The sequence below is a fragment of the Delphinapterus leucas genome, chromosome 15 (assembly GCF_059928025.1).
Source record: "Delphinapterus leucas isolate spDelLeu-1000000601 "Yukka" chromosome 15, BTC_Dleu_Yukka2, whole genome shotgun sequence".
NCBI classification, from domain to species: Eukaryota; Metazoa; Chordata; class Mammalia; order Artiodactyla; family Monodontidae; genus Delphinapterus; species Delphinapterus leucas.
Window position 1 is genome coordinate 87421802 of NC_143143.1, and position 121896 is coordinate 87543697.

The following is a 121896-nucleotide window of genomic DNA, read 5'->3' on the forward strand; positions in this document are numbered from 1 at the left end:
TTTCCTTAATGGCTCATGACATTAAGTATCTTTTCAGGTGCTTACTTGAAATCTGTATATCTCCTTTGGCGAAGTGTCTGTTCCCGTTGTTTGCCTATTTTTAAAATCGGGTTGTTTTCTTATTGTTGACTTTTGAGAGTTTTTAAAATATATTCTGCATCTAAGTCCTTTGCCAGATATGTGATTTGCAAATATTTTCTCCCCTTCTGTGGCTTATCTTTGTATTTGCTAACATTGCATGTCACAGAGCAAAAAGTAGGAATGTTGACAAAACCCAACTTACCAAAAAATTTCATGGATCATGCTTTTGGTATTGTACCTAATCCAAGGTCACTAAGTTTTTTTCTCTCTTCTCTTCTGGAATCTTTATAGTTCTATGTTTTATACTTAAGTTTATGATCCATTCTGAGTTAATTTTTCTATAGGGTATGAGATGTAGGTACCTTATTTGCATACACATATCCATGACCAATACCGCTTGTGAAGAGATGATCTTTTCTCCTTTGGAGTTTTTTTGCACCTTAATTAAAAAATTAAAAAATTCTATCCAGACTGTCATCTGTTCCTTTAATCTATGTGTCTGTACTGTCCCCAGCCCCACGGTCTTGACCACTGTAGCTTTATAGGAAGTCTTTCAAGTAGCACGAGTCCTCCAGCTTTGTTCTTTTCCAAAATTGTTTTGGCCACTCTAGTTCCTTTGCTCTCTACATAAATTTTAGAATCAGATCTTCAGTATCTACAAAAAAGCCTGCAGGGATTTTGACTGGGATTGTGTTAATCTGTAGATCATGTGGGGAGACTTGACATCCTAACACTGAACCTCTTCCAATGCATGATTATACCACATCTCTCCATGTATTTAGGTCTTCTTTGGTTTTTTCAACAGTAGTAGTTTTCAGCACAGAGATCCTACACATATTTTGTTACATTTGTATCTAAATATTTATGTTTTGGGTATTATTATATATGTACTTAAAATTTTTTTCTATTTCCAATTTTTCATGGCCGGTATATATAAATGTGATTGATTTTTAGTTATTGACGTTGTATCTTGCAACCGTGATAATAATAATAATAATTAATAATAATAATAACTTATTAATTCTAGAAATTCCTTTGTAGGTTCCCTGGGATTTTCTATGTAGACAGTGATGTTGTCTGTGAATAGAGAAGGTTTCATTTCATCCCTTCCAATTCTTTAATTTCCTTTTCTTGCCTTGTTACCGGGCTTAGAGAGAAAGTCTTTAGTGTTTACAATTAAGGATGAGGGTTTTAGTTTAAGCCTTTAGGAGATGTTTTTTATCAGGTGAAGAAAGTTCCCTTCTATGCCTTGTTTGCTAAGAGTTTTTATCGTGAATGGACGCTGAATTTTGTCCAGTGCTTTTTCTGCATCTGTTGGTATGATCGTATGGCTTTTCTTCATTAGTCAGCTAATATGGTGAATGATATTAATTTTTTATTGTGGTAAAATATACATAACATAAAATTTACCATTTTCAGATGCACAGTTCAGTGACATTAAGTACATTCACATTGTTGTTCAATCATCACCATTATCCATCTCCAGAATTTTCTTCATCTTCCCAAACAGAAACCCTTTAAACAACTGCTCCCCATTCACCCATCCTCCAGCCCCTGGAAACTACCACTTTCCTTTCCGTCCCGGTGAATTTGAGTATACTAGGTACCTCATTTCGGTGGAAAACATTGATTAATTTAATGTTGAACCAGTCTCACAGTCCTCGGACAAACTCCACTTGGTCATGTATTATCCTTTTTATATGTTGCAGGATTTGACTTGCTAATATTTTATTGAGAATTTTGGGTCTATGTTCATGAGAGATATTGGTCTATAATTTTTCTTTTCTTGTAATGTCTTTATCTGGTTTTGGTATCAAGATAATTCTGGCCTCATGAAATGAGTTGGAAAGTGTTGGCACCTCTTCTGTTTTCTGAAAGAGAGTGAGTGGAATTGGTATTATTTCTTCTTTAAAGGTTTGGTAGACTACTCCAGTGAAACCATCTGGGCCTGAAGTTTTGTGGGAACGTTTCTAATTCAGTTCCTTTAATCGGGATGTTCAGGTTATGTATTTATTCCTGAGTAAGTTTTGGCAACTTGTATCTTTCAAGGAATCGGTCCATTTTAACTAAGTTGGCATAGGGTCGTTTGTAGTATTCATTTATCATCCTTGTGATGTCTGTGGGGTCTGTGATGATATCTCCTTTTTCATTCCTAGTATTGGTAATCTGTGTCTTCTCTCTTTTTTCCTTGGTCAGAGTATGGCTAGGAGTTTATCAATATTATTGTTCTTTGTAAAGAACAAGCTATTGATTGCATTGATTTTTTAAATTGTCTTTCTGCTCCTATCTGCATTTCATTTCTCTGCTTGCTTTGGGTTGAATTTGTCCTTATTTTCCTAGATTTCTTAAGGTGGAAGCTTAGACAGTTAATTCAAGAACTGGGATTTCTTTCAATTATTTTTTTTCAATTCTTTTATAATATAAACATGTAATGCTAAAAACTTGCTCCTAAATACTGCTTTAGTAGCATCTCAAAACCCTTGAAATGCTGTCTTCTAATTCAGCTCAAAATATTTTCTTATTTCTCTTTAGAAAGAGCTTCCTTTTTAGAAGCGTGTTGTTTAACTTCCAAATGTTTGGCGATTTTCCAGCTAACATGTTGTTATTGATTTCTCATTTAATTCCATATGTTCAGAGAACATACTTGCATGATATCAGTTCTTTAACGGTGTTCATGTTTGCACTGTGGTCCCAGATAATGGTCTGTGTTGGTGGGTGATACATGCACACTTGCAGAATATGTATTCTGCTATTGTTGGGCGTATTATTCCATAAGGGTCAATGTGGTTGATAATGTTGTATTATTTAGTTCTAAAGTTTCCATCGGTCCTTTTAACATGGTTTCTTTTTCTCGTTTAAGAACTTTAATCTTTTCAGTCATTTCAGGAGGGTTGCCTTTACCTCAAGGAGCATGACTGTGATACCTTCTGTCAAGTCTTTGGTAATCCCATCATCTGAGTCTTCTCGAGGGTGGCATGTATGAATTGTCTTTTCCTTGAGAGTTAACCATATTTCTCCGGTTCTTTCAATGTCAAGTGATTTTGGATCACTTCCCAAACATTTTCAATACCGTTGTGGTATTTGGGGTTATGTTAAAATCCTCTGGAGAAGGTTGATGTTTTGCGTTGATTCTTTTCTTTTAGCCATCAGCCCAGTTAGAACTGAAGTTGTGTCTTACTCTCTGTTGGTGGTGGGTCCAATGTCAGTTCTGTGTTCCGGTTCTTGACTGTGCTATATGTGCACCATTCGGGGTGTAGTCTTAGATCTTGGAGGTGGTTTATGTCACAGTTCAGGTTTCGGAAGCTCTACTCTGGTTCTTTGGGTGTGTCCGTGCGTGTGCAGGTCGATGGTAACCCCAGGATTGGGGTCAGTTAATGCACAGAATTAGGGGGTCCCCTTTTCCAGCTCTCACCGGCTGAGATTTCCTCCCCACATGCTCCACTTTCTTAATCCTCAGGCTGGGAAGCCAGAGTATCCGGTTTAGGTCCTCTACTGACTTTTTTTTTTGCGGTACGCGGGCCTCTCACTGTTGTGGCCTCTCCCGTTGCGGAGCGCAGGCTCCGGACGCGCAGGCTCAGCGGCCATGGCCCACGGGCCCAGCCGCTCCGCGGCATGTGGGATCCTCCCGGACCGGGGCACGAACCCACGTCCCCTGCATCGGCAGGCGGAGTCCCAACCACTGCGCCACCAGGGAAGCCCTCTACTGACTTTCTGAGGTCTACCTCTCTGAATCTGTTCTTGTAATGGCTGCTCTCGGGCTATCAACACGCACCCTTAAGTTATCAAAGTTTGGTGAGCGTTCATATCGTACCCCTTCACACCTGACACTTCTCGCGCTCACTGTTCACCCGGAGGTCTGTTTTCATGGACTTCCTTTTTTCTTATTAGTGGGTCACGTTGTCTGATTTCTTTGCATACCTAGTAATTTTTTACTTACACTGGACATTGTAGATGCCACACTGAAGACTCTGGATTCTGCTTTCTTCCTTTGAAGAGTGTTGGCTCTTGTTTTAGCAGGCCGTTCAGTTGCAGACTGATTATCGTGAACTTGTGGAGGCTTGGCTTACACCTCATTAGTGCAGCTCTGGGGAAAGCCCAGCCCTCCTATCCTGGGAGGATTCAAGTCTGGGCTCAGTCTCCACTGGTGATATTGTCCTTTGCTTTTAGGCTTAGTTAGGGTGGGTCTAGACTTGGCCTTCCTCTAGGGCATGGTCCTTACTACTGAGGTGTGGACTTGCTGGCATCTGAGCAGGATACTCGGTGCGTTAGGGAGGGCACTCCTCTCCCTTCCAGCTCTGCCAGAATGCCAGCCGCCCTCCCATAAGCCCTTCAAGGTCTCAGTCTGTGCACACACCCCAGCCAGCCCAGACCCATAGGAAGGCCCCCCACAGGCTTCCGAGGAGCCTACCATGGGCATGCGTGTCCCCCTCTTCAGCGGATTGAAGCCCCTCCTGCAGCCCCAAGCTCCGGTTTCCACCTCCTCAGCTGGAGTAGCCATGCTCCGCCCAGACCCCAGCTCCTAAAGCCACAACCAGAAAAGTGTCCCCAGGAAGAGAACTGGGTGACAGTGGGGCCCACCTTGTGATTTCCCTGCTCTCAGGGGCCACAGCCGTGCCCTGTGGCTTGTCCTGTGTCTGAAAACAGTTGCCTGATAAATTGCGTACAATTGTACAGTTTATGACAGGAGAGCTTGTGCAGTACCCCGCGTGGGAGTCATCTGTGGATTTTAAACACCGCCTGCTTTCAAAAATAGCCGAGGCAGCTCATATGATAAAAGACCTGGTTCAAAGGGATTATTAAAATAATGTTGCGAAAGAATACGTAAAAAGAAACACCGTTACCCTAGAAGCATAAAGTTGAAGACAGCCACTGCATTTGAGTAAATCTTGTACTGAGGCTTGTGAAAAGGTGCAACATTATTTGGACTTAAACATTTTTAGCTCTTTGTCTGTTAAAAGGTGGATTTATTGTAAATTTCAGTAACTCTCTCTGGACATATTTAAAGGTTAAGAGCATTCTTCAGTGAGTAATTCAAAAAGGATTCCTCTGTTTAAAAAAACACACCACTTCCAACCTCCTGAAGTTCAGAGAATCCTGGGGTTGTTTGGGAATCATCCCTGTTTAGGAGTTATGAAGTTGTGACTGCTCACAGCAGGCCGTGGGATACTCTGGTCCAGAGCATAACTTCCCAGTTGTTTGGCAGGACCCCAAACCTCCAGCTCCTGAGGGTCAGGAGGGAGTGAAAGTACATCTGGGTCGTGTCACTTGGGAGCCCCGTCTGTAGAGCCATCCAGGACATGCTGGTCCGGAGCCAAAATCAAAGACTCACTCATTTGTGAACCGGTCCCTTTTGGGCTCTGTGCCCGACAGGATGTGCATGGTAAGAAGCACTGTGCAGGGTCACTATTTATTGCCCGGGCATGGGGGAGAAGCAGTTACATCTGTGCTGACCTGTCTCCCGGGCGCTCCTGATCTGGGCTCACCGGCCGCTTCCATTGCTGCCAGCCCCTCCTGGGGACCCTTCAGAAGAAGGTGCACCGGGTGGGGGCACGGATCTCTCCATCCCAGGGACCCTGTTGGACCCGTAGTCTGGAGACCCCACTCTGGACTGTCCTCAGTGTGGGGAGCCCCGTGACATCACCCCTTTGTTCTCCCCACCCCAGGGATGGGCCTGGGGGAGGCAGGGCCAAGCTGTGGCAAAGCACCCTCCGGTGGTCTCCCACTGGTCTGCCCGTCTCCCGGGGACAGCCGGTCAGGAGCACAGGCACCAGCGTCCAGGGCAGGAGGCAGGACGGAGAACCCCACGAGCAAGGGGTCAGGCAGCTGAGTCGTGGCGGGTCCTGTGCCGACGCCTGCGGCGATGCCCACGTGGCTTTTGCAGGAGGCAGGACGGAGAGCGGCCGGCCCGAAGGCCCCTCTGTCCCCACAGGCTGGCACGACGCCTGGGCACCAGATTCCGCCCAGCGCCAAGGCTCATTCTGCTGAGGTGGACCTGAGCCCCAGCCGGGGACATCTGCTCTGCCGGGGGCTGCACGGGGTTTGAGGAGGAGGGGACATGTGAGGGCAGTGGCCGCACGCAGGCCCGGGGCTTGGGGGGCGCCGATCTCACGGGGGCCCTGAGGACAGTGGGCTCTTTGCGCACTCAGAGGCCCAGAAGATGGGAAAAAACACCAGCCGGCCACGGCGAGCTGGCGGCGAACAGACAGCGTATCCCAGCCAAGGGAGGCTTTTCTAGAACAGCAAGGCGCCTCTGAGGCCCCCACCCTGTCAAACACGCCTGCAGACTCTCGAGGTAGATAATTGCAAGGCACTAAGACAGGGTTAACACCAGTTAAACTTCCTGCAATTCATTTTCCTGACAGCTTGTTTTAAGAGATGCCCGTCTCATGTATTAAAAATACCTACTTTAGCGTCGGATCTGGAGAGCAGCTAGAAGACGCTCAGAAAGGTTCCAGTGAAAACCACCAGGGGCGGATCTTCATGTTTTGAAACAGCTCTAACCCCAACACCTTTTGCGCTTCTGTCTGTCGCGGAGACCATGGGAAACTCCTTGGTCCCGGGGGCTGGTTGTCCTGGGGCCACAGCAGCAAAGGCCAGCAACAGACCAGGCCTCTCAGAACAATAGGAATCTATTCTCGCACAGATCTGGAGGCCAGATTCCAAAATCAGGGCGTGGGCAGGGCCAGGCACCCTCCGGGGGCTCCAGGGGAGGGTCCTTCCTGCCTCTTCCAGCTTCTGGAGGCCAGGCAGCCCTGGGCTTGTGGCCGCGTCCCCCTTCCCGCCCACCCCCCGCCCCGTCTCTGCCTCAGTCTTCACGTGGCTTCTCCCCTGTGTCTGTGTCTCTCCTCTCTGGCTCTTCCTAAGGACACTTGTCATTGGATTTAGGGCCCCCCCCACTCCAGGATGACCTCATCTTGAGGTCTTTAATTGCATCCACAGAGACACTTTTTCCAAACAAGGTCACGTTCACTGGTTCTGGGGGTTAGGACTGGACCTATGTTTTGGGGGCCACCAATAGCTCCACTAGACCACACTCCAAGGGCAGAGACAGAATGCGGGACAGGGACAGCTCTTGCGGAGAGAGGGCTGGCCCCTGTGGGCTGCCTGCCCGCATCATCTCAGCCCCCGGCCAGCACGGGGCCCCTTGGTAAATGCAGGAGCAGGAGAGGGCTGAACACAGACCTCACAGGCCGCCGTTGAGAGGGCCCCGGGCAGTCCCAGGACAGCCAAGACGGGGCCTTGGGTGTCTTCAGCAGAGGAGATGCCCTCTGGCCTCCCTGCGCGGACACAGCCCTGGTAGGGCTGGGGTCTGGGGGAGGAAGAGGGGCACAGGCCAGGCAGGCCGAGAACCGCCTTTCATACATATTCTCATTTGACCCCTGTGGTGACCCTGTGAGGCTGGGACTATGGACCCATCTTACCACCCAGATGAAGAGGTGCCTCAGGCAGCATGCCAGCAGTGTCCTCCTGTCCCCTCTCCCAGATCCCTCCACCTTCTCTGTCCTGCCAGGGCCTGGACACACAGAGCCCAGCAGTCCGGATCGCTGGCCCTGCCCCAGCCAGGTGAGGCCCGTGGGAGGTGCAGGAGGAGTAGAGGGAGACGGCAGGTGAGCTCGCGGCCTGTGTTGCCCCATCTCCTCCCTGCTGTGCAGTGGGCGCCGTCTCCCACCGCGGCCGTGGGTTCCGTCACTGGCCCTCAGGCCTGGGGTGGAAAGGGCTTCCCTTGGGGAGCCTCAGGATCCTGCACTAGGCCCTGGCCAGTTGTCCTACCTGCCCAACCTTGTCAGGTAGACCCACCTGTTCACACCTTGTCAGGCAGACCCACCTGTTCACACCTTTTCGGGCAGACACACCTGTTCACACCTTGTCAGGTAGACCCACCTGTTCACTCCTTGTCAGGAGTCCCACCTGTTCACACCTTGTCAGGAGTCCCACCTCTTCACACCTTGTCAGGAGTCCCACCTGTTCACACCTTGTCAGGTAGACCCACCTGTTCACACCTTGTCAGGTACCCCTTGGCTGAAGCTCTTCACGTTGCCTACTGGAGTGTGCTGGCTGCTCCCTGCCGGGTCCTGTCCGACACCGTGATGAGCCAGACTTGAGCTCCGGTGGACTTGATGAGCACACGCGAGCCTGCTGTGGTGGGACAGGTGCCTCTGACAGCTGAGCGGATCAAATGGGGAGAACCAGCCACGGCAAGAAGGGTGTGGTGAGGTCTGGGGCTCCAGGGTCCATCTTTTCTGCTCCAAGCTTGAAACCTTTAGCAACCCTGTGGGGTCCCTGAGCCTGGGTCAGGGTCTGCAAAGGCATCTCCGAGTGGCCATGTGAAGGCCGAGGGGACGTGTGTGCAGAACAGGCCTGGGCTTCCACCTGGGCCCAGCAGGTGAGGTGGCTCTGCTGTTTGGGGCAGCCTGGGCACAGGCATGGACACTGGGACCCCGTCAGGAGGCTGCGCTGGCCCAAGGGTGAGCCGGAAAGGGGGCGGCGGCAGTGAGGCCAGGCTGCGGGCAGTTCCCCGGCGCCCTCCAGCCCAGCGCGTGGGCACCCTCCCAACCCACTGGGCTCCCTGGCCTGGGCACAGGGGGGCTCCTGGTGGCTCTGCCTCAAGCCCCCAAATCCCTGCTCCGTCCCCTGGGGACCCGGTGGTTCTCAAAAGAGCAAAAGCTCCCCTCCCTGTCCTGCCCCTGACAGGGATTGAAGGGAGCTGCCAGACAGCGACCCGGGGGCTGGGGTCACCGGCAGCCCAAGGGGCAGCGCCTGGTTGACATTTATAGCATTTAGAGCTAATTCCAGCCCTTTCTGGGGGGCCTCCTGCTGAGTTTTAACGGACTCCTTCCCTGACCTTTTTAACTAACTCGCAAAAGAGATGGGACACCCCTGGGTCGACTTCCCCCCACCCTCCCAGAAACTGTGAGCTGGGGTCACGGTGCAGGAACTACAGTCGAAACCCAAGTACCAACGTGCCAGAACTCAGACAGAAACGGATCTCCAGGGAGGCTCTGGTCTCCAGGAGCCGACAGCTCAGGCCACAGCTGCCTGGGAACTCCCACTTCTATTGCCAATAAATTAAATTTGCTTTTGTTTCTCCTGCCCTGGAGAAATGACTGCTGTCAGAGCGTGGAGCCCAGGAGGGAGGGCTCTTGATGAAGGACCCCCCAGAGGGGCTGGGGCTGCACAGGCCCCTCATGACCCCTTTCTCTGCACTCTGTGCCCCCCCCCCCCCCCGGGAGACGGAGCCGGCATCCCTGGCCACCCGCATGCGGGTCCCGGGAGACTCTGACTCTCCCATGCAGTGTGGCCCCTGGAACACAGAAACGCTTCACAAATGTCAGGGGCTTTGTCAGTTTACAGACTTGGGGGTCAAGTAGTTCCATCTCCACAAATAATGGGGCGCCCACAGTGCCAAGCCGGGGTGTCTGCTTGTCCCTTTTGCCACCAAAGGAAGTGACAGATGCTGAACGATGCTCGTGAGCGTCGTGCGTCTCTGCCAGCGTTGGGTGTCGCACCGTCACCTTCGGGGTTGCTTTGGAAACCAGATGCCGTGTGTGCATCCGACCCTCTGAGTCCATTCGGGAAACCGGCTCCATTAACGGGGCTGGAGGCTCAGGCGCTGGTATTTGTCAGGAGTGCCTGGCAGGATGGAGAGGGTTTTGGTGTCACCTGTGTTCATTGCTCCCAAAGGCTACAGTGCTCCTGGAGTTGCCGGAGACACCGTCTAGTGCATCGGGAAGCGTTATCTCGTGAAGCCAGGTCAGGTCACATCGAGCCCCCAACGGGAGCTCGTGCAGGCCCCCTCGGCCCAGGGTCAGACACGGGGCCTCTGTGCACACATGGCCCCACAGACTTGTCACCGTGGGCTCCTCTCTCTGCAGCTACCTCTGCCGTCTGCCCTCCCAGCATGGCCCCTGAGCCCATGGGCACAGCCCCTGAATCTCCATGTATCAAGGAGCAGCAAGGGCTGGGAGGGAGTGGGGATCACAGGGAGGTCCCAGCCCGGAGTTTACCATGAACAGGTGGGTCCAAGTGCCGGAGCGCAGCAAGGCGTGAGCAGCTTGCCTCTGCCCCTGAAAATAAGCAAAGCTGTCGCCGCCTAGGACTGTGGCTTCCTTCCCTGTGACAGGGCCCGTCAAGCAGGCAGGTGTGGAGCCGACTTCTGCGCTCCACAAGGCTGCTGGCATTCAGCACAAGTGGCTCTGGGCGTCCCTGCGGATGGCCGCTGGGCAGTGGCTCTGAGCCCCTGGCTGGCAACAAAGCGACTACAGTAGGCAGCACAGATGGGACAGCTGGGCGTGGATTTCCGCAAGGACGTGTGTCCAGGGTGGCTGGAGGAAGCACCTCCAGCCGGGAGAGATGGACCCTGGGCCAGTCGTAATCTCTAGCCGAAAGCTTTTGCGGCAGATGGCCCCTGGACCCCGGGAACCCAGGCGAACATCCAGGGCGGGCCTCGGTCTGCAGGAGCTTCCTGGGGCCAGCAGGGACCTGAGGCACTGCCCAGGGCGGGGGGCGGGGCTGCCCAAGAAGCTGCCCCGAGTTTCTTCTCAGTGCCGCCCGTCCTGCCCGGGAGTCTGAGGGGAGATGTTGTCTCAGACTGGCCAGTCTGGTTCCTGGGCGAGGGCCGGCAAAGCGGACCAGGTGACAGAGCATCTGTATTCTGTGCCCTGGGCCCCCCAGTGCTGTGACCGATGTAGGGCCAGCCCAGCTGCCAGCTCCTGGCGCTGCTCACCCCTTGTCACAGCAGACAGTGCCAGGCCCGGCACGACCGCAGGAGTGCCCAAAGCCCATGGCCTGGTCAAAACAGGGCCAGTCGGCTCTTTGCACCCCTCCTAGGGCTCCCTGTGAGGACAAGGAAGAGTGAGATTGATCTGCGAGCAGTGTCAGGCTTCCTAAAGCAAGGAGGGCTTCCTGGAGGAGGGGCCGAGGGGCTTTCAAGTCTGGGGAAGGGGGTGGTTTGCTGTCCCCAGGTTCCCTGAGCATCTGAGCTTTGGCCCGGTAGGACGGAGGCTTGGGCTCCTTGGCCCTGATGTTCTCACCTCCCCCCACCTGCTCAGCTGGGCCCCGGGTTGCCCCCTCCAGGAAGCCCTCCATCCCTCCACCCCACAACTCCCGTAGCCATCCTTGGGCTCCACTTCCTCCTTGAGGAACGTGGGCAGAGCAAGCGAGGCAGCTCTGACTCCCCAGCATCTGGCTTGGTCGGCAAGCTGCCAAGTTTCGGGGGGGCGGGTGGGAGGGGGCAGACGGACAGCTCAACGCAAGAGTGAGCAAAGCTTCCATTTGACCGAAGCTTTGCTCCTGCGAGTTTTTATGTTTGGTTCTAAGAACTGCAGAGGGCTCGTTTCGCAACATCCCCTCTGCAGAGCTGTTTCTATTTCAGTGCATTGAAGGCGTTTGTGGTTTTAATTGCCGACCAGTCCCTGGGCCCGTTTCCCTCTGGCTGGACCAGGGCTCTGTGGAAGGTAGTGGTTGCACAGTGGAAGTTTATTTCTACGTGCACGTCTTGCTCAAACAGAGAAAACCAAAAAGGAACATCTGTGAAGGGCGGGCAGGCTGACTGGGAGGCTGGGCTTCTCTGCCAAGCAGATTGCAAGGCGGTCTGTCTGGGGACAAACACCTGCTCCTCGTTCAGAATAGAGGGGCGTCCACCAGGCCCACCTGGACGGGCCAGCAGGTGCTCGGCCGGGCGCTGCACCACAGCCCCCTTCAGCAGGGCCCTGGGCTCAGGATGGAGATGCCTCTCAGCAGGGAAGGGTTTTGGGTGGATTTTATCCTGAGGGAACCTGCGGTGCCGAGTTGGAGAGGGGCCCCCGAGGCACCTGCTGACCCCGCCCCTCTCGACAATGGTCAGAGAGATGCTGTCCTACTGTCTGGCCCTCGTCCATCCACGCCTGGGGGCTCCTGGCTGGCAGGTAGTCGATGCTGAGAGTCGTCGGTGCCTAGATGCATACTTGGCCGCCTTTCCCAGCCTGCAGCCCATGGATTCGCCCAGGTCAGCTTCTCTGCTCTGCCTGCAGCCCCTGGGAGGGCCCGGGGAGGGTGGGGAGAGCAGCTGTCTGGGGCAGCAGGGGTGGCAGGTGAGGGGCTCTGGAGAAGTCCAGCCTCAGCCCCTCCCACTGGCGCCCCGGAACGGGAGCTGCCTAGAGGTTGTCCTGCCCGGAGGTGGGGCTGGGCTGTCACCCTCACATCGGGCATGTCTGGGCCAGGAGTGACTCAGGTCACACAGGCCTGTACCAGGGCCAGCACCTGCAGCCTGTCACAGCGCAGGGGACCTGCGGGACACCGGAAGACCGCCCTGGCCCAGCGGAGGACACGTGCTGTCCACCCGGGGCTTGCGCCTCTGTCCAAGGTCCCCGCCCAGGCACAGCCACGAGCAGCAGAGTTCAGCGGGTCTGTGACACATGCCAGCGGCCAGGGTGGAGTTCAGGGTGGTGAGTCAGGAGACGGGCGGCCATGCGTCGGCGCGGGTGGGGCAGGCGTGCCGATAGCAGTGAGTCGGGGGTGGGGGCAGCTGTGGTGATGTCCTCGGGGGCACCACGCAGGCACGTTGGCCCCAGAGGACCAGGCACCCCAGCTTGCCCATCCGCGGACCTCGAGCATCCAGCCCTCCATGCCCTGGTCCCATGGATGCAAGGACAAGCATGGCACGTGCGTCCCGGGCTGCCGTGAAAATTCCAGGAGCCTCAGCCCTCGGCCCCAGCGAGCACCCGCGAGGCCTCAGATGTCAGCCCTGGGCCTCAGCTAGGCGGTTGAACTCTCACGCCTCGGTTTCCTCGTCTATAGGGTGGAGACAGAGCCCACCCCGCCTGGGCCTCCAGCCCCTGGTGCAAGGCAGCGGGACCCACGGCGGGGGAGTTTGTGGGGGAGGAGAGGTCTTCTGAACGACAGGGAAGCGTGCCAGAGCCCGAGGGCTCACCCGGGGCGTCACCCCCGCTGTGGCCGGGGGTGAGGGCAGCTGACTCCACGCAGGGACAGCCCATGACCCCTCTGTGGGACGAGGTTCAGCCCAGTTTGGCCGTGCATGGGGGAAGGGCGGCCGCAGGAGCTTAGCCCCTGTGGCCCTGAGAAGGGTGACCAATCCCCGTGTGCTCGGGACTGAGGGCTTCCTGGGCTGTGGGACTTCCATGCTAAAGCCAGGAGTCGGGAGCAGGGAAACCAGGACTGGGCCTCCCCCAGGTGCCGGAGGGAAGTGGCCCCTGCTGCCCACCTGAGAGCTTGTTGAGCAGGGCAGAGGCATGGCCAGGAAGGTTAGGGTTTAGGTCTAGCTGGTGGACGAACACTGTCCTGGATGGGCTTGAGGCTTGGGTGGCGAATGCTGAAACCCCTTGGACTGGCCCAACATCAGGCCCCCGCCCTTGGGCTGCAGACAAGGGCTCCCGGCGACGCTGCGCCCTGGTGGGAGGGCACCGCCTGCCCGGACCCCACTGCTCCCCACCCCCAGTGGCCTCTGCCGGGTGCTGTGGCTCCATCAGAGCGCTGCCCTCCTCCCAGGGGCTCAGGGGCCTCTGCTCCCCCAACAGTGGGTATCTTTCCAGGAGGTCCGGGTCCTAAGCTTGGCTGGCCCAGGCAGGCTCCAGGCGGGCACAGGGGGTCAGTCAGTGGGGGCAGCGGCAGGCAGGATGCAGCTGGTGAGGGTGAGGCTCAGGCATGGGGGACAGAACAGCAGGGCCCCCTTGCTCCCTGGCATCCAGCTGTAGGACTTGGGGGCCACCACCTACAAGGGCAGGAGGGGCTGACCTCTCCCACAGCTCTGTCAGAGGCCGCTGGTCCCCCTCAGGGGCCCCTGGAGCCACCGGCCCAGACACATCTGGTCTTGCACCATCTGCCTCCGGGCTAGGGCCTGGAGTCAGGGAAGGAGCCCCTCAGCCAGGGGGACGTCACAGACGGAGGGTCATCAGAGGAACAAAGCGCGGGGGGCATGCGCTAAGGCAGGGTCACCTGTTCCCACAGACGCACCTGGCGGCCCCTTGCTAAGTGCTTAATCCTCTAATTTTGTGCCCATTTTATTTATCTATTTTAAATTATTTATTTATTTATTTTTATAATTTTTTAAAAAAAATAAATATTTTTTTATTTTTGGCTGCGTTGGGTCTTCGTTGCTGCACGCAGGCTTTCTTTCGTGGCGGCGAGCAGGGGCTACTCTTCACTGCAGTGCGCGGGCTTCTCATTGCGGGGGCTTCTCTTGTTGCGGAGCACGGGCTCTAGGTGCGTGGGCTTCAGTAGTTGCAGAGCACGGGCTTAGTTGCTCCGCGGCATGTGGCATCTTCCTGGGTCAGGGCTCGAACCCATGTCCCCTGCATTGGCAGGCGGATTCTTAACCACTGCTCCACCCAGGGAAGTCCCTTGTGCCCATTTTAAATGAAATTGGTTGTGTCCTGAGGAAGATGACCACATGGGTGGGGACACCCAAGGAAGGCTGTGGGAACTAGAGACCAAGGGGACACAGTCACTGTTTCCAAACATCTGAAGCGTGTCCAGAATTCTACCCAGAAGCCAATTTGTATTTTTCACCATCTCCATAGTTCTGCCTTTTCCAGAATGTCCTACAAAGAGTTGGAATCACACAGTCTGTAGCCTTTTCAGGTTGGCTTCTTTCACTTAGTAAAATACTTTTAAGTGTCTTCCATGTCTTTTCATGGTTCAATAACACCTTTCTTTCTAGTACTGAATAATATTCCACTGTCTGGATGCAACATGGTTTATTTATTCGCCTCCTGAAGGACATCTTGTTTGCTTCCAAGTTTTGGCCACTACGAATACAGCTGCTACAAACATCCCGGTTCAGGTTTTCGCATGGATATTAGTTATCAGCTCCTGTGGGTAAATACCAAGGAGCACAACTGCTGGATGGTCTGGTAACAGTGTGTTTAGTTTTATAAGATGCTGCCAAACCATCTTCCAGAGTGGCTGCCGCGTGTGGCGTCCCCCCAGCAATGAATGAACGTTGCTCCACATCCTTACCAGCATTTGGTGGTGTCAGGTTTTACTTTAGCCGCTCGGATCGCACCTCGTTGTGGTTTTGATCTGCAGTTTTTCCCTAATGACTTAGGGTGTGGAGCATCTTGATTTCATATGCTTATTGTGTCGTCTGCGTAGCTTCTTTTTTGTTATGATTTGCACTCTTTTTATTATTTTTAATTTTTAATTAACTTACAAAGTATTCATTTTATTTATTTATTTTTAAATTTTTTTAAACATCTTTATTGGGGTATAATTGCTTCACAATGGTGTGTTAGTTTCTGCTTTATAACAAAGTGAATCGGTTATACATATACATATGTTCCCATAGCTCTTCCCTCTTGCGTCTCCCTCCCTCCCACCCTCCCCACCCCACCCCTCCAGGTGGTCACAAAGCACCGAGCTGATATCCCTGTGCCATGCGGCTGCTTCCCACTAGCTATCTACCTTACGTTTGTTAGTGTGTATATGTCCATGCCTCTCTCTCGCCCTGTCACAGCTCACCCTTCCCCCTCTCCATGTGTATCTTCTTTGATGAGGTATCTGTTCAAATCTTTTGCCCATTTTTAAATTGGGATGTTTGTTTTCTTGAGTTAAGAGAGTTCTTTGTATGTTTTGGAGGGTTTTTTCCTTTATATATATATATTTTTTTAATTCTTTTTTAAAACATTTATTTATTTATGTATTTTTGGCTACATTGGGTCTTCGTTGCTGCGTGCGGGCTTTCTCTAGTTGTGGCCAGCAGGGGCTACTCTTCGTTGCAGTGCACGGGCTTCTCATTGCGGTGGCTTCTCGTGTTGCAGAGCACGGGCTCTAGGCGCAAGGGCTTCAGTTAGGGTGTGGTGCACAGGCTTAGTTGCTCCACGGCATACGGGATCTTCCCGGACCAGGGCTCAAACCAGTGTTCCCTGCATTGGCAGATGGATTCTTAACCACTGCGCCACCAGGGAAGTCCATTCCTATTTTTTTATTGTGGTAAAATTCACATAAAATTTACCACCTTAATCATTTTTAAGAGTTCAGCTCAATGGAACTACGTATATTTACACTGTTGTGCAACTGCCGCCACCGTCCATCTCCAGAACCTTTCATCTTGCAACACTGACACTCTACCCATTAAACACTCACTCCCCACCCGCCCCCAGCACCTGGCAACCACTGTTGTGCTTTTTGTCTCTGAATTTGACTACACTAGGGACCTCAAACAAGTAGAATCAGAGTCTCTGTCCTTTTGTGACCACTGGCTTATTTCACTGAGCATAACGTCTTTGAGGTTCATTCACGTTGTAGCAGATGACAGAATACCCTTCCTCTTTAAGGCTAAACACTATTCCATTGTGTGGATACGCCACAATGTGTTTATCTGTTCATTTGTGGATGGATACTTGGTTACTTCGACCTCTCAGCTGTTGTGAATAATGCTGCTGTGTCACATGGGTGTGCAAATATCTCTTTGAGACCCTGCTTTCAGTTCTTTGGGGGATATACCCAGAAGTGGAATTCCTGGGTCAATTTTTAAATTTTTTTTTGAGGAACTGCTAAACTCATTTCCACGGCGGCTGTACCATTTTACTTTCCCGTCAACAGTGCGTGAAGGTTCCAATTTCTCCACATCCTCACCAACACTTGTTATTTTCTGTTTTTCTTTTTTTAATAGTAGCCATCCCAGTCAGTGTAAGATGATACCTCTTTGTGGTTTTGACTTGCCACTTTCCTGATTGGTCATGGTGAGCATCTTTTCAAGGGTTCATTGGCCATTTGTATACCTTCTTTGGAAGGTCTATTCAACTCCTTTGCCCTCTTTTTTCTTCTTTTCCTGCGGTACGCGGGCCTCTCACTGCTGTGGCCTCTCCGTTGCGGAGCACAGGCTCCGGACGCGCAGGCTCAGCGGCCATGGCTCACGGGCCCAGCCGCTCTGTGGCATGTGGGATCTTCCCGGACCGGGGCACGAACCCGTGTCCCCTGCATTGGCAGGCGGACTCTCACCCACTGCGCCACCAGGGAAGCCCCGCCCATTTTTAAATTGGGTTCTTTATTGTTTGGTTGTTGAGATTTAGGAATTCTCTGTGTATTCTGGATATGATTCCCTTACCAGACATGAAATAACAAATCCTTTATCAGATACGTGTTTTGAAAATATTTCCTCCCAATCTGTAGCTTGTCATATTCTCTTAACGGTGTCTTTGCAGAGCAGAAGTTTTCATTGTAATAAATACAACTTAGTTTTTTTCTTTCATGGATCACGCCTTTGTTGTTACATCCAAAAACACGTTGCCAAACTCAAGCTCACCTAGATTTTTCTCCATGTGAAGTTCAGAATCAATTCATCAATGTCCACAAAATAACTTGTGGAGATTTTGACTGGGGTTGAGTTGAATCTATAGATGAAGTTGAAGACAATTGAAATCTTAACAGTATTGAGTCTTCCTATCCATGAACATGGACTCTCTCTCCATTGATTTAGATATTCTTCGAGTTTTTCATTAGAGTTCTGTGATTTTCCATCTATAGATCCTGTACATACTTTGTTAGATTTATACCTAATGTGTTTCATTTGTTTTGGTGCTAGCGGCAAGCGGAAGCCAGGCAGGTGGCCTAGATGCACGTCTCCACCCTGCACTTGCTCTCGGGGTGACGGGAACTTCCCTTTGCCTCAGTTTCCCCATCTGGACTGCGGTGAGGACGCAGTGAGCTTTCATCTGTAGGTCACTGAGAGCCGCACCTGGTGGGGAGCCCCTGTGTCAGGATTTGGAAATAAAGGCCACCAGCCCTCTGCTCTTCACGCAGGACATTTCCAAACTTCCTTCAACCACTGGCTTTAGCAGTTAGTTTAAACAGGAAGTCTGCCTTGGGCCCAACCCAAACCCACTTTGCTTTGGTTCAAGAGGAATATCTTTGATGTCCAAGTTCCTGGGTCTTTGACCCACTGGGCGCACATGCGTGTTTTTACCCCACAAGCAGGAGGGGGCACAGGGCCCATCACCAGGTGGGTCAGCCGCGGGCCGGCCGGGCCATGCAGCTGCCACAGAAGGCCAGGCGTCTCCCCCGGGGGTGGACCCCAGGCTCCCTCCAACTGTCCAGCTCACAGACCGGCTGCTGCAGCTTTCCTTGGGTGCCCGTGGCCATGGGGAGCAGAACCCTGGAGCTCCCTGCCCCGTGTCGGGTGATGGACGGGGAGCCAGGTGTGCGCGTGTCCCGGGGGACCCGCAGCTTCGTCCCACTCCCACCACCCGGCCAAGGTCAGGGAAGCCCTGGGTCTAGACCAGAGCCCCACGTGGCCACCTTTGGTTTAGGAGAAGTAGGTCGATCAACAGGGCGAGAGCAGCCCTACTCCTCCCCGTTCCCCAGTGAGCATCTCTCCTCCTGCGGGTGGGGATCACCGTGGGGCAGCCACGGCCTGCGGACCCTGCTGACATCTGGGTGAAAGGGGCTTCTGGCAGCCTTTTCACGTCCCTGCGAGATGCCTGGGATCCCAGGCGGTCTGTGTCCTGAGAGCCACACGCATGGGTATCACGCAGCCATGAATATTCATGCAAGCAATTGACTTGCAAATCCCAAGTAATTTACATGTCATCAACAGTGTGTGGTTGTCTTTTCGGGATAAGAGCTGTCAGAGAAAATGAATCTTGATTACCAGTCGTAACAGGGAAACAGCCTCTGTGTCTGCATCCACGTCTCTGTCTGCATCTTCGCAAGGCCGCCTGGAGACACCTTTGTGCGACCAGCCTTCAAAGTCTCAGCTCCAGGGCATAAACATTAGCGAGAATAAGGAGAGAAAGAAGCGGTGGGTTCCAGCGTGAGCTGCGGGCTGACATGCTCGCCCACACTCCTCTCTGCGGGCTGTGAGCACTGTCGCAGGGACGGTGGTGTCCCTCGGTCAGGGACACTCAGGGCTCCACGTGGAGTCAGTCTGTGTCCATTCCAATGTTCCGGACTGGGAGAAGGTCTAGAAATCGTGGCTGCAGTTGAGTGGTTTGGGGCCTCTCACCCAGTGATGCGCTGAGTCAGCTCGCGGAGGGCACGGCGCAGTGGTCCGGCCTTTGAGAGTGAGGGGCCCCCACCCTCTGGTGGCCACTGTTGACTTGGGTCTCAGGTGATAAGGAAGGTTCTGAGCTGGGTGAGCAGACCTCACAGGAGGGGTCCGTGACGAAGGTGTGATTAATGTTTGGTCCCCGTCAAGCCCTGTGACAGCCCTGACGTGGTTGCTCGCAGCATCACCAATGATAGTTTGGGAGCCGACTCTGATCCCCGTGGCCACCCTTGGGGCTCGGGGCTCTCCCGACTGCCCCCATTTATAGATGAGACTGACACTCAGGTGGGGAAGCCGCTTGCTCTGCCTCTTATCCTGGGACTCACCGCCCCTCCCAGCGTCCTGTCCTCAGGGCTTAGTTCCTTGACAAAACTCTGGTTCATTTCTGAGGTTTGGTGGGTGACAGGACAAAAGAAGAGGATGCCTTCCCGGGAGCGCACCCTGTGGCCCCTGCCCACTGAGAAATCTTGGTGCATCTGGATTCTTCGTGGGGTACAGAGAAGGCCATTATTGGTTCTGGAGGCTATGGCCCCAAACGCAGGCTGCCCTGGGGTCCGTGCTGCTCCTATAGTGTCTTCCAGAGGGACTGCTTGCCCACTGTTCCTATAGGGGGGCTTCATTTTTTAGCGCAACTTTTCTCATGGCTCCTTTTAAATGAATGACTCGTCCTCGACCTTGTGCGGATGCTGGTGCATCCTGTTTTGGGGATGACCAGGGGGTCCAGAGGCTGCACCTCTGTCTCCCCCACTGACCAGAGATGGGACCAGGGGAGTGCAGGCGCCATGAGCTATGGGGTGGATGCCACCTGGAAACGGTTCTGCGTGGCTTCTCATAAGAACTCCAAGCTGCCCTGTGTGCGGTGCGGTGTCCAGCGTGAATCCCGGGGAGGTTTGGGTGTAAAATACACACCCATGATTCCAGAGAGCTTGGATGAAGGGAAAATGTATAGGATCTCACTAACACTTTTTATACTGGTTGCATGTTGAAATAATATTTTGAATGTGTTGAGTTAAATAAAATCTATTAATGAAATGATTTTCACCTGTTTCTACTTTTTTTAACGGAGGCCCTAGAAAACTGTAAATCGTTTACGGCTGGCACAAACTGCACTCTTCTGTCGGGCTGTACAGCCGCAGACACTGCCTCCCGGGAAAGGAAGCTGCCTGTCCGTGCACACAAAGCTCCCGTGTGTGCTTGGGGCCGTTTGCCAGAGCCTCCCCCAGGTTAGGGGCCCCCCATGTGGAGACAGCTCATCCCTTCCTTTGCCAGCTGTTCTGGACTGAATGTTTGTGTCCCCCCAAATTCATGTTTTGAAGCACTACCCCCAAAGTCATGGTATTAAGGGATGGGGCATTTGTGGGGTGATGAGGTCATGAGGGTGCAGCCCCCATGATGAATTAGCGCCCTTATAAGAAGAGGCCAGAGAGCCCCTCGCCCTCTTTCTGCTACATGAGGACACGGAAGGCAGCCTCACCTGAGACCATCCACTCCGGCACCTGGTCTCAGCCCTCCAGCCTCCAGAGCTGTGAGAAATAGATTCTGCCGTTTATGAGCTGCTCAGTTGAGGGTACTGTGTTAGGGCAGCCTGGGCGGGCGGTCGTTCATTTGTTCGTTCACACGGTCAGTGTGTGGGTGACTGGAGGGCACCAGGCTCTGTCCCCAGGCAGCCACAGGGCGGGGTGGCAGCAACTAAGAGACACACACACATCATCACAAGTGCCCAGAGGAACCGCTGTCCCTCGGCCTCTCCACCGTCCCCGGCTCTGCCACTGCCCACCTGGCCTGCTGGGGGCGTGAGGACAGCCTGGCGCTCCGAACAGCCCTGGGCCCAGGCCAGCCCCACTCACAGTCATGCAAATTGCCGTAATTGCAGGCGGGAGGTGGGGCCACAGGAGAGGCTGAAAGCCTGTCTGCTCCGCGCACAGGCGCCGGGTTCAGCTGGATCGCACTTCTGCATCAAAAACCTAACGCCAGTGTCTTGACACACGCCCAGTCTAACAAATGAACCGATTGTGCCTTTGGGACAAGCACACGTTAGGAGGGAGACTGAGTTCCTTGCGTGGGTGGGAGAGGACGCAGAGGAAGTGGCCCCGACAAGATGCTTTCTGCAGGGAGCAACCCCTACGGGGTGGGCGGCCCCCAGCCTCCTCCACGCGGCTAAGGACAGGTTGGTGGCCACGCCCCAGGTGCCACCCTCCCATCGCTCCCTGGGGGCAGGTAACCCCGGGAGCCGTCTCCATCCACTCAGGCTGCTCCGAAGGACCAGGCTGGGGGCTTGTAACAACACGTGTGTTTCTCACAGCCCTGGGGCTGGACAACCAGGATCCAGGCGCTGGTACTGACTGTGTCCTCTCCCTCTCCTCACGTTGGGGGGTGAGCAGGGGCCTCCCTGGGCCTCTGACCCCATTACGGGGCTCCACCCTCACGACCTCATCACCTCCAGGAGGCCCCACCTCCTAACACATCACCTGAGGGGGTAGGATTCGACAGGTGAATTTTGTAGGACACACTTTCTGTCCACAGCGGTGTCGCCCCTCTGTGTAATGTGAGGTTGGAGCGAGGGTGAGAAACGTAACACACAAAATAAATACACAGGTGAGGGGGGCACCAGGGACATAGGCTGTGAGGCTGTGAGGCTGGGCCTGCAGACCCCACTCGGGGGGCGGGTGGCAAATGGCAAAGCAGTGGCCAGAGAGCCGGGGCTCTGGCCGACCCCTATTTCTGGCTGAGAGCTTTCTTCAAAGGCATGTAGTCTGAACATCAAATTTGGATTCCGGGTTCAAGCACCCTTTTCGTTAGAGTCTAATTTTCAGAGCCAGGTAATTATCGTCTAAATCTGCTAATTTTCATCCCTCAACAGAAACCAGTGTGCCGTGATTATAATAAGCCTGGGTGTTGGCCGAGGGGAAGTTTGTTCAGAAACACGTCCCCTTGGTGGTGGCATGGACTGGGGGCCGCAGGGTCTGCTCGGAATCAGGGCTGCAGCAGCTGGACAGCATGGAACCTGATGGCCTTCTCAGTGGCGACTTGGAGGGAGGCCAAGGCCTCGAGCTGTCATGAGGCATTTCCCTCGTTGAAGTGACCACCCGGGCTCTGCGTGAGCCAGTGTCACCCAACCATACTCAGGTCCACTCGCCCACGCGCAGCAAAGCCAATCTGCTGACACCTGGTTGTGATGAAGGACAATGCAGCGTTTATTGTTGGCCCCAAACATGGAGTCCCGGGCAGCTAGCGCTGAAAAAGCCCAAACTCCCCAATGGGTTTCAGGGGAGCACTTTTCTGTTTTGCGGTACGTGGGCCTCCCACTGCCGTGGCCCCTTCCACCGCGGAGCACAGTCTCCGGACACCCAGGCTCAGCGGCCATGGCTCACGGGCCCAGCCGCCCCGCGACATGTGGGATCTTCCCGGACTGGGGCACGAACCCGCGTCCCCCGCATCGGCAGGTGGATTCCCAACCACTGCGCCACCAGGGAAGTCCCAGGGGAGCATTTCTAAAGGCCCAGTTGGGTGGCGGGGGGCAGTGGGGGGCGTCGCAAGGTATGTGATCAGCTCGTGCACAATTAATTCTCTGATTGGCTGACAGTGAGGTACAGGGTGGGTTCACATTATCAGTGCTCCGACTCCAGGAGGCCTGGGGGCTACACGATCATGGTCATCAAGTACTTAACGTCTGCCCTTTGATGGGGGTTTTAGCATCTGTGAAACAACTCAGGAAGCGTGCGTCAGATACTGCTGTCTGAGTACTTCAGAGAGGAGCTACAGCAGAGGACGTGGGGGAGGAGTCTGTCCCGGGAAGGACCCAGAGGCCCTGCTCGGTGACACCAAGAGCAAAACAGGGCCAGACACAGGAGACAAGTGTGCACACACGCAGCTCACACACACGTGCACACACAGACACAAACACACATGCACAGTAAGTGGGACCAAGGTTTGGGGGCTTGAGGGAAGACCGCTCAGACACCGTCAGAGCACAGACCCCTTAAAGGATGCCGGTCACTCGTCTCAAGCTGGGCTCAGCTGCCCAGGGCCCTCTCATGTTTGATTTCACACTCACTCGAGTTTGATTCAGCAGCGGGCTCTCCTCTTTCAAGCTTTAATTACACGCTGCTGGGTTTTCAAGAAGTCAGACCCACAGGTCAGATTCTCTTATGAGCCTCTCTTCATGGGAAATAAAAGTAAAAGACACTGCCCCCACCCCCACCACGCTTCTTACCCTACTCTGCAGTGTGGCGAGAGGGGTGGGACATCACAGGTGGTGCCCAGTAACCGTTATAAAACCAGTCCCCACCTGGCCAGCTGTCTGCTGGCAACCTGTCCCTAGAACCAGAGTCTATAAAGAGATAAGAAAAAAAAGTACCCAAATTCTGGGGTCCAATAGCCCAGTCAGCCACACAAATGACCCTGCCCACCGCTCCCACTGCATCCCCCTGCCTTCACAGGACTTGTTGTCAGTGCTTGGGGCAGGGGGTGGGGGGGGACTTTATTTTATTTAAGCAAGGTTTCCCTCCAAGGAGAAAATGCAGTGGTGGGACAGATAAATTAAAAACACAGCATTTTGTAAGGCAGTGTCTCAGCTAACCTCTGCTGCGTAACAAAAGAGCCCCAAACTTATTGGCTTAAAACACTAGCTATTTATTTGCTTGTGATCCGTTGGATGGCAAGTTGAGCTGGCTCAGCCGGTCTCAGCTGGGGTCACTCATGTGGCTTCGGTCATCTTGTGGCTGCACAGGGCCTGGATGGGTCTGAGACAGCCTCATTCATCTGTCTGGAGGCTGGTGCTGGCTCTCACCTGGGCCTCTGTCCCAGGGTGAGAGGCAAATCAGGGTTTCTTCACATGGTGGCCGCCACATTCTGAGAGAGCCAGCAAGAGAGTGTGAGGCCTGGCTGGGAAGGCACAGGCCAACACGGCCGCTGCATTTCGCTGGTCAGAGCCAGCCCAGTCAAGGGGTGGGCCACAGACCCTACGTCTCTATGTGAGGAGTGGCCAAGTCACATTGCAAGAGGTGGGCGTCCAAGGTGGGAGCCACTCTCGGCCGTCCTAAGGGCCATCTGCCACGGGCCACAGGGTGGCAAGTTCATGACACAGTCTGGTCCAGGAGAGCTTGCGAGGAGCTGCCTCACCATCTGGGATGACTAGGGGAGTCTAGGTGCCACCACACGGCCCCTGGGGGGTCCTGGTGATTGTGAGGCTGCTGGCAGGCACAGTACTGCCCCTGGGCAAGCATCCACTTGGTGGTGTGGGGGCCTGTGGCGGCCAGTCCAGAGACACCTGGACATACGGGGCTAGAGCCGTGCCTGGGCCTCAGGGGAAAGTAGCCACAGTGACCGGCTGTCTCCCCGCCCAAGGGGTGACCTTGAAGTTGTGTCTCCAATCATAGGACTGCTCAGGCCCGGCGTCGCTGTGGGTTCTGCCCTGTAGCTCTGCGTTGGTGAGAATTTGCGGTTAGTCCATGGGGACGACGACAGACTGACCAGAAGAGGCAGAGACCTCACAGCGCTGACCCTTACGCAACCGACCGCAACAGTGCCTTCAAGTGGCGGGCTTGCCTACCAGCTCAGCCCAGGCCCAGCCCAGTACAGGGACCAGGCCCATACAGGGAGGGAGGCCAAGGCCCGGGAGTGCCTCGAGTGGCCTCCCTGGCCGGGGAAGGGCCGGTGTTAATTGAAGGGGGGAGGGGCACAAGTTTGCCCTGAATGAGCCCCAGTAAGTGCACCTGGAACAGTTCCAGAGGCTGCAGTTAGCGCCCAGGTCGATGGCGGGAGGCATGGGCCGGCAACGCCAGGAGCAGAGGATGGGGGACCCCGGCCTGTGGGGGCTCGTGCACCCACCTCAAGGGCAAAGCGATACCCCGAGCTCCTGCCCCTCCCCCACGTCTCCCCACGTGTCTGCAGGTTGCAGGTACCCAGGCTTGGCTTGGAGTGGGGCTCCAAGATGCCCCTACGCTGCAGTTTACCCTGCGATTCTACCGAGGAGGAAAACCCCAATTCACGAACTCAGTGAGTCATTCTGGGGGAGGAGGGGCCCCGGCAGCTCAGGGCGCCTCCCGGAAGATGGACTTGGTGGAAGACTCGGGAAAGCATCTCTGCTCAGGGCACTTCCATGGGAAAGGGACTCAAATTGTTGGAGGAAAAGTGTAAGAAGGAACCTCTGACCTGGGAGGTCAGCAGCAGCAAAGACACCTGCTCAGAAGGAGACGTGCTCTGCCCTGGAGCCTCCTGCACCTCCAAGTGCACGGCTCCAGGGGCCCTGAGAGGCTGAGGCTGTAGCGGGACCTCCTCTCAGCATCACCCTCGCTGCCCCCATGTCCACCCACCCCAGGACCTGCCTCAGCCCCCCAGTGCCTCCCAAACTTCCATGTGTCCATCCCCACAGGCACCGCCCTAACACAGACGCATCACCTCCCTCCTGGGCCTGGGTCCCTCCCTGGGCCCTCTGTCCCCAGGCCCTACCCACCCTGCCCGCAGAACTCTCCCGAAATGCAAACACAGCTGTGCCCACAGCCCCCTGCTTCACCCCTAACCCCTTCACCCGCCCCCCTTCACCCCTCCCCCTCTTCCGTGACCAGGAGGAAATGGCCCACTGTCTGGGATCTGACGCCGCCCGGCCCCCTGGGCTCCCGAGATCTCACGTGCTCCCCTCCTTCTCAGGCCCATGGGTGCCCCTCATCCCTCAGGTCTCCGTATGGAGGTCCCTCCTCCAGAAAATGGCCCTTTCCTCTCCAGGCTGGGCCTCGTGCTCACCTCCATGCCACGTCTGTCCACCTGTCCTCCACGCTCACCTCAGTCTATGTGCAGGGTGCCTCGCATACAGCAGGTGCTCAATAAGTGCTTGTGACGTTTAGACAAGGTGGGCTTGGGTGCACGGTGCATTCAGAGGATGGAGGACGGAGCGTGAAGCACAGGCTGGTGGGCCTGCGGTGGGGAGGCTGCGGGTAAACAGAAGGGAGGGTGCTGGAACATTCCAGAAGAGACGCAGAGCCTGTCCCTGTTCAGGTCCGCGGCTCCTGGGCTGGGAGGAAGCCGGCTGCCCGGGGCCTGTCTCCAGGTAATTGCCTGAGTCACAGGAGGCCTGAGCAGCACAGCCTCGTTTCCTGAAATTGCATCCGAGGAAAAGAAGGGCTGAGGAGCCTTGAGTGGAGCATCAGGAAGGCCTCTTGGCGTCCCTGCAAGCCGCTGGCCTGGCTCTCAAGAGAGGGAGGCTTCCCTGGGTGCCAATCAGCGCCCCCTCCTCCCCTCCCCCCCCAGCCCTCGAGCTCAGACGTCAACAGTGCTCCAGGCACCCAGGGCCTGCGTCAGGCAGGGGTCCTTCTGCAGGGGTGCGGGCAGGGCAGGAACTGGGCTGGGGCCAGCCTGGGCTGTCCTCAGTCTCCTGGCCTTCAAGCTGGACCAGCCACCCCCATCTTCACAGGCAGGACACAGTCCCAGCGTGAGAAGGGGACGTGCCCAGGGGGCGCGGCAAGACCCCAGCCTGGGCTGCTGTGCTCTTCACCCCAGTTCTAGAAACAGAAGTCACCCCACAGGCCCACCTCTCACACACGTGTGGAGAGCAGTGAGTCTCGTGTGCCCCAGGCCGTTCACACGGTGCAAAGGCCAGGGCTGTTCGCTGTTGCAGAGGGGCCCTGCGCAGCCGTGCGGGAGGACAGTGCAGTGGAGCACCATGTGGTCACGCAGCCTCGTGGAGGCCTGTGGTCTCTCGGGGACGGAGGAAGAACGGCCTTTAACAGATAAGGTCGTCGGGGTAAGGAGCTTTGGAGTGGCGCTGGGCAGCTGGCCGGCGCCCACTGGTGTTCCCTCTTCCTTTACTGATTGACTTTTGTCCTGGAGAGGAGCACAGCCGGGCCCGCCGGCACTGGTGGGGACCAAGTGGGGGTGGGGCGCAGGACCCCACCATCATTTCTAAGGCGCCCCACTCCTAATCACAGCCATTTGGGGTGGAAGCCCCAGGAGGCCTGGCTGAAGGAGCAAAAGTGTCACTTCCCGGGGCTAAGCCCAGAGCACAAGGTCCCCTCCACGCCCAGGGGCTGGTCAGCTTGAGAGAAAAACTGGATCCAAACGCTGGTCCAGTGGGGCCTGGGGGGACGTGGGTGGCCGCTCCCAGCCCCCCTGCCTCACACCGGCCGCTCGGCTCCAGGTCTACCGTAATCAGATTGCCCGCAAGCAGGGACGGAACGCTAATTCTATTGAAGGAGCCGAGACACCGGGTACAGGGCCAGATGTCCACGGGAACGCAGTTAGCACTCTGCCAGTGGACGGTAGTTCAAAATCGGGAACAGGATATTTGCTGAGCTGCCCACACAATCACATGGCAAGAAAACACTGAAAATCGTGGGATTGGAGACTCAATCCCACAGTTGAATCACAGAATTGGAGATTCAGCTGCCAGCGAACACGCAGTAGGGCCGCTTCCCCGCCCACCCCTAGAGGTGGAGGACAGGCCCCGGGCCTGGAGCACCACTCCTTCCTAAGCGCTTTCTGAAATGCACGTGACACCAGCTTGGACCCGGTCCTGCAGGACTCACTCCCAGGCACGGCTGGGGGATTCGCACAGTTCCCCGGAAATCCACTCCCAACGTCCGCCAGCCCCCAGGGGCACTTGATTAAGACCGGGGCCCCAGGTCCTCCTGGCGTGGAGCAGAGAGCGTTCTTCAGTGCTTGACTTCCTTCAAGGGTGCACGCAGAACACCCTGTGCGGAACCGGCCCCGCTTTTACTCCTGAATCAAGGTGGCCCTACACGGCAGAAAGGCACACACAGAAGGCTTGGCAACCGACCCTGGGGGCTCATGTTCGGACGGAGAGCCACCCTGCAAGACAGAATTTGTCACGAGCGAGTACATGGTCATCGTCGTGGTGTGAGGTGCCGGTGGGGGTGAGAGCTGGGCTGCACCTGCTGGGGGCTGTGGTTTCACGGTAGGTGACAGGTGACCGCTAAGGTGCCTCCCTGCCCACATTCCGTGAGACACAGAGGCGGGGGCCGGGCCTGGGGTCAGACTCGCACCCCCTGCCCTGCGCCTGTCCTTGTCAAGGATTTTTACAGCCCCGTCGGTTGCTAATTAGCAGATGTCCCACTGATTTGAATGTTCTCATGGGCTTTTTAGCCAACAGATATCTGAAAACACGGCAAACAGGACTTCAGTCTACAGATGGTCTCGATGCAGTTTTGAGATGGGATGGCACGACCGGAACGCGACTCACCACCCCGGCTTCCACACCCAGGGTGATTAACGAGCCCCCCACCAACTCACAGCCAAGGCCAGGCCCCCAGCACCTGCCCTGTGTGCCGCTGAGGGCAGGGTCCCATCCTGTCTCTCCTCGAGGACGGCGACCCTGGTACAGGTGGAGGGACAGGCGCAGTGGGAGGGCCATTTCCCTAATCCGATTGAGGGTCTCCTGGCAGCCGGGCTGGTGCCAGCGCTGCAGCACAGCCGGGACCAGGCAGGATGTGGCTGCAGGGCGGCGGGGGTGGGGGTTCTCTGTGGCTGCGGCACTCCAGGAGGGCGAAGACTCCCACGTACAGGGCTGCTGGCTGCACGGGCAGTGGGGACTCGGTGGGGGCCTCTTGCAGAGGTCACAGGCTGCTCACCTGCCCTTCATCAGTGGACAGGAGGGGTCTGGGGACAGGGTGGAGTGTCCCTGATGATCGCTGCCCCCAGCTGGCTTGGGGGTCCCACTCCCCAGTCCCTCCCCACACAGTCTTGCCAGCCACAGCTGCTCCCAGCCCAGCACGCCTCTCCACCGGGGCAGCCCCTCCGCAGCGGTGGGCTCTGTCCATGGTCCTGAACCCTAAGGCTCCCTGGGGCACGAGCATTGTCTCCACTCTAAGTCGCTGGTCAGTCGCCTCCCAGAAACTCCAAACCTGAAGAGGAGCACGGGGACCAGCGTGGAGCGGAAGGGGGATCAAAGAAAGGAGAGGGCTTCCCTGGTGGCGCAGTGGTTGGGACTCCGCCTGTTGATGCAGGGGACACGGGTTCGTGCCCCGGTCCGGGAAGATCCCACATGCTGCGGAGCGGCTGGGCCCGTGAGCCGTGGCCACTGAGCCTGCGCGTCTGGAGCCTGTACTCTGCAACGGGAGAGGCCCGCGTACCACAAAAAAAAAAAGAAAAGAAAAAAAAAAGAAAGGAGAGAGTAATGGACAGATGTTCAGTCCTGAGAGATCACCATGGAGTTGTGGCCTTTGGACTAGAAGTTGTTGTCAAATTTTTGAAGTTACCCAAAGTGTCCTCTCTGGGAAGCTGGGGGTGAGGCATGCATCCACCGAAGTGAGGTCCTCCGACACTTGCCCGTAGACCAGGGGGTTCTCCGTTCGTCTGCTCTCTGCGTGTCACAGGCCCCAGGACACGGAAGCGAGCACTGGGCTGTGGGTCAGAATGTGTCTGGGCTTTTTCTTCTATAAAGTGAGAGGACCAATAGCTTCTATGTGCATATTCCACAAGGTGACACATGCAAGTCACTGAACATGGGTCTGGCTCATGGAAAGCACTCTGTTAAGAGTTAGCTAAAGGGGGGCTTCCCTGGTGGCACAGTGGTTGAGTCCGCCTGCCAACGCAGGGGACATGGGTTCGAGCCCTGGTCCGGGAAGATCCCACATGCCGCGGAGCAGCTAAGCCCGTGCGCCACAACTACTGAGCCTGCGCTCTGGAGCCCGCGAGCCACAACTACTGAGCCCACATGCCACAACTACTGAGCCCACGTGCCACAACTACTGAGCCCACATGCCACAACTAAGCCCAAGTGCCACAACTACTGAAGCCCACGCACCTAGAGCCCATGCTCTGCAACACCACAACTACTGAGCCTGTGCTCTGGAGCCTGCGAGCCACAACTACTGAGCCCACGTGCCACAACTACTGAAGCCCGCGCACCTAGAGCCCATGCTCCACAACAAGAGAAGCCACTGCAATGAGAAGCCTGCGCACCACAACTAGAGAAAGCCCATGCACAGCAACAAAGACCCAATGCAGCCAAAAATAAATAAATAAATTTGTTTAAAAAAAAAAAAAGAGTTAGCTAAAGAGTGTGTATCAACCAGAAAGTGGAAGTCCTTTATACTGAGCCAAAATCTGGTACTAGAGCCACCTAATGGCGGGTGGGACTGCATTGTGAGGGGCTGGGACTAGTGGCCCGAGTGGCCAAGCTAAGCCCGGAGCTGCACACAGTCCGTGGAGCCCCCTCCCCTACCCGAGGTGGCCTTTCAGGCCCTAAGATGACTCACTTGGTGCCTCAGCAATGCAGGCAGTTCTTGGGGAGGCTCGGGGTCCCTCCCCTAAAGGCACACGCTGGGCTTCTCCTCAGACACTCAGGCCTGCGGTCAGGGCTCTGACCCACAGAGCAGCGGGCCCTCGACGCTCGTCTGTCTTCTTTCCCAGACGCTTGTCTGCCGTGGACCGCGTGTGCCCTCCTGGGTGGGATCCCAGCAGCGTCCGGAGGGTCTGGGTGCTCATGAGATGAGGGATGTTGGAGGGCAGAGTTACTCGGACAATGTCAGCCCGGGAGATTCTGGGCTGTGTCACCTTGAAGGACAGTTTCTGCCCTCCCAGCCCTGGTGTCCCACCTATGAAGCAAGGGTGGACGCACTGAGATCTGGTGCCCTCTACCTCCAACACCCCCATCCCAGGGTGGCAAGGTGGGGTGTGTTGTTCTCGCGTCACTGTGGGAGCAGGGGCCCGGGCACCTGTCACAGGACACACATTCATTCCACTCAGGTGCTTTAAGTTCAAGAGGGCGTGCCCAGAGCCCCCCAGCTCCCTGCCCTTTCCCTGAGTCGGCCTGGGTCAGCCTCTGTTAGGCTTCTCTCCAGGGAGCAATCCTGGGCGTAGAGACGGCTCCTTACTTTACGGAGGCACCAGCTGCTCTGTGTTTGCTCTTTTCACTAAACCATGACCTTGGCCCTCCCTGTCAGTCATTCTCAGTGTCTACAGCACCCCGTGGTGTGGATGCGTCATAACTTATCAACCAGCCCGAGTGGGTGGGCATTGAACTTGTTCTGCGTTTTTGCTTTTCGAGCAGGGCTGTGCTGAGTGACAGTGACAAACAGGGACTCTGGAGTGACTTGCATCATTGTCCTGCCCTTGGTGGTGGCCGAGAGGGAGGGGACTTTCAGCATTTGCTGGGTGAGGAGGTTAGGAGGAGGTGGTCCCTAAAGCCTGGGCCTGGCCGGACTGGTCATCTGCTGGGGGTGGCCCCTGCCAGGCCAGCGAGGCCATCTACATTGGAGGGTTTGACAGGAAGCCCCTTCTCTCTGCCTCTCCCCTCAGAAGCTGTTGTGCAAGCTGCTGAGTTTTGCAAACACCCTGAGAGATATTTCTTTTTTTTTTGGCTGTGGTGGGTCTTTGTTGCTGCACACAGGCTTTTCTCTAGTTGTGGCAAGTGGGGGGTCTACTCTTTGTTGCAGTGCGTGGGCTTCTAAGTGCGGTGGCTTCTCTGGTTGCGGAGCACGGGCTCTAGGCACGCGGGCTTCAGTAGTTGTGGCACGTGGCCTTCAGTAGTTGTGGCTCATGGGCTTCAGTAGTTGTGGCACGTGGGCTCAGTAGTTGTGGCTCGTGGGCTCTAGAGCGCAGGCTCAATACTTGTGGCACATGGGCTTAGTTGCTCCGCGGCATGTGGGATCTTCCCAGACCAGGGCTCGAAACTGTGTCCTCTGAATTGGCAGGCGGATTATTAACCACTGCGCCACCAGGGAAGCCCCTGAGCGGTATTTTGCACCTCCCCGCTCACCGCAGGCTGGTGTTGAGCCATGAAGCTCCGGAGTCCAGGGGCTGTCTCTTTACCTAAACACAGTGGGATCAGAGAGAAACAGGCCGGTACAAGACAAGCTGTTGCCCCTCAGAGGACGGGTAGACGGGACGACAGCCTTGAAGGAGGAGGCAGAGGCATGAGGACCCCGTGACTGCGGGCCAGGCTATGCGCATTCCATTGTTGCCCCGCACCTGTTTGCAGGCAGGTCGGGGGCAGCCCTTCCTCCCAGACAGACCTGTGTCCTGTTCCACTTTCCTTTTACTGCTTAACCATTTCACTCCCTGTCCCTCACAAAATTACAAATGCTCTCCTTTCACCTGTGAGGGCCCATTCTTAGGCAGGTCCCCCACACAAGGTGGGAGAACAGAACCAATGGGCGCAAAAGCAGTTTCCTGCTCAGCAGGCCTCCCACAAAGGTGGGGTCTCTCTTCTGAACAGCAGGCCTGGGGCTGGTTCTCATAGGACAAACGTGATTGGTGGAGAGGTGAACGTGTGGCCTGTGTGTCCAATGAGGGCTCACCCGGGCCTCTTGGAATGTGCCCACTGGCCAGGAAGGAGCAGGGTGGGTGTTTCCAGGGAAGCGGACAGAGGTCCTGGGAAGGGACTGTGGAAGCAGCAGGCCCTGAGCATCCAGCCCCCAGCTCTGCAGCCCGTCACCCACCTCCTCCCACTGGTTCAGGCGCTGCCTTTACCACAGGCCACGTTGGCCTCATCGGGAACTGCTCCTGGCCTCTCTCCTGCTCCCCTGATTTATTCGCGCCTAACTATTCTCCTACAATCTCTTTTTAGTGCCCTCCCATAGTGGGTGAGGCCTCCCGTCCCCTACTGACCTGTCACCTTCCTAGATAGGCTGTCTATCCCCAGGTGCTCTCACATTTTATTGGGACAAACGCATAGACGAGGCGCATCCCTCCACGTCCGCATGTCTCTGTCTGGAAGGTCCCCGGTTGCCCCTCCTTCCCCTCTGTCCTTCCTGTGGCTACACTTGCAGTGGTTCCTGGACATCTTGCACAGGGCTTAGCAGACTCCCTTCTCTTTGCTTGTTGCCGGGAGTGGGCTGCTCCCCTGTTCCCAGAAGTTGGGGTGGAGTGCAGGAAAGGGGTACAGGCTGAGCTCCCATCCGTGCTGCGAGCCTCGGCAAGAGAAGGCGACCCCGAGAGCCAGGCGTTGCCCTGGTACCCCACAATCCAGGTTCAGTCTCAGTCTCCAGGCTGGAGGGGCGGGGGAGGCCGAGAGAAGACACGCCCCTCCGGAAGCCCACGCCGGCCCGAGCCTCATCCCCAGGCCTCTGTTGGGGGGCACCTGCAGTGCCGGGGCCCCTCTCCCCACTCCACAACCTCAGGATCAGGGCCTGGACTTCTCCCAACTGGGGGATCCGCTGGGGGCCTGGGCCCTGGTCCACCGCTCGCGGCCCCCAGAGGTGGCTGTTTTTGCTGTCTGTGCTCATCGAAGTATGGTATTTCAAATGTTTTGACATTTAAAATCTGTGTTGAATACATTTGTTTTGTTTAAATTATGCCCGGCTGTGGTGACTCACGGGAATTGGTTTGTCTCCTGGGCCCAGGCCCGGCATCCCCCTGCACCCCAGCCCAGCCCCCGGCCCAGAGCTGCCCCTCGACCGCACCAGCCCATCATCGTCCTGTGGGAGGACCTCCAGACCGCCACTTGAGCTCAGTGGACGCAGGAGAGAAGGGTGCCCGGGAGAGGCGACTCCCAAGCACCCAGCGGGTGACTAGTGATGGGCACAAGGGCTGGCAAGTGTGGAAAGGACGCCTGCCGAGGGCCCACGCGGCCCCTGTCTGACGTGTTTGTCCTCTAGTTTAGGGGAGTCTTTTTCAAAAGGAGCCAGAGGTGACCTCAGCCACCATCTCCTGGATGCCTACAGTCCTCCCAAGCGGGACCCGGAGCACTGTGGGGCGGGCAGGACTTGCGGAGGCATCGGCCAATGCCCTGAAGAGAGGGCCGTGTGAGCTGCCCTGCTCGGGACAGAGGTCTGACATCCAGGAGGCCCAGGAGGCGAACCCATCGGCGTTCTAGAGCCTCCAGCACCTCTTGGCTTCCTGCTGGCCGCTGCCGCATTAGGAGGACAGAGCTGGACGGTCCTTACCCTGCTGAGACAGTCCTTGTCTACCATCGAGGAGACCTCCACGCGGGACCCTCGGCTCTGCTCTCAGGGCTGTGCGCAAACCCGAGTTAGGAGGTGGAGGGGGCAGCCTGGAGCCCGGGGCACCCCCGTGCAGACCCCGGGAACCAGGTGGGGCCAGTGCAGGTGTCTCTCCAGGTGCAGCCGTTTGCTCTTTGACTCTGAAGTTCACGTGAGCGTTAAGGGCGGCGGCAGTCGGGTAGGGGGCATGGAGAAGAGGCACCGCCCCCTCACAAGGGCTCCCGAGCTCACACTTAGAAGCTCAGGCGTCGGAACGTGGCGTGAGGACCAGCGTGCTCAAAAGCCAGCGGCAAACGCAGTTTTACGCCAGAGGCTTGTTACTCCGGGGCCCTGGGAGGTGATGCGGGTTCAGGACCAGCTCAGTGGGAGGCCCGTTCCCCATCGCTGGTCAGGGCCACACACGTGCACTGGCGGGTTTGCGTCCCTGTCAGCAACGCCAGTGGCAGCTCAGGGAGGCCACAGCTTCTCGGGCTGAGCAGGTGCCCGTGAAGGCGGGTCTCAGCCTGGTGTCGCTGAGGAGCTGGGCTCCAGCTCAAGTCCAGGTCCAGCCGCTCTGAGCTGGTGACTTTGGCAAAGCCCCTCGTCACCCGGAGACTCAGTTTCCCCAGAGGCAGAGAAACGTGGAAGGTGGAGGTGCCAACGAGAAGCGCTTTTCAACGCGCTGAGAGGAAGTGGGGCGGGGGGCGGGTCTTCCCTTCATGTCCTAACGTGAGCTGTACGTGTGCAGGACGAGGGACGCTGGGTGAGCCATCCTGGAGAGAAGTCAGGAGGGACCGCTTCCTTGTCCAGACCCAGGAACGCAGAGCCCCGGCCCCTCACCGCAGCGGGGGTGCCCCAGGGTTTTACTCCACACTGTGTACAGGCTGAGGGCTCCCCAAGCTGACAGAGAGTCTGCAAACCTCCCCCAGAAAGCCAGGGCTGTGGGAGCAGGCAGAGTCAGTCTGGGAACAGACAGACCGAGCGCTGCCCACGCTCCAACCCCTACACCTGGGCCGGTGGGCGGGGCGGGTGCCAGGGCGCGTCCCCTGCCCCAGCCTCACGGGCCGCCCCTCTCCACCTCTCGCAGATCAACACCTTCATGTCTTTCGTGTTCCCCATGGTGGCCATCTCCGTCCTGAACACCATCATTGCCAACAAGCTGACCGTGATGGTCCGCCAGGCGGCCGAGCAGGGCCAGGTGCGCACAGTTGGGGACCAGCATAGCTCGTTCAGCATGTCCATCGAGCCCGGCCGGGTCCAGGCCCTGCGCCACGGCGTCCGGGTCTTACGTACGTAACCACTGGGCCCTGCGAGGGGCGGGCGGCGGGCGGCCACCAGGGGCCAGCAAAGCAGCGAGCTGGGTACCACAAACAGAAGGTTTAGAGACCCTGGGAACGGAGCGCGTCCGGGCCGAGGCTCAGAGTGCCGGCTCCCCCTGGGGTCGGGGCTTCTCTTGACTCCCTCACTCATCCATCCATACATCCACCGATTCAGCAAGCCTCCTGGCACCGGCTGAGTCGGACAGTTTGCTCACAAAGCCAGGGCCGCAGAGTTGGGGTCCCCATGCGTGCCGGGCAGTCGGGTGCCAGCTGGAGAGGCCAGAGGTGCAGTCCCTCTGCACAGATTCTAGTAGGGAATCCTGAAGGCCTGAAGGATCGTGTGGGGTGGACCCTACATTTCTGTGGGTTGTGAGGGTCCATCCTCCCTCTGTGTGTCCCCGGGCCTGGCCTGGGCCTGCAGGTGCATCATGAGGAGGGGTCCTCAAAACAACCTGCCCCTCCGTGCTCTCCTGAGGCAGCCCCGGCCCCCCCGGTCCCCCAGAGTGCCTACCCTGTGCTTCCCACCACCCCAGGATCCACGCCCCATCTCCCCCCTGCCCCGGGCTGCCTGCCCCTCACCTTTGCAGGTCTTGGAAGGAAAAGGTCCCCGCAGCTCTGTCCAAAAGGAACATGATGCAGGCCCCACATGGGATGTTAAATGGTCCAGTAACCACCTTTTTAAATAGTCAAAAGAGACAGGTAATATTCACTTGGATCATTTATTGCTCCAGTATTTCCAAAACAGCATGATGTCTGCATCCGCCCACAGCATGCGATTGACGGGAGAGTGACTCGGGTGTGCTTCGCACCCGGGCCGGCTCAGCCCCCACAGCCGCGGGTCAGGTGACCAGGGCGGCAGTGTTTGCTTCTGCTGTGTGCGGGCGGGCTTTCTGGAGCAGCCCGGTGCCACCAACCCCTGCTGCCAGCAGGCAGTGCCTCCGTTGGGACCTCCCCGGCCCAGGGTCTCCGCGAGCCCCCCAGAGGCCCGCAGCCCTGGAGCGGGGATCCCAAAGCCAGGACCTCCCACAGATCCCCCCACATCCCCAAGAAGATGACGCACCTCTCGGGGAGCACCCTTCTCTCTGCCCCGGGACAGCACGCTTGGCCCGAAGTTTTCCCAGGTGGTTGGGTGCTTTCTTTTGCGTTGTGGTGAATATACAGGGCATAAAATTGACCATCTTGACCGTTTCTAAGTGCACAGCGGAGCAGCAGTGTGGATGCCCATGTTGCTGTGCGGCTGTCACCACCGACCCTCCCGCCTTGTAAGACTGAAACTCTTCCCATTAAACACCAAGTCCCCACCCCCTCCCCCAGCCCCTGACAACCACCTTCTACTTTCCGTCTCTGTGCATTTGACTCCTCCAGGGACCTCCTTTAGGTGGAATCACACAGTATTTGGGTTTTTTGTGACTGGTTTATTCATATGGTGTAATGTCTTCAAGGTTCATCTGTGCTGTAGCCTGTGTCAGAACGTCCTTGCTTTTGAGGGCTGAATAATATCCTGTTGTACGGATGGACCACATTTGGTTTATCGGTCATCCATTGATTTCAGCCGCTCTGAATAGTACTGCTGCTATGAGCTACTGGTATCTGTTTGAACTCCTGCTTCCAGTTCTTTGGGGGCATAAACCCAGGAGTAGAATTTTAATTTATTGAATTAAAAAATATTTTTAAACAGCCAAACTGTTTTCTAAAGTGGCTGTACCATTTTACATTCCCACCGACAGTGTACAAATGTTCCAGTTTCTCCATATCCTCCCCCAAATTACTCTTTTCTGTGTTTTTCTTTTATAGGAGCTATCCTGTTGGGTATGAGGTGGTATCCTATTGTAGTTTTGATTTGCATTCCGCTAGTGATCAGTGATGTTAAGCATCTTTTCATGTGCTTATCGGCCATTGGTATCTCTTCTTCGGAGAAATGTCTATTCAAGTCCTCTGCCTGCCTTTGTATTGGGTTGTTTGATTTTTGTTGTTGAGTTTTCTATATGCCCAGGATATTAATCCCTTATCAGATATGTGATGCAAATATTTTCTCCCATTCTGAAGGTTGCCTTTTCGCTCTGTCAATTGTGACCTTTAATACACAGTTATTTATTTTTATATAGTCCAAATTATTTATTTTTTCCCTTGTTGTCTTTTCAAATTCAATGTTGTGAAATTTTTGTCCTATATTTTCTTCTAAGAATTTTATACCTTAGCTTTTATGTTTAGATCTTTGATCCATTTTGAGTTAATTTTTGCAGATGGTGTGAGGTAAGGGGACAGCTTTATTCTTTTGCATGTGGGGATCCAGTTTTCCCAGAACATTTGTTGAAAAGACAGCCCTTTTCCCTTTGACCTTGGCGCCCTGTAGAAAGTCATTTGACTATATATGGGAGGGCTTATTTCTGGGTCCTCTGTTCTAGTCCATGGGTCTATACGTCTGTCCTCATGCCATTACCACTCTGTTTGGATGACTGTAGCTTTGTGGTAGGTTTTGAAGTCAGGAAGGGTGAGTCCTCCAGCTTTGTTCTTCTTTCTCGAGATTGTCTTGTCTGTCCAGCATCCCTTGAGATTCCCAATGAATTCTTCTATTTCTGCAAAAAATGTCATCAGGATTTCCATAGACATTCCACTGAATCTCTAGATCACTTTGGGCAGCATTGTCATCTTAACACTATTAGCTGTTTCAGTCCACGAACACGGGGCATCTCCCTCCACCTCCCTGAGGCCCATATCCCTCCATGTCTCAGGTGCCGTGGTCATCGCCTTCGTGGTCTGCTGGCTGCCCTACCATGTGCGACGCCTCATGTTCAGCTACATTTCGGACGAGCAGTGGACCCCGTGAGTATGGGAGGCTGGGGCCGAAGGGGTGAGGCTTGGGCTGGGGGCATGCTTCCCAAAACAGTTGAGTGTAGGGGTTGGGGGCACTGAGAGGGGCAGCTCAGGGTGGGCGGGTCAGCATCCCCCGACAGGCCCTCAGGTGTGGCTGTGATAGGGCAGGGAAGGCAGAGTCCGTAGAGGGACAGACACCCTGGAAGCTGCTTCGTAAAAGGAAAGCAAGTCCTAAAACAGTCAGTACAAGACAGGTTTGGGGGCGTCTGGAGAGCGACAGGAAGGGCTGGCGCTGCTGGCTGTGGGAGGAGTGATGGCGACTGTCGGGGCCCCCAGACCACCCCCAGCCTGGAGGAGTTGCCAGGAGGACCCCTGGGACTCCGAGAGCATCACACCCGCACTGCGACGTATGGACGCCGGCCTCGCCAGCTGGCCTCCCCGCAACGGTAGCCTCAGCCCCGCTGCGTGAGCTCCTCTGCATAGCGGGGCTGCCAGGTCCCAGGGTTGTGGGCTCTTCCAAGTGTTGGGGAGCCACTAGGGAGGGAAAATCTAGAAAGGATGAAGAGAAGGTACAGGGCATGGAACACAGCCCAAAGTAAAGGGGTTCTGAAACTCAGGGCCGCCTGGTAGTGAAGCGAGCAGCAAGATGAGGGGGTGAGATCCCTGTGCACAGAGGCAAGCAAGTCGAGATGAGGTGCACAGCTGTCTGGGAGGTGCAGAGGGGGTTCCTGGCCTGGCTGTTCCGTTGAGGCCAGGCCTTGGCCACGTCCTGCAGCCCTGAGCGGGGGCTGGGATTCTGCACAAGGAAAGGCAGGCCAGCTGAGCTGCAGGGAAAGGTGGAGACTGCGGCCAAGGGGGACTGCACAGCTGGCCTCGGGTGGGCGGCTGCAGCTCAGCTCGGCATTTCAGCTGACTGGTGCCAGGCGGGAGTGTGCTCAGAACTTCCAACCTCTCAAGAGAAACCAGAGCCCTGGAATTTATTGTGAAATATCCCCACTTCAAAAGATGTCCAAGTAGTCTGCAATGACTGTCCCAGGCCCCCGCGTCAGCCACGGGCTGCCCCGTGCGGGCTGTGTCTGGCCCGCCAGCCTGAGCGTCCTCTCCCACCCCAGGTTCCTGTATGACTTCTACCACTACTTCTACATGCTGACCAACGCCCTCTTCTACGTCAGCTCCACCATCAACCCCGTGCTGTACAACCTCGTCTCCGCCAACTTCCGCCAGATCTTCCTGTCCACGCTGGCCTGCCTGTGTCCCCTGTGGGGGCACAGGAGGAGGAGGCCGGCCTTCTCAAGGAAGGCCAGCAGCGTGTCCGGAAGCCACACCTTCTCCAGCAATGTCACCCGGGAGACGCTGTACTAGGCCCGGGCGGGGCCAGGCGGGGGGCCGGGAGGGGTCACAGAGGGGCTGCCACTCGGCCTCCACGCCTGTCCGCCCAGCGCCTGTGAGCTGGACGGGGGTCGGCCCTGGGCCCGCTCCGAGGCATCCGAGGCCCAGGACCCAGCACCCACACCCAGAGGCTGCACTTCCTTTCGGCTTCTCCTCTCTCACCCTCCCCCGCACCCCTTCTCTTTCAAAGCCAGAAAGAGAGACAGATCCTCTCCCAGATCCAAAACGGGCCTTTAATGAGGAGAAATTAGTGTTGGGTGAAAGGCGATCTTTTTGTTCTCAGACTAATGGATGTTGAGGGAGAAAGACATGAAGGGGTAGGTTGGGGCCGGAGGGTGGTGACCCCGAGAGCTGGCGCTGGGAGGAGCCCGGTTGGCAGGACCACCGCTGTCCCGGCACCGCCGAGAGGGCCTCCGGGCAGCTCAGGACCGGGTCAGCCCCTTGTGCAGCAGGCATCCGACCCACCACCTTTCCAAGGGCGAATCCCAGGAAGCTTTGATGTCACAAGAGGTCAATGAAGGGATCAGCCTGGCATCGCCCAGCCCTGGCAGCACCCCCCACCGCCGCCTGTCCTCCCCAGGCCAAGGTGGCAAAGCTCTGCAGGGACACCACAGGGCAGCTCAGCCTCGCAGTTCTCCATCCTGGCTCTGTGGACACAAGGCCAGGTCAGTGGGTCCCAGGATAGGCACGTCCTCACACGCTCTCCCTCCCGCTGTCCAGCTGAGCTCCTGCGGCCCAGCTCCCACTGCTTCAGGGTGGACGCCGCAAGGCAGAGGGGAGCCGGCCAGCACTCCAAAAGAGGCCAGCGCTGAGGTCCGGGCCACAGGTATGGAGGAGGGGCCCTGGGTACAGGCGGCCCACTGGCTGGCAGCCAGGCGGGGGCCCAGACTCGTTTGTCACGGCCAGCAGGCAGGCCTGGCCCCAGCTCGGGTGCCCAGAAAGGCAGGCGCCTCCTTGGACTCTGGAATCCGGTCTCCAGACAGGATGGCCCGGCCCCAGGAAGGTGCCCTGAACCAGGGGAAGGCGGGTCCCAGGGGAGCTGCCCTGGACCAGCCGGGACCACGAGTGGCCAGGGGCCCAGAAGCGAAGCGCAGGCCTTTTAAAGCAGGTCCTCCCTGGGCCTGGGAGCACATCCGCCCAGAAGGGAGACAGTCAGACAGACAGACAGACAGGCAGACCGCCTGCCTGGGAGGCACTGACTCAGGATCAGGTGACCTGCTCCTGGTCTGGAGTTAGCCGGGACTCGGTCTCCCACGCTCCAAAACAACGAGTCAGATACTACGATATCCACGGCCACTTCAGATCTGGGCTCTGCTATGAATCGGGGTATTATATACTTGAGCCCCACAAAATCCTCCCCCAAGCTGTTCACCAAGAACAGGCCTGGGGGCAGGCCCACAGCTAGTCCCCAGGCCAGGCAGCCCTCCTGTGACCCAGTGGCCACCAGTGCAGGGGACGAGGCCAGCCTGGAGCTCCCACACAGGCATCTGCTCTGGGCAGGGGACACGGGAGTCCAGCAGATGGGCCCGAGGTCAGTGCAGCCCCCAGCCCTGCTCAGCGAGTGGGCATCAGAGTTCAGCAAAGACTGAGTCTGGGCTCCGGCGTCGGCTTCAGAAGGAGGACCTGGACTCTTTGTGACAGGTCCTCAGACCCTCCCTGGGCCCCAGACACACCATGATTCCCCTGAGCCCTGGGTTCCCTACCTGAGAAGTGGGCGTGGTCATCCCACCCTCTCGGCCAGGGCTGGATGTGATGGCCCTGGAGGACCCAGCCCAGAGCGGACAGAAGGGACGGTCCCCTGAGGTGGGGGCAGAGTGGACGTGGGATGAGATGCCCGCTGCCCAGACCCTGCTGCGGGCAGACGGGCAGGGTCTGCCGCTGAGCCCGAGTCCACTTTACTGTCTGCCCACTTCACTGTCTGCCCACTTCACGTTGGTGGGGCCCCGTGTCCGTGCCCTGCCAGACACTCCTCCTGACCTCCCCAGCTCCCGGCCCGTCACCGTGGAGCCCCAGAGGCTAGCTCTGTGTGCCGCGTGTGTCTGCTCTCAGAGCCAAGTGCCCGCGTGGCTGGGCACAGTGATTGTGAAACCCTGGGGTGTGCGCTGACCCCCACCACCCCACATGTCCTGCAGTGACAGGTACATCCTCCGACTCCCTCAATAAGGGAATAAAGGAGGCTGTGGATCCGTGACACACTCCCACGCGGAAGGGCCGGTGGGCCCACCTGCAGCTGCTGGCTCACTCGCTCATTCATGAGAAGGTCACTGACACGGCAGATGGCCCCCGACTGGGTCCTTTTACTGAAAACACATGCGCTTGGTCTCTGAGAGCCCAGAGTCGGGAGACCTGGGTCCACAGTGGCTGTGTGGTGACGCCCTGTCCCTCAGGGTCCTGATCTGTGGCCTGGGCACAGGTGAGGCCCAACAAAGTGCAGTGTGGGGGTCCTGTGACTGTTTGCCCCGGTCTCCACGGCCCTTCCGACCAGCTCAGGGAACCGAGGGAAAAACCAGCTCCTCCCTGGGGGCCGGCAGGTGGGGAGCCAGGCCAGGGAGGGGCACTCAGTCTGTCTTCAGACACAGCCGCCCTGTCTGGAGCCTCCCGGCAGCAGCGGGACCTTCTGCAGCGGGGTGCCCCCCGCCTCCCCTTTCCTCTTCCCCTGCTCTGCCTTTATCTCACCGCAGCAGGATCCTCGGAGGCCCCCAGCCTGGGGGACGAGAAGGAAAGCATCTTTCCAGATGGCAGGCACTTTGTCCTCCCCCTTGAGTCTCCTCGGCAGTCTTCCCCACGCTCCCCTTCATTCATTCATTTACCTGCCAGGTGCCCCTCGAGGCCTGGCTGCCTCAAAGCCACCCCATTCTGATTGGCACAGGGCTGCTCAAGGCCTCTGTGCTTTGACTCACCCGCCTTACCAGCAGGGAAGTCTCAGAACTCCCACCGACTCTGAGGGTAAAGGATTCACTGGCAAAAGCTCCAGTAGGGGCAATGACATTTTACAAGAATAGCCAAAGGAATGAAACTCCAACAGTGAAGTTCAGGCCAGTCACGGAGAGAGACATTTGGGGACAATGGCAGGCTGTCCCAAACCCTAGCTGCACCTCAATGCCACTGTCCCATGGGGCCAGAGCTCTGGACGAGCCCCTGCCCACCTCCTGCAGGTTTGCTGAGTTCCAGCACAGGGACAAGAGAGGAATCCACTCTCCTATAGGGAGACACCTCTGGCCCCATCGCTGTCGCTAGGCAACAGGAGGAGGGCTTGGGAGAGAATTCCATACATTTTAAAATACATTTGAAGAAAGAAAAAACCCAGCCAGTGGCTGGCTGCAGGGACCTGAGAATGGGATAGCTGCCCCCCATCCAACTCCCCCCCCACCCTCCCCCCCACCCCCTCCTGCCTCCCACTTGCCCCCCACTGCTTCCCACGATTAGGATTTGAATTCCAATTTTTATCAGAACACCACAGAAACCCCACCCAGGCTGAACTGATGAAGGAGAGAATGGGACAAGGGGAAGGCTCGGAGCCAGCTGGGGAAGGAAGAGAGGCAGGACGAGGGGCCACGAGCGGCTGCCCCTCCAACCGGGAGGGTCCCCCCAGCGCACACGCGCCCCCAATCCCACCTTCCCTCCTCCTGCTCTCGGAACCCCCGGGGACCCCAGCGAAGCTATAAGGAAACTTCGAGGGAGTCGCCTGCCACAGCCAAGGACGCCCCGGGAGGAAGTGGGAGCGCGCGTCCAGCCAGCTCCCAGCACCTGCACGGGGCTCCAGTGCGGCCACAGCTGCAGAACTTCCGGCTCGCCTACATGTCTACCTACCCACCTCTTCACTCCTCAAGGAATGTGAGCTCAGCCTCCAGGGAGAGAATTGGACCCGGATGGAGCGGGAGTGAGGCCCGAGAGGTGGGCTGGGCTGGACCCAGTCCCCCCACCCGGAGCCCCCGCCTGTCTAGCTTGCTGTGCGCACATTAACTTTCAAGATGCAAAACGTTTATCTTTTATGATAAAAGCAATTCATTGTCTCATGAAAAACTGAAGTAACATGAAAGGACAAAGTACAGAGTGAAGTCTCTGCTTAGCACCACCTGGAGGTAATCAGGCTGGCAGACGGGCGAGCACAACACCCGGGGCTGTGGGCATTGCCAGCCGCTGCCGACAAAAGTGCCAGTCCTTGAATGGAGCGCACGCTGCCACGTGCACACACACGCACACATACGCACACACACGCACACACACACGTGCACACATACACGCATACATGCGCACACATACATGCATACACACACGTGCACGCACACACGTATACATGCAAGCACACATGTATATGCGTGCGCGCACATACACACATGCGTGCACACATGCGTGCACATACACACACACATGCACGTGCACACACACACGTGCGGCTGCAGCCATGTCAGTGCACACAGCGCTCCCCCCTTCCTTTGTGTGCACCCAAAAAGCCATTTTTTAGACACAAAGTTAAAATAAATTTCTGACATTCAGATGTTTCCAAAAGCAAATTTTCCTGTGCAGGTGAGAGGTCCCCGAGTGTCCAAGCAGAGGACATGCCATGTCCCAACAGGCCTCAGCTGACCCCATGGGAGCCCAGAGACGGGGATGGCTCTTCAGGGGTGTCTTGGGGGGTTGGGACGGGGAGCCCTTTATACCCCTCCCCCCTTTCCTTATCGGGCTGTCACTGGATGCAGCCCAGGGGAGGCTGAGGGGACAGCAATGAGGGCAGGGACAGGAAAGGGAGACAGGAAGGGGGGAACGGCAGGGAAGGGACACGAAACACCCGGCTGCCCTCTCTCGGGTTGTGCGACCTGGCAGGAGTCGCCGGGCCCCTCCATGCCTTGGTTTCCGTGTCTGCTCCACAGGGAGCGGGGTGGTTCCTTTAACTGGTGAGGGAACTGAGGCTCAGAGTGGGTCTCTGCCAACGTCACCTGGGGTCCGCAGCAAGGCAGAGGACACTCAGGTCTCCCAGCTCCGGCCTGGCCCTCCCTGCACCGGGACCCCCTCTCCCCACCCTGCCTCTGGCCGCAGGTCCACAGCCCCGGGCAGCTGCTCCGCCCTCATCAGTCCACCTGCCCCACACCAGGGATCACTTCCCCGTCCCCATTCCTCCAAACGCGCTGTTCCTGGACAACTAATGAGCACACAGATCACAACCTCTGCCACCCAGGGTTATCTGAGGAGCCTGATGGAGACGTGAAAACCTCATTTCAAAACCACCTGTGCCACCCTTGGTGCCTCAGCAGGAGCAGGGAGGGGGTGCCCGAGAAACCATCAAATTGCCCTCCCCCACCCTCCCAGGTACTTGGGGCATCCCCGCCCCCCCAGGCCCATGGTAGCTCTAATCCAGCGAGGCTGCTTGGAGGAAGCAGCAAGGGGGGCATCCCTGGCTACACTCCCCCAGAGCCCACCGAGTGGCTGGAGATTCCCGTGGACAGATGTACGTGAGCCCCTCCTGAGTGCCAGGCCCGGGCTGTTTGGGGACCCAGTGGTGCTGCAGCAGGGCAGGGGGGGCACAGATGAGAATGAGGAAAACAGACAAGGAGGTGAGAATCGTGGGGTGGGCTCTCAGGGAGCAGACAGAGAGAGTGGCTGGGAGGGGCACGCTCCCTCGGGGGGTGGGAGGGTGACACCTGTGTGGCCAGAGCAGGAGAGCCAAGGGTAGAAGGGGGACAGGTGGGCAGGGCTGGACGGCAGGGCTGGCTTTATTCTGAGCTCCTTGAGGACACGCCGGTGGGGGCGGCATTACAGACATTACAGGAGTCGGCCCAGCCCAGCGATGGGACCCTGGTGTCCACAGAGAGCCGGGCCAGCAGGGCAGCCAGCACTGCAGGCTGTCAGTCCACATTAGTCACTTCTCTTGGGCCCAGATTACCCTTAATCACTCAGTTCCTTCTCCCGGCTGTCAGGCTCCTCCCTCATCATTCGTCTGCATTAGAAAGGGACGCTTCCAGAAGGACCTCAGGAGGCAGAGCCCCGCCTCCTGTCTGATGGCGCAGACCCCTACCTGAGGTGACCCCAAGGCTGAAGGGGCCTGGAGCTGCCCACACGGTCCCCTCACATCTGACAACGGTCCCCTGGGGTTCCCACCGGTCCCCACAGCCCAGCCCACCAGTCTGCACCTGTTTCCATCACTCGACACATTTAATGAGCACCTACTGTATGCACCCAGCTGGGAGGGAGCAGCTCGTCGGGGGTTCAGGGTGGGAGGCCTCCTTGGCCTCAGTTCAGGCCCCTCTCAGTGCAGCACCACCCCCCAACACCAGGCTGTCTGGTTCTTGGACCCCCTGCACTGGGGCTCCAGTAGGGAGCCTGGGAAGCTGCATTTACCCAGAAGTTATGGGGTCCGGCCTGGGATGGACTGGCCCCTTTCGAGCTTCCCAGCAGCGCCAGAAGATGCCCCTGCATTGTCCCTAGTTTACTGATGGGAGAAGGGCCTGGGGAAAGGCCTGTGTCCCTGAGTAGCTTGTCCCCCAGCCCCTGCCCACTGCTGGTGTGGGAATCCAGCCTCAGTGGGGATGAGTAGGGAAGGAATTTTAAGGCCCACCTTCCACCCTGGGGTCCCTGGGGTCCCTGGGATCCTGATCCCCTTTCCTCCACCCCAACCCCAGCCAGAGCAGCCCTGGCCTCAGCCCTTGGGGCCCCAAGAAGCCAGAGAGGCAGATTCTTACATGGCGAGGTGGCATCCGTGACCAGGAGGGTGAATGTGTTCACTAGAGCACGTGTGGTCAACGGGTGTGTCTTCTTGGCTCTAGAAGAGGTGTGATCACATCTCTCGGCAGATGACCAGAGCTGCTGGCGCTCCTGAAAAGAAAAGGCAAATCTGCCTGGCTCCCACACACACAGGAGGCACTCATCTCGGCTGCCCAGATGCCCTGCCTGCCACCTCCCGCGCAGAGGGAGGTGCCAGCCGGCTGAGCGGGTATGTAACCGCTTTCCCATCCGTCCAGAAAGCCAGCCCCACACGTAATTCAAGGACAGCCTTGCTGCTGGGCCCCGAAAACACCAGGCTGAGCTCGGGGTTCTGTAAAGGCAAGTGCCTGTCGGTGACTTTGACTGACTTTCCACTGATTACCTGCCGGGGAGCCCAAAATAACTCCCCAAAGTGCAAGCCTCAGGGTGAGTCCTGACCGAGACCTGATTCTACATCTCGTCTTTTCATTGTTTTTTATTTTATTTTTATTTTTTAAAACATTTTTTATTTCTTTAATGTTGTGTCTATTTTATTTATTTATTTTGGGCTGCGTTGGGTCTTCGTTGCTGCACGCAGGCTTTCTCTAGTTGCGGTGAGCTGGGGCTACTCTTCATTGCGGTGCGCGGGCTTCTCATTGCGGGGGCTTCTCTTGTTGTGGAGCACGGGCTCTAGGCGCGTGGGCTTCAGTAGTTGTGGCACGCGGGCTTAGTTGCTCCGTGGCATGTGAGATCTTCCCACACCAGGGCTCAAACCCGTGTCCCCTGCATTGGCAGGCGGATTCTTAACCACTGCACCACCAGGAAGCCCCATTGTTTGCTTTTTAAAATCTACCTTTTTCATACATATAGATACCATTTTTCAAATAGATGATATATACACACCGTGCAGCACGAAAAGAGGTGCAAAGCTGATGCCAAGAAACATCACCATCCCGTACCTCCCCCACCGCTCCTCTGGTCCTCTCCAGAGGCAGCCCCCGCAGGGAAGTGGGTGACCAGGTGGTCCTTCTTGAACACCCAGCCTGCCACCTCTGACTGCAGCTATGGATCCTTCCATGTCAGGCTCACATACGGATCTGCCTAGCCCCTGGAGCCACGTCACGGGCAGAGGGACTTGGCAGAGGTGATTAAGCTCGGGGGAGAGCCTCCTGGGTTCCCAGGTGGGCCCACTGTGGTCGCGTGAGCCCAGCCTGGACAAACGGGCAGCGGCTCCATCCTGGAGCCTCCCGGTTGGAGCTCAGTGGGTGACACTGTGATTTCAGCCTGCGGACCAAGCAGAGGGCCCAGCTGAGCCCTGCAGCGTCTGCCCCGCGGAATGTGAAGGAGTAGGCTGTGCTGCCTAGCGCTGCTGCTCTGTGGTCATTTGTCGCGGCTGCCGCTGGGGCGTCAAGGAACTGATAGTGTCCCGCTGTGGGCTTCACTGCAGCACACTTACCAGCTCCCTGTGGCTGCAAACCTACATTCTGTTCGGTCTTTTCCTGTTAAGAAACTTTTGCAGTAAGTATCGTTGCACGCTGTCTGGTGCACATGCCGTGCAGGTCAACCTGCTCGTGAGCCCTGAGTTAACCCTCTCCTGTGGGCCCTGCAGAGGCTGCGTCTACACATGGCCACAATCCCAGCAGCCCCGGGGCCCTCCCCGCAGGGGCCATCTGATTCTGGGTACTGTGTGGCTGTCACCTGCTTCATCTGAGCTGGTGGTATCCTGGATCTGAGTCGGGGGCCGTGAGGGAGGCGGGGCAGGGGCTCTGGCTCCCTGTCTGCAAGGAGGGGACAGATCCGTGCTCCCAAACAAACAAGGCCCTGCTCTCCACGATGCTCCGAAAGCTGCTCCTGACGGCTGGAGGGCAGGATCGGCCTGGGACAGCACAGTCAGCGGTGAGGGGACAGCAGGGGCAGGACATGGCCACGCGCTCCTGCCCAGTTAGGCCCCCAGCTGGAACCCCTTCCTTCCGCTGCTGGTGCCAGGGCTGCCAGTGCTCACCTGCTCGGGTGGCCACCCCTGCGAGCCTTTCCTGGAAAGGACCTTCGTGACCCCCAGGGTCCAGCTGTGACACAGGCTCAGTCCAGGGGTCACCGGAAAGTTTGCGCTCAGATAGGCTGAATATTCTGGTCTGTTTCTTACTCAAGCCTGGAAGAAAGGGTCTGCTTTGCAGGAAAATGCCCCAGGCGATTTCATGACACATGGAGACTCCTCCGGCGGCTACAACAGGACCCTGGGTCCTGGCACTGAGCAGGTTGTGTCAAAAGCGCAGAGGAAATAGTTTGGTCCAACCTCCTGGCTTGGCCTGTGTGTCCGTCATGCTGTGAGGTTGGATTCCTTCATTCCTGCCCGATTTGGTCCCTGGTGGAGCCTCAAACCCCACAGAGGCAGCCGTTCCCAAATCCACGAGCAGGTAGAGAAAGGAAAGAGAAGGCTGTGGGAAAGCAAGTGTCGATTCTTATGGGAAACAGTTCTCAGTGGCCGAGAGTCGGGGTGGTTGGGAAAACAATGATACACAGAGAGATTATTAGCACCCCTTGCCATCACACTGCGGTGAGGGGGGCAAATTGTGCCAACCTGGACGGTACAATTCTGAGGGAGAGACAGTTCTCAGATATGCACAAAGATGAGCCCTGCAATAGACGGGAAGAAACCCCCCCCCACCAGCACCATGTGGCCTCCAGGTGATGGGGCCGCTTGCAAGTGGCAGACCGCCCCCCCGCCGCCACCCTGTTCTGCTTTTCTCCACTGTGGGTGCCTTGATTTGTTCTCTTATCAACTATTCCCATCTCTCAAACATGAGGAATCGTGCAGTGTTCACACCTCAGTGCCTGACACATAGATAGTGGGCGCCCAGCAAATGTCTGTGGGATGGTAATAGATGAGTAGATGAGTGGGTGGATGGGTGGATGGGTGTGTAGATGGATGGATGGTTGGATGGATGGAAGGATAGATGGAGGGCTGTGTGGATGGATGGTGGATAGGTGGATGGATGTATAGATGGATGGATGGGAGGATGGATGGATGGAGGGATGGATGGATGGATGGATGGGTGGATGGATGTATAGTTGGATGGATGGATGGATGGATGGATGGATGGATGGATGGACGGATGGGAGGATGGATGGATGGATGGATGGGAGGATGGATGGATGGATGGATGGGAGGATGGATGGATGGATGGATGGATGGATGGACGGTAAAGGAAGGAGACATGCACCACAGGAAGATGCCATGTTCTTCTTGTTGATCATTTTGTCCCTCTGTCTGCCGAGAGGCAACGTGAGGAAACTCCTTGCCTGTGGAGCCAAAATAGCTGCCAATAACCAGGCTGGCACCTGTCGGACTTTGCCTGGGAGATCCCTACTGGGAAATGAAGACTCTGACAGGTTCAGCATCTCAGTTGTGGAAACAGACTGCACAGCTGTGCCCACCCAGAGGACTAGAAGGGATGTGGTGCCTGGGTGCACACCTCACAATTGGAACTTTCTGCCGGCTGCTTCTGGTGGGGTGGGCAATGACTGTGGCCACAGGACATGAGTCAGAGGCCGAGCCCCAGGCCCCGTGCAGAACCCTGTGACAGGGACCCCAAACGGGCCCAGCCTGGAGGCTGGAGACCCAAACACTCCCTACCACCCCTCTGCCTGCGGCTTCTAGATGGTTCCTCCCCCACTCATGGGCTTCCCATGGGCGGAGGCTCGCTCCCACCAGCCACCCTGGCATGGGGAGTGTGTGCACCTCGGGGCCATGATGGGGGAGAGGGAGGGGTGGCCTGGGAGGGAGAGGTGTGTGTGCTTCAGAGCTGACAGCTATTCCTGTGAACACAAAGGTCCTGAGCGCCGGGCATGGGCTCCCGCTGGCCCCCTCCAGGTCCCCACCTTGGTCAGCCCCGTCTCTGATCTGTTCCCTTCTCACTCTGGACAGAAGCCTGGGTCCAGATGGCTGCCAGAGGGTCCCCTGCCCGGGTCCCCAGATAGCTGTGGGGTCCCCCGTCCTGCCGCCCCCCCACCCCGTCCACTCCACCCTGGCCACCAGCTGCTACCCGTTTCTCAAAGATGACACGCCTGCTGCAGCCCCAGCTTTGGCTGTGTTGACCCTCAGCGCCCGGCACTCCCCCTGAGTCCCAGGATGCAGCCCAAGACAAGCATGCCAAGTGTCCTTGGGAGGTGATCCCGGGAGCAGGTCAGGCGTCAACGAGCATGTCTGTGGGTCATGGGGGCTCCGTCCCACCAGGGACTCCTTGGGGACAGTGCAGAAACTCCAAGAGGTCCCACCAAGGGGCGGGAGAGCTGGTGCCCACCACCAAGGCCCCCAGGCAGCAGCCACAGGGCACCAGAAGAAGCCTGGGGCAGAGGGTGGCGCATCCGGGGGCGTTCCTCACTCAGAGTTCTGCGCACGGGGACCCAGCCCACCCCCAGGCCTCTCCAGGTAAGAGCAGTGCCTGGCCCACCGTCGGCTCTCAGCAAATGTTTGACAAGTGAGGCGAGTCTATATGGGCTGAAATGGAGGAATTTTTGTGAGGAGCTGCTGAGTTAGCAACAAAGTGACGTGCCAGCAGCAGGCAGAGCGGGCTGCCGTCTGGGCTTTGCTTTTTAACTAGGGGATTACGGATGGAAAACCAAGCTTCTGGGCAGAGGGCCTGCGTGGCTTTTCCACATAGACTTTTTGCAGCCAGAATGTTCTTTACCTTGTAGGGGTCACTGGTTTGGTTTTTATAATAACCATCTTCATCAACATAGAGACAGTGTTTATATTCGATTTTTTTATGATGAAAAATGTCAGACCTACAGAAAAGCTGAGAGAGTATACAGTGGGCACCTGGCCGCCCACCAGCGAGATTCAACAAGCGCGAAGGAGAAAATTCTACGTTTCCTTTTAAGTTTGCCAGGAGGTCAGAGATTAGGACACAGCCAGGACAGCAGGAGGGAAACCTGGGCCTGGGAAGGGGTGGGGGAAGTGGGGATGGAGTGGGGGTGGAATGGGGGTGAATGGGGGTGTGACGGGGTGGGTGGCAGCCCCCCAGCATCCCAGCCAGAGGACCAGGTGAGGAGGCGGGAGGGGTGGGGCAGCTCCCCATCCACTGGGACCACCACCAGTTCAGGGCAGCAGGTGAACCCCAGGGGGGCTTCCTCCCCTCTATGGCTTCTCTGGGGAAGCTCCGGACCAGGAAATGGAGGCGCCTCCCCTGCAGCCCCCAGGGGGCCTCGGCGGCAGGGTGAGTCTGTTGACGACTTTGTGAGTCGGTTGTGATGTGTCAGATTCTCAGGAAAATATGATAAATGCTGTGATCTTTCCCCAGAGGTGTCAGCGTCTCGTGTGTGCATGCTGTCATGAGGAGGGAAGGGGCCAGGCATCCTCACTCCCCGGGAACTTTGGGAACAGGGAGGGGATCCAGAGGGTAACAGAGCGCCGAGGCCATGAGCGCAGCTGGCCAGGGATGGGCTTCTTCTCCGGGGAACCCCCCCAGCCCCGGTGCACCCAGGGAACTAGAAGAGGCTCCTTTGGGCTTTGGACCCAGAGACCATTGTGGAAGCTTCTGTCTCCAGGCTCCGACTGCCGTGGCTCCACTGAGACATGGGCCCTGCCTGCCAAGCCTCCCTGGGTGAAATGCCCAGCAGCTTCACCGAGGCCTCAGACAACTGCACAGCTGGCCTTGCTTCTAGGGATCCCTGACCAGAAAGTAGATTCTCCTTAATTATCTGGACATTTGAGACAAAGGCCACGCCCCCATTCCCGGCATCTCCCCGGCAAGGACTGCCATCCAGATGAGCAGGGCTGGGACCAGACTGGCTCCAGCGCCCAACAGACAGGAAACAGCCCACGTCACAGTGGAGGGGACAGGCACACAGCCCCTCCGCCCTGCCTGGGACCCAGGGGACCCAGCACAGCGCTTGGCCTTGACTGCTGCCCAGTTCTCAGACCCTGAGCCTCAGGTGGAGGCTGCGAAGGGTCTTTAACAGGTGGCACGGCCCAGCTTGGACAGATCAATGCCAAGAGGCACTGGGCCCTGAGCCCACCACTCGCCTCAGTCCCAGGAAGGGCCAACACCGCATCTGTTCTGACTTAACCCAGGTCCGCATGAGCGGCCGCCCTGCCCCAGCCTCACGCGGAGCTCAGAGATTAACCAAGGAGGAGCACATGGCCCAGGCCCCACGTGGGCGTCCTCGATGAGGCCAGGCAAGGGGCCCGGGACCCAGTGACAGAGCTGGAGCCCGGGCGGGGGCGCTCTCAGACGGGGGCTGCGTAGGAGGGCTTGTCGGGTCCCATCCTGGGGTCCCACCCTGGGCTCCCCCGAGCCATCCCACTTCCCCGGCCCCACGAGCCAGTGTGAAGGCAGCCGGGAGACAGTCTCACAGGGTGCAGTGGGGTCCAGCAGCCATGTCCCTTCCTAACAGCCCTTCAGGCTTCCTCGAGGGCTGCCTTTCCACCCCCTGAGGCCCATCCAGCTGGTGACAATCAGTGCAACACACCCCTTCCCAGCACGTGGGCCTGGACTGGAGGAACAGAGCTGGAGAGCAGGGGACCCCACCTGCCCCAGCGCCCCCGTTCCCTGTCAGCTCTGTGAGCCAGCCACGGTCCCTTCTGCTGCTCGCCACTCCAGACCCCCTAACAGAAATGAGGGAGAACACTCAGGAAGGAAGGAAGGCCCTCCAGCCGAGGCCGGGTGTGAGCTCTCATGCTGAGGATTTTCAAAGCCACGACTGCCGTCTTTGCGAACTTATGGTCAAAACCTGCCCTCTGGGGCCATCCTGTGTTGGACTCCTCGGATGCGTAAGCCCATCCTGGGCAAGAGAGTCACAGCCAGGACCCCCAGTGAGCCAGATAATGTGTGACTGTTTCAGGACAGCTCCCGCCAGACGCTCTGTCCCAGGACAGACCACACTCACGGCCAGGACCGTGATGGCTCCTCGGGGGGGACAGGGGCCCAGCATCACACGGTGGGTTCTGGTGCTGCCAGGAGCCATGGGAGTCCTCAGCTGCACCCAGGCCAAGTCTCGGGGGTCCTTCCCCTCCTGTGTAAAACCAAGGGGCGGGTGGGTCTTCATGACTGCGTTTCCTCCAACCAATGCTGAAACCAGGACCTGCCTCTACATGAGTTCCCAGGATTCTGGAGTGACCCCTACCCCAGCAGGCCCCCCACCCCATCTTTAGGACTATAACTGGTCCAAGTGGTCTTGTCAGAGATACCCCAATGCTCACGGGAGACCCCTGGTGACCCCATGAGATCCTTTTGAGGGGTCAGCCCTGAAAGCTCTTTTCATTTCCCCTCTGCCTTCCCCACCACCACCTCATGCTGACCACCTCCATCTGTGGACTTAACATGAAATGGAAGTGATTTCATTTTACAAAGCAGGTTTGGGGAATTATTTTAATCAGAAAGCCTTGCTCTGGAATACCTAGAAAGGCCAGGATTTGGGAATCGATCATGTATGAAATTATACAATGCTAGTTTTCAAAACAAAACTCACTGTCGCAGTAGGTTTCCTTCACGTATCTTTTTTCCTCTCCATCTCTATATATTTTTAAATTTTTTAACTTGAAATAATTTCAAGCTCAAGTTGTATGACTCATACAAGAGCATCTTGGCCCACCCCTCCCCCACCTCCAGATGCACCAGGTCGCTGCATCTGCCTGAGTTTGCTTTTCAACCCCTGTCTCTCTATGGATCCTCTTCTGGACCATCTGAGATCATTGCCTTGGTGGATTTTATTTTTTTTAATAGACGTAAAAAGAGAGCTGGTGCGAGACAGTTTGGATGGCACAGAGGGTACAGAGCAGAGGGTCAGAAGGTGACAGCCTCTCCCAGTGGCACCTGGCTGTGTGTCAGGCTCCATTCTGAGCATGCTCACCGCAGCCTGGGATGCTGGTGAGCCAGGTCCTTCTCAGGTCCCTCCTGTCACACACACACCCCATGCCCCAGGCGCGTCTATTCCAGAGTTTCCTCCTAGTTCTTCCAGTGTCCTACGGTCTGAGCGTTAGTGTCCCCCCAGATTCTAGTGTTGAAACCCTAATTCCCAAAGCGATGCCTTAGGAGGTGGGTGATGAGGTCATGAGGGTGTAGCCCCCACAATGGGATTAGTGCCCTTGTAAATGGGACCCCAGAGAGCTCCCTCACCTCGTGAGGACACTGGGAGAAGACCTTCGTCTATAGCTGGGAAGAGGCCTCACCAGGACCCGACGGTGCTGGCTCCCTGATCTCAGGCCTCCAGCCTCCAAGGCCGAGAGAAATAAACGTCTGTTGTGGATAAGCCCCGCAAGCGTGCGGTCTCTGTTACAGCAGCCCGAGCTATAAGACACGGGGTGAGCACGAGAACCTTAAATCTGCTGACATCTTTATTTCTTGATTTTTCAACATACACTCGCTCTGAAAGATGGTAGACTTGGGGCATTTATGCTCCTTGCTGACTCCTCTCCCACCCCGCAATTTCCCTAGGTTAGAGGGTTACTCTCTGTCTTGGAGAGGACGCCTTTGTAACTTTCAAGAACACAGTGAAACCTGTTTCTTAGCCATCTGCTCCACGCGCCCCAACCTTGTGGTGTGAGCTCTCCTTCCCCGCTGGTCACAGTGTCCCTTCACACGTCTGATCGGAGACTTTGACCTTCCGCTCCACGACACGGTCAAGACTTCCTCTCTGGTTGACAGTGCTTCTAGCCAGGTAACGCTCATTAACGGCACTTAAGTGTTTTGATGATAGAGACGTTGTTTTCCAGGAGCCCGGGGCTGTGCTGGGCCAAGGGAAGGGAATGAAACGGTGCTGCTGCATCCCCCCCGCACCTGCGGCCACACTCCCTTCGGGGGTCGCGTCTGTCTTGTGAACCCACCTCCTTCCCAATGCTGTCGTGTCAGGGAGGCCCCGAGCCTGGCAGCACCTTGGCCTCACGCTTGAAGAAGGCGCGGGCTGGCCCGGCTCTGGCCCAGCATCACTCTCCTCGTGAACCTTGCGGGCCCGAGGCGGCTGTCGTCACTCTGGCTCTGAGTCTCTAGGGATCATGCCTGTTTCTCTCTAAGCTCCTGGCTTTTCTCCTTGCCCCCAGGTCCTGAGACAACACGAGGAGGGGCCCTTTTGCTTCAGTCCTGCCGGGCAACTGTGAGCCCAGTGGTCACTTCTTTGTCCCCCTTCGTTGTGTCCATATTTGGGCTGCAGTTTGTACACACCTGAGGCCCATACTGACGATCCTCAAAGCCCACGCCTTCCGTCCTCAGAGCGGACAGAAACCACGCCGAGGCCCAGATGCTGTGAACCCCGACTTCAGAAAGTGTGAGGCGGAAGGGATTTTATTTCAGGATGATTTCTCTCGCCTGTGAAAAGAATCGCTCCTTTTACAAAGACAGTGTTAGCCATTCTCCACGTTGACCGAAAGAATCATTTCCTTTTCTCCCTTCTGCTCAAGAAAACAGAGCTGGCCTTTGGCAGCTGAATTAATGGGGAAAGAGTCCATCTCTGTAAACACATCCCGCCTGGCTCGTCCCGCTGAAACTGCCTTGAGAGCTGAGATGATTGGTCACCCAGGCACAGGCTCCACACATCTCACGACTGTCACATCGTCGTCCTGCGGTGTCTCTGAAGTCCTAATTGTCCCAGGGCTCCAGGAGAGCCAAGGAGGTGAGAGTAACAGTGGAAAATGATGCATGACTCGCCATCAGCTGACTGCATAAAAGCCTCATTAAGAAAAACAGAACAGGGCTTGGGGGAAGCAGGAGTTGGCTGAGTCATCTTGGGGACAGGGGTCTTCAGAGCTGACACCGGTAAGAGGCCAGCCTCTGGAGATCAAGGGTCTGCTCCTTGCCCCCCGCCCCACCCCGGAGGTGAGGCCACACCACACGGAGAAGCTGAGAACAAGGCCCATTGTGCACGGTCACAACCCAGATCTGCCTTCCTTCCTGTGTGTGGCAGGGCCCCTTCCCCACACCTCGAACCACCTCCACAGCCCTCAGAGGTGGTCCCCTCCCCCGGAAGGGCACCAGTGCAAAGGGGTCCCCAGGCTCCCTGGGGCCACAGGAGGAGGCTGGGAGGGAAGGGAAAAATGAGTGCTGTCCTGTGGCACCCCACCCTCAGGGGAGGTGAGAGGGTGGGGCTTGGTGCTCCGGGGCACACGAGCAGAGCACTCAGCCTGGCCCCCCACCTTGTATAGGGGACCACTTACCCAGCCTGCCTCAGTTTCCCCACCACAAAGGAGATCATGACGGCCACTGCCCGGGAGACCCTCCTCTCATTTCCCATCGGCTCAGTCCCTGCTGTCACAGGTGAGGCCACCGGCTCCCACAGCTGAACAAAGACCTTCCAGCAGGGCCTCGCTCTGATGACAAAGGGCTGTGACCCAGGGCTTGGACGGCCACACTTCTCAGGACAGGCAGGAAACGAGAGGTCACCTCCCCCAAGAGACTGGAAAATAAAAAGACGATAAAAAGCAGCTCAGCCCGGCCCCCACCGCCTTCGAGGCCACTGGAGGGGAGCGTGGGAGGTGGTCAGGCGGCATCTCCCACCTCGGTCCCCCCGAGGCCCCTGGAGGGGAGCTGCGTGCACGTGCGCACGTGTGGGGAGACGCTGCACTGCTGACAAGTCCCAGGTGATGCCGAGGTTGCCAGCAAGAGGCCGACCGAGCAGCCTGGGTCTATCGGAACTCGCTCCCTCCTTCCCCAGACCCAGGGACTTGAGGTGCACACCCGGCAGGATTCCACGCGGCTTTCCATCGCACAAACGCACCGAGAATCCCTTCGTCAAGGCAGGAGGCTGTGCACCCCTCCCGGGGGGCCCTCTGCTGTAGCACCAGTGCCCCGCAGCCATCAGAGCCTGCATCCGTCAGCTCCTCTACATATCCTAACGAGCCCCTGCGGTGACGGGGCCGCCCTGTCCCTCTCTCTGCAGCTCGCTTCAGCAGGAGCCTGACAGAACACCGTGGACCTGGCGGCCCTCACGTTTCAAGACAAACCAAGCTGCTGACCGGAAGGTAATTCAGTCAAAAGCCGTGAGGAGTCACAGGTAAAATACAGGGCACCCAGTTAACTTTGATCTTTAAATAAACGGTGGATAATTTTGGATATAAGTCTATCCTATGCGACATTTGGGGCATACTTAACACTGCAAAATTATTCATTGTTTAACTGAAATTCAAATTTAACTGAGCATCATCTATTTTTACATGTTAAATCTGGCAACCCCAAAAGGAAGCTGAGCACCCCACCAGTCAGGAGTGACCAGCAGCTGAGCCTTCCCCCCGGGGCTCCCCACCTCCCCTGGGCCCCATGGGTGACGTGGTGGGGATGGTAACAGTACGAGGGCCGGGGCTGAGCACAGAACCTCCCCCAGCGGGTGGGACAAATGGCCCTGAGGTCATCATGGAGATTCCTCAAGTGCCCGGCCTGAAGAATTGGACTTCTTTTTCAAAACACCCTAACGGGCTTCCCTGGTGGCACAGTGGTTAAGAATCCTCCTGCCAATGCAGGGGACACGGATTCGAGCCCTGGTCCGGGAAGATCCCACATGCCACGGAGCAACTAAGCCCATGCGCCACAACTACTGAGCCTGCACTCTAGAGCCCGCGAGCCACAACTACTGAAGCCCGTGCGCCACAACTGCTGAGGCCTGTGTGCCTAGAGCCCGTGCCCCGCAACAAGAGAAGCCACCGCAATGAGAAGCCCGCGCACCGCAACGAAGAGTAGCCCCCGCTTGCCGCAACCAGAGAAAAGCCCGCGCGCAGCAACGAAGACCCAACGCAACCAAATTAATTAATTAACTAATTAAATTAAAAAAAAAAAACACCCTAACTGGCACCCTTGGGGTGGGCCTGGTCCCAGGGAACAGGAAATGCCCTCACTAGGCTCCTGCCTGCAGGTTTCTGAGACAGGAGCCCTGGTTTGGGTCCAAACAGTGGGTGGGAAACTCCCCCTAGAGGTGTGATGTGGGGCTGCAAGCTGAGGCTGGTTCCTCACCTTTCAGGCCCCTCAGACCCGGGCACCGAGGTGACAGAGCTGTCTTCCCGGTCCAGAGGTTGGGACGAGGCCCGAGGACGGCCGTGGGCGAGCAGGACCCCCCGCCAGCGCCCAGTTCTTCCACCCCCATTAGTGTACCCTCCCAGGTCTCCGCGTGGGCACCAGACGGAAGCAGAGGAGCCCCTCTTGTCTGGGAGTCAGGAGAGGCCCCTGGGGCGGCAACCTTGGACCTGAGAGCTGAAGTCTGGGCAGGAGAGAGACAGGTAAAGGTAGGGGAGGTATCTGTGGCCCCAGGGGGCTGGAGGGTGGCTTGCAAGAGGGAGCCCAGGTAAGAGCACATGGGGACCAGAGCAGAGCAGGCCTGGTGGGCTGGGAGAGAGGGGGGTCACAGCTGCGTGGCTTCTGGAGGTCAGTTCCTGGCCCTGTCCTTGACTGTGGGACCGCGGTGAGGTTGCTTACGTACAAGTGTCGGCACATGCGCAGGCAGGGCTGTGGGTGGTGAGTGGTTAATTCACGACCTGAGCTCAGTGCAGAGCCCAGGTTCCTGTTGAGCCTGCATCTCAGTGTGGAGCCCTGGGGTTCTGCTCTCCTCGGGTCCCCTCAGCCCGGCGCCCGCCCGCTGGTTCTTCACAGCCCTCTTCTTTTCCGGACAAGGAATATGACATCTTTTCTCAATAAGTAGACAATTTCACAGTGCATACAAATATCAACTCATTATGCTGTACACCTGAAACCTAATAGAATGTTTTACATCAATCATACCTCATAAAAAGTAATTAAATTTATCATTTGTTAGTGATTGCAAATAGTATGTCGCAGGTTAGATTTTTTCATTTAATTTTTTGAATGGGCAGCTCACTTCATGTGGTTCAAAAAGCCCCGTGTGCAAAAGGACACACGGTAGAGAGATAGATAGATTGATAGATGATAGATAGATACATAGATACATAGATAGATGATAGATAGAAAACAGATGGATAGATAGATAGATGGATAGATGATAGATAGATACATAGATAGATAGAAAACGGATAGATAGATAGATGGATAGATGATAGATACATAGATACATAGATAGATATAAAATAGATGGATAGATAGATAGATGGATAGATGCATAGATAGATAGAAAATAGATGGATAGATACATAGATAGATGACAGATAGATGGATACACAGACAGACAGGTAAATAGATGGAAAGGTAGATAGATAGATACATACATACATACATGGATAGATAGATAGATAGATGGAAAGGTAGATAAATAGATAGATAGAAAATAGATGGATAGATAGATGAAAAATAGATGGATATACAGACAGATAAATAGATGGAAAGGTGACAGGTAGATAGATGGAAAGGTAGAAAAGATAGATGATAGATGGATAGATAAACGATAGATGGATAGACAAATAGATAGATGGAAAGGTAGATAAATGGTGGGCTGATTTCTTTTCAAAGTTTGTTTTTTAATACGAAGCACTCTTTGTTCTGCGTACAATATCTGTGGGCTCTATTGGTATTTCTCTCTCAGTACTTAGTGCCTTTAGGCTTCCTCCTTACCACACATATGCACACACTCACACACACCTCCCCCACGTACCTCGTGTCGACTTCCCCTCTCGCCACCAGCCTCTCCCGGCGCTCCCTCCCTCAGCCCGTGTGTAGCCCCCAGGGTGTGCCCACCCACCCTCCCTCATCTTACACGGGAAGGGCAGTGAAGCCACACAGCCCCTCACACACACGGGCACAGGGACTTTGGCATGACGCTTGTCACGTGACCCTACTTGCTCTGTGCAGGTGGAATACGCGGTCGGATGGAGAGGGGAACTCAACATCATTTTCTTTAACTTATTTATTTTTTTTATTGAAGTATAGTTGATGTACAATATTACATGTTATAGGTGTACAATATAGTGATTTACAATTTTTAAAGTTTATACTCCATTTATAGTTTTTATAAAATATTGGCTATATTCCCCGTGTTGTACAACATATCCTTGTAGTTTATTTTATATCTAATAGTTCGTACCTCCTAATTCCCTGCCTCTATATTGCCCCTCCTCCCTTCCCTCTCCCCACTGATAACCACTAGTTTGTTCTCTATATCTGTGAGTCTGCTTCTTTTTTGTTATATTCACTAGTTTATTTAATTTTTTAGATTCCACATATAAGTGATAACATACAGTATTTGTCTTTCTCTGTCTGACTTATTTCACTTAGCAGAATACCCTCCAGGTCCATCCACGTTGCTGCAAATAGCAAAATTTCATTCTTTTTTGTAGCTGAGTAGTATTCCAGTGCGTGTGTGTGTGTGTGTGTGTGTGTGTGTGTGTGTGTACACCACATCTTCTTTATGCATTCATCTGTTGATGGACACAGGTTGCTTCCATATCTTGGCAATTGTCAATAATGCTGCTATGAACACTGGGGTGCACATACCTTTTTGAATTAGTGTTTTTGTTTCTGTTTTTCAGATATATACCCAGGAGTGGGATTCCTGGGTCATATGGTAGTTCTATTTTCAGTTGTTTTTTTTGTTTGTTTGTTTGTTTGTTTTTTGCGGTACGCGGGCCTCTCACTGTTGTGGCCTCTCCTGTTGCGGAGCACAGGCTCTGGACGCGCAGGCTCAGTGGCCATGGCTCACGGGCCTAGCTGCTCCGTGGCATGTGGGATCTTCTCGGACCGGGGCACGAACCCGTGTCCCCTGCATCGGCAGGCACACTGTCAACCACTGCGCCACCAGGGAAGCCCTATTTTCAGTTTTTTGAGAAACCTCCATACTGTTGTCCACAACAGCTAGACCAATTTACATCCCCATCTACAGAGTACGAAGGTTCCTTTTTCTCCACATCCTCGACAACATTTGTTATTTGTGTTCTTTTTTGATGGTAGCCATTTTGACAGGTGTGAAGTGATATCTCATTGCGGTTTTGATTTGCATTTCCCAGACGATTAGCAATGTTGAGCATCTTTTCATGTGCCTGTTGGCCATCTGCATTTTTCTCTTTGGAAAAATGTCTATTCAGTTCTTCTGCCCATTTTTTAATCTGATTGTTTGTTTTTTTGATGTTGAGTTGTATGAGCTGTTCATATGTGTTGGATATTAACTCCTACCAGTCATATCGTTTGCAAATATTTTCTCCCATTCAGTAGATTGTCTTTTTGTTTTGTCGATGGGTTCCTTTGCTATGCAAAACTTTTAAGTTTAATAAGTCCCATTTATTTATTTTTGCCTTTATTTCCTTTCCTTCAGGAGACAGACTAAAAAAAATATTGCTATGATTTATGTAAAAAAGTGTTCTGCCTATGTTTTCCTCTAGGAGTTCTATGGTTTCTGGTCTTACATTTAGGTCTTTAATCCATTTTGAGTTTATGTTTTTGTATATGGTGTGAGAAAATTTTATAAATGCATTCTTTTACATGTAGCTGTCCATTTTCCCAGCACCACTTATTGAGGAGACTGTCTTTTCTCCATTGTATATTCTTGCCTCCCTTGTTGTACATAATTGACCACAAGTGTGTGGGTTTATTTCTGGGCTTTCTGTCCACACTGACCCATGTGTCTGTTTTTGTGCCAGTGCCATACTGTTTTGATGACTGTAGTTTCATAGTATAGTCTGAAGTCAGGGGGCATGGTTCCTCCAGATCTGTTCTTCTTTCTCACTGTTTTTGGCTATTCAGGGTCTTTGTATTTCCATACAAATTTTAAAATTATTTGTTCTAGTTCTGTGAAAAATAACATTGGTAGTTTGATCCAATGTCTTCTTTACTGGGGGACGAGCTACCCATCCCCCACCCCTCCCAGGGCCCTGGAGGTCTAGTTGCCCAGAACGTCCAGGGGAAGCCCTTGGTCTTAGCTAGCCCCTGCAGTGCATGCCCAGGGCTCTGAGCACCCAGAGTGTGTCCAGGGTTGGTGTCTGAGCCATGCCAGGATCCAGGGACCCCTGTGCACTGAGATCAGGAGTGTGGGGCTCAGAGTCAGGTTCCTGGTTGCACCTGTGGCCTCTCTCTGAAGTCCTGCCACCTGGGGCTGTCCTCATCCCCAGGGAAGCTCCCTTCTCTTCCACTCCTTCACATAAGATCTTACGTCTTCTTCAGTGTGATCCCCAGACTATGGGCTCCCAGCAGAGCAGTCACCATGCCCAGTCCCTACCCACACCCCGTACCAAGCATGCAGGAGGCACTCAACAATCAACTGCTAATGACACCTGAGTGACCGCCTCTTTCCCAGCCATGTTTCATCCCTAGACGACACCCACCCCTTGCCTTTGTAACCAGGTGGGAAGAAACTGCCCATAACAGAGGAATTTCTCCCCAGCAGCTTTCCACTCGTGGGCTAAGGGGCTTCCTTCAGCCCAGACTCTCATGATCATCCCAGAAGGATACACACCGGGCCCACACACATCTCTCTATCCAGCTGCATTTCACTTTTTAAAACTTTTTTCCACATCTTGTCTTGAGGCTGCTCATCCTAGATAACTCCCAGATGGCCCAGTCACCCACGCTGGGTCACCAGCGCAGCCAATCGCTCTGAAGCCTGATGCTTGGTTCACCGAAACTCAGAGGCTGAAGGTGCCGGCACAGTGCTCCCAGTTCCTTAATCCTGCCTAAGTCTAGCTCCAACTGTGCTCACATCTGTGCGACACAGGGAAATAAGCCAAATCACTGGGATTAGGCAGAGTCCTGGCAGCTGAGCACGGCATTCAGCTCCAACCTGACGCTGGGCATGGAGGCGGGCACGGAACCCACAGGTAGAGTTGGTGGAGCAGACAAACAGGCAGTAACTGGGAGGCTTCGAGTAAGAAAGATGCGGAGAAGACGGTTTCCTTTTGCCCAAATCGTCCAACCTGTCTCTCTGCATCGAGTCTGATTGCCAGGGACGCATTCCAGGATCTGCCTAGAACGAAGGGAACCAGGTGTCTGTGGACCACAGCAGCTGGCCAAACACGGTTCAGGTGCAGTGGCCACCAAAGAGGACCAAGACACAGCCCGGCCCTCAGAACCTCCAGTGCAGTGGGGAAAATAATCAGGCACAGCTGACTCCAGGCAGGGCCGAAGAGACTGCAGGAGAGGGGCACAAACCAGCCAAGGCAGTCGGTGGGGTGGGGGGTGGGGGTGGGGGCGGTTCCTGGGGGAGGAGGCTCTCCAGATTGAAGAAGGCAGGGATGGGGTAGGGGATGAGCAGGTACCACGACGTGTCCCGGAACAGTAGGGAGATAAATGGTGAGGGCCACTGTCTGTTAGCACTTCCTGTGTGACAGATCCCGTGTTAAGTGGCTTTGGGCCCTGCTTCATTCCCACCTCGCATCAACCCCCTGAGGGGAGCCCCACCTGTGCGTCAGAGAGAGGAGAGGAACACAGGCCCAGCTGGAATCACAACGTCCAGCCACATCGTGGCTCCCAGGACGGCTGGTGGCCCTGGGCCATTGTGGAATCCTCTATGGGCCATGTCTCCCCACTTTGTGGGGACCGGCATCACCAGCATCGCCCTTCACGGATGCGAAGCCAAGACTCAGGCTCTGAGTCCCCGGGCTGTCCCAGGGGGTGAGGCTGGCCAGAGTGACTCCAAATGTTTGCTAAGAAGCCCGAGCGTGTGCCCGGGTCCCCAAGCAGAAACCAGCCCCCATCAGCACCCCCGGGGAAGGCGCCGTCGTCGCTCCCATTGCACGGAAGAGGGCACTGCGGCCTGGAGAGGTTCAGTGCCTTGCCGGCTCACATAGCTGGCAGGCCGCAGAGCCGGAAGGGGACCCGGAAGCCTGACGAAGAGTCTACACTCAGCAGGAGGCGAAGAGCGTTCCTCGCCTAGAGTACCCTCCCCGGGCACCGCGGTGGGCTTGACCCGGTGGGGAGGGGGCGGGGAGAAGCCCGAGGTGGGCGGGGATGGGGCGGGGTGGAGCAGGCGGCCTCGATTGGGTGCTGCTTTGAGCTCGTCACGGGACTGCCCCCAGGCCGGCGCCCCCCTTGGCCCCGCCCTCGGACCAGACTCCGCCCAGGCCCAGGCCCCGCCCCTCCGCGGCCAGGGTTAACCCCCACTTGCCGACCACTCTAGAGGCCCGGGTCGGGGAGGATGGGCCGGGACGCCCCTGCCCCGGTGCGCAGGAGCCCTCTGCAGCGCTCAGGCCAGGGGCAATGGAAGCTCTTGGAGCCCACACTCGCAGGCATTGTAGGTTGCCTGTTGCTTTTCTTTTTAGCTTTTTTACTGGGGTGTAACTTGAAATTCCGCCATTTAAAGCGTACAGTTCAGCGGGGTTTACCCCGAGCTGTGCAGATATCGCCACAACCTAATTTAGGGCGATTCCATCCCTCTCCCCAAACGCACTCCTTCCAGTGATCCGCACTCTGACGGCGCTGCGCCGCGGGACCGGGCCGCCAGGGGGCGCCGCGACCCAGCCCTCAGCTGCGCCTGCGCAAGCGCCGCGCGCGAGCCCGAGAGCGAACCCACCGAGCGCGCGCCCGCCCCGTGGAGTGCGCCTGCGCGGAGCCCGTGGCCGCGCCAGCTCCCGCAGGGGGCTCGTCGCTGGGCGGCCGGGCTATGGGGGAGGCTGAGGTGGGCGGCGGCGGCGCGGCGGGCGACAAGGGGCCGGGGGAAGCGGCCACCAGCCCTGCCGAGGAGACGGTGGTGTGGAGCCCCGAGGTGGAGGTGTGCCTCTTCCACGCCATGCTGGGCCACAAGCCCGTCGGTGAGCGGAGCGCCGCGCACCCGCGTGGGGGCGGGGCGGCGGGCAACGGCCGGGGGCGCGCGCGGGGCGGACGGGGCGGGGCCTCCTGTGCCTGCACCCCCGCCGACCCTGCCCCCACCTGCGCACCCCACCCCATCCCTCAGCCCCCGCTCCTGCGCCCAGCCACCCAGGCCCCTCTTTACTCCTTCCCCGCTGACCCCTGCCCTTTCCTCTCCCCCCGCACCCCTGCTCCCCTAACCCCCACCCCCTCCAACCACGGGCCCCTCTCGCCCCCTTGCCCCCCACCTCTCTTCTCCACCCTACCTGCTGGCCCGCCCCTCCCCACAAGCTGACCCCTTCCTTCTGCAGGTGTGAACCGGCACTTCCACATGATCTGTATCCGAGACAAGTTCAGCCAGAACATCGGGCGGCAGGTCCCATCCAAGGTCATCTGGGACCACCTGAGCACCATGTATGACATGCAGGCACTGGTGAGCAGGACCCCACCCTCCCCAGTCCTCCCAGGGCCAGAGCCCCTCGCTCCCCAGACAGAGCTGGTGGCAGGGAGCCCCCTCCATGCCTCCTCCCTGGGTCCTTGCCGGGCCCTGGCCTCAGGGACCTTGATGTCTGGGATGTCCCACAGGGGACCAGTTGTTGAACAAGATAGCTCTGAGTAGTTTTACGAAAAACACAAGCCTAATGACGGTAGCTAGTTATCGCATGGAACTACCTTAGGTGGGGGGTTGGGGGGTGGTCGGTTAAGACCTTGCCAGGAGATAACTAGGGAGCTGAAGCTCATGGGAGGGGGCTCTTAGGCCATTGTCAGTCTTGTGGAAAGTCCCCGAGTGCTACAGGCAGGGAGGTGACCGGGTCTGAGTCACATTAAGATGAATATGGTGGTTTCTGTGAGAACCAGGCAGGCAGGGGCCCAGGCCTCATGGAACCCCCAGCTGGCCGTGTCTGAGGGGGAAAAGGTTAACTAGGTAACCAGGACGGCAGAAAAGACAGGTGGGCATTCCCGGCAGAGGAATGGCAGGTGTCAAGGCCCTGTGGCAGCAGGCATTGGAGCGTCAGGGAACGCAGAGGAGGCCGGGGTGTCTTTAGAATGAGTGGGAGTGGGGATGTCAGGTGACCAGCAGGGTGGGAGACCGTGCTGGGGTTAGGCAAGGCTCTGCCTCTCCTCGGGGCGTGGGGCTGCCCCAGCCCCCCAGCTGAGACCTGCTGCACATCTGTGAGGTGGAGAGCGAAACCCGGGCCTTCTTGTGTCCATAAACCGCGCTGCCATTCGCTCCCTGTTGGTCTTGGGCAAGTCGTTTGCGTCTCGTCATCCTCGCATAGAAAGGGGAACTGACAGCTGGGCCCTGGAACTGACCTCCTGGCCCACAGTCAGTACCCTGGAAACTCGAGGACAAGCCGCTAAACTAAAGCGGGCCCTGCAGAGGGGCCGTGCCCATGAGCTGGGGCCCCGCTCCCCGAGAATTCCTGTGTTCAGAGGCTTCACAGGGCTCCCATGCTTGTCACGTTGGGGGTCACCTGACCCCCAGGAACTTCCTGCACCCCGACTCCAGGCTGGGGGCCAGCAGCTAGACACAGAGATGAGTGTGGCAGGGCCCCTGTCCTGGGGGGCCCTGGTGCGGTAGGAGAGACAGTTGGCTCTCAGGCACCGGCCCTGGCTCCAAGGTCCTGTGGCCGTGACGCCCAGCACAGGGCCCACGTGACACTGTGGGGGGCCACCCAGGGGTCTCAGCCCAGGACAGGTGGCCCTTCCCCCCTCCCCCCCCCACTTCCTTAGACCCCAGCACCGCTATGGAGCTGATGCCTCGGTCCCCTGGGGCCTCGTAAATATGAGTCTGTGGACCGCACCCCACAAGGTGACCATGAGCCCAGGAGCCCTCGGGGTTTGCGAAGCTCCCGGATGCTGGTTGGCACATTTACATGCTGACCACCTGGCTTGTCAGCACAGCTCCCAAGTTGGGGACTGGAGGCCCTGTCTCCTGACCCCCCTCCCAACCTAGAGACCCTTCCCACCAGCTCACCTTTCTCTTCGTCTGGTGGTCCGTGTTTTCGGGGCCTCTCTCCCTCTGGCATGTGTGTGACCTCCCTCCATTTTGCTTTGCTTACCTGGTTTCCACGGGGGTGGCTCCCCTGCCTCCCTGGCTCCTTCCCCCCGGACACGGGACCCAGGCACCATGGCCTTTGCTCACGGCTGTCGCGGGCCCTGAAGGCGCTCTCCTGGAGGGGGAGCCCATGCAGCCAGGCCACACCGGCATGACAGCACTGCCTGACTCTGCCCCCGGAGGCGTGCCAGCCGGCGGAGCGGCCCCAGCATCATCTCAGGTGACACTAAACCCTTATTCCCATTGTGATGCCTGCCTGTGGCCCGCACTGTAGTTTTGCCTTGTCTGGGTCTCTGTGACAAGCCAGCCCCTGTAGACTGCACAAGAGAAAGAAGAAAGGTCTCAGCCCTGCGCCTGCCCACTGCAGCCCCCAAGACGGTCACATGTGTTCATTGGTCACTCCTGAGTTGTCTCTTACATATCTTTAGTCACATTTTCTTTTAAATGTGACTTTTAAAATCAAGTTTTCTTCTTTGTTTCTTAAAAAAACCCAAAATGCCCTGTTTGCCATCAGCATGAGTCTGAGATTCTTCCATTCCCAAATCCAGAGAGGAACTTCGTCCTTCCAGAAGAAATCATTCAAGAAGTCCGAGAAGGTAAGACTCGGGCGAGAGCAGATTTGGGAACTAGGAAAGGCCGAGGGTGGTGGTGTCAGGGTGAAGGTCAGGAGCCTCGGGGAGTGAGCGTCACTGGCAGGGGGATGCTGGGCCCTCTTGGAGGGGGAGGTCTGGGGGCCCCCAGGACGGGGGGAGGACATCCTGAAGGACATACGCGCCTCCCGAGTCAGGAGGAGCCCTGGCCTGAGCCGCTGCAGGTCGGGTGGGGCTGTGGCGCCGACCGCCCCAGGCTCTAGGTCACCGTCGGCCGTCTCCCCCCAGGAAAAGTGGTCATTGAGGAGGATACGAACGAGGAAATGAAGGAAGACGTGGACCCCCACAATGTGGCCGATGATGGTAAGTATGGAGCTCGCCCGCCCCTCCTGGGGCCCCAGGGGCACAGCACCCCAGCCTGGCCAGGCCTCCCCGTCACGGGCAGCCAGGGCCTGGCGTCTGGCTCAGCAGCTGAGAAGGCCGCTTCCGTGTGCTCAGGCAGAGCCTCCCACGCTGGGACGTCACGCACGGGGCCGGCACGGGGCGGGGAAGGGGGCACAGGGCAGCCTGGCCCCGGGCCCGGTCAGTGGTCACGGGGTGCAGGAGGGTGTCCGACTGAAGTGGAACGGGTGGCAGCCGTCTCAGTGCAGGGCGAACCCCAAGGAGCAAAGACGGGCATGGCTGGGCCTCGCTCCCCCAAGGGGCAGGCCACATGGGCACCCCCAGTTCGGGAGGAGCCTTTTGGGGTCAGTGTCATGTATGTAGGTGTAGACTTCTTAAACTGAACAGGAAGATGAAATAAAATTTTGGATATTCTGTTTTCAGCCAAATGATTTTGTCTCCCAGTTTTTTCATCTTCAGGAAGCTTGGGGAAAGCAACAGAAAAGTCCAGTAAAGACAAAGACAAGAGCAACTCAGACTTGGGGTCCAAAGAGGGGCCGGACAAGCGGAAGCGCAGCCGGGTCACCGACAAAGTCCTGACCGCCAACAGCAACCCCTCCAGCCCCAGCGCGGCCAAGCGGCGCCGGACGTAGACGCTCACGGCAGGCGGGCACCGTGGTCACCAGGCAGTCGGCGGGTCAAATGCCACTGGGCCTGCTGCCTGCCCTCAGGTGCCAGAGGCTCCCGCGGTGCCACTCAGATCGCCTGGGCTCAGATGGCCCCTGACGACCGGAACAGGACCCGTTCAGATGCTGAGACCCGAGAGGTGTGAGCCCAGGCCACGATCACGCCGGACACTCGTGGCTTCGTGACGACAGCTGAGCTGCGCCTGTGGCTAAGCGTTGGCACGGGCCTGCAAACCAGGCTGCGTGGGCAGAGAGCGGGGCACAGCCAGCAATAACACACCGACCCCCTCTGTGCTCTGAGGAGCCCCAGTCTTCCCGTTCGTCCATCTGTCCATCTGTCTACCGCTGTCAACCGACTGCGGCCTCAGGAGAGCGTCAGGCCGCGGGCGCCGGCCCCTCCACCACCCGAGAGACTGAGAACTGGGTGTTTTGCCTCACTCACTTGTACTGTAACGATGTATATAATTTGGTTGGTGTTTCACTATTTAATTTTTAAGGAGCCTATTTTACTAGTGTTTTATATGAAAAAAAATACTGCAGAAGTTAAACCTGTGTTGTATTTTTTCTGAGACGTTTTGTTTTAAGGTAACAGACTACTGAGATAATTTTTGCTCAGTTTTTATATGCCGATACAGAGAATTTGTAGCGGTTATTTTTGTATTCTCAAGTAACTTGCAACAGACCAAATGAGCATGTGGAGGGAGGCAGGACGTGGGGCTGACCCGCCGCAGCCTGGGCCCCAGGCTGACCGAGGTACGCTTGTGTTTGACTGAGGGACATTAAAACACAAAAAAGCAACCTGGAGTTGTGTGATTTTGATACCAAAGTAAGTTAACTTCTCCTACAATAGGAAGTTGTATTTTTTCAAGATTTATAACTGAAGCTAACTTTGATGTACCGGATCACTTGATACAATGAATATACAACCTAGTAACAACGGGTTCCAGTGGCTACTTTGTTGCATGTAAGCAACCCTTCAAATGCAAAATGTCAGGAGAGCAAACCAGCGGGAACTGGTGCCTCCTTCCCAAGAACAAACGAACGTGAAGGCGAGAATTCTGGCTGAGCTTGTGTTGAGAGGCACAGCCGGGCCTCCCGAGTGACGGCGAAGGTGCTCGCCCTCATCTTGACAAACCACGAGGACATTGAATGCCACCCGTCCCCCAGCACCAGGAGCACGAGGTCAGAACAGGCTGAGCCCACGAGGCCAGGCCAGGAGCTCCATGGGCTGAGGCCACCTGGCGCGGGGTCGGAGGCCGGCACTCGCTTCCCCGGCAGGGCTGACGTCCGGCAGTGTCTCGTGTCAGGTTGAGTGTCTTGGGTCGGGTCTGCCGACCCTGAGCAGCCCTGGCCTTCCAGCCCGACTTTCCTGTGTGGGCAGCTGGGGCAGAAGCTTGCACCCCATGGTCAGACCTGCTGCATGGGGGGGGCTCCCGTGGGGTAAGTCTCCAGCAGAAGATCACAGCCTCGGCGGTAACCTCCTGCCACGGGTCGGGGGGGGGGGGGTGGGATCTAGACGGAGCCCAGGTGCAGTTGGGTGTGACTGGCACTTGTAAAGTGGAAGCTGGGCAGCACCTGAGAACAAGCCTTGTGTGTGGCCGCAGGCAGCCGTGGGAAGGCTGTGCTCTGAGCGCCGCAGGCTGGGGCCACGGCCCTGTCTCCGCTGCATGCTTGTCTGTTCTCTGGGGCAGAGCGGGGAAGCCTGCCCACCCACGTGCTGTCAGAGCTGCCCAACCCTGGAGGGCACCCCAGCACCCATCAGTGCCTCCATCAGAGGCTGGAAGTCACAGCCAGGGTCTCCGAGGCCAGCTGCAAGTCAGCTAAGGTGAAGGCCAGGCCCGTGGCCGCAGCCTGCGGTGGGCCAGCCCCACCCGATGCTTGGCGGCTCTTCTATCACCTGCTCCTCGGGACACCTGCCCAGGCCATCGGTGGCAGACGATTTGCAGAAATGCCCAGAGCTCCATACCTTTGGCGGAGTCACCACTGTCCTTTTAGAAAGTCATCCAGGCAAGATGGTACCCAGAGAGGTAACAGGTTGGTGAGCCTGCAAGGAATTGGCACCAGCACCAAAAAAGGTCTTTAGCTGTGCCCGTGGCCAAGATTGGCAGGCTCTGTTCAGCTCTGGGTCGTTCCCGGCTGCACAGCTTGAGGACTGTCACGTCCCCTGAGGCCTGGTAGATGACTTGCAGGGCTGGGCGAGGTCAGCATCCCCGGGGGCTGGGCTGGGCCTCAGTCTGTGTTGAACAGCCCCGAGGGTGATCCCCGGTCATTTCTGCCTCCAGGTGTTTGGGTCTTTGCCTGGTGCCCCCTCGTAAGTGCAGGCAGCCCCTGTGCTTTCTTATAACCATTATAATGCAGCAAGGGGGACAGGAGGGCAGACCCACGAGGACACTGCACTATGGGACTCTCTACTGGAGAGAGACTTTCCCGCTGGCCTTGAAGAAGCAAACTGCCCAGTTGTGAACTTTTGGAGGGGACACAGGGATCTCTGCCCTACTGCTCAGGAAGATGGGTTCTACCAACCATCTGAGGGGGCTTGAAAGCAGTTCAGTCCCCAAAGGAAATCTGATGAGACTGCTGCCCCAGCCGACACCTGGAGGGCATCCTGGGGGGACACCTGGGAGACAACTTCCAGGGGGTGTCCTCCTGGAGGCATCCTTGCGGGGGGACATCCTCCACGCATTCGTACAGGGTGGGGGACATCTGCTGTGGACAACCTCCAGGGGGCCACTCTTCGGGGGACATCCTGCCTCAGGTCATCCTGAGGGGGCACCATGGTGGAGAGAGGTATCCTCCAGGGGGAATGTTCTGGAGGGGAAGGGACATTCTGGGGGGTGCTCTGGGGGACAGGGACCCTCTGGAAACATCCTCAGAGGAGAGGGCATCCTGGGCTAAATTCTTCTGAGGAGGACGTGGGGGCGGGGCTTCTTCCAGGGGATGGTTCTGGACTTCTAGGATGTAAGCATCCTCCAAGAAAAAGATCTCCAGGGTGGGGATCTCAGGGTGGAGGGGAACATTCCCGGACAGTGGAAGAGAGACTTTTCAGGTTGGTGGGCTGGGGAGGCAAGCATCCTCCGGGGAAACATCTTTGGGAGGGACGTTTTCCCAGGGGAAAGGGGTATTCTGGGAGGATCCTGAGGGGGTGTCCTCGGGGAGCATCCTCCAGGGGGCCTCTCCAGGGAAAAATCACCAAGGTGGGCATGTGGGGGGCAACCTCACGGGGGAAGGGGGTGAGCGTCCTCCGGAGGAGCCTTCTCGGGGTGATGGGCCTCCTCCAGGGGGACATCCTTCAGGAGTCCTCCTGGGGATGGGCCTCCTCCGGGCGGGGCGGACGGAGTCGCCAGCCCCGGGCCCGCCCCCGGCCCGCCCCCTGCCACGCCCCCCGGCACGCCCCCGCGCTTCCTCCCTCTATCACTTTCGCTTCCGCCGGAGCGGGTCCCGCCGACGCTGGAGTATGGAGGACCCGGACTGCGACTCGACCTGGGAGGAGGACGAGGAGGAGGACGGCGAGGGCCCGAGGGCCGGAACCGACGAGGATGGCGAGGCCGGCGCTCCGCGGGACGTGGAGGCCGAGGCGGACGCGCGGCCCAGCGCGTTCCAGGTGCCGCCCCCGCGCGCTGGGGACCCGGCGCCCCTGGGGAGGCCGCGTTGGACTAGGGGGCAAGGCCCGGCTCCTGGAAAATCGTTGCTCCCCCGACCCCGGGGCCGAGTGTGGAGGCCCCTACCGGAGACCCGGCTTGGGGCCCGGCTCCCCATCTCCAACGGTTGCCCTCTTCCCGGCCCTGTCCTCCTCCCCCATCGTGATCCCCAGGGCACCCTGAGATCCGCCCCCGCACCAGGGCACCTTGCAGGGAATCCAGGGCCACCCTCAGACCCCTGTCCCCAGGACCAGATCTGCGTAAGGACACCTCTTCAAGGGGGTGGCCCCGCACATCCTGGACTCCCCAGCCTCTGTCCTACCGCAGCCTCAGGCCCTGGCTCTGTCCTCTAAAGAGGCCCCAGCCCTCAGTGCTGGCCACCTCCACTGCTCCTCTCGGCCTCCTGGAGCTCCCTCCTCCACCCGGCGCCCCTCGGGGGTCACCTCACCCTGCCCCACTGTCCAGGACTCCAGCTTCCCTCAGGCCCCAGAGCCCCCAGCCTGCCCCACCCCCACTGATCCTCACTGGGCACAGCACCCACCCACTCTGGCTGGGGCTGACCTCACTTCGTCTTGGAGGTGGCCGTAGAGGCTACATGTGTGTGGTGTGCCTGTGCCAGGGTGGCCGGCTGTGCCCACCGGTTACTCGTCGCCGCTGGTTACTTGTCATAACCATGGTTACTCATTATTACCAGAGGTTACTTGCTAGCGCTCGCCGGGTGTTACGTTCCCAGAGTGGGCGCAGCTGGGGTTCTGGGTAAGAGGGAAGGCCCCAAGTGGTAGCTGTCACCATGTGTCCCCCTCACTTCGGGATGAGGGCGTCCTGGCACCATGTCTAGGGAGTCTTGAATTCCAGCCTGTGTGGTGTCGGGGATGGATTCTGCCTGTAGCAAATGAGAGCTCTGGTTTTCAGGTTTCTCTCTGTGTCTTGGACTGGTCAGTCAGCGAGAGGGACCCCCAGGGGCTCCTGGGCCTGGCTGGAAGGCCGGCGGCCTCGGCACTTCTCTAGTGTTTCAGGGAGGTAGGCTGGGCAGTGGTCTGGGTCACAGGTCACAGGAGTCACAGGGCAGGAATCTGGCTCTTTCCCCAGGCAGATGCCCACCGGGCATGGTGCAGCGTAGGTGAGAGGACACTGTCACCACTGTAGCTCCATGGGCAGACAAATGGAAACTGATTGAGGGATGGGGCCAGCTTCTGCTGAGTTTCAGTTTCATCCGCTGTCCATTGGCCACACTGGCATCTGGCTAAGAAGCCCACCATGGGAAGCATCTGGGGCCCCTCCTGGCAAGGCCACTGCCCTTAGGGACACAGCCCCTTAGGTGACAACTTAGAGCACAGCGCAAGGAGGAAGTGCTGGGAAAGGCGGGGTTCCCAGGGCGAGGTCCTGGGGTGTGATCCAAGCAGGGTAGCCAGCAAACATGGGAGGAGAAAGTGAAACTAGAGTTAGGGGGGCTCCACCCCAAGAATGCACATTGGCCTGGGGTTCCTGAGGGCTGGAGCGAGCAGCAGGGGCCAGCCTCACTGCAGCTACTCCGACCCCCTCTGATTTTGCTGACAGCTAGCCCAGGTCCTTGCTGCTGTCACCAGGATGGGGGCTCCGTGGGGTGGGTCCTGCTTGCTGGCTGCCTTGAGGAGTGGGGAGGGTCTCTGGGGGTGGGTCTCATCCAATCTCCTCTCTTCCCAACTCAAGGTGACAGGGTCCCGAAACTGGCGAGCAGCGCGGGACACACGCAGGTACCGGCACCACTACCCGGTAGGTAGCTGCCTGCAGCGCCCTTGCCCCCTGCAGCCTAACCGGGACCAAATCCTCCTCCCGGAGAAGGCCAGCTGGACAGTGTCCCACCAGCCCTTCTCAGACAATGTCCCACGTCCTGCCGGACACCCCAGCTGGGCCTGCTGCTTCTTCCCCTAATCATGGGGTGACAGCACGGCGCCCTAACTCCCATCTCAGTGCCCTTACCTTTAAAACACGTGACGGCGCCAGCCGGCAGCTCGTCCACAGGAGGCCCAGCACCGCTAGCCCGTCTCACAGCCTCCTTTCCCTCAGCCCCGGCTGTCTGCACCCAAGAGTCTCGGGTGATCCCTGGGCTGTCTTTGGGGTGCAGATGAAGGGGACCTCCCAGCCCTGGCCCGCGTTGGTGGGGGGAAGGTCGTCGCTGGTGGTCAGAGGTGACTGCTGTCCCCCAAGTGTGGAGGCTCGTCCTCACCTTCAGGGTGGAGGGCGCAGGCTTGGCACTCGGGGTCTTCACCAGCCTTCCGGATGCCTGGAGGTTCAGGGGCCAAGAGCAGACACCCACTCCCTCCCACCCATCCCGGGAACGCTTCAGCGTCAGGGGCCCTTGGAGGCGGCCCGTTTTGGTGATACCCTGTCTGGCACCTCTCTCTGGCTCCTCAGGATTTGGTGGAAGGAGATGCCAGTGGTGACATGCCCAACCTGAGTTTCTACAAAAACGAGATTCGGTTCCTGCCTAACGGTGTGTACCTGCTCAGCTGCTGACAGCTCCAGCCTCGGGGGGCCCCCTTCTCCCCTCTGCCTGTCTGGTCTGCTGGGACCTGGTTTGGACACGTGGCTTTCGGGTAGCCCCACGGGGCCCCCTGGAAGCTGCCGAGGGGCTGCCAGGTCCCCAACCCTTGGCCTGGCTCCACTGGCCAACATGCTCCGAAGGGCCAGGCAAGGAATGCTGGTGGCTTTGCAGGCCGCACCGTCTCTGTCCGACTACCCGACTCTCCCTCTATAGTGGGAAAGCAGCATATGTAAACTAACAGGAAAGAACAGTTTTTACGGTTTTAAATGGTTGGGGAAGATTTAAGATATAATAACATTTTGTGACATGTGAAAATCATATGAGATTCAGATTTCAGTGTCCATAGTGAGGTTTCCTTGGAACCCACCCATGCTTTTGTACTTACGCGTTGTCTGTGGCTGCTTTCCTGCCACAGCACAGGCCGGTGGCCTCAGCTGTTCCCCTCCTGGCCCTTTGCAGAAACGGGCTGCCTTGCGGGAGACCAGGCTGCCGGGTGGGGCTCGGCTGCAGGTTCTGTTTGAGGGCAGAATTCCGGCCAGCAGCCTGTGCTTTGTGGGCTACGGCGAGGCCCCCCCTGCTGCAAAGCCAGGAGCAGGTTTGGGACCACTTGTCCTTCCTGGATGGGGCCTGCCCACTCAGGTCTGCCCTCCATCAGCAATAAGGGTCCGCTTTCCAGGTGGCAGAGTGGCAGTCGGCCAAAGTGGGGTTAAAATCACATGAGATGTGCACAGCCTGAAGCTGCCAGGCCCCGAGGTCCTCACGAAAGGAGCGGAGGGCAGTGGGGGAAGGGGCTTTCAGGAGCCCTGGCTGACTTGTCCCCGTGGGGCTCCCAGGCTGTTTCATTGAAGACATTCTTCAGAACTGGAAGGAAGAGTACGGCCTCCTGGAGGATAATCACTCCTACATCCAGTGGTGAGTGGGCAGGGCGGGGCTGAGCTTGCAGGGCGGGGCTCCGGAGGAGAGGCTTGAGGCCCCCCCCCCAGGCTGGAGCCTGGCTCCGCCTCTCCCAGGCACAGCACTGCCCTCAGGGCCCAGTGCCCGGCACTGCTGGCGGGGCAGGGGAGACCGGGTCCTGCAGTCTGGGCTCTCCTGGGTTCTCCAGCTGTGAACAGCCTCTGCCACTGGGAGCTGACACCGCTCCTGGGGACAGGAAGAGCAGCAAACCAGCGGACCGGAGGCCCCATGAGCCTGTCCCGAGCCTGTCCGCGGAGCCCCTGTGCCGCGGGGGCGGGTTCTAACAGTGCCTTGAGGTGCCCCTGGATGCTGCCCCACAAACGCAGTGTCCTTTAAGGACAGCTTGCAGGGGGCCAACCCGGGGCGCAGGGTTCCCCGGGGAATAATTCCACAGCATTAATGATGGGAGGAACAGAAGAATGTGAAAATGAAAAGGAATGGAGGGCTTCCCGGGGGGCGGCTGGCAGGTGCCTTTGCTGCTGAGTGGGCAAGCTAGGACTTCTGTAGGTGGGTCTGCCCTGGGCCCTCATTCTGGGCACCCTCCCTGGAGCTCTCCCACCCTTGCCCCTTGGCTTTACTGACTGGTGAGAACCTGTGGCACGTGTGGTCCAGCCAGCCCCCGGAGGCAAGCGGAGAGCCGCCCCAGGCTGCCCAGCCAACGCGTGCCAAGTGGCTGGTGGCCCACGTCTGCCACTGACAGGGCCTGTGCCATCTCTTCCTTCACAGGCTGTTTCCCCTGCGGGAGCCAGGAGTGAACTGTCACGCCAAGCCCCTCACGCTCCAAGAGGTCGAGGTGAGCTCTAAAGGCCAGGGGAGGGGCCTGGCTGGCCACAGGGGTTCACGTGCCCCTTCAGGAGCTGCTGGCGGTACAGGAGCTAGAGGAGCCCCTCCCCCCAGCCATGTAATTATCTTCCCTCCCAAGTGGTCCTCGCCTCTGCCCTCAGTGCTCCTTGCAGGCTTCCAGAGAAATCCGACGGTGAGGATCGCTCACATCCAGGGGTCCAGGGCAGGGGCCACGAGCAGAGTCAGAGTGCCCGGGCTCTGCCTTGGTCAGCCCTGGTTTGGGCTGGATTGGGGATGCCCTGGATGATCGGGAGGGGGCTCCAGGAGCCAAGGAGCCCACAAGAGAGGCCAAGCAGGTGCACCAAGAAGACAGGGTGGGTGCTTGCTGCCCCCTGTCCAGCCCTGGAGTCCCTTAGGTCCCCTCTCAGGTCAGGGAGTTCCTCCTGGGGCTACAGCAGCACCTCAGGCCTCAGAGAGACCCTGCGACAGCTCAGAGCGAAGAGAGCATCCCTGGGCTTCTGCACCCTGACGCTTCACCCTAAGGGTCTGAGCCGAAGCCCCGGGATGAATCGGGGACCGAGGGCGGCGTGCGGCCCCACACTGCACTGGCGCCACCCTGAGCTCCCTGCTGCTCTCGGGGGGCGTTTTGCAGGCGTTTAAAAGCTCCACGGAGGCCAGGAAGCGGTTGGTCCAGGCCTACGAGCTCATGCTGGGCTTCTTCGGCATCCAGCTCAAGGACCGAGACACGGGCCGCGTGTGCCGAGCGCAGAACTACCAGAAGCGCTTCCAGAACCTCAGCTGGTGAGGGTGCTGCTCAGCCCGGGCCCAGCAGCTCGGGGGGCTGCATAGCCGGACTCAGGCTGGGGACGAGGCCTGCGGGGCCGGTGCCTGAGGCTCTGGGCATCCTCCTTGCCTGCAGAGCGGGGGTGGACCCCACCTGATAGGGGTGTGAGCACTAAAGAAAGCCGCGTGAGTCCACAAGCTTCTTGGCTGTGCCCTCCTGCCCACGTGGGCATGGGTCAGGTTGTCAGGGGAGCTCCATCACCATCACAGCGTCCCTGAGCCTCGCACCCGCTGGGGGTGGCAGGCACACTCCCCTCTCCTGCCTTGGGAAACGCTGGGCTTGGGGGAGGCACAGAGCATGACTCTGCTGATGGTACAACCACCCTTGCCCATGGGTAACTGAGGCCCCCGCCTCTGGAGGGTCCCCATCTGGTCCTCTTCCAGCTGAGGTGGGGGTGGGTGTTCCATGGGACCAAGGGGACAGTCACCCTTCTAGAGGATGCATCACAATCCCTCACCTACGTGATCCAGGCTCACGGGCCGTCTTCTCAGGGACCGGGGCCCTGCAGGGGGAGCAGGTGGGAACAGAGACTGGCCTGTGGGCCGGAGTGTCTCTGCTGGTGGACATCAGGCTCTTGGGGTGGCGGGGGAGGGAAGGGTGGGCTTTGGCCGAGCGCCGCCCAGCCCCGTGTAGCCCTGCCAGTGCCCCCTGTCCCCTCCAGGCACAGCCACAACAACCTCCGCATCACCCGCATCCTGAAGTCTCTGGGGGAGCTGGGCCTGGAGCACTACCAGGCCCCCCTGGCCCGCTTCTTCCTGGAGGAGACGCTGGTGCGCCGGCAGCTGCCGGGCTTGCGGCAGAGCGCCCTGGATTACTTTGTGTTCGCTGTGCGGTGCCGGCACCAGCGCCGTGAGCTGCTGTACTTCGCCTGGGAGCACTTCCGGCCCCGCTGCAGGTTCGTCTGGGGGCCCCACGACAAGCTGCAGAAGTTCAGGCCGTGCTCTCCTCCCTGCTCGCCCCGGCCGGCCCGCCCAAGGCAGGCCAACGGGGAGGAGAGCCCTGGGGAGCCCCTCCTCGAGGCCGCAGCCCAGGGGCAGACCTGCGGGCCAGGGAGGGATGAAGAGGGGGACCCGGTGGCCAAGGGTCCCCAGCCTCCCGGCACAGAGCCCCAGGAAGCTGGAGCCTCGGAGAAGGACCAGGGAGATGAGGCCGGCGATGAGCAGGGGCCAGAGTCTCCAAACCCCAAGGAGAGGAAGAAGAGGAAGTTGGAGGCGAATCTGCGGGCGCGGGCCCCAGGGGAGCCGGGCCCGAGCGCCTCGGAGGTGGAGAAGATCGCCCTGAACTTGGAGGGCTGTGCCCTCAGCCAGGGCAGCCTCGGGGCGGAGACCCAGGAAGTGGGCAGCCAAGCCCCGGAGGAGGCCGAGCAGCCCCGCCCCCAGCCCCTGGAGGCCAAGGTGGCTGACGACGTGAGGAAGCGCAGGAAGACTGACCAGGGTGCCAGGGATGGCACTGGGGTGGCAGCAGGTGATGGCACCGTGACGCTGGCCGCCGCCCAGCCCCCTGCCCCGTCAGGGCGCCCAGTGGCTGAAGAGGGTGAAAATGAGGTCAAAGAAGAAGCAGGGCCGGAGCAGGGTGCCCCCGGGAGCCCAGCCACTGCAGGACCCGAGGTGGACGAGAGGGCAGAGCCCACGGAGGCAGGACCCTCTGTCCAGCCCGGAGAGCCTTAGGGAGGGGGATGCCCGGGGCCCTGCCCTGCCCCGCCGCAGGCCTGGGAGCCATGTGGCCAGCTGTTCCCCGCCCCCAGCGCTGCGGGCCTCTCCCTGCAGCCACCACTGCAACTGCTGGAAGGGCAGGCCCCCCCTTGGGGAAGGCCAAGGCTTCAGCACCCTTCTTACCTCAACCTCACTTCCCGCCTCTTTCGTCCTCTGTGCCGCTGCCCGGCCCCCACCTTTGTAACCTGGCTCCTCATGGGCTGGGGGGTGGGAGGGGGGCTCATTTTCTTAGTCTGGTGCAGAGGCCTTTTCTGAATAAACTCATCTGACTTTTGAGTGTTTGGGCGTGGACGGTGGCCCTGTGGGTGGCCGGGGCAGGGGAGGGGCTGGCTTCATGAGTGATGCTGGCTGGACGCCCTCTGGGTGCACGTGGCCTGGCTGTGGTACCACTTTGCCCGTGGGAGTGCCTGGGGTGTAGCAGTGGTGCAGGCCTCCTGGGCACCCTGACCCCAGAGCCGCTGGGGCTGGGCAGCTGGTCCCTCGGCTCCCCTCTGTCCCCTCCCTGGCGGCCACAGCTGCCCCTCACCCCATCGGTCCTCCACGCAGGGACCGGCCTGGGAACGGAGTGACTCCCTCCCTCAGCAGCCCCCACCCCGCAGGGCATGCTCCCCCTCAACCTGGCTTTGTCCCCTGTGCCAGGACCGCTCCCTTCCTTTCTACATCAGCACCAAGGACGCGGAGACTCGGAAGTGATGGAGGTCACACCTGGCGGGGGAGGGGGAGGGAGTTAGGGGCCGGGACCGGGGTCCCCTTTTCATGCTCTCCCCACAGCTCCTGTCCTGTGGGGAGGGGGATGGACAAACTGGAAGTCACTCGCTGGGGTGGGGGTGGGACATAGTGTCATCAGGTCCTCGTCCAGACCATTATGGGGCTCAGGTTCAGGTGGAGAAGCTTGGGGCGTGAAGTGAGAAGTGGACCCCATCGGAGCAATCCTTGGGGGCCGGATGTGCCCAGCAGTGGGGCCTGGGAACGGGAGGGCAGGCAGCTCGGGCCCACCTGACCCGCAAGCTTCGGGGAGAGTGACGGCCCAGAACAGGTGGGCAGCGACACCGGACTGACCGGTGGACGTGAGGCCAGCCTTGTGGCCTCTCCCCAGGCCACCGTGGCTATCTGGGTTCGAGGCAGGGGCAGCTCTCCAGGGGGAGGGTGTTTCCTGGCAGCAGGTGGGAGGGTCTGCACAGAGCTGGGAGTGAGTTTGTAAAGGGGGGGGTTGTTCCAGGCACTTCCCAGCCAGGCTTCCTCTGAGTCTGGCCCAGCAGCGCAGGAAGGAGAGGGCTCCGGGTGGGAGGTGCCTTGGAGGTAGGGGTGGGGTGAAGCTGCTTGCCCTACACCCAGCCCCACACTGCATCTCTGAGGATGTCCTAAGATGACTCTGACTTGGCTGGAAGGCTGGAACTCTGGGGATCCTCTTGGCCCTTCCTGATAGAATCCACCCTCCCTTTGGAGGGTGTGGCCAAGCCTGACGAGCAGCCCACAGCTGAACCCAACGGGGAAGGGAGGTTTTAACTGTTTCGGTTAGCTGCATGCTCCCTCCTGGGCTAATTCCCGTCATCTCAAAAGTTCTGAGCTCTCACCTGCAGAAATGAAGCTCATCCTAAAGCAGCATTTCCCAGGGAATTCTAAAGCCTCAGACACCTGAGGCGGGGCTGGGATTCCGGGCATTCAGTGGGCTCTGTAGGTGACCTGGATGTTTGAGTGTCCCTGGGGGGGTGTCATCGAGTCCTCCCGGCTGCAGGCGCTGCCCTTTACCCGCTGCTCCCATGCGCTGTGGCGCTGCCCTTTACCCACTGCCCCCATGCGCTCCCGGGCTGAAGCAGAGCGTGCCCCAATCTGGCAACCGCTGAGCTGCCAAGGCTCATAAGAAACGGGGAGGGCCCATGCCAGCCTCAGGGCTCCTGTTCGTCAGGCTTTTGCTCGGGCCTCAGGACCACGGTGGGCCTTCCTTCCTCTCTGCAGGGCCCCCGCTTGGCTCTCGGGGGGCAGTGCCGGGTGAGAGTCCGGCCTTTGCCGCTGCTGGTTCACATGGATGGACCACTCAGTACAGTTAAAGTTTGGGGAGGGGGCCCTGGGGGCGGCGTTCCAGCCTAGCAGGCATGGCCCTAGAGTCTATCCTGCCCACGGCAGGGCCCCGGAGTGGGAACCGGGGCCGTGGTGGGCCCTGTCTCACACCTGGCACAGGCGTGCTCACCCTCTCTGGGGGTCTTCCTGGGCCTTGGGCAGCCTGGGTCCCTCTCCGGACCCTGGGGAGGAGTATGGGACTCACCCACCCCGCTGACAGGACTGCCCCTTCTCCAAAGGAGTCCTTCAACGTGGGATTCTCCCTCTCCACGCCCTGGTCGAGGACCAAGGGGAGAAAAGAGCCTCTTTCTTGCTTGCTACAAGGTGTATGTGTGTAACTAACCAGTCCCAGGATAATTTTAACTCAGAGGCTGGCCAAAAAAATGCCACTGGGTTTCTTTTCTTCCCCGACTGTCTCGGCAGGGAGGCGCGGGGCAGCGCAGAAGCCCCCGCCCACCCAGGTGGGCCCAGCTGAATGGGGGGCTTGTGTGAGGGCCAGTGGGGCGGGAACTGGCGTCCAGCCCACCAGCAGCCCCGCCCGCCGAGCCGAGCTCGGGCTGCTGCCACCCCGCCGGGCTCCGCTCAGAGCGTGTGTGCAGCCATGGCCGGAGCCCCCGCTCTGGCCCTGCTCCTGCTTGGGCAGCTGCTGGCCGCCACCGTGACCGTGACCGGGGCGCAGGTGAGCGCGGGACCCCAGTGCACTGGGTTCGCCTTGGAAGGCGGCTGGGGTGGGGGTCCGTGGCTCTGAGGTCTGCGTTGAGCAGCACAGCCAGGGAATAAGCTCCCCGCCTCGCCCCCAGGGGCAGCGAGGGAGCCGGGGAGCCCGGGGCCCCGGGGATGGCGGGCACAGTCCTGTCGCCCCATAGCTTCCTCGCCATCTCCCGGCTAGCCTCCATGGACGCCGGGACACCTCGGAGATGCGCGCAGGGCCTGCCCCTCCTCACCAGGCAGGGTCCGGTGCCAGCGCTGTGTCTCCACCAGAGAGATACAATGTGGCCTTTGTTGCTTGCGGGGCTCAGCCCCGACGCAGCCCCTCCCGCCCAGGCGAGGTGGCAGGGGACACTGCCAAGGCCCTGGACAGGCCCTAGCTCTCCTCCAACCAGGGGGGACCCCCCCCCGCCAGCGGGAGAGAGTGGGGATGCAGCTGCCTGATGACATTTCTCCATTTCAGAAAGTGGGACCTCGAGGCCCCCCCGGCCCCCGAGGACCACCTGGGAAGCCAGGCAAGGACGGCATTGATGTGAGTGTGTGGGCGGGGATGGCCGGGGAGCTTCTGCGGGGTTCTCGCTCCTGCCCCAACCTCCCTGAGCCCCAGGCCTGATGGAGAGAAAGCTAACTGCACCTCCCAGGGCTGGGGTGATGAGCCAGCGCCCCTGTGGGGAGTGAAATGGGACAAAGACGATCCTTGTTCCTTCTTGGGGCGGACCCCCCAGGGACTGCCTCCCCAGGACAGGCGGGGGTGGCTCCATAGTGCTCTTGGGGCTGGAGGTGTGGGCACTGGGTGTGTGTCTCTGGGTCCCCAGAGGGGTCTGCACTCCTCTTTTCTGGGGGTAAAGGCTGTCCCTCTGGGTGGGTCTCGTTGGCGGCTACTAGAGGCTGAGAGCCAGCCTTGGACGGGGCTGGGGGCTGGCTCTGCCCCGGAAGTGGCATCCTCCAAGGGCACCCCCGCCTAAGCATGGCCGAAGCCGTATGGGAGGCAGATGAGACCCTGAAGGCTGCCGCCAGGACCCGGCGGGCTGAGAGCCCCCGACTCAGCCACGTCCGTGAGAGTCAGGGCCCTCCAGGCCTCTCCTCACCAGTATAACTGTTCCCTGGGTAGAACCTGCCTCCTTCTGAGTCCCCAGGGCCCTGCCTGGCCCTTGATGGTCCTGAGTCTCCCTCCTGCCACCCCACCCGCAGGGCCGTCGCTCAGTGTGGCTGTATTGGGCCCTGGACCCAGGTGGCCTCCCCTCCTGGTGGGGCTGGGCACTTGGCGCCCCAGGGCTCCCCAGTCGTTCCCTCTGTGGACGTTTCCACTTAAAGCCTGGCCTGAAAGCCTCGGGTAAAAGATTTCAGAGCCAGTGGCCGTCAGGGTGGAGAGGGTGCCAGGATGCCTTCCCGGTCCTCTGTGTCTGGAGGCTGCCACCTCCAACCGGGTTTCTGGAGTTTCTCAGGCAGGCGGAGAGGTGGGGCTTCATGACGCCTCCCACCGTTTCTGGGGTGTCCCTGTGCCCTCAAAGTGGGCTCAAATCCCCAGTCTGTCCAGATCACCCCTCCCCCCACCACCTGCCTCTGCACCTGGCCCTAGAGGGGAGGTGCCTACAGGTGTGGATGACGGGGTGAGGGGTTCCATCCTGCCTCCTGGGGCCTCCTCTGGGGCCCAGCTCTGCTCCCCTGGGCGGAGCTTCCAGAGGACACTTGGTCACGTGTGGGCGTCTCCCTCTCTGCAGGGAGAAGTTGGTCCTCCAGGGCTGCCTGGGCCCTTGGTGAGTGTCCTGGCTGCGGGGTGTGTGGAGGGTGGGGGGAAGAGGCCTCCTTCTAGTCTGGAGGGGACGGGTGGGCCTAGAGCAGGGGGGTCATTGACACCCCTTCCCACCATGCTGGGCCCTGGGTTGCCAAAGGGCGGCCTTGGAGCAGGGGCAGAGCGGGAAGAGGTGGGAGGGGCGGGTGGGACTCAGTGAGTCTCCCGGGCAGGGGCTGGCTTTGAATCTTGCTCAGGCAAGTGCCGGCAGGTCAGGGAAGAGGTCCATACAGACCTGCACATCCAGCCCATCCGAGGTCCCACAAGTGAGCCGTCCTGGAGCTGTTCAGGCCCTGCACTTGAGGGTTCTGGGCTCACAGAGGGGCCCACAGAGGGGCCCACTGGCCCTTAGCTGGGGAGGCCAAAGCGTCTGGGTGAGTGTCCTACAGATGTGACCGAAGGAGGGTAGAGGGGCAGCTGGAGGGGGAAGCCCTCCTGGGGCCAGCAAGGGGTGGGCAGGGCAGCAGGGAGGGCTGGGGCTCTGGTGGAGAGGGGCCCATCTAGGGCTGCTAGGTTGTGCCCCGCTGGAGGACACTTTTCTCCTTGGTGAAAGCCAAGGCTCTGGCTGGAGCTTTGCTCACGCCTCTGCCCTTTCCCTCCACAGGGACCGAAAGGGGCCCCGGGGAAGCCAGGGAAACCAGGAGAAGCCGGGATGCCGGGACTGCCTGGTGTGGATGTGAGTGTGCCGGCCCCTCCTTCTCCTCCCACGAGCCCCCCACTCCCCTCCCAGCCTGGACGGGTTCCATCCCAGCGCCCAGGAGTCAGATTTAATTGCTGTTTTCCAACTGGGCCAGCTCAAGCAGGAAAGCCAGGCCCAAGAGTGTCTCCGGATGTCCCCCGGCAGGGTCCCTTGGCCTTCATCCCATGCCCGTTAGTGTCTGGCCCCGTCTGCCAGACGCCAGCGCCAGCACACAGGCGAGGTGAAAGTCCCGCGAGCTCTGGCTTCTCTGGGAACAAAGGCCCATTATCCAGACCCCTCCGAGCCCCAGGGTGCCTGCGTCAGGGGCTCCTCAGGAGCTTAAGGCCTGGCCCCAGGCCCGGGGGCTTTGCACGCACTGGAGGGGATGTCAGAGGGGAACTCTCCTGCCCGTTGGGCTTGCCCACTCCGGCAGGTGCTTCAGCCGCTGGCTTCCCACCAGGTGGGCGGTGGGTGGGGCCAGAGGGGAAGGTGCCCGACCCGAGGGTCTTTCTGGCCTCTATCGACTGGCTTTAGTTAGGGCGGGGCCCACGCCTGCTTCTTCCCCGAGAGGGCACGTCCTTCCCATGTGACCCCTCCATCCCTCCTTCCACCTCCCTCCCCAGGGTCTGACCGGGCACGATGGACCCCCTGGACCCAAGGGCGCCCCCGGAGAACGGGTAAGGCAGGCACCGCATCCAGTGGCTTCAGCTCAGGGGCGAGGTCCCAGCCAGGGGCAGCCAGGCTGAGCACCACCTGTCCACGGGGTGTGGGTTCTGAGGGCAGCTGCTGTGACTGCACTGGCTGGGCCCCGCCCCTGCCGTGGGGTGGAAGGGGGCTGGAGGGCATGAGGACACAGGGTGCTGAGTGCCCCCCCGCCCCCTCTGGTCAGAGCTGTCCCAGCCCTCAGACCGTGCTACGGGGGCTGGTATGGTTGGGGCGTGAGCGGCCCCACATGCCCTCCTCCTCCTCTGGTGAGCTGCTGCCCCTCTCTCTGTGCCCACCCTAGGGGCCCACGGTCACCCAGCCTGTCCCCCTTTCTGACCAACCAACTCCTCTCGTGGCTCCAAGTGCAAAGCTGAGACCAAAAACTCCCTCTCTGTCCCCCCTTCGAGAAGTGACTGTCCCCCAGCCCTGGGGTGCAGAGGGCAGGGGGGCTGTGATGGGGGGGAGGGAGCCAGGACGCAGCCCTGCCTTTGGGAACTGGGCTGTAGGAGTGTTCTGAGTGGGAAACAAGGAAGAGGGTGGCTGCCTGCAGCCGTCAGGTCCTTTGATGTTTCCAAGGACGTTGGGGGAGTGGGGGAAAGTGGGGGAAGGGAGGAGGCGGGACTAGCTCCAGGCTTTCTGCAGGGAGCCTGGGGCACAGGAGGGGAAGGGCCTCCTGAACAAGGGCCTCATCCTTGGGATGCAAGGCAGCAAGAGGACCAGGAGGGTGCTGGGCGGACGGGCAGGCCACCAGCTGCTGGAGGTTTGGGGCTTCCTACTGTGGACCAAGGAGGCCGGAGGGCTTCCTGGAGGAGCCGGGCATCAGGCTATGCTGTGTGGCTCAGGTCACACCTGGCATGTGCCTTCCTGGTGGCCTGCAGTAGGAGGCTTTTCCTCAGGACTGCTGGTAAAGGACCAGTCCCAGGCCCCTGGGACATCAGAGGTCCCCCCCACCCACTGTCGGTCTTCTATAAAACAAGAACCCCCTCCTCAGGGGAGATGGACTTGGGAGGGAAGGGAACAGGTTTGCAAACACAGGCGACGGTGCCTGGGCCCAGCCCACCCCTGACGCCCCCTTTCATTCCGCAGGGAAGTCTGGGACCCCCAGGGCCACCTGGGCTGGGGGTGAGTACTGTCTTCTCCTCCTGGTGGGAGTTTGAGGGGCCCCAAAATGCCACGTCTGCTGCCCCTCTGCAGCTTCTCCTGGGGGCTGGTCCCTGTGCTGGGGTCCTAGGTGCTATCTGGGCTGTGCCCTCTCATCCCCAGCAACTCACCTGACCAGCTCAGGGGGATGGGGTGGGTGGTGGGCAACCTCCTCCCGTCCCAAGCAAGTTCTGACCCCATGCTTGGCATTGCAGGGCAAAGGCCTCCCTGGATCCCCCGTGAGTACTGATAACCCTCGTGCTCCCACCCCCCCCAAGCATGCCCGCCACACCCCGAGCCAGCATGGCCACCAGGTCCCAGACCAGGACTGGGGCGGGGGGTGGGGGGAGAGGGCAGGCTGGCCCTGTGTAGGGGTATGGGAGCCCGGTCTGGACTCCCCTGGGGATCCTCAGAGCTCCTTGGGTGCAGACCCCCATCTCTCACTTCTTACCTCCCCCAGGGAGAGGCAGGGGTGAGCGGCGTCCCAGGAGGAATTGGCCTCCGGGGCCCCCCGGTGAGTAGCTGCCAGGACTCCACAAATGCAACCATGGGGGGGCCTCCCCGCTTTCCTTCCCTTTTCCCTCCCCCGTCACCGCCTCCCTGTGCCCCTCCTCTCCCTCCCCCTCGCCCTCTTTCTTTTTTTAAATTTATTTATTTTATTTATTTGTTTCTGGCTGCATTGGGTCTTCGTTGCTGCGCGCGGTCTTTCTCTAGTTGCGGGGAGCGGGGGCTACTCTTCGTTGCAGTGCGCGGGCTTCTGACTACGGTGGCTTCTCTTGTTGCAGAGCACGGGCTCTAGGCGCACAGGCCCAGTAGTTGTGGCGCACGGGCTTTGTTGCTCCGCGGCATGTGGGATCTTCCCGGACCAGGGTTTGAACCCGTGTCCCCTGCATTGGCAGGCAGATTCTTAACCACTGCGCCACCAGGGAAGCCCCCCCTCGCCCTCTTTCTTGGTGGGCCTTCGTGGCTGACACCCAGGACAGGGCAGTGCAGACCTCAGGACGCACAGGGCTGGGGCGGGCCAGCACGGCAGCACTGGGGGTGCCCCCATAGGGGCATCTTCGGAGGGGAGGCTTCTCTCTGGAAGTCGCTGGGCCCCTCACTCAGGTCGGGGCTGGCCCTGCTCCGTCTAAGCCATCATCCCCCCACAGGGACCCTCTGGACTTCCAGGCCTCCCTGGCCCCCCAGGACCTCCCGGCCCCCCTGTGAGTACTGGGCGGGGTTCTAGAGCCTCTCAGGAGGAGTCCCAGGCATGATGACTGCTTGGTGGGCTTGCCTCCCCTGTCCCCAGGGTGCCCATCCTCAGGCCCCCCATGCCCCCAGCCCCAGCACCCATGCACGTGGAGAGTCCTGGCCACACCCCAGACATGAACCAAGTCCAGGCCGGAGCCGTGAGCCTCAGCTGACCCAGGGCTAGTGAGGCTCGGGCCTGGTGGCCACCCCGCCCCAAGGGCAGGTGGTTTCTGTCATTGTCACATGCCCTGCAAGGGGGGGGACCAGCAGTACCTGGCACTGGCCACGGGGGGATGAAGGGCCCCTGAGTCCCCTGGAGGTCTTGAGTGGGCGGGGGGAGGGAAGGGGGGGCCACGTCAAAGCTGGCGTCTCTCTGTTCCAGGGTCGCCCAGGGGTCCTTCCCGAAGGCGCTACTGACCTTCAGGTGGGCACGTGCAGTCTTTGTGAAGCCCTTTGTCGGGGTGCCTGTCTTGGTGGGAGGGGCCTGTCTGGAGAGCACAGGAAGGCAGGGACGGGGGCCCCTAGGGACGGGTTCAGTGCTGGCGGCACCAGCTCTGGGTACGGTCCCCCCGAGCTGCCCCTCCCCGCCCTCACCGGTCTACCCTGGCATGCGCGGCAGCACGAATTGAAGTCAATTTAAGTAAAATCATGTGTCGACCCGCCCCGCCCCTCGGCACAGAGAGCTTGGCTGCGCTGGGGGCACGGACGGGAGGTTTCCCCATCACAAAAGCCCAGAGTCTGGGGCCCGCTTTTGGTTGTTGAGCTGTGTCTCTCTCATCAGAAGAAAAACAGTGACTTTGGAGGCCTGGGGCTTGTGGGCTTCGTTTGCACAGCTGTTCGTGGGCCAGGCCAGCACCCGGCCTCGGAGGAGGAGCGGCTGGAAGTTATTAAAGGGAGAGCCTGGCCCAGCCCGCTTGCCCACTGGGGCTCCTGCTGCCCTTCTCTCCCCAACCCGTGTCCTGAGTGCTTGACGGCTGGTGTTCTGAGGGAGGGTTTGGGGGTCTTCTGGAAAGAGGAGGACAGCTGGGGGAGGTGGATGGCACTGGCTCTGTGCCAGAGCAGCTGTGGAATGATCCAGACACCCCCATGCCACCCCTGGGCTCGCCAAGCCCCCAGGTGTGGAGCATCCGGCCTGTGCCCGAGGACCACGTGTCCCTCCCTGAGGCACCTCTGGCACCGAGGGGACCCCCGAGCAGAGCTGGCTGCAGAGCCGGGCGCGTGATAAAGGCCCCTTTGTGAAGCCGGCAGCCATCAGGCTGAATAGCAGCTTTGAACCTGCACTGGGGCGGAGACATCGGAGCCGGCTATGAGGGGCCGGCGGCCGTGCTCTGGCTCTGCAGCCCCTCACCGCGCCCCACGGTGGCCCTGAATGAGGCCCTGTCTGGGCTCCCCAGGAGGCCCCCGTGTGGCCCGAGCTCCCCTTCACCCACCCCAAATGGCCCATCTCCGGGCCCCTGGGTTCTGACCTCAGCGCTGCCCCAGGTTTACCGGGAGGGGTCTGACCATTCTGTTTCCCAACAGTGCCCGGCCATCTGCCCGCCAGGCCCACCGGGGCCCCCAGGAATGCCAGGGTTCAAGGTGAGCGGCCACTGAGGGTTGACTCAGACCCCAGCTCACCTTCACACCCCTAGGAGGCAGCGGGGCCCCCGTGTGGGCGGAGGTCCGGGGGGAGGTGGGCGTCCAGAAAGCCTGCCCTGGTTGCAGGATTGTTGAGGGAAGCAAGGTGGGCTGGCCCCTGCCCTGCTGGGGGACCTTGCTCTGTCCCTGTCCCCCTTCACCTCGGTGACCCGCTGGGGACTGGGGGGGGGGCATTGAGAGAGGGCGTGGGGGAAGGCTGGCCTCAGGCCCCCAGCCCCCTTCCCTGGCCCAGCCCTTCTCCCAACCGGGCCTCTGTTTCCCCAGCTGGGCTGGTGGGCCAGGCAGGCCTTAACTGGCTCAGGGCCGCTTGTGGGGTCTGCTACCGTCCACCCGCCGCTGTCTTTCAGGGACCCACCGGCTACAAAGGGGAGCAAGGAGAAGTCGGCAAGGATGGCGAGAAGGTGAAGGCGGCTGGCGGCTGGGTGGTGCCCCGGGGGTGGCTGGGAGGCACAGGTGCTTAGGGGCGTGGGGGCTGGGTCTCTGGCAGGGCTGGGGGTGTGTGAGGACGTGCTGGCTTCATCTCGGTGCCCTCTGACGGAGCAGCTTCTGTGCACGCCTCCCCTCGGGGCCTGGCTCTTAGAGGCGGGTGATTTGGGGCAGGGTCTCTGGACAGAGCCCGCAACACCTGGCCTCACACGGAAGCTCCCTGAGCTTGGGCGGGCCCGCTGCGGGCTGGAGAAGGTGGGCCTCAGCCCGAAGTGGCCCCCAGTAGTCCCTGCCACTGCCCTGGAGGGCATCTGTGCATCCTCACCCACAGGCTGCGGGCGAGGCTGGGTGCCCTCTAGCGCGGTGCGAGCCGCCAGACTGCCGTGTGAGCAGCAGGGGGGCTGGCTGCCGCCAGGAGGAGGTGTCTGGGGAGGGCGGGGGAGGACACGGGGCCACCTCTCTGGGCCTTGGGGGCTCAGCTGTGAAGTGGGGCGACGCCCCGCATGGCAAGGGCTCTGGCAGCGGGGTGGGGCAGTGGGCTCGGAGAGGTCGGGGAGAGCTCGGGACTGACGCCACCCACCTCTCCTGCAGGGTGACCCCGGCCCCCCTGGGCCCCCTGGCATCCCAGGCACCGTGGGGCTGCAGGTGAGTAAGGGGAGGTGTTTGACAGGTGAGGATGTGGGGTGGGGACAGTCCACCAACTCCCAGGACGGGAATCGGGTGCGGGTCCTGAGGCAGGGTTTGGGGGAATATACCAGAGCCCTTCAGCAGCTCCCGGGAGGTGTGCGGTCCCGGGGGCTGCCGGCCCAGGCCCTGCAGCTCCAGCTCTCTCCCTGCAGGGTCCACGGGGCCTACAAGGATTTCCAGGGCCACTCGGACCCCCCGGGGACCGGGTAAGTCCACCAGCCCCCCGCCGCCTGGCCCTTGAGGGGCTGTGGGCCAGCCCGAGGTCAAGAGGTGGCTGGGGGGCCACCTCCAGACGTTAGATGGGCCCCTTGAGCATGGGTCCTCACCAGTGGCCACAGGTGGCCTGTGTGACCGCAGCCCTCTGGGCCTCCACTCACTGGATGTTTCCCAAAACTGGGGCCTGTGAAGGCTTTTGTGGCTTGGGCCCAAAGGGAATGGGAGAGGCAAACAGGGGACAGCAGGGGAGGCCTTGGCAAATGTGGGAGGGGGAGGGGCTTGGGGACCACTGGGGGGATGACGGGGGAGGGGCCTGCTGGGGGGCTTGGGTGGGGGGGCTCCCGGCGGGCCTCTCCAGATGGAGCCGGGTTTTCTGGGGGATGCTGCCCAGGCTTCAGAGGAGAGGCTCAGGTGCCCCTTCTCCTCCACAGGGTCCCATCGGATTCCGAGGGCCCCCCGGGATCCCAGGAGCCCCTGGGAAAGTGGTACGTGTGTCTGGGGGTGGGGGGTGGTCCCGTGCAGGCCCAGGCTCTCTTCTCTCTTGCTCACTCTGACGCCTCCCCCAGCCCCACTGGGCTGCCCATCCCGTGGGCACACCTGGGGGGAATCACATGTGGCACACCTGGGCAGGTACCAGTGGACACACCTGGGGGGAGGGGGCGAGTCCAGAGTCAGCCTGTCCTTCGTGGGAGATTTGCGTTCTCTCTTTCCAGACATGAGGTGAGGTGTGGTGAGTGTCCCTCTGGCCTCTGTGACCCTCAGCATCGTCACCCTGCTCTCCCACCTTCTTGAGTTAACTCTCTCCCTGTCCCCCCTTGTCATTGCAGGGTGACAGAGGTGAGAGGGGCCCAGAGGGGTTGCGCGGCCCCAAGGGCGACCTCGTAAGTGAGAGAGCCTGTGTTCTCTGGGTCCTTCCTTGGGAGAACCTGATCCACAGGGCGGGTGGGTGGTGGTGGGGGATGGACGGTAAGTCCAGGGAGGCGAGGGGCAGCTGCCCTCTCCTGCGGGTGGGGGGGAGCCGCTGGACAGTGCCAAGCTGGGCCTGGGGGTCCCAGCCCTCCCCCTGCCCAGGCGGCTCCCCCAGGAGTCCCCCGGCCTTGTTGCCCCGTGGCTCCTTGAAGCTACTGTCACCTCGGCAACTCCTCTCCGGAGCAGCAGGGCAGGGTCCGGAGGACCACACTTCTGAGTGCGCACCCTGGCCACTGACATCCGTCAAGAGGCCCTGGGCAGTGGGGCCTGACCTTGGGCCAAGGATGCCCAGCTGTGAGATGCAGTAACAGAGAAAACGACTCTCGGGTTAAGCAGAACATAAGTGAAGCCGAGAGAAAATTAAGCATCTCACGAAATGAAGTGACGGTCTCTGAACCAATCTCGTCTTCCCCCGGCCTGAGCCTAGCGGCCAGAGGTCCAGGAGGCGGCCGTGTGATGCCGCAGCATGCACAGGAGCCTCAGCTCCCGGGTGACGGGCCTTTTCCCCTGGGGGTCGGGCCTGGCCCACACAGCTGTCCCCTGGCCCAAGCTCAGTACCCGGAGTCTAGAAAGTGGTGTGCACGGCACGTCTAAGGCTCCCAGGCCTACCTCCCCCGCCCCCCTCCCCTGGACCTAGTGAGGTATCTGGAAGGAGCAGTCCCGATGGGTCTAACTGCGGTCCCTTGCCTGTCTTTCAGGGCAGGCCTGGTCCTAAAGGCATCCCTGGCATGTCTGGGCTGGTCGGAGAGCCGGTGAGTGCCCGTGGTTGCCAGCATAGGGGCAGAGGGGGCTCTGCCGGCCCCTTGCTCCCTGCCCTTTGCACCTGCTTCCCCGGGAGAGTCATTCTCCTCCCACGGCCCTGGGCTATACTTCGGCCAGCTGCGCGGGCCACTGGCCCTCCCTTGTTTCGCTCTGCTGTCGCCTTCTGGAAATGCCTAATTTGTGGGTGAAGGGCCTGCACACTTGCATTTTGCCGGAGGCCACAGAATCTTTTGCCGTCTAGACCACACAGAGGTAGAGGGTCTCGGGCTGAGCGCATCTGCATTCCAGGGGCACGTGAGGGTGGTGGGGGACTGGGTGGCACAGGTGAGGGGGCATTCTGAGGGTCCTGAGCACTGGCCCTCCCCACCTGTGCCCCCTCATCCCTGCTATGTGCCCATGCCCAGCCCAGACCCCCACTTCCTCCTGGCCCCCTCCCCATCCTGGCCCTAGAGGATGGGCCCCTGGGAGGCCACCTGGGGTAGCACAGCCTGGCAGTGGGAGGCTGAAGGAGGGGAGGGAGGGACCCCCAGCTGCTCTCCTGGCACCTTTAAAGCACACGGCTGTGTCTGAGATTCCAAAATTAGTCAAGCCTCTAGGATTCGGCAGGCCTGAGCCCAAATCCTGGCTCCCAAGCCTCAGTTTCCCCGTCTGTAAAGTGGGCACAGCAGAACTTCCCTGGGGCGCATGGAGTCTGGGCGGACGCGGGGCGCGGGGGGCAGCGTGTGGTCTGGGTGCATCCTCACCGCCCTCGTCTGCACGATCGGAGGACAGCACAGCTTACTACCTGCCCCCTGAGCCCAGGAGGGCAGACCTAGTGCAGGCGGCTGGGGAAGGAAGGGGCTGGTGGGCGTGATCTGGAGGGTGACCAGGCTGATTGCCCACTGGGCCTCATACCATCCGCTGTCCCCAGGGCATGCCGGGCAAGGATGGCCGGGACGGTGTGCTGGGACTCGATGGCGAGAAGGTTGGTACTGGCTGGCGCTCTGCAGGGGAGGAGGGGTCTGCAGGGAGTCCAGCCTCCAGGGCCTCAGCACCCCATGTCCCCCCAAACTCCCACAGGGAGAAGCTGGTCGCAATGGTGCCCCGGGAGAGAAGGGTCCCAATGGGCTGCCGGTGAGTGCATGGGGCTCCTGCCATGGCCCCAGGGACAATGCCAGTGGTCATCTCCCGTGGGTTCCTGAGTGGGGGCGCCTGCAGGGGGCTGTGCATCAAGGCCGGGGAGGCTGCAGGAGCCCCTCACCCTCGGGGGGTGCTCTGCCTCTGGTCTTGTATGCTGACCTCTGACCTCTGACCTGCAGGGTCTCCCTGGACGAGCAGGGTCCAAGGGTGAGAAAGGAGAACCGGTACGTGGCTTCTTTCTCCTGGGGAGGGGAGCGGGGAGGGGAGGGGAGGAGGGGGGGGGAGGGGGGAAAGGGGGAAGCGGGTAGGCCGCAGCCTGGATCCTGGGCAGAGGGATGTGGGCAGAGCTCACGCAGGGCTCACCCCTCCCCTGCAGGGCAGAGCTGGAGAGCTGGGCGAGGCTGGCCCCTCAGGAGAGCCCGGTGTCCCCGTGAGTATCTGCAGCCCTCACCCCCAACCCAAGTGTGCGCAGACTCCGCTGACACCCTCTGTCCCCCTCCCCGAGTGTAGGGAGACGTTGGTGTGCCCGGGGAGCGTGGCGAGGCTGGCCACAGGGGCTCAGCGGTGAGTCGGGGGAATGAAGCCTGGGGTGGGGGTGGGCCTGGAGCCACAGCCGAGTGGCCCCCTTTTCTGTGTGGGCTGCGGTGGCGTTCTGGGTGCATGAAGGGGCTGAGCCTGTGAAAGCTGGGACACAGTGGTGGCCAGGCTCGAGCTGTCCTGTCCTTGAGACCTCTGTGCTGAGGAAGCAAAGTCCCAGCATCCAGCCGGCCGAGGGAGCACCCACCTGGGGCCTGGGAGGTGTGGTGGAAGCACCCCGCCTCTCAGCCCCACCATAGACCAAGATAAGGAAGACATCGGCATCGGTGCCCCGCGCCAAGTCTGACTGACGCACGGGGCCCGAGGGCATGCCTGACCTCTGCGACCCCCAGCTGCCCCCCAGGATCCCTCCCACCTCTTTCCCCAGTAACTGGGCCAGATGGCTGGGGACCAGCTCCTGTGTCTGCCCAGCCCCTGCGGGGGAGGCGGAGCTGGACTCACACCCTCTGTCTTTCAGGGGGCTCTGGGCCCGCAAGGCCCCCCCGGAGCCCCTGGTGTCCGCGGTTTCCAGGTGGGTGAGGTCTGCGCCCAGGGAGCCCAGGTGGGCCAGCCGGGCTGGGGAGGGGCCTCCACCGGGCTCCCTGTGGGTGCTGACGCGCTGCGTCCTTGTCTGTAGGGCCGGAAGGGCAGCATGGGAGACCCTGGCCTGCCTGGCCCCCAAGGCCTCCGAGGCGGCATGGGCGACCGGGTAAGTGGCTGTCCTAGCAGGGGTGTCCTGCTCCTGCACCCTATCCACAGTCCCACGGGACACACAGCGGCGCCACGTCAGCGGCCCCCAGAGGCACCTCACACCATGGGTGCGCAGTAGTCGGGCACTGTAGGTGTCCCTATTGTCCCATGATATTTGGGACACAGAGGGCCCCAGTCTGGGTGACCGGGGGCCCCGGGAGGAGGTTGTGGGCTGTGTCTGGGCTCCGGCCTAGCCGCGCTACACCAGGTCCCAGGGGAACCTCAGGTGCCTTCCTTGGCCGTCCGCCCGCCTGCTGGCAGTGACAGGACCCAGGAGCCGCCATCTCTGGTGCCCCTTCATCCCGGGCTTGGTGGGCCACAGAAACCACGGCCTGGGGCTGGGACAGTGGGGCCCTTCCTCAGCCTTCAGGCCAGAAATGCCAGGGGTCAGGGGCATGCCAAGGGCACCAGGGCCTCCAAGAGGTAGAGAGAGAGGCCCTGGACACTGCGCCCGTCCCCGTGGGGGCCAGGGGCCGGTTACTGTATCCCCCGCCACCCCGGTCACCCTCGCCTGCACTTTGAGGTCACAGGGAAGTTTCACTCTCTGGACCCTTTGGGCGGGTTCTTCCTCACGCTGCTATCCGAGCCGATGGACAGTTTTTATTTTAACATTTTAGGGGTGATTCTGGCAGTTCCCAGACATGCCCCTAATCCCGCAGTCCCCTGGGAAGGTGATCCATACGAGCTTCGGGCTCTGACTCGGCAGCTCGCGGCGGGAAGCTACCCTGGGACCGTGTGAGTGAAAACGCCGCACGATCCAAACTTTGTCCGGTGGTGCCGAGCCCAGAGGCCTTGCTGTCCGGCAGCAGGGCCCGTGAAACAACAGCGCACCCACGTGGGGCGAGGCTACGAGCCCCTAAAAAGATGAGGGCTCTACAGGAGGATCCCAGCACACTTAGGGGCCAGGATGCCAAACGTCCGGGAAGGAGGCTGTTTCCACAGCAGCCCGGGTGCCCCCAGCTCGTCCTGGCTCCACAGCAGGTGCGGGTCGCCCAGGGATCCCTGTGGTTTCTTTAACGCTGAGCCTTTCTCTGCCCAGGGCTCGGGAGGAGCTGCAGGCCCAAAGGGCGACCAGGTGAGCGACCGGTGGTCAGGTCAGCTGTGGGCTGCCCGCTGTCTTCAGGGCTGGGGGGCATCCTTCTCATCTCTCCCATCTCCCTCCCTCTCCCGCCACCCCCACCACCACCAGGCTGACAACTCTGGGCACCCAGCCGGACCCGGGACCAGTTGGCTCCTGGGTACAACGGGGGACGCCTGTGGCCTGGGCGGCTCCTCTGGGACCCTCAGAGTGGGGCGTGTTCCCTGCTGGCCATCTGGGTTCCAGGAGCAGATTAGAAAAGTGTTTGTTCTCCAGGCAGCACCTTCTCTCTGGGGGGCCCAGGAGCAGGGGGGGGGGGGCGGTGGCGCAGCTCTGCTTCTGACGCCCCAGGAGCAGCAGGAGGACCTAGAAGAGGCTAAACCCACCTGAGGCTCTGCTTACTGTCTGCTTGGTGCCTCGGCCGGGGTCGGGGTCTCGGGCACCAGCTCCCCCCACGGTTGGAGGACGGCAGCGTGGACAGTTCTGTAACCTTGAGCTGTGTCGTTTCAGGGCATCGCGGGCGCCGATGGCCTTCCTGGGGATAAAGGAGAACTGGTGAGTATGAGTAAGTCGGCCTCACTTTTGACAACAGAACTCACCACATTCGGGGTGGGGGGCTGGGGAAGGGACGCATCTGCAGGTCCAGGCTGGGGTGGGCCGAGCTGAGGGCCGAGGCGCAGGGGAGGTCCTGACTGCTGACCAGCCCCTAAGGCAGAAGGCGGCCCCAGGCCCAGCTCTGGGGTTTTCTACCCCGTCCTGTGCTCCATCTGCAGCTCCAGCATGAATTAGCCAGAGTTGAGACTGAGCTACAGAAAACTATGCTTCCACAGAGCTAAAACTCAGGTTGAGTTTAGAATAAAACCCTGATGGAGTTCGTCGACAGAGTCACACCTCGGGGGCTGAATGAAACGGAACAGTCAGGGGGTTTGGGGATGAAGACCTTCGTGGCTCCCAGTGGGGAGGGTCTCCAGTTCTGTGACTGAGCCCTCCTCTGAGTCTAGAGGAGACGGGAAGGGCTCAGCCCCAGGGACCCTCGTCTCCAGCACAACCTTGTAGCCCAGAGCCAACTTTTCCCAGCTTGAGCTGAGACGGTCTCAGTCGTGTGCACGAGTGTTGTTCATCTTGGTGAATTCCTAGATGACCTTGACACACGGGACCCTGGGAACAGTCCCCCGACCTGCTCCATCCCTGCCTGCAAGGCGGGCAGTGCCCCTCACACTGTGCTCTCAGCGACTTACCACTCAGGCTGTCTGAGCTGAAAAGCCTGGCCCCTCCATCTCCCTCCGGCTTCGAGGGGGGCCACCAGCTGTGGGCTGAGCAGAGGGAGGCGGCATGGATGGATGAGTGGTCCTGGGCCCTCTGCTGTCTGGTTGGGGCCCAGTCCCTGTCCCCGTCCTGCCAGGCAGCCTCTTGAGGTCACAGCTGGAGAAGGGGGAGCCTTAGGCACAGAGACCCTCAGCTCCGCCAAATGTATAACAATAAAGACGCAGGAGGGAGGAGATATGGGGACATATGTATATGTATAACTGATTCACTTTGTTATAAAGCAGAAACTAACACGCCATTGTAAAGCAATTATACCCCAATAAAGATGTTAAAAAAGATAAAGAATGGGAACAAAGTAAACATGGATGAGAAAAAGGACTATGCAGCTAAAACGCTCTTTAGGGAAAATAAGTTTAAAAACGTCAGTAGCTATAATACAATCTCAGCAATATAAAACAAAACCTAGAATAAGAGGAGTGGCCACTGTGGCTATTGTGACGCCATCAAATGCAGCTTCACGGAATGACTTGCTTTCCTCTTCCGTCCCCAACTAATAACCGGCTAGACTGGTTCCTGGGGAAGTAATTCCCACCAACTAACAACACGCAAGTAATTAAAATGCACATCTTCCCTTCTGCTCTTTTGCAGGGTCCCAGTGGCCCTGTCGGACCCAAAGGAGAGGTGAGTGCCCGGTAGAGGCTGGCTCCTCGGGGCCCCCGGGCCAGCCCCGGGGCCCTGACGGCCGTGCAGATCTCAGAGGTCTGCTCTGGTCAGAAGTCAGGAAACTGTCGGCCCTTCTTCTCCCAGAGGGAGAAGCCCATGCCCTGACCCACCCCTTCCTGCTGTTTCCCTCTAGTCCGGCAGTCGAGGGGAGCTGGGTCCCAAGGGCATCCAGGGCCCCAACGGCACCAGCGGCATAGACGGCGTCCCGGGCCACCCTGGCCCCATGGGCCTCCAGGGCGTGCGAGGAGTGCCTGGCATCACTGGGAAACCCGGAGTCCCGGTACGTGTCTCCTCTCCGGAGCCAGTGCTCACTGGTGCCGGGCGTTCCCTGGATTTAGATCGAGTCTCTTCCAGATGATCAAGGTTACTTTGCAAAGTGTGATAGTGGGGGTGCCTCAAGGAGATGCCAGCGTGCCCCCCAATACGATGATGGATTTTGGGGTAAATTCCAGGGCAAAGAAGCCAGCGAGCAGCACATCAGAGAGCTGTGTGTGGGGATGGTCAGCGGTGAGTGCCCTCTGTCCTGTCCCGCCCCGCCCACGGCCCCGCCCCTGGAGCTGCAGCCCCTCCCACCCCCAGCCCCATCCTCACCTTCACCCCATCCCCACGCAGCCTCACCCTCCACCACCTTCCAGCCAAGCCACGCTCCCGGCTGGCCTACCGCCCGCGGTCCTCGGGGTCTGCACTGGAGGGGGCCCCCTCCCCGCAGGGTTCACCGCGGTGCCTGGTGCACGGGGGATGTTCTAAATGTCTGCTCAATGAAGTGGTCACAAGGGTCAAATAATCGTGCCCTTTCAGCTCTGACAGACCAAGTGGACATCTTTTGGCCTCTCTGATTCATGAGCTCTTTAAGGAGCTCTAGGGCTGTGATTCACTCTTTGGGTCACCGAGGACTGGACAGCATTTATGACGTACCCAAAGCGGTTAAAGCCCTTTTCAATCAATGAACAAACTTCCTTTGCAAGGTAGTATATTCGCGCTTTATATAACACGCTTCTGATGAACAGATGTCTGATCTCTGTTTTCCAAAAGAGCAAATCGCACAGCTAGCCGCGCACTTGAGGAAGCCCTTAGCACCAGGGTCCATCGGTCGGCCGGGTCCCGCTGGCCCCCCCGGCCCCCCGGGGCCCCCAGGCTCCATTGGTCACCCCGGGGCTCGAGGGCCCCCTGGATACCGCGGTCCCACCGGAGAGCTGGGAGACCCCGGACCCAGAGGTGAGTGCAGTCCACCCACCACGCGTCCACACGCCAGAGCCCCCAGCCAGTACCCCAGCCATGAAATCTGCCCCCGCCACGCAGAGAGGCTCCCCTGTGGGGACAGGGTGGGGGAAGAGACCCAGAGGGGAAATGGGCCCAGAGTCACCTGGCCTTCAGCCAGGGTCCTTCCGGCCTGGCCGATCCATGTCTGACACACACATCTGAGCTGCCTGGGGGGCCCCCTCCCCTCGCCTCCCCTCCCCTCCCTCTGGGTCCACGGGCTCATCTAGAAAAGCCCTGGGAGGTTGAGCCATTGCTAGAAGCTGCCTTGGGTAGAGCCCTTCATGCTTTCAGGCCCAGCTCGGTTAATTCCTTATTAAACCCACGGGTTGTGACAACGTTTTTCAAAATGTGATGGTTTTCTCAAATACTGTTAGAATAACATTTAGGGGAGGAGGGTTGAGAAGAATGTGAGGAATGAACGCACGGGAGCCCCATTTGTACGTAACAGCACTTCCCTTCAGGAAAACTGGCATGTGTGACCATTTATGTGGCAAAAGGCAAAAATTATACATCAAAAATCCATTTTAAGGACTGTAAAGAGCTCGGGACGAGTTGAAACGAGGTGAGAATCTTGATCGCACGCAGGGGTGCCATCGTAGGGATGCCTGGTGCCCAGACAGGGAGCTGTTGGCCACTAACCTTTTCCAACAAGGCCTTTAACACTTAGTTCATTTTAAATTCTAACCGTTTGCCCCTGCAGCCGGCCTGCCCCCAGGCAGCTAGCCTCACGGGCCCCATTCAGGATTTAAAGTTCGTGATTGCAATTTGTTCCAAACGTATTGACCAAATAATTTTCTGTTTCTGAAAAAGAGCTTAAGAAAAAAGTTTCCAAGGGAAGCTTCCTTCTGTGAGCTCCTTTTGTCCTCTGTGAGGTTAAGTTAAAATACCTCAGCAGATGAAATGCTTCCAGAATTAGAGGCATCATTTCATTACTGTTAAGACGCTGGGAGATTGAATAGTTTCAGCACTAGAGGGCAAACGTGTCAAATGCACCTTCTCACCCCGTCCCGAGTTTACCATCAGACATCTCCCTGTTGTCTTGGAGACGTGTCTGAGTTCTGCCCGTCCCTGGGCCATCTGTGCCAGTACAGTCTGCGGGGGGGGGATGGCTGTCCTCAAAGAAAGACCAAACAAGGTTTTCTCTAAATAGGGATCTGAATGCCTTTAAGACTTTTGAAAATAAAATTCAAAAATAGCATTGATCACTTTATGGGGTCTCAGAAAAACTGCCCAGAATTCAGGGGAGGCCGCCACACGGCGCGGAGTCAGCGTGTTCCCTGGGGCGCCTGCCTCAGGGTGGGGATGACCGAAGGTTATTGTTTGAATTAAACGAGAATATACACTGTAGGTCTTCAGGCAGAAGCCACTGTCAGGGCTGGGCTTCCATCTCCCCCCGGGGACCCAGCAGATCGGGGACCTGCTCTGGAGGCCGGGAAAGCCCAGGCCCCACGGGAGGCCCCGACTGCCCGGCCCAGGGGCTCCTGATCCTTTGTAGAAGGTGTGTTACCCTCTGCGATGGGAAAAGTGACAAACACCAACGGAAAGGAAACTGGTGTCACTGCTTTTACCATCAGGCAGGACAGACCGCGCCCAACAATGCTGCTTGCCTCACTGAGCGTCACTATGTTGACAAGAGGCTCGATTTTCCAAGAACATCACTCAGGATAAGCTGTCTGCGGCCAGCATCACACACAGACTGGCCGACAAGCAGGCCCTCGTAGCAGGGCCTCGGCTCACCTCCCAGAGACCAAAACCAGCTGCAGGTGGAGGAGGAGAGAACACAATTCAGGGGACGTTTTGAAACACCTTAGATAATTTGTCAAAAATCATGTTGAACATAGGGATACAGGGCAAACACTCAGCTGTTTCACAGGCATAAATATTGTGAACAAACTAAAGGTCCAAAAGTGCAGCTCTGAGGCTGGAGAGTCACGCGGGTGGGTGCCTTCTGCCAAATCCATCCAGCCCGACACTTTGCTGTGTGTCCTTTTCTAAACGTTTTTGATTCGGTAGAAAGCTTAGGAAGCAGGCACCCTGCTTGTAAAAAGGCAGGATCACACGCTCGCCGCAGCAGAAGTCTGTCTTTGAACCTGAATCAGGGCTTCTAAACAAATGCGTATGTCACTTGCCCTTGACAGGAAACCAGGGGGACAGAGGAGACAAAGGCCCAGCTGGCGAGGGCCTGGACGGGCCTGACGGAGACCAAGGGCTCCAAGGTATGAGGCCGCTGTCACTGACGTTACACAGGCACCTCTGGGTGCCGAGCACGTCTCCTCCTCTTCTGAGGGAACTTTTCTCCTGACGATGCACCCTTAGAGGCCAGGCTAGGGACTGTTTTAACGACCCTTTAATCAGATCGCCCTGTGTCTGTTTTAGTTCAGGAATTTCAGTTAAATTCTATTCAACTAAAGCCATCGAGTATCTATTTCAGTTAAATTCGAACAGAATTTTCTCTTAAGTGACCCACACGTACCCTGGATGTTGGCACTTTTCATGCTGAGTATAAATACTTTGCCAAGAGGGAGGACGGCAGCCCCAGCCGCGTTCCGTCCGAGCCTTCTCGGGGGCTGCCCCGGGGCCGCCGCATCCGCACACACGTCCCGGGAGCAAACACACACCTGTCGGCCCAGCTCCTTGCTCACTCCACCCCTCCCCACACCCCCAGCTCCTGGTTTCTCCTCTGCCGTCCACCTGCCCAGGTGCCCACCACCTTGGGAGGGGGGGCTTTCTGTCTCACACCTAGTCCATTCCCACGCTTGCCACCAGCATCGTCAGCATCACCCTCACTCACCCCAGACCCATTCCTCACATGGCGCCGGCTGGCTCTTCTCAAGTCCGAGCTGCCCTGCTTAGGACAGAACCCAGACTCCTGCACCCCGGCCTCTGCCCTCGTCCTTCTCCGGCCTGAGCGCGCCTCCCCTGGGCCCCTCCCAGAGTTAAGAAACGAGCTACAGAAACACAAGACTTGGGTTGGCTGAACGGACACACCACTGATGTCCTCTCTCTGTGTCTCCACTCACCTTCCTGGTGTGTCTCAAGGACCACAAGGCGTGCCCGGTGTTGGCAAAGATGGCCGCGACGGGGCCCACGGAGAGCCTGGGCTCCCTGGTGATCCTGGCCTTCCCGGTGCTGTTGGCGCTCAGGGGACCCCCGGCATTTGCGACACCTCCGCCTGCCAAGGAGCTGTGATGGGAGGGGGCGGGGAAAAATCAGGTCCCAGGAGCTCCTAAAACACAACTTCAGGAAGCGAGTGAGAAAGCGATGCCGACTGAAGCAGCCAGCTGTGCCAGGACCCCGCGGGGAGCAGCAGTGTCCTGGCATCAGTGGTTGGAGACCGCTGTGCCGTCCAGCGAGGCCTGCCCCTCCTGTCCTCAGTGGCAGCGACTGGACACTTGGTCCCTGAGAGCATCCTTCATCGAGCTGCTGTCAAAGTGTTCTGTCTCTACGTGTATTTACAATGGTCCATTCGGCTGTAACATCATACCTCAGACCCAGGCCTATGTAATAAAATCATCAACCCAACATTTCAGAGGGATCTAGGGTGTACATATAGAAAGTTTTGTACAAGTTCACGAGAGAAGAAAATATTCAGCAACTTGTTTACATGGCATTTGTGTAAAGGCTAAGATATCATTTAAATAAAATGATATATGAAATCTTCAGATTAATGACTGGCCACAGTATTACAAAAAAAATAAAGAATTTAATGTACAGTATCCCTTCCATACAAAGGTCTCGTCTGATTTACCTGCCTCCTTTGTGTACAAACGTTTAACTCTCTCCCATTGACAGTATTTATTGAAAGTGACTGTACTGCACTAAAGTCTATTGGTATTATCTATTGTAATAAATAAAGCCACTCATTTGAAAAACTCAGTTCCAAACACTACAGTTTATTACACAGAAAGTAATGACTCTCAATATGAAAATGAGGGCATTGAAGCAATCTAATATCTAGCAAGTATTTCATTTATGGACAAAAGTACCTTTACAGGAGATCTCTGGAAAATTTCTAGCAAAAAGCTTTAAAATAGGACTGCATTTTGCGATACAGTTCTATGCAGCTAGAAATCTTTACAAGGGGACGCGACAGACAAATGAAATAAAATGTCTTACTTACAGTTAAGAACAATTTAACTTGTTCTAGTTGCTAAGGGGGCATATTTAAAATGAAAATAAAACAAGTAAAAACCAATGTACCTTCTAAGACTAAAGAAATTACGAAGGATGTTAATTTTTCAAGTTATCATGTTAAGAAAACATGATGGAATCAGACAGATAATTGAAAAATTACTTACTAATTGTCAAGATGTCTTCATCCCCAAATGGTCTAAGAGGACGTTAATCGGTAAACATTTTGTTTTAGATAAATATTTTTACAAAATGTGCTTTCAAAGTCCCCATTGGAGTCCCATCAGCTGAATCATGTCCCTTTAGAGTTAGACTATCAGAGCTGAGTTCCAGGGTCCTAGGAAATGTTTATGGGTCACGAAGGAACAGCCGTTTGCTTCCCAGACATCAGTGTTCACATCCAGTCACTTGGATCTCCATAGCTGGGCTACTCTGTACTCTCCTGTGTGGGACACGTCACCAAGGAGTCTGGTCTGGTCAACTTCAGCCTTCTGCCAGTTTTACCGCAAAATACACTCTCAAATTCCTAAAGTTGAGAAATGACCATTAATGTACAATATACACAGACATGAAAACTGCTATCTTCAAAAACACAAATGGTTGAAATTGAGAGCTAAACTACCTCAAAATATATAGTTAAGGTGTCACTCACAAACGTATGTCACATCCTGTAAGGGGATACAGATGATAAAAATGGGGATTCAAACATTTGTCTCAAATAGTTACCTTTACGTGTATTTTTATTTAGTTTTCCAATAGATTCTCAAAATGCCTGACCATATTGTAAACCCTTCTGATATTTTTTTAAAAAGCAGCCATATTTTTTTGTTATTTTCATCGTGGTGACACAGACATAAACTTTACCATCTTAACCATTTGTAAGTGTGCGATTCAGTGGCATTAAGTATGTTCACACTCTCGTGCAACCATCACCACCACCCATTTCCAGAACTTTCCACCACCCCACACAGACACTCTGTACCGTGACATAGCCCTCCTCCAGCCACGGGCATTTGCTGTCCCCTGCCCCCACCCCACTGACTGCTCAGTGTTAGGCGTGGCAACGGGGCCAGACCAAGAGCTAACCCCCCAGCACCCTGCTGGCCGCGGGTCAAGTTCATGACTCTATGCCTCTAGACACTTTGTGAAAGGCCTCAATTTTAATGGCTGAGTCAGTCTCAAGCTCACGAAAAGAGAAGGCAGGTGCAAGCAAACCACCCGAAGCTCATCGGCCTCCAGGAAACAAAAGACACGGGTCTGCAAGATGCAGAAGGTGGGATGTCCTGCAGGACGCAGTATTCACGTTACTGAACCCAGCTTGGGTCCGCTCGCCCACGTGCAGCATTACATGTCATGATTAGTTATACTCTGTGACACCTTCAGCAGAGAAGTTTTTTCCATATAATGTTTTTTGTGTCATTTAATATACTAAATAATCTTCATTAGTTTAATATTTCTCTCTGAGATGCCTCAGGAGCCCTTTGGAAAACTCAAAGTCAGCTAGAGAAGGAAACTTACAACCTGTTGTCAAAAGCAGCTCAATATTCCAGGAAAACTTTGCTCTCTTAACAGAGAGAGAAAACCACTTCCAGTCTGCACCAGCTTACTTTTAATAGTGAAGTTCATTTAGTTAATTAAATTCAATCTAATATGAGCCAGTCTTGACCCCATGCAAAACTCTTTCCTTAAGGTTCCTTTTCCACAAACCTCCCATCACTTTCTGTATCCATATTAGTTTGTCCCTTATTTTTTCCCTAGCCAGAAACAACCAGCTCTGGGACAAAATTATTCTCCCTTTTTCCCTTTAACAAAGATATTTCCATTCTTTTTTGGCTACACCACACGACATGCGGGATCTTAGTTCCCTGACCAGGGATCAAACCCTTGTCCCCTGCAGTGGAAGCGCAGAGTCTTAACCACTGGACCGCTGGGGAAGCACCTAGCCCACTTTCTTTACACACTGAAATTCTTCCCTTATTACTTTTAGTAACTTAATTACATATGTATTACAATTTTTAATCCTTAAAAACTTTAATCTCTATTGAAAACCAAGAAGCAAGTAATTGGACTTTTCTTTATATCAGCATGTTTTGATTGGCAAACTTATGAGCACATTCTATAACCTCTAGAAGCACACATTCTCCTATAGTACAATTTTTCTCTTTAATGTGGTACAAGACATGTATCTAATAAGCCCAAACATCTTTAGTTTCTTTCTCTCTCATAAGAAGACAAGAGAAGATAAACTTAGACTTCTCGAGCAATCAATGTTCCAGTATTTTACCTTAATGAAAAATGACTTAGACCTTTAACGAATTTCCGTCATATAACTTAATTTAGCAAAACTAAAGTTTCAAGTTACCAAAAATCTGGAAAAACGAATACACGACTATTCCTAAAGAGTTCACCTGAAAGCTTTTATCCCATTTATCTCTATTTTATTACTTATGACAATATTATATAAAGACATCCATCCATCCATCCATCCAAAGATCTCATAGCTTATATTTCAATACAAAACTTATTAGTTTATAAATTTGATCCCATTTTCCGTCTCTATTGTAAAACAGCCCTAACTGCATAATAGTAGCACGATTTAAGGATCCATTAACAGGGCACTTTTTTCCTGAATCTATGGAGTATTATGGCCAGGCCATGTTACAAAGGAAAATCTTTTTTTTACATTTTATTTGTTTGTGACTGAAAGTGGTCCAGTTCTGGAGAATGCACCCCAAGGGGCTGCATTCAGGAAATAAGCTTGAGTTTCCCATACCAGCACACTTACACACAAGACAAATGCGCGCGCGTGCGCGCGCACACACACACACACACACAGGAAGAACAAAATCTAATTCCTGCAGGACAAAAACAAAGAGTGAAGTCCAACAATTCCCTCAAGTTCCCAAATGAGGGTTCCTGTTTTAATAACAAACAAAATGCAAATGAAAAGATAGGAAATCATGACCTCACATGTCATGGCAACTCACCCAGCAAATGTAAAACTTTATAACAGTTGGAACAAGTTAAATTTACCTACTTGAGTTTAAAAAGGCTCTTTCACCTTTTCTCCTTTTGATTTGAAGTTCTACTAATTAACCCAGGCTGAAGTCTCAGGCGATGTGGGTTGTGTTTGCATTTCAAAGACATGGTAAGAGTTATGGCTTCAAGCTTTCTCCTAGAAATATTTTTGTTCTCTGAGGGTCAGAATTCTGAGAAAATATTTAAGCCAGCTTTCTCAAACTGCATAGGCAGAAAAGAACCAGGTTTGGAATTTCAAAAGAGTTTCATCTTAACCAATTTTCTCCAGAGTCTGAAGAAAGTTGTGGCCATGTGGTGTTAGAAAAAACATTTTTCTTTTTATAGGAGCATAGCTGAACATTTACCAGTTTGGTAAAGTACACCCTAGACTACAAGATGGAACAGAGCTCTGATCACTCATTTCTTAATTATTCATGGCCGCTGTTGTCAAATATCAAGCAAACAAACAAACCGATGCAATGGAAAACAGTCCCTCAGGGTCGAAGTTCCCTAGTCCCCAAAAGGGAAATTCCCAACCGATGCCCCATCAGAGACAAAGCCAAATCACCAGGCTTCCCTGGTGGTTAAGAATCCGCCTGCCAATGCAAGGGACACGGGTTCGAGCCCTGGTCTGGGAAGATCCCACAGGCCGCGGAGCCGCTAAGCCCATGTGCCACAACTACTGAGCCTGCGCTCTAGAGCCCGTGAGCCACAACTACTGAGCCCGCATGCCACAACTACTGAAGCCCACGTGCCTAGAGCCCGAGCTCCTCAACAAGAGAAGCCACTGCAACGAGAAGCTCGCGCACCACAACGAAGAGCAGCCCCCGCTCGCCGCAACTAGAGAAAGCCACGTGCAGCAACGAAGACCCAATGCAGCCAAAAATAAATAAATAAATTTGTTAAAAAAAAAAAAAAAGGCCAAATGACCAAGCCTTAGTCCAAAAGGGAAAATCCCAACCAATATTCTGCTATAGAAGTCAATGTGATAGGGAAGAATACTCTGGTGTCAGCACACGTGAGTTCCATTACTTACCAAAGACATCTCAACCTGCCAATGCAAGTGCCTTGTTTCTTTTATCACAAAAATCAAAAGCGCTGTGGGCCAAGGATGGCTGGTTGGTGGCCAGGCCTCGAGGCTGCTCCTGAGACAAAGGTGCTCAGGCAGCTGTTGAACAGGATCCATCTCAATCACCAGCGCTGCCACTAAACCAAATCGGGTCCACTCGCCCACACACAGTAAAGACAACCTACTGACACCAGGTTGTGATGAAGGAAAGTGCAACGTTTATTGCAGGCACCAAACAAGGAGTTCAGATCTTTTGAGCGTTAACACTGATCACTAGACAAGTCTAAGTTCACCTCCTGTCTTCTTATGAGAGAGAAAAACAACTAAAGATGTTTGGGTTTATTAGACACACGTCTTGTACTACATTAAAGAGAAAAACTGTGATATAGGAAAACGTATGTTTTTAGAGGTGTGTTCATAAGTTTGCCAATCAAAACATGCTGATATAAAGAAAAGTCCAATTACTTGCTTCTTGGTTTTCAGTAGAGATTAAAGTTTTTAAGGGTTAAAAATTGTAATACCTGTGTAATTAAACTACTAAAAGTAATAAGGGAAGCATTTCAGTATGTAAAGAAAGTAGGATATACATTGTCAGTGAGATAAGGTATAAAGAATGGAAATATCTTTGTTAAGGGAAAAAAGGGAGAATAATTTTGTCCCAGGGCTGGTTGTTTCTGGATAGGGAAAAAATAAGGGACAAACTAATATGGATACAGAAAGTGATGAAAGCTTTGTAGAAAAAGAACCTTAAGGAAAGGGTTTTGCATGGGGTCAAGATTGGCTCATATTAGATTGCATTTAATTAAGTAAATGTACTTCGCTATTAAAAGTAAGCTGGTGCAGGCTGGAAGTGGTTTTCTCTCTCTGTTAAGAGAGCAAAGTTTTCCTGGAATATTGAGCTGCTTTTGACAACAGGTTGTAAGTTTCCTTCTCTAGCTGACTTTGAGTTTTCCAAAGGGCTCCTGAGGCATCTCAGAGAGAAATATTAAACTAATTAAGATTATGTAGTATACTAAATTACACAAAAAAACATTATATGGAAAAAAATTCTCTGCTGAAGTTGTCACAGAGTATAACTAATCATGACATGTAATACTGTGCGTGGGCAAGCGGACCCAGGTTCAGTTCAGTAACAATTTTTGGCATCCCAGATGGGCTGGAAATCCCATCTGGGTCACCAAAAATTGTTACTGAACTGAATTTGGGTCCACTCACCCACGCACAGTAAGGCCAATCTACTGACACTGGGTTGCAGTGAAAGAAAGTGCAGCATTTATTGCGGGTGCCAAACAAGAAGTTCAGGTCTTTTGAGCATTAGCTGCCCAGACTCCTTGTTTGGCACCTGCAGTAAACGCTGCACTTGTTTTCACCGCAACTGGTGTCAGCAAATTGGCTTTACCGTGTGCAGGCAAGTGGACCCAAATTTGGTTCAGTAACATTCAGCTTCATCAATAAACAAACAGCAAGGAAAAGAGGAAAGGGGAGCCATAACAGATTAAAAGGTGTATAAGAGCTATGAACCAAATGCAGTGTTTGGATACTGATTTAAGTAAGTCGACAGTAAAAAGACAGTCGTGAGCCAATCAGAGAAATCTGGACAGGGAGGGAGATTAAGGAAGGTGACGATGACGTGGTTGTGATTTTAAACAGCCCTCTTCTTTTTAGAGATACATTTGTGAATGAAAATGGTATGACAATTGGTAATGTTTTAAAATAATTCAGTGGCGGTGGGAGGCTGGGGATGTATAGGTGAAACAAAGCTATGCCTGAGGCTGAGTTACGGACACGGGCGTTCATTGTTCTAGTCTCTCCATTTTTGTGCGTGTATACATTTCTGTAAGTTTTTTTTTTTTTTCTTAAAGCATAGCATTCTTACACAATTAAGTCTAAGTTTATATGTTTTTATTGTGGTAAAATATATATAACATAAAATTTGCCATCTTTTACCATTTGTAAGTGTACAATTCAGTGGCTTAAGCACACTCACAGTGCTGTATAAACATCGCCGTGATCTATTTGCAGCACTTTCTCATCTCCCCAAACTGAAACTCTGTCCCTGTTAAACATGTACCCTCCATCCATCCGCCTCCCCCAGTCTCTGGCACCCGTCATTCTACTTTTTGACTTTATGAATCTGATGACTCTAGGGACTTCATGTAAGTGGAATCATACAGTATTTGTCTTTTTGTGTCTGCCTTTTCCCAGTCAGCATCCTGTTTTGGAGGTCCATCCATATTGTGAGGCATGTGTCAGAACTTCATTCCTTTTCATGGCTGAATAGTAATCCATTGGCTGTACAGACATTCTGCTTATCCATTCGTCTGTTGATTGGACTGTTTCCACCTTTTGGTGACTGTGAATAATGTGGCTATGAACACTGGTATACAAATATCTGTTTAAGTCCCTGCTTTCTATTCTTTTGGGTAACTGTTTAACTTTTTTTTTTTTTTTTTTTTTTTTTTTTTGCGGTACATGGGCCTCTCACTGCTGTGGCCTCTCCCGTTGCGGAGCACAGGCTCCGGACGCGCAGGCTCAGCGGCCACGGCTCACGGGCCCAGCCGCTCCGCGGCATGTGGGATGTTCCCAGACCGGGGCACGAACCCGTGTCCTCTGCATCGGCAGGCGGACTCTCAACCACTGCGCCACCAGGGAAGCCCCTATGTTTAACTTTTTGAGGAACCACCAGCTGCACCATTTTACATTCCCACCAGCAATCCCAAGGGTTGCAATTTCTCCACATCCTCACCAACACTTGTTATTTTGTTTTGTAATAGCCACAGCTAATGGGTGTGAACTGGTATCTCACATCCATTAAAGTGCTTTTGATTTGCACTTCCCTGATCATTAGTGATGCTGAGCATCTTTTCATGTGCTTATTGGCCATTTGCTTATCTTCTGTGGAGAAACGTCTATTCAAGTCCTTTGCCCATTTTTGAATTGTGCTGTCTCTTTGTTGCTGGACTATAATAGGTTTCTATTTAATTTGTGTCCAGGAAGGGAAGCATAAGCGCTCTCTCTGCTGCCACTGCTCTGACTTTTGAGTCATCTGGAACAGCTGGAGCACTCCACCTGTCCACACGCTACGTGGCATCCCAGCCAAGGCCATCTGCCATTTGCAACAACTGCCTATGCTCAGAAGCTATATCTGCACAGAAATACATTCTAATTTCCTTCCCAAAATTTAAAAGGTTTTCAACGGGTCTTAATGCAATGTAAGATGAACCATGGTTTGATATATTGGTTTCTATATTCTGACACCCAAAGCCCAACTATAAAATATTTGCCTATATTTGAGAAGGCAGAATTTACCTTTGAGAATACCTAAATAGAGGTCAGAAGGAAGAAAATAAATCATCTCTCAGATGTAAGAAAGTACTTCAAGAGATTTTCTAAACAATCATCATAAAATGAGGAGCCCTGGGCACCCGTCTTTATTTTGAATAGTTCTGCCAGCAGTGGGGTTAAGGTGTAGCTCAATCTAGACTCTCACGAGGTCCCTGGGACTCAGTTCATGGGAACTTGGGGTGACCGTGAAAGAGGGAGACAAGTGGACACCTCCCGCCCTTGACTGCGTCAAAGGTAAGCTAGTAATTGTTACTCTGCTCTCTCAATTAGCGTCTATTTCAACGGAACTTAAGTGAAATAGCTGAGTTTTAAGGGATTTTTACAACTCATCAGACACCTTGAGATGACGTCTGGTCAAGGTTGGATATTCACATTAAATTTGTAAATAGGAGAAAGCCAATAATAAAAACTATTTTTAGTAGGAAAAAGAAAGATTGTTCCAATTACATGTCAAGAAATTATACCAGGAAGTTAGGAAGAGGAAGAAAACGGGTGTCATCTGTACAGAGAGACGAGAGAATTAAAGGAAAAGGGTTAATGAAACCAAGAGGGGTGACAAACCTCGGGGCCCAGGTGGGAGGGTGTGCCCCCGACACTCAGCCACACTGAGAGCCCCACAGAGATGGGACAAGGCCAGTCATGGTGGGAGATGCCACGGGGGCTCTGAGAACAACAGGTCTGACAGACAAGAGAGGACAGGAAAGGCCTGAACCACAATTCGTAACCTCAACCTAATAAACATACAGAATTCGCCGAACCGAGAATGCACGTCCTTTCCGAATAAACACAGAATTTTAAAAAATTGACCACATAAGAGGTCACAATGGAAGTCTCAACACGTTTTTAAAAACTGCCATCTTCACTGATCAGAATGTGAGAAATAAATGTGAGAAACAGATAAAATGCTGTTCTTAAAAAGAACAGTCTTATCTACAAAACAGAAACAGACTCACAGACAGAGAACAGACTGGTGGTTGCCAAGGGGCTGGGGGTGGGGGATTGATGGAGTGGGAGCTTGGGGTTAGCAGATGCAAACTATTATATATAGGATGGACAAACAAGGTCCTAACCCTATATAGGGTTACAGTTCCCTGTACAGCACAGGGAACCATATTCAGTATCCTGTGATAAACCATAATGGAAAAGAACATGAAAAAGAATGTGTGTGTGTGTATACATATATATATACATATACATACATATACATACATATATATATATATATATATATATACACAGAACTGAGTCACTTGGCTCTACACCAGAAATTAACACATTGTAAATCAACTATACTTCAATAAAATAAATTTAAAATAAAAAGGACAGAATTCCTACTGCACAGGAAAGGGAGAAGTAACAGTACGGCTGCACCTGATAACTGGGGCTGGTGCGCAAGGACAAGTGGGTGCGGGTCGGCCGCCAGCCCAACTTCAGGTGCAGGAGGGAAGACAAAGCAGGGGGGCAGCGCCACCGTCCTGCCCAACGACTGTGATGGTGACAGGACAGAGGAGAGGGAAGCACAGGGTGACAGACTGCCCCGCAGCCCCAGAGCCTGGCTAGGGTTCAAGGTCACGACCCCAAAATGTCACCTCACAACAACTGCGTCACCAGCGATCCTGGATTGGGGCTGGACCGGGGAAAATGGTGTAGAGGATGTTATTGGGACAAGAGGCAAAATTCGAACTAGATAAGAGTGTTACACCAATGTTAAGTGTCCTGATTTTGGTCATTGTATTCTGGTTATGTAAGATAATGCAATATTCTTTAAAATCACAGACTGAAGTGTTTGGGTATCAAGGCACATGGTGCCCACAGTTTACCATCAAATGGTTTAGACTGCAAGAGACAGAACAAATGGGGCAAAATGTGAACAACTGGGGGTTCTGGGTAAACCTGGGTGGGCACACGAGGAGCTCTTAGCACTCATCTTGGAATTTTCCTGCAAGTTTAAAATTATATAAAAATTTTGAATTACCATAAATAAATACAACGAATCATCTAAATCCAGGGTTCTACAGGCACCTGTCTGGCCCGATCTCTTCAAAATCTCAGTGCCGTAATAGAAACTGTGGGGTAGGGAGGACTGCTATAGCTCAGAGACAGAAAAATGTCACTGAATGCAACACAGAAGCATGGCTGGGTGCTGGTTTGGAAAAAAATGCAGCCATAAAAGTCACCTTTAGAACATCTGGGGGACATGGGAATACGGACTGGGTAGTAGGTGGTATAAGAGAATGACTATCGACCTTGTGAGGTGTGAAAACGGCACTGGCGTTACGTGGGAGACACAGGCGTAAATATTTAGAGGTGAAGGGTCATGACATGTCATTGTCTTTGAAATTGTGCTGTGCGTGTGCACGTGTGTGTTAAACATGGTAAATGTTGACGGCTCAGACTAGGTGAGGGGAGGGCAGGTGTTCAGTGAACTCTGTGCTCATTAGAAAAATAAAACAAAGGGAACCACCTGCTTGCAGACTCGTTTACCTGCTCAACTTCTCCACCTGACGCCTCCTGGGCACTGAAAACCTAGCCCATCGGACACAGAACGTGGATTCCGCCCCACCCCATCCTGCTTCTCCACACGTCTTCCCATCTCAGGAAACAGCGCCACCCGCCCAGCTGCTCCAGCCAGACACCCCACCGTGGACCCCAATTCCTCTGCCCAGCAGCCCTACATCCAGCACCGCGGGCCCTGGCCAGTCTCAGCAGAGCGGCTGCGGCCTCTGACCAGGGTCTGTGTCTCCACTCCTGCCCACCCCTAACCTCTCCCCCTGGAGTCCAGTCTCCCTGCTGCGCAGCATGTCAACCAGACCCCACACCGGGATGGAGGTGGTCCATTCACCCTCAACCTGTTAGCCGCTTCCCTCCAGCCCACAGGGTCTCTGTCTTATTCAAGGTGCCCCCAGTGTCTGGGACAGAATCCTGGTTAGAGTCGGAACAGACCTGTGGGATGAGATGTGTACTGAAATAATTTAGGAAAATCACTGAAGACTTTCGTGTATCACATCTTTCAAAATGTTCATGCAAGTAAGAGGGGGAAAGTCACTGAGGAAACAGGAAGGACACAAGGGTTTAAGCTGCCTACATTCTAATTCCCCCCAGATTGCTTCTGACATCACTTCAGCCTGTTTCTTGATGGGTCTTGTAATCCGACCCAGAAACAATCTACAAATTCAATGTAACTACATTTCAGAAATTTTCAGGAAGCCTAATATACATAAAAATTAATGTCCATAAGTTGTTAACCTATTTAATCTTTGAGTATAGATAGTGACAGTTAAGTTTTTTATTGTTGTAAACACCTTCATCATATTTGAATGAATCATATAAATAATAATTTACCACTATTAGGTACACAGAGCCAACCATTAAATCATTTTTTTAAATATAAAAGCTTTATTTTATTACAATAAACCAAGTCTATCGCTAAAAAATAATGTTAAAGAGTAACCACGTTATAAATAACCATAAATGATCCAATCAGCACAAACTTGACGCAGGTATTGCTTCAAAAGGCAATAATATATACAATGAAAATAAGGAACTTGACGAAATTATGAAACACACAAGATGGAAATGCACGTGGGCACAGAAAAGGGAAACGGAGAAGACAAACTCTTAGCACTCAGCCCAAGGGGCCTCATTCCAGGCAGCCTGGGGCGCTCGGCCGGCCGCTCCCCCAGGATCTAGATATGGAAGGCTCTTTTTCAAAAGGTTCCACGTTTATAGTGCCAACCTCAGCTCGGTTCTCTAATCAGACCCGTGCTGCCGTCAACGGCAGTGACTACACGACAGCAGGGACCAGCGGCAAAACCAGGCCGCTCTTCACTAAGGCCTCATCCCATGCGCCCTGATCCCCAGAGAAATGAGGCCGGTACCTGGACCCAAGGTCCCCCCAAGGCAGAGCACAGAAGCCAACGCAGGGAATGTTCTCTCATCTGAACCCCCAAGGAGGGGGCAGGTGGGACCCTCACTCACACCCAGCATCCGCTCCCACCTGGAGGGCTTGCAGGGAATCAATGGCTCCTCGGCCCAGACAGACAGGGTCAAGGTCGAGCTGGCTGTCCTAAGGAATGGAGATGCTCGAGCCCCTGAGCCCGCCCCACCCCGATCCCCCAGGCCGCAGTGTTTCTCTTCTCTGCCTTCTGAACATGTTTGAAATCCAGATTATTTATTTGACATTTAATTGCCTCTTTTTTTTTCCTATTTGTGCTTTATTCCTTTCACAACATCTTCTGAGGGGGAAAAAAAATTCATACCCTACAGGCAGGTCTCTGAAACCCCTTTAAGCCCCCAAACAATGCACTGCACAGAGCAGGGGCCTGACTGCTAGCTGACCACAGATCCAGGCTGTGGTTAGTACCTTGACAAGTGATGGGCAGGGCATCATTCGCGCTGGACTTAGCATTGGACATTTGGTTCCAGGAAACAAGGACAGTTTGGGACATCTTAGAGGGAAAAGCGTAAATAACAACACTGATACATTTACAGGATTCCGAAGATCTCCTGGCCTAGATACTAACCTTTTTAAGAGAATCTCCATGTCTTTCCTGAATGTATTTCAGGAACGCTGTGGTCCACTGCAGCGTCGTTGCCTTATCGGTCTCGGCGTTGCAGAACGGGACTAAAAGATTCAACTCATCACAACAAATGCGGATTCTGCGCCTACAGTCAAAACCCAAAGTAATCACGTAGAGAAGCTGAAGCAGAACAAAGGAATAAAGCAGGTGTCTGTGTGTCTTGAGGAATCAGCTCGCGGCCTGGCCACTGAGAGCGTAGGAAGGGCAGGCCCTCACCTCGGGGCTCCCCTCTACAGCGGCCAGCCCACCCTCAGCTGCCCACTAAGCCCAGTCGCGCTCCCTGGAAAGTTTCCCGTTTACTTCTCCTGGGCCAGGAGCAAGGACCAGGTCCAAGTCTCTAGACCAAGGATGGACCCAAACCCCCTGAAACTGGAAGCAAAATTGTGTGTGTGTTTCTTCTGGGCAGGACATTCTTTCACTCACCTGCCCCCCAGGTGCCAAGGAAGTCACAGAAGCTAGGATTCACAGCTTTGATTCTCCAAGGGGCCCCGGTTCATAAAGGACCACAGACTACCAGCCTATGAATATCCCCAAATCCAGTCCTTTTAGGGATGATTTACATCCCACCTGGAGTCTTAGACCATTTTTAACTTTTACGTATTACATTCAGATAATACGGCCCTTGTTCCTATTTCCCCACCTGTACACTCAGAACTCTAGAGCAACTTTGTAAGGTAACAACAACAGCAGGAATTCACTAGATGCTCTGCAATGGCAGGCACTGGGCCAGACACTACATTTCAGCTTGGTTAATTCTTGTGTCCCATCTACGCAGTAGGTGATATCCCTATTTTATAGACGAGAGGCTCAGGTGGAGAGGTAAAGAATGTGTAGGAAGTTGTTAAACAAGGAAATGGCAGAGTAAGAATGAAAACTTTTACCGTCAACACGTAGTACGTATAAGGTTTTTTTTCAGATGGTAGGTATTCGGTAAATGTTTATTAAATAAATATAAACAATGCCCATTATAATTCACGGTGAGCTCAGTGATGCCCATCGCTTGGCGTGTATGTGCGGACACATCCTTAGGAGAGGTATCTAGCTGCCTGGCTTTAATATATCCCTTTAAATAAATAAATTTCCACTGCTCAACACTGTAGGTTCAGAGATGAATATCTGTCTTGCTCAATGCTCTATTTCCTGAGCCTAAAACAGAAACTGGTACAAAGCACTCAACAGATGACGAAGTTAGGGAATCATCCCGTACCCAGCTATAACAGAAAACTTAACCACCTTTTGCTTCTCCACAGAGCAGCACAAATAAAATCCACAGATAAACAACTTACATAAGCTGTACCTTCCTCCTTCTTCAATATCCTTAAAAGAGCCAAGCAAAACTGAGTAAGCCAGCGCACAGGCGGACCCCCTCCCAGGAAGGCTGCCCCGGCCAGCACCTGGGAACTTAGATTTCGGGGGGGTTCCCACCACCGTTGGCCACTGGCTTATGCTGAACACCAGCTTTCCTTCTGGGTGTCTGGGACTTGGCCGCGTGCCAGGTACGGAATGCCCCCCCCGCACCCGACCCCACGACCAGCCCCCAGTAGGATCCAGGGCCCTGAGTCTCTAAGGAGCTTTGCTGTCCGGGAACATGTCACCAGTGCTGGGGGGTGACAGGCATCCTGAGTGGCTCCACTGAGAGGTGTTCTGGGGAGCTGGCGCCTGGGGCCCCTAGACCTCTCCCCATGCACCTCTGCCGACTTTGCTGGGTTCTTTGTCCAAAATAAATCAAAGCCATGAGTCCTCCTAATGAATCATCAGACCTGGGGGTAGTCTCGGGTACCCCCATCCACCTAGCAAAGCAAGGTGACCACTGACTCTAGCCAGCTTTCCCTCCCTTGAACACAGAAATGGCTACACCATTGTTTTCTACAAAAAAGGTGCCTGTCACCACCACCGACTGTCATCAACTTGGCGTCTAAGACAACGGTATGCCACCGACTCCACGCATTACCTTCTATCTCTTTCCATGCGGTTGTGCCTCTCCCTGCGCTGGGACCGGCCCCGCTGGGGCCCGCTCTGGGTCTGCTCCCCGAAGCTGGCCTGGGACGACTCCACCGACTGCCAAGCACCCTGCACTGCTGTGGCGCCTTCACCCACATTCTGGAGCTCTCCAAGGGCTCTTCGTTCCAGGTTTGTGTCCAGCTGACGTAACCTACTCCGACTCCTCTTGTTTATTGCTTGTTTACACAGCGCTTCTTCTTTGCAAAAGAAGGGAAAAGTGGTATTTTAATTCTTCTGTTCTTCTAAACTTACCCTCGTGAATGCTGAATATATTTTTTGGTATTTTTGATCCAAGATATAAACACCCCAGGTATTATGTAATCAATACAGCTTATACAGCAATACAGTCAAAAGTCCCCCTTTTAAATCAACAGGCATTTTAACTGTCATCTATGAATAAAAAAACCAAGAAGTTGTTTGATTTTTCTGATATTCAGAATGGGGAAAAAAAACTTGAAATATTTTCTCCAAGAGATTTTCTTGATATGCAATGATCCTAATATGACAACTGATATTCTAACTGCAATGCTCAGAAGAGGACAAAACCTAAGTGCTTTAGGGTTAAACATGCCCTCACCTTACAAGTGAGATTCCCCCCACAAAAGGAGTAATCACATCATAGCTTTGACCTGTGCTACAGAAATATGTCAAATTTCTATCAAAGTACAGCAGGCGTCTAATTAGTACCTGCGGTGATGTGCATTCCCGAGGTACCGTACAAAGCCAAACCCTCTACGGTGAAAGAATCACTTAACACACATTTCAGAACGGTGATAACTTTTCAAAAGACATAGAGAGGAATTCGCAAGTATTGGTAATACTCGTCAGCTGAGTAGTCAGTACAGGGACTATTTTAACATTAACCTTTATACCTTACAAATGTTAACGTATACTTTCGCGAGCAATGTCATAAGAACAATGGAAAATTAATCACTGGCGTGGGAGAAAGGAGAGCTGCATCCCTACCCTGTCTTTATCAGCTCTCCAAGAGCTGATTGTAAGCTGTGTTATTGTTGGATAGCTCGAAAAAGAATGTTTTCCAGGAAAAACGGATTGAGGGTTAACGTCAGGGGTAAGCAAAGTTTGCCTTCAGAAGTTTATTTCTAAAACTTTCTGTATCACCTTATGGCCTCTTGCTCCCAACTCAATCCTCTGCCCATCTGCAGATCGTCCTCTAAAGCTCTGAGCGGATTTCAGACTCCTGCCTCACTCATGAAGTATGAAATAAGAGAAAAAAAAAAAAAACACCTGAAAGTGCTGTCAGTAACTTGAAGGTAACGAAAATGCACCTAAGTCTATCATTTTTCTGTTTAAGGAGGTTACTGTTAAGAAAAAGCAGCCCCTAAACTCAACGTTTCCAGGCCAAGTATAAACGTGATGTTCAAAATTCGCAAGGATGTTCAAAGTGAGGTGACTGGGCAGAGGGACGGAAGGATTCCTAAGATGCAAGCAGGCTTCCGAGATCGTTTCATTTGTTTATAAACCACCTCTCTCCCCTCTCCCACCCATGGCCAAAAAAAAAAGGGGGGGCAAAGACATCAGGCAGGAGGAGGAAGCACCTGCCAGCTTGTTTTATCGCTTACCTCCTACTTTAATCCAAACCTGCTCGGGCAAAGCTTTGTTTCTACTACCCAAAGTCTGTTTGGTGGATTCAATTTCTTGCTGATAGCAGAAAGAAAATGCTCTCGGCAATCCAATATCCTGATGCTTGGTAGCTTCAAGTACAGAACATGAGTTACTAGAGCTCTGGAAAAAAATAAAGCAACAGGAACTTTATCAACAGGTGACAATCTCCTCTCTACGTACAAATAAAATGCCCTTTAATAGAAGTAACGTCAAAGCTATTCACATGAACTTGAAGAACTTTAGGTGCACTAAGGATGTTTAAATACCCCCGAACCACATAAATACTCTCGAGTTTAAAAAGTTATTGAGCTCAATGAAAAAAAAAAAAAAATCCTTGGGGCCTAACTAAAATACAATTTATCCATTTAATACAAAAGAGCAAAGCTTCGCAAATCATTTTCCCTACCTGTGTTTGTGAAAGATTAGAATTTCCACTAGCAGAGCAACTGTTTGCAGTAAACAGAGGGTATGTAAATTGCAGAGCAGTAGCTGCAGCAGCAGTTTTATTTTTCACTAATGTTGTACATTTGTTTTGTTGCTGGTGAAGAGGAACATTCACTAATTCGGATGGATGGCGAATAAGAGTTACCAAACTGCCAAGACAAAAGAAACCCAGAAACACATGAAGAGTATGTGGCAGGTGAGTTTCCTGAAACACCACAATCACTAAGTATCACACTCTGATGGCTAACATTTGATTTTCTAGATGGGAACTTGAATCTGTTACCATGAATGCCCCCCACCATGGAAATCTCTACAATTATCAGCTAGCGTTGTAGGGGACAAGTTCAAACTTTCTTCCTCACGTTGGAAGGTGTGGCTGTGTGTCATCTTTTAGTTACACCTCCCTTCCCATCACACTTCTGACACCAATCTCTGTTTTTTTGGCCATCCTCCAAAATCTGACGGCTATGGGCAAAATGGGGAAAACTACAGGGTGGGGACAGACAGGAAGCTGAGGAGACACCCTAGCAGACAGGCGACTCCTCTCCGGTAGTTGTTGCTGCGAGATCACTTATGGGCTGGCAGTCTGGCTGAAGGATGAAGCTGCATTTTACACTCAAAACCTCACAACATGACGTCTTTCCTCCCAGGGGATGCATCTGTGCAAGATGAGGTCAGCCTCAACCTGAGTCAACAGAGGGGGAAGGAGAGGTCTCTCCTGACATTTAGGTGAGTGATTTGGGGACAAAACCTTTGCTCCTCAGGAACATGTGTGCACTTATCTCAGCTCATCTCTCTTCCGCATGCAGACGCTGAGTGCACACTGCAAAGGTGATGCTGCAGGCTGTGTACTTAACACCTGCTTGCTGTGCTTCACAGAGCACACAAACTTTCAGCGCAGCCTCCAGACCCACTGAGGTCTGCTCCCTGTTAAGAGGCAAGCTGCAGTGAGGCCGCTGGCCTCTGCAGAGAACCCTGGTCTACATCCAGACCGAGGCTGGTGCTTCTCTGCACAGGGCCCTGGTCTACACCCGGACCCAGGCTGGTGGCCTCTGCAGAGGACCCTGGTTTACACCCGGACCCCGGCTGGTGCCTCTCTGCGGAGGACCCTAGTTACACCCGGCCCGCTCCCTGGGGGATGCACCCACTTGTTGAGCGCCATGCCGGGCTCGGGGGGATCCGCGCCGCGCGGGGCTGGCGGGGACTCGGCTGGGATGCTGTTGAAGCGGTCCTCCAGGCGGACACGCACGGCCGACTTGGCCCGCGCCTCGGGCGCGCCCTCCACGTTCTCCTTGCCGGCGCCGTCGGGCGCCTTGGGCCGGGGTGCGCCGGCGCCCGGGCCGTCGGCGCACGGCGTCTTCTCGGCGGCGGGGGGCGCGCCCGCCTCGCCCAACAGCATCATGCGCAGCTCCTGGAAGTCGATGTGACCCAGGCACTGGTTGGCGCCCGCGAAGCCGCCATCGGCCAGCGCAGGCGGGCACAGCATCGGGTACACGGGCGGCGCGCCCCCCGCCGCCGCGCCCCCGGCCGCCGCGGCGCCCGGCGCCGTCGCCGCCAGGAAGGCCGAGTTGAGGCGCGTCTCGAGCTCGCCGTCGGCCGCCGCCGTCTCCATGTGCGAGTAGAGGATGTGCTGCAGCTGCGTGTACTCGATCTCGGTCATCTCCACAAGGCTCAGGTCGGTGGTCGTGAAACTCAGCCCCGCCTCGCCCAGCGCCGCGTCCGCGCCCTCGGGGCCCGCCGGCCCGCCCGCCTGAGGCGGCTCCGGCTGCCCGGGGCCCGACATGCCGGCGCCAACGGCGTAGGGTGCGCGGGCGGGCCGGCGGGGCCTGGCCGGGCGGGCGGGGTCGCGGAAACCGCCGGCCGCAGCGCGCCTGCGCCGCCCGCCCGCAACGGCAGCCCCTCCCCGGCACGGCCCCGCCCCCGCCCCGCGGCCCCGCCCCACGGCCCGGCCACACCAACCGCCCGCCGCGCCCCCGCCGCGGCGCCCAGTCCCAAGCTACGCGCGCAGGTCTGGGGCGTGGGGTTCGGGCGGCGAGGCTGCGGCGCGCGGGGCCAGGCCGTCCAAGTCCAGTGCCTGAGGGGCCAGACCACCCGGGTCGAGTGTCCGCAGGGCCGGGCCGCCCGGAACCCCATGTCCAAGGGGCCAAACGCCCGAGTCCAGTGTCCGAGGGTCAGACACCTGGGTCGAGTGTCCGCGGGGCCTCCCAGGGCCTGGCCGGGCATCAGGGCGCATGCAAGAGGCGCCTCTCCAGGTAACGCTTCACCACGAGTCCACGTATCCACGGGCTGCCGCGCGGTCCCCCCCCTTCTCGGGACACGAGGCCTGCAGTAAGCCCGAACAGTAGACAGGTGAGACAGCGGCCCCAAATACAGGTGTGACAAGGCAGGCTGTACGTAGGTGAAAACTCAGTCAGATAAATAAATACACGTGGTGCACGGCTCCTCCTAGAACCGGCAGGGCTCGTGTAATCAATGCACTCGACAAACACTGGCCAATGATGAGCTAGAATGCACATGCCATGTGCGTTCATCCTTTTAAAGTGTGCTCGTCAGTGGTAGTGTATTCACATCCTATCACCACAATCAGTTTTCGAACATTTTCATCACCCCAAGGAATCCCATACCCATTAGCACTCCCTACCCACTAACCTTCTTTCTGTCCCTATGGGTTTGCCAACCCTGGGTACGTCCTATAAATGGTATCATAGAATAGGTGGTCTTTAGAAGAATTATTTTTGCGGGCTCAAAATAATTACTGTACCCACCTCTCACCCTTACCCCCATCTCAACCAGTGGTTGTTTTCTGTATAGGAACCACATGGTTTAAAGAAAGGCCTGTGATTTAGGCACAGTTTTCTTCTATCAGGCTCTGAATTGCTCATTCTGTCAGAGCTCAGACATCTATGGAGTGCTATTCATTTCTTCTGCAGTATC

At 56.7% G+C, this 121896-nt stretch overlaps 4 protein-coding genes across 9 annotated transcripts; 3 read left to right on the forward strand and 1 right to left on the reverse strand.

Moving 5' to 3' along the window:
- Positions 1-64030: 64030 nt before the first annotated feature.
- Positions 64031-69306, forward strand: MRGBP (MRG domain binding protein). 3 transcript variants are annotated; one of them, XM_022597635.3, is made up of 6 exons: positions 64031-64755; positions 65104-65225; positions 66919-67071; positions 67366-67447; positions 67730-67804; positions 68267-68379. In XM_022597635.3, exons 1-6 carry the CDS (start codon positions 64608-64610, stop codon positions 68272-68274), a joined length of 588 nt encoding a protein of 195 aa, XP_022453343.1. In that variant the 5' UTR covers positions 64031-64607; the 3' UTR covers positions 68275-68379. The 3 variants fall into 3 exon arrangements, with proteins under 3 accessions (XP_022453343.1, XP_022453341.1, XP_022453342.1); XM_022597633.3 differs by having other exon boundaries at positions 64230-64755; positions 68288-69306; XM_022597634.3 differs by lacking the exon at positions 66919-67071 and having other exon boundaries at positions 64546-64755; positions 68288-69306.
- A 2628-nt stretch (positions 69307-71934) lies between these two features.
- On the forward strand, positions 71935-79244 carry OGFR (opioid growth factor receptor). Of its 4 annotated transcripts, XM_022597578.3 has the most exons (8): positions 71936-72109; positions 73836-73898; positions 74541-74619; positions 75504-75582; positions 76351-76417; positions 76547-76600; positions 77060-77208; positions 77913-79244. In XM_022597578.3, exons 1-8 carry the CDS (start codon positions 71963-71965, stop codon positions 78916-78918), a joined length of 1644 nt encoding a protein of 547 aa, XP_022453286.1. In that variant the 5' UTR covers positions 71936-71962; the 3' UTR covers positions 78919-79244. The 4 variants fall into 4 exon arrangements, with proteins under 4 accessions (XP_022453284.1, XP_022453286.1, XP_022453285.1 ...); XM_022597576.3 differs by having other exon boundaries at positions 71935-72109; positions 76351-76600; XM_022597577.3 differs by lacking the exon at positions 76547-76600 and having other exon boundaries at positions 76351-76525.
- Positions 79245-79846: 602 nt separating this feature from the next.
- On the forward strand, positions 79847-104855 carry COL9A3 (collagen type IX alpha 3 chain). Its single transcript, XM_022597574.2, is given in 33 exon segments — positions 79847-81573; positions 81576-81700; positions 82193-82261; positions 83451-83486; positions 84126-84197; positions 84824-84877; positions 85992-86027; positions 86261-86284; positions 86506-86559; positions 87197-87250; positions 87661-87702; positions 88800-88856; positions 89264-89317; positions 89934-89987; positions 90182-90235; positions 90677-90730; positions 91073-91126; positions 91913-91966; positions 92887-92940; positions 93036-93089; positions 93275-93319; positions 93472-93525; positions 93606-93659; positions 94150-94203; positions 94309-94380; positions 95461-95496; positions 96010-96054; positions 97414-97446; positions 97622-97768; positions 97941-97995; positions 98521-98703; positions 100887-100964; positions 101788-104855. Coding segments are annotated over 33 exon segments (2271 nt in total). The 5' UTR covers positions 79847-81404; the 3' UTR covers positions 101979-104855.
- Positions 102611-120745, reverse strand: TCFL5 (transcription factor like 5). Its single transcript, XM_022597575.3, has 6 exons — positions 120111-120745; positions 118925-119111; positions 118476-118638; positions 116843-117089; positions 114835-114976; positions 102611-103405 (listed from the first exon to the last, which is right to left on the reverse strand). Exons 1-6 carry the CDS (start codon positions 120743-120745, stop codon positions 103307-103309), a joined length of 1473 nt encoding a protein of 490 aa, XP_022453283.2. The 3' UTR covers positions 102611-103306.
- Between the last annotated feature and the right edge of the window lie 1151 nt (positions 120746-121896).

Bases quoted from the DNA above. Each gene is read 5' to 3' on its own strand.
- TCFL5 (XM_022597575.3), bottom strand. From the start codon at position 120,745: ATGTCGGGCCCCGGGCAGCCGGAGCCGCCTCAGGCGGGCGGGCCGGCG. The intron at 119,112-120,110 runs GTGGGTGCATCC...TTGTCTTGGCAG, and splicing joins CCCGGCATGGCGCTCAACAA to TTTGGTAACTCTTATTCGCC. The intron at 114,977-116,842 runs GTAATGCGTGGA...TTTTGACTGTAG, and splicing joins CGCATGGAAAGAGATAGAAG to GCGCAGAATCCGCATTTGTT.
- OGFR (XM_022597576.3), top strand. From the start codon at position 71,963: ATGGAGGACCCGGACTGCGACTCGACCTGGGAGGAGGACGAGGAGGAG. The intron at 73,899-74,540 runs GTAGGTAGCTGC...CTGGCTCCTCAG, and splicing joins GGTACCGGCACCACTACCCG to GATTTGGTGGAAGGAGATGC. The intron at 74,620-75,503 runs GTGTGTACCTGC...TGGGGCTCCCAG, and splicing joins GATTCGGTTCCTGCCTAACG to GCTGTTTCATTGAAGACATT.
- MRGBP (XM_022597633.3), top strand. From the start codon at position 64,608: ATGGGGGAGGCTGAGGTGGGCGGCGGCGGCGCGGCGGGCGACAAGGGG. The intron at 64,756-65,103 runs GTGAGCGGAGCG...TTCCTTCTGCAG, and splicing joins GCTGGGCCACAAGCCCGTCG to GTGTGAACCGGCACTTCCAC. The intron at 67,072-67,365 runs GTGACACTAAAC...GTTTGCCATCAG, and splicing joins CGGCCCCAGCATCATCTCAG to CATGAGTCTGAGATTCTTCC.